Genomic DNA, 144179 nt, shown 5'->3' with positions numbered 1-144179 from the left:
GTGCTGTAAATTATGTTGCGACCTAGAAATTTCGAGCAACGATAATGAATCGGATGAACTTGTGGCGTTCGCAGATGACACTGCAATGGCCTCCTGTGACACCGACATGTCAGCGCTCCAGAGTAAACTTGAAGTCATCTTAGAAGAAACTTACATTTGGATGGATGCCAATTGATTTGTAATAAATGTTAACAAATCTTGCGTTCTCTTCTTCTCAAAGATTCAAACTCTTTGCCCAGAGGTTTCGGGACTAACAGCTTCTCGAGGAACGATCAGACGACCAAAAACTGGCTGTGCCAGGAACCTAGGTGCACTCCTTGACGGAAACTTATCCTTCGTACATCACATCCGCGCTGTGGAGCTGAAGCTCTCCCGTAATCTTGGGAGTATCAGGAAATTGAAACACCCACTCCCTCAAAAAACCCTTCGTCTACTTTATAATGGACTTATCAAGCCTCATCTACAGTATTGTGCGTCAATTTGGCAGTCAGCATTTACATCCCACCTGAAAAAGCTTGATTCAATCCACAAATATGCCATGAAAATAATCGGAAATATGGACTATTTTCTTTCCCATGAATCACTTTATCATTTATCGTGCTCAGTTATCGTTTTCAAATTTTTTTCCGGATTACTTCCATCAGCATTCCACAGTCTATTCCAGTTGGTATCGGAACAGCATCCTAGGAACACGATATATGCCTCAAACCTTTTGATGAGACAAACACCTACAGTACGGTCGGATTTTGCACCGGAAGTGGCTTGCGCGAAAGTATGGAACGTGCTTCCACAAGACCTGAGATGTAGGAGCTCCCTTGGGTCTTTTAAAAATAATTTGAAAAAATGTCTTATTGAATTTCATTAAATAGAGTTTATTAATAATTGAGATTCTTTTTTTTTTTATTATTATCATTAATTATCTCAGTTTTTTTTTGTTATATTTATTGATTATTATTTTATAAGGTTAAGGTAGCTGTGCTTTTGGGGAGGAAGGGGGGAATCTCTTAGATAGTCAATTGTATGGTTGAGGAATGTGGTTGTGTTGAGGAGTAAAGCGAGAGTCGTAAAGCGTGATTAGGAGGAATCGTTATTTTTTTAAGGGACTCAACGCGCGTTTTTTTGCATAGAGAAGTTTATTTATTTTTATTTATTTCTATTTGTTTTAATTAAACCCGATTGAATCTGAATCTGAAATCTGAAATTAGCAATACAAGAGATTCATTCAACTTTCCAAACATTATAGTTCTTTAATTTGTTTCTTATTTTGACTTAGGGTATAAGTACGAATTTTTAAACAACCTAACTATTTCCTTTAATAAGACTTCCATATCAGATGAAAATTCTGACGTATAGTAGTGCACATATAGCAGACATTTTGCTTTGTTACCGCAGTGTTTTATGCATTGGATCTCTATTATGTTTGTGTTTGTTTAAATTTAAGCTTTTCTTTTTGTTTTTCTTGTTGTTCTTCTTTTTTATAGCGTTTTGTTGTTGTTTTTATATATATGTTTTGTTTTTCGTTTTGTTTGTTTTGTCTACATTAGTTTTGTTTTGGTTGTGTTTTGCCTAGTTATTTTCCTTCTTTTTCCTTCGTTGATAAGGACTTCCGGATGCGAAACTAAAATATTCTGACCGCAGTATAAAGATATAGCAGTAAGTTTACCGCAGATAATTTCTGGCTCTTCATTCTCGGTGCAAGCAAATAGCTCCTCCCACTTATGCTTACATTAGCGCGTTCAAACAGCTCCTCTCATTTGATCTGCCATCAGCGGTCCAATTACCCTGGAACACGTATTTTGGCAGAAACTTTCTAAAAATGCCTTTGAAACCAACTTGAGACTTCGAAACCTCTTTTTAATTCCTAAAAACATCTAATAATAATATTGCACTACTAATTACCGATTTTCATATATGTATTGGAATAAATTAATTCAAAATTAGTTTCTTCAAAATTTTAGTGTTCCAACGTTGAAGCCAAGTCTCGCGTTCAAGAGAAATCTGACTTGTCTACCCGTGAGAACATCTAATGTCGCCTATGTTCTTACGTTCTCTGGAGCACTCGCACCTCGGTCAGGATTTTTATAATGGGTGAGATAGGGAAAGATCATACTGCCTGTAATTTATATACTGTGATTCTGACTATTCGTATTATTTTTGCATTAAATTTGTTTTTATATATATTTTTAACTTCTTATTAAATTTTTACCCCTTTTTAATTTATTTTTGTTTCAGTTCTAATTAGCAGGTGTCATAAGTTTTACCGTCACCTTTCCTTTTATTTGAATTATTTTATTCCATTTAATACATCGCAAGAATCTAATTTTTATCGTAATTACATTATAGGGTGGCAAGAATAAATTTTCCGACTTCATCATTTACTTGAATTTCCTCTCCCTTGAACTGGGAACACTTAGACAAAAAAAAAATGCTTTTTAAGGCCTCTGTACCATATTCCCCATACCAACCTAAAAAAGACCTACTCATTTTAACCCTGATAATTGTTTCGTAACAATGCAGTAAAGAGGATAAAGAATGGAAATTTCGAATGAATAAAATCAGTTAAAGGAAGTTTACAAGTATCTTACTATAGTAACAGTTGATTTCAAGTAAACTGTATATAGGTTTAAGAGAGAATCTGCCACTACACATAATTCTTACCTAGGAAATTGAAGAATTCTAAAACCAGTTTTTAATACTTCTAAATTGATTTGCCCTCTCAGAATTTTCCCTTAATATCATCTGTGTCTTCTTTCACCAACAACTGTTGTTTTTCTTGTATACAACAATTTAAAAATCCTTTGCCTTGGCGCGACTTCTTTTGTCAGTTAAAAAGACCATTTGAACTTCCAATTTCTATTTGAACGAGTCCTCTCTTGACATTACATGACTACGGGTTAGATGTGATAAGCCGCGCAGATAAGAAATAAATAGACCAAACAAATAAACACATCTTAGTGATCATCCTTCTGGGGGGAAAAAAATGCGTTTTTGTATATAGGGATCTGAAACATCCAGACTGCAGGCTCTAAATCTTTTTGGGTTCTTTTGTGGGTTGTCTCCCCTTTTGGTAAATCAAACAAATGTTCTTGTGCTAACATATTGACTCATTGCTTTAAAATTACATACGCTATTTAAAAATTTTGTGATCATCGCATAAAATAATTTTTTTGTTCATAAATTGTCGCTATTTTTTCACAATATCAGAAACTATTGGTAACTATCAGGCTTCCCCTACCAATATTTGCAATTACTTAGACTCATTCACAATATCCGAGATTTTGGAAAATAAAAGCTGAACCGCTGGGATTTACCAAAAAGTCTCAAAGGCTGGTTTTATTGAAGGGCCCAGTTAGTTTGTTCCTTGAATGTTAAGTTTAGCTTAAGTTTTTAGATCTGCCATTATTTTTTAATTTCAACATTTTGCTTAAAATCAAAATTAAACTACCATTTTGAAAATCGGAATTGTAATGTACTTAAAATTAATGCTCAAATTCTTAAGAAAGGTCAATTCAATGGCAACGCTAATTAGGATGGCAAACACAGAACTATCAGTTTTATCTAATAATAAAAAAGTCGACAAAAAGCTGTAATCCATAAGGATACAAGAAAATATTACAAGTTCTTAGTCAAGGCTAGCTATATAACTAGTATAACTTTATCATATAGCGTTAGATATTAAGCTTTCAAGTTCTCCACATCGAAGAAGCACTCCCTCTTAAGACTTTGGTCCATAAATCAGGTATGGATTTTTCGTATAGCTGCAAACACCTCTTTGTTTATTCTGAAATATTACTACACAAGATTGAGAAAAGTTCTCGTATTCTGTGATTCATTTTTGTGATATATGAGAGAAAATAGAGACAATGAAGAGCATTAATTTTCTAAAGAGCCGTTTCCCTTGTCTTTTACTTTGAAGTTTTCTACGCTATAAACCGGAGCAATAAATAATCCCAAAGCAAAGTGAAAACAAAACTAGATTGGAATAAATCCCGCCTAGTGGAAGGTGACCACCAGGTGAACGTTATTAAATGGGTTATGAATTATAATGACGTTTATGACCATATAAAACCCTTAGAAAAAGAACAAGTTCTCCGGTGGTCGTGGCTATTTAGTCCATAAACTTCTTTTTTAAAAGAAAAATCAAATTCACTTGAAATTATGAAACAGATGTGCCAGTTCTTTATTTGTGTATCAAGACTGTTTCCTCATTGCGCTCCAACTACGATTTTAAAAGTATATTTGAAAAGGCGTGGCTGTTTGAAATTACCATCTTTACCAACTTTGAAATTGAATTCAGTACTAGCTACATATACAGTAATAGATTGAAACAATATATACTGGGTAAGGAGCTGAATATGCATCGCTTGAAACACTAAAAAATAAAATCCAGTCATAGCAATTGAAAAAGTTGGAAACACAAAAAAATAGAGGGGTTAACGACAGCCACGGGTGATAGACTAAAACCTCAATAGACATGTTATTCATTTTCTTATCTAATCTTGGCTACAAACAAAGTTAAACTTCTTGATATAGGTCAAATTTGAACAAATTTTACTTACAAAGAATTTGAATAAAAGTAGTGCGCTAAGTACATAAACATCGAAAGAATTTGTTTTTTTCTATGAAGATTCCAAATATGCCAAATGCATTAAAGCTAAAAGTTTTACTTTAACAAGCGAAATTTGTTAACTTAAGGATGATATTGTCATATAAAAAAGGGAGAAATACCCCAATGGAGGGAGGGGTGACCCTGAGGAAAATTAGACAAGCGAACTGAGCTAATCCAAGTCCCTATATGCAAAAACATATTTTATTTCTTTTTGGGAGGAAGATGGCCGTGCTTCTTTTTTTGTTTTCCCCAAGTGATGGTATCAAACCATTGTTCGTAAAATAACGGTATAGGGCTGAATCAATGGGTAGATTTCTGCTGTTTTATGCCGTAAAATAAAGCTTTGGGCCCAGTTAGGACTAAAATGCTGCTCAGCGAAAGTTATGAGACAGGCAACCAGTTTAGAACCATCAAAAGGTTACATATTCAGCCTCCCACTTTCACATTATATTAATTTCCACTGTTTTGTACCACAAATCAGCAATTTTGGCCTGATTGGGTCAAAATGCTGTCGAGCTGAAATTCTGACACGGCCAATCAGTTTACAGCTATAATAAAGATTAATACTTGGTCTGCCAGCTTCAGGATCCATATTGTCTTGGGGTTGTGAATTTCTCCCCATCATATCACAGTACAGTCCATACAAATGTTGGCAGTTGGAAGGATCGGGAAGTAGTAGAAAATCTCTTGACCACTTTGGTTCTCCAGCTATACGAATTGAAAACACTTGCGTAATTTGGTGTGAACAAGATACAACCTGCTAGGCGTTTCTGATTTGATGAGTAGTGCAGGGGGATGTTGGAGGTGTCAAGAGCAGACTTCAATGATATGGATTGAGAGTTCTAGCATGTGTTGTCTCCAAACAAGGTGCAACATGCCTACCTTTCAGCGAAGAAAAGAAAACAGTTCAAAGAGATCAAGGGTTACCGGTGGTGGGATAATGGAGGGGCTGAGAGTCCATTTTGGTAAGAAAATTACCAAATAACCATTTTGGTTATTTTGGTTAAGAAAAGTTACAGTTAGAGTACGTCTAACTTTTTCTAAAAAGTTGGCAGTGAGATCTGCGTGTGTTTGGAAGGGGATAATTATAGAGGTCAATGGCCGACTCTGGCATTCCATTCAAAGGGTTTAGAACTCCTTGCAAGATTCTGCTTCAAAAAAGTGCAAAACTCCCGCCTTTCTGCTAAAATGTGAACAATAGGATAGGCGCAGAAGGAGGGAAGTACTACTGGCCAAATTTGACTCCTCAATCAGACAAGTTGAAAGTCTGGGTGTGATTCTTGCCCAAATCTAATCTTTTCATCAAAACCTAGGGGTAAAAGGGGCTTAAGGGAGGGGGCAGCAGACCCACTTTTTTGCTTCTAACACGTTTTTGAAATGAATCCAGTCTTAGCTCATTTTGAGGGAAGTTATTATCTAGTTTTTCCCTAAATGTACGACAACAAAGAAGCTATCAGCCCAAAAACTATCAAAATGATATATATAAAGAACTAATTTTTGTTGAAAAAATATGCAATAAGCATTCACAAGGTCTTCAAGGAGCATTGATCAGTATAAAATGAACTCTGTATCTCTCTTATTTGAAATTAAATAAAAAAAAAAGAAGTTTTTTTAACTGAAAGTAAGGAGCCACATTAAAACTTAGAACGAACAGAAGTTATTATCTAGTTTTTCCCTAAATGTACGACAACAAAGAAGCTGTCAGCCCAAAAACCATCAAAATGATATGTATAAAGAACTAATTTTTGTTCAAAAAATATGCAATAAGTATTCACAAGGTCTTCAAGGAGCATTGATCAGTATAAAATGAACTCTGTATCTCTCTTATTTGAAATTAAATAAAAAAAAGAAGTTTTTTTTAACTGAAAGTAAGGAGCCACATTAAAACTTAGAACGAACAGAAGTTATTATCTAGTTTTTCCCTAAATGTACGACAACAAAGAAGCTGTCAGCCCAAAAACCATCAAAATCATATATATAAAGAACTAATTTTTGTTGAAAAAATATGCAATAAGCATTCACAAGGTCTTCAAGGAGCATTGATCAGTATAAAATGAACTCTGTATCTCTCTTATTTGAAATTAAATAAAAAAAAGAAGTTTTTTTTAACTGAAAGTAAGGAGCCACATTAAAACTTAGAACGAACAGAAGTTATTATCTAGTTTTTCCCTAAATGTACGACAACAAAGAAGCTGTCAGCCCAAAAACCATCAAAATGATATATATAAAGAACTAATTTTTGTTGAAAAAATATGCAATAAGCATTCATAAGGTCTTCAAGGAGCATTGATCAGTATAAAATGAACTCTGTATCTCTCTTATTTGAAATTAAATAAAAAAAAGAAGTTTTTTTAACTGAAAGTAAGGAGCCACATTAAAACTTAGAACGAACAGAAGTTATTATCTAGTTTTTCCCTAAATGTACGACAACAAAGAAGCTGTCAGCCCAAAAACCATCAAAATGATATATATAAAGAACTAATTTTTGTTCAAAAAATATGCAATAAGTATTCACAAGGTCTTCAAGGAGCATTGATCAGTATAAAATGAACTCTGTATCTCTCTTATTTGAAATTAAATAAAAAAAAGAAGTTTTTTTAACTGAAAGTAAGGAGCCACGTTAAAACTTAGAACGAACAGAAGTTATTCTGTATATGAAAGGGTCTGTCCCCTCCTCAACGCCCAGCTCTTAATGCTAAAGTTTTTTTTATTGTCTTAATAAATAGAGTTGTGAGAAAGAGTCAAACTTTAGCGTAAAGAGCGAGGTATTGAGGAGGGGACAGCCCCTTTCATATACGGAATAGTTTCTGTTCGTTTTAAGGTTTAATGTCACTCCGTACTTTCAGTTAAAAAAAAAACTTGTCTTTTTTTTACCTGATCTCTGAAGGTTTTTTAATTAATGCAGGTTTTCGTTTTGGCTCACCGTACATGAATAATTAAAACGAAATTTGCATATTAATTTTACTTTTTTTTGGCTAAACGGCTTTCATGAAACTTTGATCAGACGATTTTAAGAAAAAGGGGCGGAGGAGGGGGCCTAGTTGCCCTCCAGTTTTTTTGGTTACTTAAAAAGGGCAATTATAACTTTTATTTTACTTACAAACGTTTTTATTAGTAATAAATATACGTAACTTAAGAATTAACTTACGTAACGTAATTCAATATTTGAATATTTTTATTACGTATATTAAGGGGTTCACCGACTAGTCAACACCTCACTCTTTACGCTAAAGTTCAAATTTTGTTCCAATTCCAATTCGTTAATCCCAAATAAGCATGGGCACTGTTCTGATTTTCTGAAGAAATAGAAAAAAAATAAACAGGGCGTGAATGAAACAGAACAGAAACAGAACAGGTGAACAAAAAAAAACAGAAGAGACCTGTTTCTGTTTCATATCTGTTTTCTGGTAAAAACAGAAAACAGCTGTTTTAACAGCTGTTATTCAAACACCTAAACGTTAAAGAAAAAAAAATCATCAATGATAAGTTTTAACTTATTATCGTAAAGTTAATTATAACATCAGTTATTCAAGCCTTAAAGCTTATCATTTAAAAATTGTGCTTTCCCCTCGTCCGGACTTTGTCCGGGCATACTGCTTTCGCAGGAAATTATCTGCAATTAATCAAAAATGCCTGTTCACTCGACACACTAGTAGTAGTACGCTAAGAGGCTTTAGAGCAGTTTCTGGCAGCTCAGGAAAGAAATCTTTGTTTGGGTCCATAAAATGAATGGGTCTCCAATATGAAAACATTAACCTTTTAGTCTCTCATTAACTTCTCGTCAGGATTGCCACTTGTGAGAAGATGGACGAGGTGACTTATGGAAGAGTTAATGGAGGTGCAGAAAAACCGAGACTGAAGCGAAGAAAAGAACTTTCTGTGGCTGGAAAGGCCCAAAACAGAGAAAATTATCATTTATACGGAGAACTAAGGTCAGTAAAACTTTGCCACTTTTTTCAACTTGTGGGCTAGGATTCGAAGTTTTTTTTTCTAAGTTAGTCTTAGATTCTAAGTTTTTTTTGGATGACTGTCACTGTTGATGACTTGGGTGTAGATCTTGATATCAAAAGCATTGCAGTCTATTGAGGCTGTGTCCGTTATACCATTTCTATTTGCACGGCTATTGATCAAATTAGGTGGTTAGGCGACCACAGCTTGGACAGAACCCCACTCATTCGAGGTCTGTTGATTCAACCTATGAGTTATTGTTGCCTCGGTTTATATTTTCTATTTTCATGGCGTTTTTTCTAGTCTTCGTAAACTAGGCTTGGCCAAACGACACCTAAGAAGGCAGTTTTTTTTTCTTTGGCCATTTTTTCAGGCTTCGCTTTCGTAAAACCAAAGGTCAATGATCAAGTCGAATTTTCTCACAGTCCTTGGATTGTGGAAAACTCCTATCCGCTCCTTTAACTTTGATAAAAACCTGTTTTTTGTTGGCGGATGGTCGAAAAGTGAATGTGAACCAAGAGTCAGCGTACTGGCTTCAATGCCTGCGACATTTTACACAAGTCCTGAGAACTTATATTTCATTTTCTAGAACCACATCAAAGAAGCGCATGACATCGATCAGTTTCAACAAAGGGTGAGCCAACATTGTCAAATACTATGAAGCCTTCCGGAACAGTGGAGCCCGTAGCGGAGGAATCTACACCGTATCCGAACCAAGCTGGAAGTAGTGACTTGGACTCGAAGCTAGCTGATAGTGAACCACCTTTGGCAGTAAGTGTGTCTATTTATTACTCTTTCCACCAAATTCGACGCTAGCTCAGAAATTTAATTTCATGAGGTCACGTCGGTTCCAGCCGACACCACCTCAAATAGAAAAGCCAAGCTTTGACTTGGCTTCGATTTATTACCAGTGACTTACCACTGGTTACGTCTGAAGATCCTGGGTTACTCTTGGAACTAGAGAAATGACAGTAAAAACAATTCTTTGCAGCATTTGTATCACATTTTCTAACAGAAAGTCGCAGTTTGTTTTTGGGTTCACCAATTTTAGACATGCCCATGAGAAAATCCAGGTACATGGAAAGTCGAAAGGTCATATCGCTGCGGCTCAAGCATAGGCTCAAACCGAAAACTGCCGAGACATTGGATGGTACACAAACAGCACTTTGGCCAGTAAACGGAAAGAACAGATCTTGCAAAACATTCAAGTACTGAATCTCGTTTTCGAGGTCGGGAAGCTGTTAGGGAGATAATAATCACCTTTTAGAGCTCGCGGTGACCAGGAGAGGCTTGAGCTTCAAGCCGGGATTAGAGCCGAGAATAAACCAAGGAAACTTTCTTGAGGTCGTACTTTTGCTATCGAAATATGATGTCCCTCTTAAGGAGCGTCTGGAAAAAACAATAAAGAATAGCAGAAAAAGGAATTCGAACATGGATGTGAGCGGAAAGTCCAAAGACGAAACGAAGGGTAATGGTTCACTCATCACTTTTCTTTCTAAGTCAAAAGCCCAGAAAGTAATAAGGAGCATTTCTGAACACATTCGGAGAGCTATAGTGATCTAAAATGGTGGGAAAACGTATAGCAACCAAATAGACACAACTCAGGACGCTACCGCTGGGGCTGTGGACCACGCTTCTATCGTGTTAAGATATGTGAAAGACGAAAAAATTTACGAACAGCTCTTTGCTGTCGTACCTGTCCAAGATTCCAGCAGCAAGGGTATGAACAAGTTTCTACAAGTCAAGATCAAAGAGCATGGACTTAATTACAAAAAGATAGCTAATGAATCGTTTGACCTTGATTCTAATATGAGGGGCGAATTTAACGGACTTCCTTCTCACATTAAAAACCGCGTTCCAGATTCGATTTATATCTGGTGCTACAGTCATTTTCTAAACCTTTTGATTCGTTGATTGTTGCACTACAGCAGAGGCGAGAATCTCTTCAGCACCACGATCAGAATTTTATGTTTCTTAGCTGAGTTGCACAAATAAACGGGCCTGTGGTGACAATAAGTAGAGAACACAAAAAAAAGACAGTCGAAGTTGAAAAAGCTATAGAAAATCGATGAAACTCGTTTTGGGGCAAAAGAGAACTCGCTTGTTTGGATGTTTTCCACTGAAGATTGCCTTCACTTAGATGCAGTGCATGTTTTGTCCTCAGGAGAAATCAGCAGTTCTTTCGACTCAAAAACTTTATTTGAAGCCAACTCAATGCTGAGTAAGTTTGCAGAAATACAAAACAATTCTAACCGCTCACTTGTTTCTTGCTGTATTTAAAGTCATTGGCCCTATTTCAAGGTATCTCCGGACAAAAAGATTGGACTTTTTTAGGGCCTGGAACACGGTTGACAAAGCAAGAAAGAATTTCGAGAGAATTTCTTTCGAAAGCGTCAAAGAAAACGCCTCCAAGTTCGTGTCAAAGATCCAGGGCCTTCTAGAAACCACTTTATTGGACCTTGAAATAAGCTCAGAGCTACCAACTTGTCGCGTTGCCAAGAAAAGTGCATGCCGGGAGAAGTGGCAAAAGATTCTCAACCTGAAGATCCGGAACAGCAATTTTGAGTCGAAGTGTTCAGGTTAGTAATGACAACCAGCCTGAAAGAAAGGTTTTTCAGACAACAAACAGCTTATTTCCGAAGGATATCTCTTGCAGCCCACCATGTTCAGCCTTGTGCGTCGAGTTGATTTGCCAGAGTCAGCCCTTCAAAACGTTGCAGAGATGGCGAAAGTTTCTCATGACGAGCTGATGTTAGAGCTGAAAAGCTTTTCCTTAGTTTACGATAAAATTATTATCACGGGTCGTAAAAGTAGCCGGGCTAGGCCTGGTACAGAATCTGAGGATGGACTTGAACTTCGAGCTGAATGTGGAGGGGCTGATGTGCGATATTCAAGTTTCTGCAGTTCGTGCAACAACTGCATAATTTTCTCGTATCGGTTACTATTAAGGCTCAATCTGTGCTCATCATGGGCCAGCCCTATTGCTGAATCTACCAGGAAACTTGACAAGGCTAATTTAGCTTTTCTAGCATACCCTTTGCCCTTATCAACACTTCCTAGAGCGAAAAAGAACAACTTTCCTAAGAAACAAATAGTCAAAACTTTTAACGGCCAAGACGCAACATTCTGTTTCTCTGAAACAAAATTCTCTCTTCCCGTGTCATACTCTCTAATTGTCCATGGGATGAAACTCTCTCCCCGCGTCATCTTTTCTTATTGTTTATTGCACGAAACTCTCTGTCACCACGCCCTTATCTCTTTTTGTCTATGACACGAAACTCTCGCGCCATGCTTTCCCCTCTTATTGTCAATGGCGCGAAACCTGCAGGCTTTTAAACGCTCGGTCATCCATCGCCTACCTCTCTCTTTGCCCATGGGAGCTCAGACCTTCCTGGAACAGGATCCTCCGGACCCGTTAAATTCACCTTCCATATGTTTCTGGGCTTATCTAGAAAGCCCACATGGTCCATCGGTCGAGTCTTGAGACTCGATGACCTTCTTTAATTCAGGATCTTTTCTTTAAAAATAGTGGGAAAAAAAGTATTTGTAGTAGTCCGTATTTGAAAACAGAAAAGGAAAAAATACAGATATAAAATATAGGAAATCAAATCTCATCCACAGTAGCATCAAAATATTTCTTCAAATTAAATATTACAAAAAGAAAAATGTTCAGTTTGTTACAATTTGTAGTGAAATGGGTCGCACTTTGTGAAGAATTAATTGCATATGTTTTATACCAAACTTCTTTGAACGAAAAAAAGAAACAGTTCATAACTATAGAGATACTTTTCTGAGGTGGTACAGGGGACCATAGATATCCCTTAGCTTTCAGCAAATGACTGATAAACTTTGAATGAAGAAGATCAATAGAAAAGGAAATATTTTAAGTCAGCACGTATTGTCACTATGACTTTATTAGATGGCGGCTGCGCGTGCAAAAATATCAAACTAAAACTGGAAAAAAAGCAAGGAAAAAACGAATAAAAGAGTGACATGAGAGATAGAGATAATTAACAAGCAATATTCTTTAAATTCTTAAAAAAAAAATGCGCCACTACATGAAAGATAGACATGAAAGATAGAGATAATTAACAAGCAATCTTCTTTAAATTCTTTAAAAAAAAAAAAAATGCGCAATTACGATAGTTGATAACCAAATACAAATTGACATAAGGAAGTGGTTTCATCACAATCCTTTGAAGACAGTAATGCAAACAGCTTGTACCTGATATAAAGAGCCCTGCCCTGCAGCTTTACATAAACAACCGTAATTCGAAGAACAACATTTACAGTAATGTAAATACCGTGCTAATTTTATGTACACATATGTGAATGTTGTACATTCAAAATATTTTCTTTAGATGGCGCTTGTGCATATAAGGCTCGGCACACGTAGCTGATTTATGGAACCGATTTCAGCATCAGTGGACAAACGATAGTGGTAAAAAAAAATTGTTGAAATAAAAATTTATTGCATGAGATATTCAAAACAAAGAAACATGGACACAAATAGTCAACTGGAGTTTATTAATAGTTGCAAGATTGATCTTAGCTCAGTAGCGGGTGCTTTCACCAAAGACATCTCTGGCTGACTATTTATTTGTATCCCTATTTTCTTGTGATAATCATGATGAAAATTGGCGCTGATTTTGTAAATGGGCGCCGAAAACTAGAAAATTTTTCAAGCTAAAATCGACCCCGATTTCTAGTAAAATCGGCGCTGATTTGGAAATCATTTCCCGAGATCAGCTACGTTTGCCCAGCTCTTAAACCACAAAAAAACGAAGAGGAATGACATGAAACAGAATGACATGAAAGGTAAAAAAAAAGACATGTGTGTATGCTTTATGCATGTATTATGTGTGGGTCAGTGTGCATTGTACCGTAATGATTGCACACTCACATATATATATATATATATATATATATATATATATATATATATATATATATATATATATATATATATATATATATATATATATATATATATATATATATAAACATAGGGTTTTTATTCCTTGTACTTATTTGTATTTGCAGCGGGACCCATCTCACTCAGCATTCGGCTTCTGAATAAGGATCCCCAGTGATGGCCAGTTTTTCGCCAATTTTCCGCAAACTTTTGCCATTGCTTGACCCATTTGTTACCAAATATATGGGAACCTTCAGCAAGCTCCAGATCTTGCCTAATGAGCGACCACCAATTTTCAACTCGACTTCCATTTCCACTTTTCCATGTTGATAATGGTTCAAGGAGAAGTTTCTGTTTAATAAGGATTTCTTTTGGGCAACCTTCATGACGTTTAAGATTTTGTCGATGTTGAAGCGATGTCAGGGGATATCATCGTTCGAACTTTGATCTTACGTGCGGAAGTGTAAAATTGAACATATATAACTGTGGGCAAAAACCTCTAGAGCAAACCAGTGAACTGCTTTGACCGGCCATTATTCAACAACATAAAGTAGGACTGACCCCACTGTCGACTTATATACGCCTATTTGGTTTGCAAGGTAATTTCTCGACGGACCCAGAGATGTCTGCTGAGCGAAAACTGCTAGGGCTCTAGGCATTCTTCTGTTGAAATCTCGATCACATCCTCTCTTAAAATCCACCTCAGATTCCAAATAAGCAAAACTATTAACTTTTTCAAGTGGGATACCATTAGCGGCTATTTGGTAATGCTGATTTTCATCAGCATTACTTGTCTTTTTGTAAGTGTTTCTCCCCTTCTTTGAAAACCAAGGCAATTTTTTTCAGACTCATAGCTTTTGATCGGTAAATTCAAACTTAATTCAAACTTAATGAATCATGTACAAAATCATGCATATTTTAAAAAAGCTGGCAAGCCTATAATGTGGTCCAACATGTCTTGAGAGTATAATTGTTTTTTTTTTTTTTTTTTTTTTTTTAATCGAAAACAAGAGATTGTCAAATTGCGTATTCATGAATGATTTTTTGGAAAAATCTGTCTATCAGCCATGCTTTATCCACTGTTCCGTTTTTTTAAAGTTTGTGATATCATGAGTGGTTTCTGATTTTTTTTTGGACAACTGCCCTTAGCCAAGAATAGTTTGATATTAATGTGTCGGTAGATAACATTCACGAATTGGATCGTATGAAGGTGGAGAAAAAAAGGGGGTGGTCTTATGACTTTACCTAGCTTTACTTCTTCGATGTGTACTGTATAATACACAAGTGGTGTTTGAACAGTGTTGTCAATTTAAAATAGAGTTTAACGTTGTACTATACTAAAAGTTGATTCTAAGAGAGATGTAGATGGCAAGAAAAGAACTTTAATAACGGATAGCTTTACTTCTTCGATGTGTTCTGCATAATACACAAGTGATGGGGTGATGGGAGCGGTGTGTCTTAGAGTACTTATAGTGCTGTACTGTGGACCGAGTTGCTAGCGAAAAACCCGAGTGGATGACTTGAAAATAAAATTTTTAACGAGAAATGGCTGAAAAGTGTTTTGGGGGGGGATATGGGTTGATTGGCAGAAGGATGTCTTAGCGTAGTTATAGGCCTAGTGTGACAGGGGGGCGAGTTGTTAGCGAAAAACCGGTGAGGATGACTTGAAAATAAAAATTTTAACGAGAAATGGCTGAAAAGTGTTTTGGGAGAGATGGGTTGACTGGCAGAAGGATAGGTGTGTGTTGTCTGAAACCTATGATTTGGGGTATGTAAATTACTATTTTGGGCTTTTCTGAGGTAGATTTCTTAGCCTATCGTAGGTGTGTGTTGACTGAAACTTATGATTTGAGATGTGTAGTTTGCTATTTTTGACTTTTCTGAGGTAGGTTTCTTAGCCTTTGATACGTGTGTGTTGACTGAAACTTATGATTTGATATGTCTGATGTACTATTTTTGACTTTTCTGAGCTATGTTTCTTAGTCTCTCGTTGGTCTGTGTTGTCTGAAACTTATGATTTGAGATCTTTAGTTTGAAATATCCTGCTTTTCTGAGCTAGGTTTCATAGCCTTTGTAGGTGTGTGTTGTCTGAAACCTATGGTTTGGGATATTATTTGGGCTTTTCAGAGCTAGGTTTCTTAGTCTCTCATAGGTGTGTGTTGTCTGAAACCTACAATTTGGGGTGTGTAGTTTGCTATTTCTGGCTTTTCAGAGCTAGGTTTCCTAGTCTCTATTAGGTGTGTGTTGTCTGAAACCTACAATTTGGGGTGGGTAGTCTGATATTTCTGGCTTTTATGAGCTAGGTCTCCTGGCATTTCGTAGGTGTGTGTTCTGAAACTTAAGTTTTGGGATATGTAAATTACTATTTCGGGCTTTTCTGAGCTAGATTTCATAGTCTTTCGTTGGTGTGTGTTGTCTAAAACCTATGATTTGGGATGTATGGTTTGCTATTTTTGACTTTACTGAGTTAGATTTCTTAGTCTTTCATAGGTGTGTGTTGTCTGAAACTTATGATTTGGGATGTGTTGTTTGCTATTTTTGACTTTGCTGAGCTAGGTTTCTTAGTATTTCGTAGGTGTGTGTTGTCTGAAACTTATGATTTGAGATGTGTAATTTGCTATTTCCGGCTTTTATGAGCTAGGTCTCCTAGTATTTCGTAGGTGTGTTGTCAGAAACATATGATTTGGGGTATGTAAGTTACTATTTCGGGCTTTTCTGAGCTAGATTTCTTATCTTTCGTTGGTGTGTGATGTCTGAAACTTTTGATTTGAGATGTGTAGTTTGTTATTTTTGACTTTGCTGAGTTAGGTTTCTTAGCCTTTCGTAGGTGTGTGTTGTCTGGAACTTATGATTTGGGATGTGTAGTTGCTATTTTTGACTTCGCTGAGCTAGGTTTCTTAGTATTTCGTAGTTGTGTGTTGTCTGAAACTTATGATTTGAGATGTGTAATTTGCTATTTCGGGCTTTTATGAGCTAGGTCTCCTAGTATTTCGTAGGTGTGTATTGTCTGAAACTTATGATTTAGGGTATGTAAATTACTATTTCGGGCCTTTCTGAGGTAAGGTTTCTTAGTCTTTCGTAGGTATGTGTTGTCTGAAACCTATAAAAATAAAATATTTCCGTAAAATCTGAGCTAATAAGAGTTTTTGACCGTAAGCTCTAGTTTTGTATAAGAAAATTATGGAAAATACATTTCGTTGACTCGTAGGTGAAACTTAAGTCCAGCTATGAATCGAAAAATAAATTATTTCCATAAAATCTGAGCTAATAAGGGTTTTTGACAGTAAAATCTAGTTTTTTGTAAGAAAATTATGGAAAATACAATTCTCTGGTTCAAATGTGAAACTTAAGTCCAGTTATGAATCGAAAAATAATTTATTTCTGTAAAATCTGAGCTAATAAGGATTTTTGACCGTAAACTCTAGTTTTTTTTGTAAGAAAATTATGGAAAATACCATTCTCTGGTTCAAATGTGAAACTTAAGTTCATTCTGATTCAAAAAATAGAACTGTTTCCTTAAAATATGAGCTAATAAGGGTTTTTGACGGTAAACTCTAGTTTTTTGTAAGAAAACTATGGAAAATACAATTCTCTGGTTCAAATGTAAAACTTAGGTCCATTTTGGATTGAAAAATAAAACTATTTCCGTAAAATCTGAGCTAATAAGGGTTTTTGACCGTAAACTATAGTTTTTTGTAAGAAAATTATGGAAAATACAATTCATTGGCTCATAGGTGAAACTTAAGTCCAGTTATGAATCGAAAATAGACTATTTCTATAAAATCTGAGCTAATAAGGGTTTTTGACCATGAACTCTAGTTTTTTGTAAGAAAATTATGGAAAATACAATTTGCTGAGTCAAATGTGATACTTAAGTCCATTTTTTGATCAAAAAATAAGGTGTTTTTTTAAAATCTGTGCTAATAAGGGTTTTTTACCCTCAAAACTATCTTTTCGTAAGACAATAATGAAGAATGCAATTCGCTGATTAAAATGTGAAAATTAAGTCTTTTTTTTTTGTTTGGATCGAAAAATAAAACTATTTCCGTAAAATCTGAGCTAATAAGGGTTTTTGACAGTAAACTCCTGTTTCTTGTAAGAAAATTATGGAAAATACAATTCTTTAGTTCAAATGTGAAAATTAAGTCCAGTTTTGGATACTCATAATGATGAGGACTGATGGCTCTAATTAAATATTTTTTTCATAAAAATAAACAATTTTTTTTAAAACCTCGAAATTATTCATCTTTTTTTTTTGTAGGTATCTTAAAATGACAAAATATGCTTACGGCTCTAACAATTGTACTCTATGATTGGTCAGAGACATGATTTGGCTTTCCAACTGGTATTCTATGTCCAGTTATCGACACTACCTAGTCTATTGCATGTATTAAATCAGTATTTTTTACGCAGTGGAACGATAAACACATAAATCATATCTTTTAAAAAAAAGTGAAGATGGAGCATTTTAATAAAAAGTGTTCACATAACAAGGTTATTGTAGCATTGAATGCCAACAAGGAGAAGTATTTAAACTATGAAACAAGTACAAGTGGTAACACTATTGGAAATGTATGCATGCATTATTATGACAGTAAGGAATTAAATTTCTTTGGAATACCGAAAAAATTCAACTCTTATGTTGGTGGTTATGCGAGATTGAGATCTCCAGAGATGACTGCACTCAAAGAGAATGCCAACATAAAAATAATCGTTGATGATAGAGGAAAACTCCTTGCTACTGTTGCAGGTAACATATTACCTACTGATACATCCAATCGTCAGCTTTCGGGTATTAGCACTCAACGGAAGGTCAATAAAAGAAAGGCCTACTCATCTACTAATATCGTAAACCATATCTTGTCTACATGCCGAAACTGTTACCTGTGTAAAAATAATGTGATAATAGACAGTGAAATTGCCAGAAAAATAAAAAGGGCATTGTCAGAAAATATCACTATCTAATATAAAGATGAATCGATGAAAAACAAAGCACCAGCAAACGTGACTGCCATTGATCAAACAGTCAATGAACCAAATAATACCAAAGACGAAAAGCATATTGAGCCTGTTGATGAGACACCAGTAAAAATTGTGTATGACTCAAAATGAAATAATGATTATTCTACTGATTACGAACTAAGAGAAGACAATAGCTACAATATCAAGAGAGAACATGGGGAACTATTTTATGGAAAAGATTCAAAATGTCCAAAGTTGATCATTGATATTAATAATGTATCATAATATATTTTTGTATTAATATTCTACATAGCATTATTTCATTAAAAATATTACATTGTTATGTATTCATTATTTTTAGAGTGAGCTAGCATATCAAACGTTTAGAATGTCAATTAAAACATCGGAGATGTAAGAAAAGGAATTTGCATACATCAATTATCAGACACATGGGATAACATTGACAAAATCTAGGTATCAGCCACGGAAGCGCCGCAGAAGCGCCACGAGGCCCGCTGCGGTGGACCGGGAAGCGCCGCTGGCCAGGAAGCAGGGCCCCACTGTGGCGGGTTGGGAAGCGCCACGAGGCCCGCTGCGGTGGGCCGGGGAGCACCACGGACCGGGGAGCGCCGCGGGGGGCCACTGCAATGGGGGTGGAGGGGGGCATTAAATAGTAGAATTTGCGAGGGAATTGCTCTGCCTTGCACACACACACACACACACACACACACACACACACACACACACACACACACAGAGAAGCACATTGTTACTTACTTACAATTTTTTCATAATTTCTTGAATGAAATTTCTGCATTGTGTATACAAGAGGTAACTTCAAGAAAGAGATTGTTACCTATTTACAATTTCTTCATAATTTCCTGAATGAAATTTCCGTATTGTGTATCCAATAGGTAAAAACAATAAAGAGTTTATTACTTACTTGCAATTTTTTCATAATTTCTTGAATTAAATGTCTGTATTGTGTCCAGGAAGCGAATTCAAGAAAGCGATTGTTACTTACTTAATTACCTAGATTTTGTCAATGTTATCCCATGTACCTGAGAAAGGAATGCTGAAATACAATATAATCAATCCGTTATTTAGACTTGCCGAACCCTGCATGATGTCCTATGTATCCGAAAAGAGGATGTTGATATATAATTTAGTTCCTCTGATGCTTGGAATCAATAACTTCTATCAGACATTTCCAATGTAGGTTACATTTCAAGCATATATTCATTCTTAAATTATGATTTTGTCAATTTTATTTGACGTATCTTACAAAGGGTGTTGATAAAAAAATTATTCACTGACACTTAGATTCTGTCAATTTTATTCGATGTATCTGATAACAGATGTTGATAAATAAAATTTTTTCACTCTAAAACTTAGATTTTTTCAACTTTCTCCATTATATTCAAGAAATGGATGTTTATATAGAATTTAATCACTCTTATACTTAGATTTTGTGAAATTGCTGTATTGTCTGTCTAGGAAGCGACTTCAATCGATAATAAATGTTAATAAAGAATTTGTTCAATTTTTTTTCTCATAATTTCCTGAATAAAATTTCTGTATTCTGTATTCAAGAGGTGAATTCAAGAAAGAGTTTGTTACTTACTTACTTACTTACTTACTTACAATTTTTTCATAATGACATAATGACATATCCAACAATGGATGTTGATAAAGAATTTATTCATTCTGATACCTAGATTTTGTCAATAGTATCCCATGTGTCTGAGAATAGATGTATGCAAATTCCTTTTCTTACATCTCCAATGTTTCAACAGACATTCTAAACGTTTGATATGCTAGCTTATTCTAAAAATAATGAACACATAACAATTTAATATTTTTAATGGAATAATGCTCTGTAGAATATTAATACAAAAATATATTATCATACATTATTAATATCAATTATTAACTTTGGACATTTTGAATATGTTCCATAAAATAGTTCACCATGTTCTCTCTTGATATTGTAGCTATTGTCTTCCCTTAGTTTGTAATCAGTAGAATAATCATTATTCCATTTTGAGTCATACACAATTTTCACTGGTGTCTCACCGACATGCTCAATATGCTTTTCGTCTTTAGCATTATTTGGTTCATTGACTGTTTGATCAATGGCAGTAACGTTTGCTGGTGATTTGTTTTTCATCGATTCATCTTTATATTCCATATTGATATTTTCTCACAATGCCCTTTTTATTTTTCTGGCAATTTCACTGTCTATTATCACATTATTTTTACACAGGTAACAGTTTCGGCACGTATACAAGATATGGTTTACGATATCAGTAGAAGAGTAGGTCTTTCTTTTATTGACCTTCCGTTAAACGCTAATACCCGAAAGCTGACGATTGGATGTATCAGTAGGTAATGTGTTACCTGCAACAGTAGCAAGGAGTGGTCCTCTATCATCAACGATTATTTTTATGTTGGCATTCTCTTTGAGTGCAATCATCTCTGGAGATCTCAATCTCGCATAACCACCAACATAAGAGTTGAATTTTTTGGTATTCCAAAGAAATTTAATTCCTTACTTTCATGACAATACATGCATATATTTCCAATAGTGTTACCACTTGTACTTGTTTCACAGTTTAAATACTTCTCCTTGTCGGCATTCAATGCTAAAATAACATTGTTATGCGAACACACTTTATTAAACGTTTCACTATGTAAAAAATACTGATTTAATACATGCAATAGACTAGGTAGTGTCGATAAACGGACATAGAATACCATTGGGAAAGCCACATCGTGTCTCTGACCAATCATGAGTACAATTTTTAGAGCCGTAAGCATATTTTGTCATTTTAAGATACGCACAAAAAAAATAAAAAAAATAAATAAAAGATGAATAATTTCGAAGTTTAAAAAAAGATAGTTTGTTTTTATGAAACAAATATTGAATTAGAACCATCAGTCCTCATCATTATGAGTATCCAAAACTTGACTTAAGTTTCACGGTTGAACTAGAGAATTGTATTTTCCATAATTTTCTTACAAAAAACTAGAGTTTACGGTCAAAAACCCTTATTAGCTCAGATTTTACGGAAATAGTTTTATTTTTCGATCCAAAAATAGACTTAAGTTTCACATTTGAACCAGAGAATTGCATTTTCCATAATTTTCTTACAAAAAACTATAGTTTCCGGTCAAAAACCCTTATTAGCTTAGATTTTACGGGAATACTTTTATTTTTCGATCCAAAATGGACCTAAGTTTCACATTTGAACCCCAGAATTGTATTTTCCATAATTTTCTTACAAAAAAAACTAGAGTTTACGGTCAAAAACCCTTATTAGCTCAGATTTTACGGAAATAGTTTTATTTTTCGATCCAAACAAAAAAAGACTTAAGTTTCACATTTGAACCAGAGAATTGTATTTTTCATAATTGTATAACAAAAAGCTATAGTTTAGGCTAAAAACCCTTTATTAGCTTATATTTTAATGAAATACTCGGTTTTTTCATCTATAAATGGACTTAAGTATTAGCTTTGAAACACTGAGATGCATATTCCAAAATTTCCTTACAAGAAACTAGAGTTTACGGTCAAAAACCCTTATTAGCTCAGATTTTATAGAAATAGTCTATTTTCGATTCATAACTGGACTTAAAATTCACCTATGAGCCAACAAATTGTTTTTTCCATAATTTTCTTACGAAAAGCTAGAGTTTACAGTCAAAAATCCTTATTAGCTTAGATTTTACGGAAATAGTTTTATTTTTCGATCCAAAATGGGCCTAAGTTTCACATTTGAATCAGAGAATTGTATTTTCCATAATTTTCTTACAAAAAACTATATTTTACGGTCAAAAACCCTTATTAGCTCAGATTTTACGGAAATAGTTTTGTTTTTCGAACCAGAATGAACTTAAGTTTCACATTTGAACCAGAGAATTGTATTTTCCATAATTTTCTTATAAAAAACTGGATTTTACGGTCAAAAAGCCTTATTAGCTCAGATTTTACGGAAATAGTTTATTTTTCGATCCATAGCTGGACTTAAGTTTCACCTACGAGTCAACGAAATGTATTTTCCATAATTTTCTTACAAAAAACTGGATTTTACGGTCAAAAACCCTTATTAGCTCAGATTCTATGGAAATAGTTTATTTTTATAGGTTTCAGACAACACATACCTACGAAAGACTAAGAAACCTAGCTAATAAAAGCCGGAAATAGCAAATTAACCATCCCTAATCATAATTTTCAGACAACACACACCTACGAAATACTAAGAAACCTTAGCTCAGAAAGGCCCGAAATAGTAATTTACTACCCTAAATCATAATTTTCAGACAACACACACCTACGAAATACTAGGAGACCTAGCTCATAAAATCCGGAAATAGCAAATTACACATCTCAAAGCATAAGTTTCAGACAACAAAAACCTACGAAATACTAAGAAACCTAGCTCAGCAATATAAAAAATAGCAACTACACATCCCAAATCATAAGTTTCAGACAACACACACCTATGAAAGGCTAAGAAATCTAACCCAGCAAAGTCAAAAATAGCAAACTATACATCCCAAATCAAAGTTTCAGACAACACACACCAACGAAAGACTAAGAAATCTAGCTCAGAAAAGCCCGAAATAGTAATTTACATACCCCAAATCATAAGTTTCAGACAACACACACCTACGAAATACTAAGAGACCTAGCCCATAAAAGCCAGAAATATCAAACTACCCACCCCAAATTTTAGGTTTCAGACAGCACACACCTATGAGAGACTAAGAAACCTAGCTCTGAAAAACCAGAAATAGCAAACTACCCACCCCAAATTGTAGGTTTCAGACAACACACACCTATGAGAGACTAAGAAACCTAGCTCTGAAAAGCCCAAATAGCATCCCAAATCATAGGTTTCAGACAACACACACCTACAAAAGGCTATAAAACCTAGCTCAGAAAAGCAGGATATTGCAAACTAAAGATCACAAATCATAGGTTTCAGACAACACACACCTACGAAATACTAAGAAACCTAGCTCAGTAAAGTCAAAAATAGCAAACTACACATCCCAAATCATAAGGTTCAGACAACACACACCTATGAAAGGCTAAGAAATCTAACTCAGCAAAGTCAAAAATAGCAAACTACACATCCCAAATCATAAGTTTCAGACAACACACACCAACGAAAGACTAAGAAATCTAGCTCAGAAAAGCCCAAAATAGTAATTTACATACCCCAAATCATAGGTTTCAGACAACACACACCTATCCTTCTGCCAGTCAACCCATCTCTCCCAAAACACTTTTCAGCCATTTCTCGTTAAAAATTTTATTTTCAAGTCATCCACACGGGTTTTTCGCTAACAACTCGCCCCCCCCCTGTCACACTAGGCCTATAACTACGCTAAGACATCCTTCTGCCAATCAACCCATATCCCCCTCCAAAACACTTTTCAGCCATTTGTCGTTAAAAATTTTATTTTCAAGTCATCCACTCGGGTTTTTCGCTAGCAACTCGGTCCACGGTACAGCACTATAAGTACTCTAAGACACACCGCTCCCATCACCCCACCACTTGTGTATTATACAGAACACATCGAAGAAGTAAAGCTATCCGTTATTAAAGTTCTTTTCTTGCCATCTACATCTCTCTTAGAATCAACTTTTTAGTATAGTATAAAGTTAAACTCTATTTTAAATTGACAACACTGTTCAAACACCACTTGTGTATTATACAGTACACATCGAAGAAGTAAAGCCTGGTCAAGTCATAAGACCACCCATTTTTTTTCTCCACCTTCATGCGATCCAATTTGCGAATGTTATCACCGACACATTCATATCAAACTATTCTTGGCTAAAGCTAATTGTCCAAAAAAAATCAGAAACCACTCTTGATAGCACATACTTCAAAGAAATAGAACATTGGATAACGCATGGGTGATAGACAGCTTTTCCCACAAAATCATTCCTAAATACGCAATTTGACAATCTCTAGTTTTCGATTTAAAAAAAAACACAAACAATTATACTCTAAAAACATATTGGACCACCTTATAGGTTTGCCAGCTTTTTTAAAATGTGCATGTAAAACCGAAGTGTATATTCTTGTGCAATTGATATCAATAACAAAAAGCGTTGTGTTATACAACCTTGACTATAGTTTAAAAACGTGTTTGACTACTTTATAGGTAAAGGATTGGTCGCTTTTCGCAATGTCCACGTGTAACCACACTGTATATTCTTGTAGGCGTGAATGTACGCTTGAATGTACGCTTGAAAGTGCGTAACAGGTTACTACTTTGGTGCCACGCTGAGCCGCTGAAAAAAAAAATAAGCGGAAACAACTTCAGGAAATTAGACAATGCTTTTCTAGTTTGCGCAATTTAGGCTAGCCTAATTGATTGTCATGTATCAAGGGATTGGACCCTACTTGTTGGTTAGCTACAAGGCAATCAGGTGACCATTCAATAAGAGGTTTTAGAATAATTGAATGCGTCAGGCCTGGGTTTTTCTCCTTATGTCTGAGGCAAAAAATTTAAGTTTATATTTTTTTTTCGCGATAAGTAATGTTTTTGGAATCAGAAGAACATATGGATTCTATTGGTATGTGAATAAATTTGAAACACTGAAGAAATAAACAAAATGAAAATAATTGGTGTATCCAAATACATGTTTCTGTAGCCAAGTCAATCGAATAATAATTTGAAGTGCATTAGCTTAAATAATTTTAATAATAACCATGTCAATACACGTCTTAGATGTCCAGCAATTGAAATGTATATACACTTCTTTTTTCAATTCCTATTTGATAATAACATGTTAGGATTGTATTCTAACATAGTTTTAGAATACAACTATGTTTTCATAGTTCAACCTCTATTTTTTTTTACCCAGGTTTCTGCCAATTAATTGCAGTATGTGTCTTCTGCTACGGCAATTTAGGAAGTTTTATTTTTTAGAGCTGCAGATGATATTTGTTTCACTCATCTTCTGCTGATTTTTCACCCACGTTCCTTATTTTCAAACTTGGCACCCGCCAAGTGTTAGAGCGATATAACTATCCTTGGAGTTGTTTTTTTTTCTAAGAAAGATATTCCCAGATTCTCCTAATTTGTTAAGAAATTTATGGGTGTGTAACTTTCCATGTAACCAATTTAAAGAATCAGATCTCATTTTTCTTTTTTACTGCCCTTGATACGTTAAAAATTATGTACTTACGTGTTATCCCGGCCAAAAAAAAAGAAATTTAATCTGTTAAAAACCAGTTTCTCTGTCTGCATTCGGAGATAATTAGCTTAGCTTAAGTGAAATAAACTACTATATAGGTATATTTTAATCAAATATTTAATACATAGAATTGATTAGGTTAGGTACTTTATATAATGCGTTCTGGGCGGCCTGCTTTCCATAATTCTCTGTTGTAGTTTGTTATTAAAGTATTTTATTGTCGTCAGATCATGGTATGTTTCATTATGATTAACCTAACTTCATTTCTTGAGTGTGGTCGCGATAACACGTAAGTACCAAAGACTATTTAAATCAAGCTCATAACATACAGAGGAATCTGTTAGGCTTGGAACGCAATTCCCTTAATAAAGGGCAGCCTTTTAGTCCGAATTAAAGGTTTCTGCCTATAGTAGGCCTAGTAGGCTACGGCCTTATTTACTAAAAATTGGCTGATTGCTGAAGGTCTGCTTTGGCTTTCTACGACTGTGTCATATATTTGGATAAGTATTGTTTTTCCATTATGGTTGCAGCGGCTGCGACAACCTAGTAAAATGCGAACCACAGCCCATAGTAATCAAAAGTTGAAAAATGCGTTTTCAAAAAAAATGCCTAGTGAGAAAAAATTGTTCTCTAACATTGAATCAAAAAGGGTAACTATTGTTTCAGTTAATCTTAAAAGTAAAAGTTTATTGCGAAAAGAAATTTACGGTGATTTCGAAAAAGAGCCTGAACCCCTTGAAAACAGTGTCAGATCCAAATAAAAAGTGCACCATTGGAATCAGCATGGTCCGAAACCTTCAGATGGATAATTACAGCCTCCCATCTTGAACGCAAAGGGAAATGACTTTTTTTGCATGGGTAGAACTGATGTGTCTCCTTTTTTTCTTTTTGTTTTCTCCAGGGCTAGCGAATGACCAGAACATCATAAAGAGATGTTTAAAGGATCATTCGAAGGGAAATTAAATTTGCTAGTGTCCTTTTTAAGCGAACAAAGAGACTGGAGGGCAAATAGCCCCCATTGCATGGGTAACACTGTAAGAAGTGTCCTTCTAATTTTAGAATTAATATCAAGTTGCTATGAATTGGTAGAAACCGGCTTAAGCCAATGCCCTTTCAGAGTATATTTGAACCCGATGAACTTATTTTGTAACCCTTTCCTTAGCTACGTTTGTTGGCAAATAAAGGGGAACACATCTTTTTATATAGAGTGACACTGTCAGTTGGGGTTATGGTTTTGCTTAAGCTTCTTTTATGCATATAGAATGTAAGTCTAGTGTGTTCCTTTCTCTTTCTTTATTTTGTTATGTTAAAATACTAGTAGAGGGGTATATATCCCATCCCTTAATATTATTATTAGATCCTTCTAAGCAGGAAATATTAGCCTTAATATAATACTTATAACGCTCGCCTTTCTTCAATAATAATAAGTTTCACTTCTAGCAATTATATGAACAAGAATTGATCTTTGATTGTGAATAATATTGTTGAATCTTGATTTATAATGAAATAACCATAACTATTAACTAAAAAGTTCTCGTCTTTAATAATAAAATCTTAGTTTTTCTTATACCTGTGTTGTCTTGTATATATTATTACGACGATTAGGATTTTGTCAAGATATCTCTCTCACTTGGTTCATTTCTTCTATTCTAGGCTTAACTAGGGGTACTCGGGTCTCATGGCTGAGTTTGGACATGGAGTCATCACCATGAGAAGACCCCCCCCTCTCTTACAGCACTGATGTGTCTCCTTTTTTTTCTTTTTTACCAGGGCTAGCGAATGACCAGAACATCATAGAGAGATGTGTGATGACTCATTCGGACGAAAATAAAATTTACTATTGCCCTATTTGACTGAACAAAAATATTCGAGGGCAGTCAGCCCCCCTCCCTGAATGCCCCCTCCCCCCAAGCTAGTCCTATAAAAATTTTGAGATAGCCATTTTGTTTAACGTAGTTCAAAGGTCCAATATATATTATTTTGATGATGATATGGCCCTCCATAGTCCCTGGGGAAGGGCTGGATGCGGTATCAGGCGTATCGATATCGCACGTATCAGTATCGGGCGCATTGGTATCGCATGCATCGTATCGAGAATATCGGTATCGGTATCCGTTGTTTTTTTCAGTCATTTTCTGGGCTGATTTTTAAAGCATGTCTCGGCAAGGTATCACGGTTCAAGCGGTAGCTGCAGCCTAGTAAAGAGCGAACCATAGCCCATAGTAACCAAAAGTTAAAAAAATTGATTTAAAAAAACTCCATATGGAAAACAAATTGTTATCTGACACTGACTCAGGAACGTTAACTATTATTTCGGTTCGCCTAAAAAGTAAAAGTTTATTGCGAAAAGTAATTTATGGGAATTTCAAAAAAAACCTCAAACCCTTCGAAAATCACGTCGAATCAAAATGAAAAGTGTACCTTTGATATCAGCACAGTCAGAAACCTTTTACAGGGGAGTTACAGTCCCCCACCTTGAACAAAGAGGAGAATAACTTTTTTGCATGGGCAGCACTAATGTGTCTACCGTTTTTTTTCTCTCTTTTCTTTTCAACAGGCCTAGCGGGTTACCAGAATATCATAGAGAGATGCTTAATGGCTCATTCAAAAGCTATTTATCATATCTACGTGCTTTTGATAAATTCCACCATCTGCAAGTGCCATATGGCACTAAATTCGCACTTTTTGTGCCATTTCTCAAGAAGTGGCACTAGCAGACTACCAAAAGATCGTAGACAGATCTAATATAGCTCATATAAAAGATATTGCTCATATCTGCGTTTTTCATATAAATCCTCAGTAAGTTCTAAATGGCACTAAAAACGGCACTTTTGGTGTTGTGTCTCAAGTGGAAAAGCTGGGGCTATTGGGCTAGCAGAACTTATAAGAGTGATGTTTAATAACTCAATTGAAAGCTATTGCTGTTATATACGTGTTTTTTTTTTATCAATTTTACCATTTGTAAGTACGATATAGGACTGAAAACAACACTTTTGATGCCACTTCTTAAGTGGAAAAGCTCTGAAGTACAAAACAGGTACTATTGTAATAGTTATTTTCCAGAACCCTTAATTGGAGGTTTACAAGAGCCCGTCCTGTACACTCCCTCCCAGCCCCCTTAGTAAGCATCATGGCTCGTCTTCTCATAAGAAAATTACTGAGGAATTTACAGGATACCACAGCATCGTAGATCTATGTTTGGTGGCTCGAATATAATCTATTCCTTATATCTAATAGGTTTTTTAAAAATTCTACCATCTATTAGATTTCACAGATTTTAATGTTAACTAGTTTCTGAGAAGAATTTGCAATGAACTCTCTGTCATGGTTGAAGTATTATCTGCAACCACCATCTGCAACCACCAACCGCAAGTTTCAAATAGCACTAAAAACGGTACTTTTGGTAAAATGTCTCAAGTGGAATACCTGGAGCTAGTGGGCTACCAGAACTTTGTACAGTGATGTCTAATGGTTCATTTGAAATTGTTGCTCATATCTACGTGCTTTTTATCAATTCTACCATTCTTAAGTAAGATATAGCACTGGAAACAACATTTTTGGTGCCACTTACTAAGTGGAAAATCTTGGAAGCATACCAATATATCAAATTACATTTTTAGAGGTGTAGTTCTGTCAGTACAGCGCTGGACTTCAAATTAGATTATGATGCGTTCGATTCCAGCTTCTATTTTTTTTTCGATCATGGTTTGTCCCTTCTTATGATTATTATTTGAAAAAAACAACGTTTTCTAAAGAGTTAAAGAGGCTGAGTCACAAGTTCGAACCTTAAAACGTACCGGGATTAGGAGGTACAGTTGGGGGGCTTTCGCCCCAAAACCCCCCACTTTTGCAGCCTCTTTTGTTAAGGTTTTTATTTTGGGGGTCTTCTGCCCCCTCAACCACCGCTTTTTCCTTTGCAAAGAAATGCTTTGCAACACGAACGAAGTCTGCTTGAATTTTTTACCGTAAGAACATCCTATTGCATCTCTGATTAGAAACAGTACTGAGCCTGTTTGCTGGATTTTTTACAGGAGATTTTTCCCTAACCGATAAACTATAATATGATGAACTGGGTACGACCAACTGATTGCAGGCTACAGGACTTAAAAAACCTTAACAAAAGAGGCTGCAAAAGCGGGGGGTTTGGGGGTGGCAGACCCCTAACTTCATCTTCTAATCCCTGCACGTTTAAGCTTCTAACGCGTGACTCAGCTTCTTTAAGTCTTTCGAAAACGTAGTTTTTTTTCAAATGATTTCCGCACGTTTTTATCCAATTTATACCTTATTATTGCTTGACTAACTGTTAGATGATCTTGTCAGGAGTTAAAGGAGTTACTATGCTTTTAGGAATTTCAAAAATTAACATGGGCTCTTATAGGAAAACGAGGTTTTTCGTAAATATAAATTCGGGGGATAATTTTTTCAGTCTGAAAATATCAAAAGGCCCTAATGGGTCGAATTCCGCTTCGAATGAGTCCTCATTCACCCGGATCCGTTGCCAACTGTGGCCTGTAGGCGTGTCAGATAAAAAAAACTTGATATTTGGTTTTTGGAAAACAGGGAAGGAGTGATTGGATTGAGCTGAAATTTATAGGATAAGCTCCCAAGCCCTAGGAAAAATTATCCTCTAAATTTCAGCCCGATCGGACAACGTTAAAGGGGGGCTGTGGTGGGAAAAATTAACATGGACTATAAAGAAAAACGAGGTTTTTCGTATATGTAAATTCGGGGGATAGTTTTTTCGGTCTGAAAATCTTCCACTCCCTAACAGGTCGAATTCCGCTTTGAATGAGTCCTCATTCACTTGGATCTGTTGCCAACTGTGGCCTGTAGGCGTGGCTAACAAAAAAAATTTGATGAACATTAAGTGGCTATATTTGGTTTTTAGAAAACAGGGAAGAAGTGATTGGATTGAGCTGAAATTTTTAGGATAAGCTCCCAGGCCCTAGGAAAGCTTATCCTCTAAATTTCAATAACGTTGTCCGATCAGACAACGTTAAAGGGCTGTGGTGGAAGGGTCGAAACTTCCGGCCCACTTTCCCCCATGAAGATAAAGTCGGAGGGGGGTGAAATTTTGTATGTTTCTTAGTTTGAGCTTAGGCTACAAAATGCGATCACCGCCGTCTCTCTGCGACCGCTAAGACCGGAAATCGCTTAACATTGTGGTGGCTCGCCTCTTTAAAGAGGCACAAGTGTGCCTCCTTGACTTTTCAGATAATCCTCTATTTTTCCAAACATGATGCACGCATTTTTTAAGGAATATCCCGGGAAGGCTGATTTTGAACCTATTACTAATACGAGGAGCGTTCAAAAAGTTCGTAGAACTGCATACAAAACTTTATTTCATAAAAACAAAACCATCACTACTTTTCAATATAGTCTCCCCTAACTTCAACACACTTAGACCACTGATGCTCAAGTGCCGCAAATCCAGCATGGAAGAAGTCTTGTGACTGGGAATTGAACCACTGATCCACGGCAGATATCAGCTCCTCATTGTCAGCAAAACACTTTCGACGAAGGTCGGACTTCATGGCACGAAACAGGTGGAAGTCGCTTGGGGCCAGATCCGGACTGTAGGGTGGGTGAGCCTACTGTTCGAAGCCCATCTGATTGATTGTGGCTTGTGCCACGCGGCTCTTGTGCACCGGCTCATTGTCATGAAGAAGGAGATCGTCTTGATTGCATGGCGCAACTTAACCATCAGGTCCGAGTAATAGGCACTAGTGATGGTAGACCTTCTGGGCAAGTAGTCGATTAGCAGGAGACCTTTCGAATCCCAGAAGACTGATTCCATCACCTTGCCTCCAGAGGACGGGGTCCGAAACTTCCTTGGAGGTGGCGAGTCACTGTGTTTCCACTGCTTGGAGGCGTTCTTACTCTCAGGGTCCCAGTGGTGTACCCAGGTCTCGTCTCCAGTCACAAGTCGCAAATGGAAGTCTTCTGGGTACCTCCTGCAGAGCTCGAGAAGTCGTGAACTGAGCTGCATCCGCTGCTGTCGACCTTGCACTTGAAGATTTTGAGGCACCCATCTGGCAGACGCTTTGGAGAGATGAAGATGGTCATGAAGAATGTTGAAAACGCTTCCTTCATAAATGCCAACTTCGGTTGCCACTTCTTTGACCTTTAAACCACGATCAGCCTTGACAAGGTCTTCCACGCGCCGGATGACCTCCGGGGTCGTCACTTCCAAAGGTCGACCGAAACGTGGGTCGTCTTCCAGGGATTGACGGCCCCGCTTGAACTCTGCGGCCCATTTGGTGACCTTGGAATACTTGGGAGCATCTTGCTGGTGCACCTTGGCCAACCGATCTGTGGTTTCTTTAGCCGAAGAACCTTCTTTGAAAAGCAATTTGATCACTGCTCTGTACTCGATAAGTGACGAATCCATTTCTACAGTGATTCAATGACTTTGGAGTCTTCTTATACCTGAAAAGACCAAGCAGTTTTCAGGCTGTGAATATCATTTAGCTAGATAAGCATGCATGCAGGGTTAGAACTTATTTCGTCATTTCTGAGTGTTCCGTTCTACGAACTTATTGAACGTCCCTCATATCTACGTGCTTTTTATCAATTTTACCATCCATAAGTGCCATATAGCAATAAAAATGGCACTTTTGGTACCATTTCTTAAGTGGAAGAGTTTGGAAGAATAAAACGGTACTATTGCAATAATCATGGTCCAAAGCCCTTAACTGGAGGTTTATAAGAACCCCTCACATATACTCCCCTATAGACCCTCTTAGTAAGTTTCATAAATCCCTACTCATCATAAAAGTAAAAGATTATTGCGAAAAAAAAAATAACTAAAACTAAAAACTTTTCAACTAAAAATCTGCCAAAAATTAAGCTTGATCGAACAACAGTTTTGAATTCAACCTTCAAACTTCACTCTGCGGTGTAGCCTGTGTACTAGTTCTAAAGGCGGTGATTGAGGGGAAGGGACGCCCTTGCCCCCTTATTTTTTGCTCTTACCTGGGTTTTGAAAAACACTTTTTTGGTCATTTCATTGGAAAAGGCAATTTTTTCATTTAAAAGAGTTGGCGAAACAACCGAAAGTGCACTTTGTGCGAATGTACTATTAAGTCAAGTTTATAAAAAGCGATTAGGTATAAATATAAGCTTGTAAATGAGCCCTTAAACAGCTTTCTTTTGTTACAGAAGCCTTCTAGTTTCTGCTAGTCAGTAGGTGATTTATAAATCCCTGTCTTCATTATGGCTTTTTCAGGCGAAGTCGGCCGAGTAAAAACAGTTTTTTTGCTCATTGAAAAACAAACATTCCTGAAAACATGTATTGTTTTGTGAAGTATGGATAATGAACTTTATGTTATAGACTGAAAGTTTTTCTTAGCTGCCAAGGTTGTTTGCAGTATTTTTAAGAGGTTTCTTATCTCCCCTAGATCGGTGATAATTAGAAATTATATTAAAAATAAATTTTCAACTAAAACTAAGAAGTGACATTAAAACTTAAAACGAACATATATTATTGCGTATATATAAAACAGATTATGGCAGCGTTGTTTCTACATTAAATTTTAATCAAAAACGAACAAAGATGAATTTTTTAACTATAGAGTTTTCCCGAAGGAAGTAAAGAGCAAGGTTGAAACTTAAAACGGACAAAATTTATTACTTCATAGCCTATTAAATGCATATTAATAAAACTAGAACAAATAAACTTACTAATTATGTTTCCCTTATACTTTTAGGATTATACAAAACTAGCGCTTTACAGAAAAAACAAAATATTATAGGAGTTTTGGCACAGTAAAAGCAAACCAATTAAGGATACTTTTTACAGAATAAAAACATTATCAATCCCTTTTAAGATAAAGCAACAATCCCTTTTAGGATTTTGTTTCATTTTTTAAGTTTAATTTGGTATCACATCTGCATAATTCTGAGTTCAATGACTGGCTCTCGTTTTGGTTCTGAAAAGGATATGCCATGATTAGTTTGTACACGCAAGCATGGGCGCCCATAAGCTGAATTCCAGGGGGGGGCAAACTTCGTCTAATTGCTACTTTTAATGCTATATAATAGAAAGCTCATAACAAAAATATAAAAATAAGGCAGCATCATTCAGCCAGGGGGGGGCAAGAGCCCCCCCCCCTGCCCCCCCCATATGGGCGCCCATGCCTATGCCTTCCCAAGGCCAGAACATAACTTGCACTTTACTGAAAAAAATATAAATGTTTAACTTTTATAATACAATTAAATTATTATGAAACTCCTATGGCGCTCCTCCAATTGGCTTTCATAGTCATACAACTTGCTGAACTTAAGGCCTTTGGGTCTATCCTTTACATAGTACTTAATTATCATCGAAACCTTATAATGGATTTTTTGTTATACAGATCTTCATTTTAAACTATCACGCTACATGAAACCTCCCTATAAACATATTATACTGTCAAAAGTTATAAATATTAGAAATTAATTTGATTTTAGATCCAAATTCCGGCGTAAGTGGACTTCATTAAAATTATTACACATTTATGAACACTAAAACTTAAATGTCAAAGCAAACACACATAAAGCTATATACTTTGAAACTGATCAGAAGAAAAATGAATATTGTTGTGAAAGACAGTTACGACTGTCTAATCAATTTTATGATTGTTTTCATTAACTTTCATAAATATATATATATATATATATATATATATATATATATATATATATATATATATATATATATATATATATATATATATATATATATATATATATATATATATATTTGTTTATATTCTGTTTCATAATACAATTAAATTTAAAAAACAGTTTTTTCAACTAAAAGTAAGGAGCAACATTAAAACTTAAAACGAACAGAAATTATTACGTATATGGTGGGGTTCGCTCCCTAGTCAATACCTCGCTTTTTACGCTGAAGTTTCAATTTTGTTCGAATCAAATTTCCCTGAATCACAAAGGCCGTTTAATTAGAATAGATAGCTCTTTTGAAAGTACTGAAAAAAAACTTCAGCGTAAAGAGTGAGGTATTGACTAGGAGGGAACCCTCTCATATACGTAATAATTTCTGTTCGTTTTAAGTTTTAGTGTTGCTCCTTACTTTCAGTTGACAAAACCCCTATGCCTTCCCTTACTTTCCTTACTTTCACCTCCTTACTTTCAGCTCAAAACCCCTATGACGCAAGTTCGAAGTAAAGCAATCTTGATAGTATTAGGATTATAGACTAGCTTTAGAATTTGTATTATAGCTTGAAATTCACTGTTGCATAGAGAGAAATAATCAGATTTCCCGTCTGGAAATTCCAGAGTTCATGTTATGTCTTATTTGATCTTTATTTCTGGTAATTAGCGACAGGACTAAAAAAATAATAAGGCTCCAGGTGCTGATAGGGTGGTAAATAAGTTTCTTAAATATGGTGGCTCTGAGGTTAGAAATAAGTTACTGAAGATCATGAATATGATTTTAGAAAAGGGTAAGTACAGCCACTTTATAAGAAAGGTGATAAAAGTGAGTGTGGTAATTATCGAGGGATTAGTCTGGTCTCTGTAGGTAGTAAATTACTTAGTAATATGATACTTTATAGACTGAAAGATGCCGTAGACAAAGTTTTAAAAGAAGAACAGTGCGGTTTTAGAAAAGGTAGAGGATGTGTCGACCAAATTTTCACTCTTCGGTTAATAATTGAGAAGTGCCTGAGTTTTCAAACACCTCTGGTCCTCTGCTTTATAGATTATGAGCAAGCGTTCGATTTCTGTTGATAGAAGAGCTTTAGTAAAGGTTTTATTCTTGTATGGTATACCAGACAAATACATTAAAGTGATTAGTGCTATGTACGAGGATAACACTGCTGCGGTTAAGGTAGAAAATGAGGTTAGCATCTGGTTTTGTATTAAATCAGGAGTTAAGCAGGGTTGTGTTCTATCCCACTTTATATGGATTATTTGTATGGACTTTGTCTTAAGGAGCACAGGAATGGCAATGGGAGACCACGGAATCAAATTGGGAGGAAAAAGTCTCCAGGACTTAGATTATGCTGATGACTCAAGCATTCTAGATGAAAGTGCGATCAAAATGAATGATCTTTTAGAGTTTATGCGAGTTCAATGTGCTAGAAAAGGCTTAACAATTAATATTAAGAAGACAAAGTCACTAAGGCTAGGAAAAAGTAAAGATGTAAAGGTGAAGTTCGGTAATGAAAAGATTGATCAAGTGGGCAGCTTCACTTACCTTGGTAGTATTATTAGTATAGATGGTGGGAGTAGTGAAGATGTCGAAAGTAGAATAGCCAAGGCTCAGGGTGTTTTTTCACAGTTAAAAAAAGTTTGGAAATTTAGTAAGATAAGTCTGCAAACCAAAATTAGAATATTAGAAGCTACAGTGATGACAGTGGTCAAATATGGCTCTGAAGCATGGGCGCCCCGAAAAGCGGATGAAGATTTGTTTAGATGATTTCCTGAGAAATTGCTTAAGGATTGTTCTGGGTACCCGTCTGACTGACCGTATTTCAAACAATAGGCTATACGAGAAATGTGGCTCAATATCGCTCTCTAGGGCTATAATGAAAGAAAGGTTGGGGTGGCTAGGGCACGCTGTGCGGATGAAGGATGACAGATTGCCAAAGATTGTTCTTATCGGCCAACCATCAAGGGCTAAACAGAAAGTAGGTCATCCTCGTCTGGGGTGGGAGGACGTCATATAGAAAGATTTAAAGGCAATGGGAGCTTCATGGGTGGGTGTAAAAAGGGAGGCTTTGAATAGATTGGGGTGGAGGAGGAGCGTGCGTAGCTGTGTTTGCCTCAGGCGGCTTGGTGCTGCGGTGAGCTGTTAGTAGTAGCAGTAGACCAAGATGCTGCTTGATAAACCAATCCAATATTTCTGCATGCTGTTCAATTACTTCGTAGTTATTAAAAAATATTAAATTTTACGCTTATGTTTTTAAAATAAATTTAATTGTATACTGAAGGTTACTGATGTCACAACTGGTGTAAGACTATGAAAAGCCTTATCGATTTGTTTATTGTTGCCAGGCTACATACTCACTTTTGACTCTTAAACCAATAATCCTACTTTTAATACCTGACTTTTGTGTTTTACAATAAAGCGCTAGTTTTGTATAATCCTAAAAGCATAGGGAAACATAACTAGTTGGTTTATTTGTACTAGTTTTATTGATATGTATTAAATAGACTGTGAAGTAATAATTTTTGTCCGTTTTAAGTTTCCACTTCGCTCTTTACTTCTTTCGGGAAAACTTTGTTTTACCTCTTAAAAAATGTGTATGTTTATTTCCTCATTAAAATTATGCAGAAATAGCTATTTTTTCAAAACCTGACCTTACTAATCTGTTAAACTTGATTCAACATATTTATGATGTTTGCCGATACAATCTCGTCTGTTGTGAAACTTATCCGGATGTTGTGTCTGGGAATGCGCCAGTGTATATTTGTAATTTGCCACTCTCAAACAAAGCATTTACCAAGAAGATTTTTAAAATGCTAATATTTGGAACAATATTATTACTAGTTCAAAATGTTATACTTGTGCTTTCTTCTGACAATATGTGTACTTTTGACGTAGATAAATACAGGTAAATTGTTTCGAGCTACAGGTTAACTAGTTCCTAATATTTGAAATATTTTTTTTTTTTAAAGGCATTCCGAGAAAGAAGTTTTTCAAAGAAGTGTATCACAGTTCATGGTAACAAACCCTAACTATAAGTGACTCGGCCCAATAGTAACCGAAACTCTAAAAATGGAATTTTGATAAGAATTGATACATCATAAGAATTTGTTTTTCTATGCTGAATCCAAGTATATAAAGTCTATTAAGTTTAATGTTACCCATCAAAAGCCAAGAACCTTCAAAAATTTGCCTGATTTTCGAAAAAGGGGAAAAGCCCCCAAGAATTGGGGGCTTCATTGAAGTTACATGAAAGTTTCATTGAAATAGTTACTGTTTCAAAGAAAGTTACACTATCAGCTTCAGCATACGAACTTTACGGTGTAGGTTTCAAGTTCCTATCTTAAAAATGTGGAATTTTGTGTTTTTGCTTGAATAAGGGTCACGGATGCGTGTTTCTAATTAATTTCCCCCTGGTGTGATCGTATCGAGACGATGATCCTAAAAGATCGGGGGAGCATATTCGAACGGGAATTTAAAGTTCTAAAGCCCTTTTTAAGCGACCAAAACATTAGAGGGGAACTGACTTCTCTTCCACCTCCCTTATTTCCCTAACGACACCTGATCAAAACTTTGAAATAGCCAATAGATTCAGCATAGTTTAAAGATCCGATAACTAGCTTTTGGGCGTTACATGATCCCCGAAATGGGGAAGTGTCTATAAGTTACGCAGTTTTCCCATTGTTTACATGTAGCCTAGTGTTTATTATTGGCAAGGGCAGCCGCATAAAATTTTTCAGGGGGTAGAGTACCCTAGATTAAACGAAAATCAGAATCAAACTTATGGGGAAAGATTTATTGCTTCCCAAGATTATAACATGTATAGACTTGTCTTTTTGCAATTTCCTAAGCCTTAAAATATTCTACAAAAGGAGTAGAAATAGGAACTTAAGAACAGCTTCCAAGGGGATATTTTAGGCTCTGGTTTCATTCCTGGAAGCTTGATTTACCTGCCCTAGATTAATAGATTCCCAAGATCTCAAGAACCCCTAAAGCGGGGTTTTGCCAAAATCCTTACATTTTTGAGGGCTCATGCTTAAAACTTACCCTGTCTGGATAGATACCACATTTTGATTTAATAATGATCATGCAGAATATACCTCCCATTACAGGACATTTCTTTCTCTCAAACTGAATTCCTTTGGATCTTCAGACATGTAGAAAAAAGTACAGAATAACGAAACAAAAGCTGAATTAGAATCCCGCTATCAAATTTACCCTCTTTCTTTTTGTATCCCAATTCAACTTATTGAAATAAACACGTTCAAATAAAATTGTTTATCTTAGAGAATCTTATCAAATAGTTCGTGATAACGAACTGTAAGTAAGGAGCGGTAAATATTCACCAAAACTGAAAACGGAATTTTGATGACAATTGATGCATCAACAAAATTAGTTTTTCTATACTGATATCTAAATATATAAAACTTATTATACTCAATTTTATCCACCAAAAGCTACGAATCTGAGAAAATTGGCGTGATTTTTGAAAAAAAAAACTTTCCACGCGCTCAATTTCCCCAAACACATCCAATCCAAATTTTGAGACAGCCATTTTGTTCAACATAGTTCAAAGATCTGGAAATTATGTTTTTGAGGACACTCCTCAGGGCAAGGGTTGTAATTTATGCCCTAGGTTTTAAAGTTTTTATAGAAAGCGATGTCGTAGAAACTTCAGAAAGGGCTCATTCAATTGGAAATTCAAAGGGCTAGTGCCCTTTTTCATAGTTGAAACTGATCGGAGCCTTGGAGGACAACTCACTCCTTTGTCACGCCCACCATTTCCCCAAACACACGCAATCAATATTTTGATATAGTCATTTTTTTTCAACGTGGTGGAAAGTTCTGGAAATTAGGTCTTTGATGATGACAACTCCCCTCAGCCTTCAGGGCAAGGTTTATAAGTTATTCCCTGGGGGCATATAAGGTTTTTTTTATAGAAAGTATTGCAATAAAAACTTCAACAACGGCTCACTCGATTGGAATTTGAAAGGGTTAGTGTCCTTTTTAAAAGACAAAAGTGATTGGACGGCAACTAACCCCCCTCTCACACCCATCATTTCCCCGAACACATCCAATCAAACTTTTGAGCTAGTCAATTTTTGCAACGTAGTTGAAAGTTCTGGAAATTATGTCTTTTAGGATGAAAACCCCCACAACCTTCAGGGCAAGGGTTGTAAGTTATACCCTTCGGGCATATAAGGTTTTTGCAGAAAGGGTTGTCGTAGAAACTTCAAAAAGGAATCATTCGACTGGAAATTGAAAGGGCAAGTGCCCTTTTTAATAGTAAAAAGTTATTGGAGGGCAACTAACCATTCAGTCTTACGTCCACCATTTCCCCAAACACATCCAATCAAAATTTTGAGATAGCCATTTTTTTCAACGTAGTTGAAAGTTCTAGAAATTAGGTCTTTGAGGATGACAACCCTCTCCCCAACAGACCTAGGGTAAGGGTCGTAAGTTATGCCCTGGCGGCATAAAATGTTTCTTATAGAAAACGTTGTTGTAGAAACTTCAAAAAAGGCTCATTCGATTGGAAATTGAAAGGGCTAGTGCCCTTTTTAATAGTCGAAAGTGATTGAAAGGCAACTAACCCCCTCTCTCACGCCGACCATTTCCTAAAACACATCCCATCCAAATTTGACATGCCCATTTTGTTCAACGTAGTATAAAGTTCTGGATATTAGGTCTTTGAGGATGACGCAACCCCCCCCACAACCCACAGGGCAATGATTGCAAGCTATGGCCTGGGGACGTATAAGGTTGTTTTTTTTTATAGAAAATGGGGTCGTAGAAACTTCAAACAGGGTTCATTCGATAGGAAATTGAAAGGGCTAGTGCCCTTTTTAATAGTCGAAAGTAATTGGAGGGCAAATAGCCCCCCTCTAACGCCAGCCATTTTCCAGAACACATTCAATCAAAATTTTGAGATAGACATTTTGTTGAACGTGGTTGAAAGGTCAGGAAATTATGTCTTTGAGGATGACGAACCCCCCAGAACCCCCAGGGCAAAGGTTGTAAGTTATACTCTGGGGTCATATAAGGTTTTTATAGAAAGCGTTGTCGTGGAAACTCAAAAAGGGCTCGTTTAATTGGGAATTGAGAGGGCTAGTGCCCTTATTAATAGTCAAAAGCGATCGGAGGGGGAATGCCCCCCATGTCCATCATTTCCTCATATAGCCATTTTGTTGAACATAGTTGAAGGGTCTGGAAATTATGTTATTTAGTATGATATGGCCATTTGGATATGGCCATTTCGTTCAACGTAGTTGAAAGGTCTGGAAATTATGTCTGAGGATAAAAACTCCTCCTCCATAGCCCTCAGGACAAGGGTCGTAAGTTATGTCCTTGGGGCATATAAGGTTTTTATGCAAATTTTTGTAGTAGAAGCTTCTAAAAGGGCTTATTCGATTGGATATTTGGAGGACTAGTGACTTTCATATTAGTTGAAAGTGATCAGAGGGCAAATGACCCCCCTCACGCCCATCCTTTCCCCAGACACTTCCGATAAACATTTTGATATGGCCATTTTGTTCAACGTAGTTGAAAGGTCTGGAAATTATGTCTTTGAGGATGAATACGCCTCCCCCATAGACCTCAGGACAAGGGTCGTAAGTTATGTCCTTGGGGCATATAAGGTTTTTATGCAAAGTTTTGTTGCAGAAGCTTCTAAAAGGGCTTATTCGATTGGAAATTTGGAGGACTAGTGCCTTTCGTATTAGTTGAAAGTGATCAGAGGGCAAATGCCCCCCACGCCCATCATTTCCCTAAATACTTGCAATCAAAATTTTGAGATAGCCAGTTTGTTCAACGTATTTGAAAGGTCTGGAGATTATGTGTTTGAGTATAACAAATCCCCCAGCCTCCAGGGCAAGGGTTGTAAGATATGCCCTGGGGGTATATAAGGTTTTTTATAGGAAGCATGGTTATATAAACTTCGGAGGGGGCTCATTGGATTGCTGATCAGACGCTCTAGTGCTCTTTTTAAGAGTCAAAGTAATCAGAGGGCAGCAACCCCCCCCCCCCCCCCGACGCACACACAAACGTACGTTGTATTGTCCCGAAGTGCTTGTAATAGAAATTTGGAGATAACCATTCTATTCAAATAGTCTAAATATCATATAACAAGGATTCGGAGTTGAAACAAACCCAGAGATTTGGGGCAAGGGTTGTAAGTTATGCCCAGGGGGTATTTAAGGTTTTTATGGAAGGGGTGGTTGTCTAACTTTAGAAGAGGCTCAGTCTTTTTTCCTGAAAAAGACTATTTCAATATAAAATGAGCAGAAATTAATTTAAAAAAAACTTTTTCCACAAAATAAGTTTTTCAAAAAGAAGTAAAGAACTCCAATAAAACAAAAATGAACAAAAATAGAATGAAATAATCTACCAAGCATACAACTACCACAAATCAATATTAATAAATGAATTAAACCCAAAACAAATAGAAATTCAAATAAATAACAGAGTCAAACTCAAAACGAGAAGAAGTAAATATGTAGGGTTCTAAAACTCTATGCTTTCTAAAAGCCAGAATATAATTTGGCTTTTACCGAAAAAATTCTTTTAGATATTTTCATTTTCAAACTTTAAGAAATCAAAAATTAATTAATATTTTAAGGAATAAATATCAGCATACGAATATTAAACTGACAATAGGCATTTGTTTTCAGTAAATTCGTTCAGATTTTTTTGAGTAAAGTATAAATTATATTCTGTCTTTTAGAAAGAATAAGGTTTTATTACCCTACTCATTAATTTCTGTTCGTTTTGAGTTTGACTCTGTTATTTATTTTAATTTCTGTTTGTTTTGGGTTCCATTTAATTATTGATACTGATTTGTGGTAGTTGTATACTTGGTAGATTATTTTAATCTATTTTTGGTCATTTTTTGTTTAATGGAGTTGTTTACTTTTTTTTTAAATACTTTTTTTGTGGAAAAAGTTTTTTTTAATTAATCACCATAAAGAGATTATTCATTGATTTAGTATTATCAATATTTAGGTTCTTATGCTTTCATTTTTGATAAGGGTGACTGTTTACTTACAATTCATTATTTTGAAGCATATTTTTTTTTCGTTTTTTTACTCCAATCATATCATATAGAAAAAAAGTTCATTCAGTCACAAATTAAAACTCGTATTAACAAACAACAAAAACACGAAGAACAATAGTAGTCCGGGAGCCAGGCCACTATAATGTGACAACTAGGTGGTCAGAAAGACACAGTCAGTTTGACAATAGTTTCCGACTATATCGACCACGCTGAATCCGAATATGGGTGGGGAAAAAGTTGGAGATCACGGCTTGACCTTGTAACAGCAAAAAAACACTCTTTTTAGGCCTATCAAACGTGTACAGACTGTTCATTTTTTTCTAAGGTTGTACCACTTCAATTTAGTGGTGCGACATCTCAATTTGGTCCTAATATGGTCTTCTCCTAGAATATGCTAAATTTTTCCCGATATATTGTATAGCCCAGGAGCTATAAGCTAATATTTATTAATTTTCCCCGAAAATCTCAAAATTCAAAGGTTCATTTTCAACTAAACCTTGTATCTCGGACCTTTCTATAAATTTTGTGTTTTTCATTCTGTACCAGAATTTACCTTTTGTATTTAGGTTCACATTGCCGTAAAGTTCAAAGCTTAAACTGTTTGGTCAAGCCGTGCAGAATTTTTTGAAAAAGTATAGGCCAAAAAATATATGCAAAAATTCATTTTTCCAAAATTATGATGTGACACATCTTTTATGCTAGAATTTAACGCCCAATCTGAATATGAACTTTACTTTTCAACCAAATATCAACTTTTTTTTGTCTTAATTCTAAATGTATACTTCGCAGTCCAATCTAACTTCGTTTGTTATAGGCTAATTACTTATTTGTAGGCCAAAAATTTTTTTTTGATAAATGGTATTGCAGGACATGTTTTTATGCCAAATTTTGACGCCGAGTCCAACGGTAGTGTTAACTTGGTCATCGTGTTTCAACTTTGGATGCTATTTAATTTGCTATAAACTCCGATTTTCTTTCAAATATAGTTGTAAATCCAGATTATAATCAACCTACGATGCTTTGCAAGGTAGTAAACGGACACGGAAGAACCATGCTCGACAGAAGCTGAAAGCTTAAACCTGTGACACGATTAAACAGTGTTTATTATTTTAAGTACTGTAAGTAAAGCTACAGGTAAAGTCTGTAGCTTCTTGCTTACTTTGTCTGTAACTTGCTTCTTTGTCTGATTCAATGCAATACTGTTCAAGAGTTATTCCAAGAATGGGTGGATTGCATCTGTGTATGAACTTCCTTGGTGTGATTGGGTATGAAAGGCTCAGGACTTGAGGAAATTTTTAGTAAGGCTGGCATCTTACTCTCTGGAACTGCTAAAAAAGCTATGACTGGAAAACCCTATTACAGGTGTATGGAGGCTCACATCATCGTAATAGAGGCCTTGTATAGAGTATATTGGAATGCTCTTGAACAGTATTACATTGAATCAGACAAAGAAGCAAGTACTTTTGATGAGCTGTCAGATTTAATGTCTGCGTTCATGAATTGCGGAGGCTCCTTTGACAACCTAGATTTACACCTGGAATCTATGAAGCCTTTGATGAACCAGTTCAACAAGTCGCTTGACAAAAACCTTACAACGAAGTTGTGGATGGAGTATATGAATTTTGTGCTGATTCTTCTCCAGTTCCTGATTGCAGAGCGTGGGAGAGACTGGGAAGGTCATATTATTGGTTTAACCCTCATGTTGCCGTATTTTACAGTTGCGGGGCATTATAAGTACACTACATGCCTACTCCAGTATGTGAATGACATGAAAACCTTGCCACCTAGCTTGCATGATATCTTTGTCAAAGGACCATTCAACGTGAAGCGGAAAAATTGCAAGATGAATTGTGTTTCCCCAGATCACTGGAATCCACACTCAACCTTGAATCAAAACAAAAGGGAGGAATAAAGGGAATCTCACTGAACTCAATGGCAGTTGCCAAGTGGACTACCACCATACCATTCTGTGCTGAGGTTTCCTCTGCCCTTTATCGACTTGCTGGAATTGAGAGCATGAGTGAATTTGATGGTGAAGGAAGCAGAAATGGAACCTTTGAGAAGCGCCGAGAAAACCTTGTCAGTAATGTGGTCTCTGTTGTCGAAGACCAAATTGATCCCTTTACATGTGATGAGGAATCATTAGTGAATATCATTTCAAATCAAGTCGCTGATGAAGCAGTGACAAAGAGCCTCCTGCGTGCACGTGCTAGTGGTTTAAAAGCATTGGAAGCATACTTTGATGGAAAACCCAACCCTTTTTCCAAGGCTAAAGTAAAGACTATGGATTGCGATACAAAACAGGACAAACGTTCAACGACCAAGACCGGTAGCAGCGTTTATGCTGAGTTGGAAGCTGTTAAAAGGATTTTGGTTACTGTTGGGACTAGTCAAGCATTTACGCTTGAGATGCTAAGTCAGATCATGCCACACGAACTTTTGCCCTACGCCCCAGCAATATTTGAAGCAGTAGCTAGTGAACGTATTAAACTTCGATCGGGTACGAAGTCAAGTTTTCTCGAGTTCATTCGCACCTCTGCAAGTTTAGAAAGTTGGCATAGCGAAGTTCCGATTAACACGGTCACGGGAACAGGTGTGGTGGTAGATTTCATGCCGTTAATCCGGTCGCAAGTGCCAGACAAAACCGAAACTGTTGAGGCATTTTCGAAACGAATCCTTGCAAGGCTCTTAAATTTACTACAAAAATCTGCAACCAAGCTGCATATATTGAGTTGGTTTGTATGGCGGATTTTTCGACCTTGTAAATATTTTTTGGAATCCTATTTCTCTAAGACAGCAGTGGATTTCATAAATAGAGAGGAAATGCAGTGACCATAAGTTTTATCGTTGGGAAGAGCATGGTGCTAGAAAACTGGGATATTTTGCTTATGCAGTCAGAGAGTAAGGCAAGACTTATCGAATGTATTTTTGAATTGTGGAGCCATGTCTGTCTTTCTGAATTAAGATTTACCATTTACTTCTCTGGTGGATTCAGTGATAGAATGAAGGTGCTAAAACTGGTCCCATCCAAAATGACTATAGATCCGAACCCGGACTACAAAGCGAACTTGTGCAGCACACATGAAGAAGCAGCACGCGTGTTGCTCTCCATGTTGCCGAATGCTACAGAAATGGATGTTCACAAGTAATTGTTGAAGCAAATGACACAGATATTGTTGTCATTTTATTACAGAACTAACGCGAAATATTCCTCTGCAGGTGTGACCTAGGGTATGAGCCCGTGCTCTACGTTTAGTTCCATGACAAAGTCTTTCCGATCCGTAGAACTGTGTATAGAACATCGTGGGTAGTTAAAGAGTCAATAGGACAACTAGATTACATTAGTGAATGTGACGTGGTCAGTTTTTTCTTCTCGAAGGGCAAAAAAACATTTGCTACATCTGCTGTTAAATCACAGATCATTCAAGAAATTGCTGATCTTACACAGAAAGGGAGGAGTGATATCAAAAACCTCATTATTTACGAGCCCGAAATCTTGCGTATCTGTACGAAATTGACTGTATTGGTATATAGCAAAAACAGTCCGAATTTTATTCTCTCAATGACCTCCGAATTCATTTATTTCCCAGAAAAAAAGAACTTGAACAGCTTACCGCCAACAGATGGTTCTTTCGTATATAACGTCAAGAGAGCTATACTTCAGTGGAGCATTATTCTTCAGGCTGTGATTGCTAAGCCCTATATCTTCAACCCACTTGAGTTTGGCTGGACCCATCACGACATTTTAGGAGTCAGTCTAGTGACTTCAGCGCTGACCCCCTGGCCTCGATCTGTCAACAAGGCTTCAACCTTTTATTACTGTAAAACTGTGTGTGGTAAAAGTGCCCTTGTTTGGGGATAAGGCCATGCGACATTCTTTGCGCGTGTGGTGCCGATAGCGACGATTCGGACGAGGATTAGCGGGATTTTTTTTGTATGTGTGAGGAAAACCGTTGGGATATGCGGAAATTGCATTTTGACAGGCTTTACCTGTAGCTTTACTTACAGTATTTAAAATAATAAACACTCTTTAATCATGTTACGTGTTTAAGCTTTCAGCTACTGTCGAGCATGGTTCTTCCGTGTCCGTTTACTACCTTGCAAAGCTTCGTAGGTTGATTAAATAGCATATAGCAACTAAAGTTGAAACACGATAACCAAGTTAACACTACCGTTGGACTCGGCGTCAAAATTTGGCATAAAAACATGTCCTGCAATACCATTAATATAAAAAAAATTTTTAGGCCTACAAATAAGTAATTAGCCTATAACAAACGAAGTTAAGATTGGGCTGTGAAGTCTTATCAGCAGGTAAACGGAAAATCAGTCAGTATTGTAAATACATTTTGAATTAAGACAAAAAAAAAATTGATATTTGGTTGAAAAGCAAAGTTCATATTCGGATTGGGCGTTAAATTCTAGCATAAAAGATGTGTCACATCATCATTTTGGAAAAATGAATTTTTGCATATATTTTTTGGCCTATACTTTTTCAACTAATTCAAGACGGCTTCACCAAACAGTTTAAGATTTGAACTTTACGGCAATGTGAACCTAAATACGAAAGGTAAATTCTGGTACAAAATGAAAAACACAAAAATTATAGAAAGGTCCAGGATGCGTGGTTTAGTTGAAAATGAACCTTTGAATTTTGAGATTTTTGGGGAAAATTAATAAATATTAACCTATAGCTCCTGGGCTATACAAGATATCGGAAGAAATTTAACATATTCTATGAGCACACCATATTAGGACCAAATTGATATGTCGCACCACTAAATTGTAGTGGTACAACCTTAGAAAAAAAAAACAGTTTGTACACGTTTTATAGGCCTAAAAAGGGTGTTTTTTTGCTTTTACAAGGTCAAGCCGTGATCTCCAACTTTGCCCCCACCCATATTCGGATTCAGCGTGGTCGATATAGTCGGAAACTATTGTCAAACTGACTGTGTCTTTCTGACCACCTCAACTCAGAAATAAACGAGATACGCTTTAGTGGCTCCCGGACTATAGGGAATTCTTTTTGTAAGACAGTGAAGATAATTTGAATGAATATTTCGGCCCCATGTCCAAGGGCCGTCCTTAACAAGACATAAATATATAAAAGATAAAAGACTCAAGACAACATGTAACCAATCAAACCAAAAAGCAAATTTTTTTAAAAGCAGTCCCAGCATCCTTACTTCAGGAAAGTTCAACCAGGACTGATAAAAAATTGAGGTAAATCAAGGCGATTCAATGAAATGAAAGAAAAATAATTTAAAAACACGTTCTTATTGCTAATCCAGCCTTTTTGGCAGCTAGCCTCAAAGGGCTTTTTGTGACCGGTTCTGTGTTAATGTCTATTGTTTTTTTTAATATTTTGTAAGATCATTTTTAATTAAATTTGACTATAGAGCATTTAGTGTATATTCCCCCAAGTCCCTGTTTAAGGAAATATTATTATTGATCTTAAGTTTATTTCAATTGCTTCTCCGAATACCTGTTTTCGTCGCTATTTTAGAACTCGTATTGTTCCTATTAAGGGTCCAAACCTATTGACAGGCAGCTAATCATGCCTTCTTGCAACCATGGCTACATGGCTGCTGAAAATATGCTATAACCAATTTTTCAATGGCTTTTCTCTCTCTTCTCTTTGTTTTCCTCATAATTACTTTATTATCCCTGATTTCTGGGGGGTATGCTTTTAACATAGATGTTAAAAGCTCAACATCTATATACTCAGTATTAATGAGCTTACATGAACAATATATAAAGTATTACTTTTTTGTTGCACTAAAGGGAACAATGGAATATTTCGTGAGAGCACTTTCACTAAAGCTTGTCAGAATATCAGAATAGCTTATCAGAATTTATTTGAAATGCCTTAATTATTTTCTTGGTAAGGAGAGTGAAAAATGTTTGACTTTTTTGTTATCTGGCTACGATACACCATTACTGGCAAGCTTTAAAGGTTGTCATAAAATAATATAGAAATAAATGTGTAGGATAAAAGCTAGGTAAAAATTTAATTTCTAAAGCCATTATTTGGGGTCTAAAGTCTTCGAAAACGATTCTAGTCGTTTTTTGTCTTATTTTGAAAAATATCCAAGATGACTGGATTCCGATAGCTGATTAGAATGTTAGTTGTGTTACTGTTGCTAGACAGGAATCCAAAAACACTAAATATATTCTCTTGGCTAAAATCTGAGCTAAAAATCTAATCATTCTCAAAATTCAAATAGGCTTTTGAATACATGAGTCATTTCTTTACCACCGTACTCTTAGTTCTACTTTAAGGTTAATTGCAGAAAATTCCAACTTTGCTTCTTGTTTTCTAGGGATGTAGCTGAGAAAATAATAAGCAGCTGCACAGGAAGTGGTTTTTATAAGGGGAGAACTTGGCGAACACTGTCTCATTTTGTTGACCATTTTGGATCAAGAATAACAGGATCTAAGAACCTAGAACATTCAATACATTTTCTTGAAAAAACGTTTAAACGTCTGGGCTTAGAAAATGTATCCAAGGAACCTGTTTCAGTCCCTCACTGGGTTAGGTGAGTTACTCTTCAATGAATCTCTTAGGTGTTGGTTTGGTGAGTTACTTTCTGTGGATCTCTTAGGTGTGTGTTTGAAAAAGATGGAATTGTCATTTTTGGGATGATGGCATTTTTGTTAGATAGGATATAAAGTAGACTCTTCCTTGAGAGAGGGGATTGCAAAAATAAAACACTCAATTTCAAGATACAAGTCCAGTTTTCTCGATATATCAACGCTGTAGTATTTATTATGTTTTCATCCAGACTCATTGTGTATAAAAAAGGAAATAAAAGATGTGGGGGTCCCAGTTGAAAAAAGTTTGGAAGAATAGGAAGTACGCGAATAGAATAGGAAAAAAGTTTGGAAGTCTGCAAACAAAGATTACAATATTGAAAGCTACAGTGATGTCAGCGATCAAGCATGGTTCTGAAGCAATGGTGCTACGGAAATCGGAGGAAGATTTGTTAGACGTTTTCAAGATTGTTTTGGGTTCCTGACTGACTGGCCGTATTTCAAAACAGTAGGCTGTACGAAAAATGTGGTTCAGTCCCGCTTTCTTGGGCTATAATCAGAGAAAGGTTGAGATGGCTAGGGCATGTTCTGTGGATGAAGGATTACAGATTGCCGAAGATTGTTCTTTTCGTGCAACCGTCTAGGGCTAAAAAGAAGGCAGGTCGTCTTCGGCTAGGGTGGTAGGATGTCTTAAGTAAAGAGTTAAGGGAAATGGGACCTTCCTGGGAAGGTGTAAAGAGGGAGGCTTTATACCCTCCTTTAGGAACAGATTGGAATGGAGGAGAAGGAGCGTGTGTAGCTGTGTTGGCCTTAGGTGGCTTGGTGCTGCGGGGAATTGTTACTAGTAGTAGCAGTCGACCGAAAATCATTAGTTCTTTTGCCTTTTTAGGGGAAAAACCGATGAGCTAGCGACCTGACGTAGCTTCAAAACACCATATGAGTGAATGAATGAACTGTTTTAATGCCTATCAAAACACAAATGGAAAACGATGGTGTGCAAAAAGAGAGAAAAACAAGAAAAAAGATAATAATAATTACTACACCCAAGAATACATAACACCAACTACGAACAATTCAAAAAAGAATACCCATCCAGGGGTGGTCCATCTTTATACTACTCAGGTAAGAGGCCAGGTCATCAACACTAAAAATAGGGTCGACAATCCAATATTTTTTTATAATAAAACTATCTCGAGACCAAGTGGAGTATTGAGGAGGGAACTTTGAAAATCGGTTTTCTAGTCTGTTTTTTATCCATCACTGTCAGAAGCTCCCAAAATGGTGCTAGGAACAGCACATGAGGCAAAGCCATGGCATTATAAAGCTTAGACGCGAGTATTTTTTTAATTTTTACCAGTGACAGAACAAGCGACGCGTATGCCCCGCGTAATTTCTTCTCTGTGGCAATAACCACCTAGCGAGATGCACGTGCAGAAGAACGAATTGGAAGTCCTAGATAAATCAGTTCCAAGACAGATTTTATACCTGTACCGTAAAGATTCATCACATCAGGTGCACATCAGGTGCACATCATGTTATTGAAAATTTCATCCCCTCCCCCAAAGACATCAGGGAAAGGCCTGTAGGCTTTGCTAGTTGCCCATTGTTAACATATAAGGTATTATGGTACCAGTTGTCGTATAAGCTTCGGAGGGGGATCATATGATTTGAAATTGGAAAATCTAGTGCCCTTTTTAAGAGTCAAAAGTGATCGGGGGCAACCAGAGCTTGGGGGCAAGGGTTGTAAGTTATGCCTCGGGGTCATATAAGGTTTTATGGAAGGATCCAATCAAAATTTTAAGACAGCTATGTTGTTCCGCATAATTGAAAGGCTCAGCAATTGTGTTTTTTGGATGTCAATCTTCCACAGCCCTCTAGAAAAAGGCTGTAAGTTAGGAAATGTGTCCGTTGTTTACATTTTGTATATGCTATTGAGAAAGGTGAGCATGTTTGGTCTTTACTCTCCAAAACTACGAAGGGCATTCCGGCGAGCCTTTCACAGAATGTTGAGGGGAGCTTTGAACTGAATCAAAACATGTTATGTGCATACGGGCTGTCAAAATAGCGTAACTGAGGAATGACTGAGTGCATTAATTTGGGACTTCCAAGAAATGATAAGGAAAATGATCAAAAGACCAAAAAGGCAGTATTGGCAGGCTACTACTACTGCTGATAAAACTTCCATTTCTACTACTGCTACCATTACTACTACTACCTCTACCACAACTACCATTAAAATTACTGCTTCTGTAACGATTACTACAAAGGCTGAGGATATTGAAATGAACATTTGATGATATGTTGAGGTGAAAGTTTAACTAAATGAAAACGTACTTTGTGCATACAGATGGTCAAAAAGGTTTATCAGTAATATTTTTGGAAGGGCTTACCGTATCAAGACGAAACTTCCAAGCCATCATGAGAGGGATGTCCAACTGACCAAAAGGGAACAGGTACATGCTACTACTGCTCTTAATGCTGCTGCAACACTATCACTGGTACTAATGCTCCTACTACTAGTATTTCTACTGTGATGCTAGTAGTATTGAGGATATGCGTATGAAGGTGAAAATTTGACAGAATATTGAGGGGAAATTTGAACTGAATGAAAACACAATGCGTGTATGCCGATTGTCAAAACTTTGTATCTCAAGAATGAATTTGGGTATTAAGTTGGAACTTTCAGAAAATGCTTAAACGGGAAGGCCAATTGATCAAAGGCAATATGTGCTCTATATATAGGCAATATATAGCTACAAGTAATACTACTAATACTACTACCGCTTCATTTACTACTACTGCTACAATTTTTACTGCTGCCTGTCCAACTACTGCTTCTGTTTCAACTACTTGTAAGGCAAACAAGTGACGCGCATGCTCCACATGATTTCTTCTCTGTGCGGGCAATAATAAGCTTGCGGTTGCAGTGGCAGAAGGACCAGTTGGAAGACCTAGATAAATCAGTTTCCTGATATTTTTTATCGCTGTACCGCCAAGATTGATCACATTAGGTGCAAAATTCGGTGGACAATTAAAAAGCAAAAGTTGCTACTTCATAGTATTCAAAGACAAACCAATACGCTTATAATTATCATCTATAACAGGATAACTATTTCCAACACTAGCTACTATTTCCAGCCACCGACTTAACTTCACCAGATCATCTGCATTACCCAAAATAGAAACGTCAGTACCCTTTACAATGCATGAAGTCCGGGTTTCAGATTAAGCCATAATTGCCTTATTATGGCTTAACCATTTAGATGGTTTTAGAAGTGATATTTCTTTGCTTAATTCCAAGACTAACTATAATTTCACAAGGACTCATTCAATTACCAATCTTTAACCGGACTTAAATATTTTTATGCATATAAGACAATGGCAAAATTATATCAGAAGAAACCTCTCGATTAAGCAGCTCCAATATCACATGAGAATGAATCAACCACCCGTAAGCATTACTCACACCAAAAAAACTAATTGCCAAAAACTCACAGAGTTTTCCAAAATCTTTCAAAACCTTACACAACGATTCAAGTGTCTGGAAACATCCCAATCCTCGGTGAAAGCCGGATCGGAAAAGGAGCACTTTACAAATATCAAAAAATAGTATTAACAATCAATAGCTCAAATACTTTGACAATACGCTAGAAACTGTGAACGGACGGTAAGAAGTACAACTTATGCTAGGCCAATCTTTCTTGGAAATAAGTGTAATCGCTCCCATACAAAAGCTATCTGGCACTAAAATAAAAACACTAAAAATCATCCGATACAACAAAGAAAGGTCTATATAAAAAAAATGCACTACCATACCCTAAATGCCGAGTGCATATCCCATCTATTCTGGACGAATACTTTTTCTTTAGTTTCCAAATAACATATTTAATAGACGATGGTGACATCACAATAGAACTACATTAGGTGTCGCTCCGAGCGTAGACTCAATATTCCGATGAAACTGTGTAACCACTTCAGGATTAGCAGAGTGCTCCAAAAAATGGCCATGCCACTCAGTAAAAGGTATCCCATCGGTAGAACTCGTCTTTGAAGATGAACTGGGACGTGTTTTCCGCAACAGAATTAGATTTGTTTTTGCTATCTTTTGAGTAGTATTAAACGTATTTTCAACCAAATTCTCCTGCAGGATTCGACTAAACTTATATTTTGTATTTAAACGTTCTGTATTCACAGGATATGCACCCATGCCAAACTGAAGCCGAAACGTTGAATCCGCACACTCCTTCTGTAAACCTTGATCACCATACCGACCAAATTTCAGTTTTCATTTATAATTTTTAACAGGGACTGTTGCTTTCTCCAAGCACTTAAAAGAGTGTAGGATCTCAGAACAGCACACATTTAGTTGTATACGAATTTCACCTTTACTAAAATTTGGGTCCAACGGTAACAGGTAATAAGGAAACTTTATTTTATTTAGAATATAATCACTGACGTACTGTAAAACAATGGCATACGCATTTTCCCTCATCGCCTTAAATTTCCGTTTAGGGGTATCACGAAATGGAATGGTTCCTTGGGTCTGTAATGACAGACTGATGGGAATATGGTCACTTTGCACATCATCGCTCAATACAGTGGCCTCGTAACTTGAGCTAGTTCTAGCGTAAAGAGCGTAATTAAGATTAGATACGGTATTACCAGTCGTAAAAAAAAGAGTATGGCTTATCCTTTCGAAGCAGAGGAAAACAATTCGGTAGAAGGGATTTGATTAATTGAGACCGAGACTGAGTCCAAGATTATCAAGCTCAAGCAGCGATAATTTCTCCAAATTGACTCCTTTATACATCTGACAAGCTGCTGAGCCACATGTTAAATCGAGCTTAGAATGCCTGGTTCCCATAGTTTCCGGGAAATACACATTTACCACAGTTAAATCGTTAATTAGCACCAGCACAAAACAGTCTGAGTACTTCATGGTGGTTGCTGGGACACTACTAATAACAGCAAGACCATCAGAGGGCGACCACAGGATTTTCGCCGGTTTATTGGGGAAATAAATTTACAACCACTCAGCAAAGTATTACCAGTCGTAAAAAAAGAGTATGGCTCATCCTTTCGAAGCAGAGAAAAACAGTTCGGTAGAAGGGATTTGATTAATTGAGACCGAGACCGAGTCCAAGATTACCAAGCTCAAGCAGCGATAATTTCTCCAAATTGACTCCTTTATACATCTGACAAGCTGCTGAGCCACATGTTAAATCGAGCTTAGAATGCCTGGTCCCCATAGTTTCCGGGAAATACACATTTACCACAGTTAAATCGTTAATTAGCACCAGCACAAAACAGTCCGAGTGCTTCATGGTGGTTGCTGGGACACTACTAATAACAGCAAGACCATCAGAGGGCGACCACAGGATTTTCACCGGTTTATTGGGGAAATAAATTTACAACCACTCAGCAAATTGAAAAGATCATCTTACGTTCGAGAAAGGAAATGCAACTGAAGACATGACATTATGCCGCTTAGATGCTCTTATATGCTCTCCGGACAGTAGACGGAATAGGAATTGTGCTTAGCCGACTTGTAAGAGACACAGCACATCTTATTCTGGAACGGGGACGATTTAGAACTGGAATGACCTTCTTGAGTCCAATGCGAACAGACTTCGGTATTTTTACAGGCTACCACTAGGTGACTACCAGACTTTGGTCACGTGGCGTATCTTTGCGGAAGGAAATGAAACTGTTCAATTGAAAAATTTCCGTAGCCAAGCTGGGGATGATTGGCCATGGCTAGTTCTAGGTCAGACTTGGCGCAAAAAAAATTGATTGAATGCACAGGAATCACCACAGCGGAATCAACATTTTTTCACATTTAGGAATCAAGCTAGTTAGAGAATTTTCGAACCCCAATGGGACTCGCCGGGTAATCCTCAAGAGCTATCTTGGCTCAAAAAACTTGTTTTTTTATTTATTTGATTAACCAAAAGGCTTTAAAGCTTCGCCAACCGGATTGAAGCACTGAAAAAAAAATAAGTGTAGTAACAGGCTGCTCAGTTTGATTTTTTTCAAATTAATCGGGTTTTTCCTGTTTCTAGAGGGGAAGAGATGGCAGCTATGATACATCCTAGATACCAGCCTTTATCAATAATTGGCTTGGGTCCAAGTGCTGCAACACCAATTGAAGGCATCATATCAGAAATTGTAGTTGTGAAATCTTTTGAAGAACTTCAGAACAAAACTCCTAACGAGGTAATCTTGAACTCATCATCCAGGTACTTTCTCCCTATGCCACTCCCTATGTCGGGAATGGCTTAGGGGATCTAGTTGAAACTTTTAGGCTATGTTGAGCGAGATATTTATCTAAATCGAGAAACAGTTTATCCATCCAGGATAACTAAAAGCGTATCTACAATATCTCAGGAACGGCTAGGGTTTTAAGTTGAAACTTCAAGGGAATTTTGGGGAGGATGTTGGACTAAATCAACAAACACTATGAGAATCCAGGCTGTTCAAATAAGTTTCTGTAGTATATAAGGATCAACTAAGGATATTAAATTGAAACCTTCAGGTGTTGAGGGGGATGGTCGTCCAAATCAAAGGAATAAAAAGCCAATTCTTTTGATGTGTCTATTGTTATCAAAATTTTGTTTTTAGAGTTTTGGTTAATATTTGGCCACTTCCATCCTTACTTACAGTTCGTTATAACGAACAGTTTAATATAATAATAAGGGTTTTATCATCAGAAAATCAAAAAGATCCGACAAATAAGAAGAAAGATTCTTGTTTGTTTGGAAAGAGGTAAGAAGGCATAGTCAACAATAAACAGTGGGTTTGTTATTCGTTTCTTAAAAAAAAAAGAAAATACAAGTAACATCTATATAAAACAGCATTAGTGTCACGGCACCCGTGTCGTTTTTTGTGTTGTTTATTATGAGTAAGAAGATTTATGATTATTTTAGTTGCAGACCCCTCAGTGCCTATTTATTTCCGCAGTGATTAATTCGTATAGCTTGCTGCTGGATGCGAGTGGAATTTATTCATTTTTGAATGGGTGAAGTTAGATCTGGGATGCCAAATGGACACTTTTAGTGGCTTTTGGATACTTTTTCACTCTGAGGGACACCGGGACACTATTGGGTCAAAAAAGGCAGCTTTTTGAAAAAAGGGACACTTTTTGTACATTTTTCCAAATCAAAACCAAATGTCTTTATTTTCTTTTCTTTTTATAAATACGACTGCTTTTAATTTTTACTTTACTTTTAAGCTGTGGTAATGGCTTGGGGATTTTACTTAGATGTTTTTGCGCCCTGTGCGAACACCATATATCAACCGAATAGGAATGGGACCTAAATTCTTAACCAATGTGGTATGCAAGAACTATTGAATCCATCTTTTTCTTGTATCTTACGGATGACGTTTGTCATCAAGTCGGTCAACTTCAAGGACCCACCTACTGCTGGTGGCAAAGTCACAAAGGCCGCTGAGAAGGCCGGAAAGAAGTGAATGGCCATTCCCTGCTGGCATGTTCCGTGTAAATCCCTGTGGCGTGTAGCCTTGTGCATATGGCTATTATTACACTGCTGCCATTAATAGAGAGAAAGGAGTTTCACAGAAAAGCTGTGTTGTGGCTCAATTTTATTTATAGCCGCTAGCGACTGTTTCTGATTTATTTTTTATACTTTCAGCTGTATTTTTTTGTCAAACGCTGGTCACCAGTTCCTATCGAGTATAACTCAAGCGAATTTCTTTCAATTGGCCTTGTCTTCTCACTTTTTTAGTTCATGAAAATGTCATTTTTGCTCAGGGCTACTGCTAAATGTTCAGAAAACGGCAAGATAGAGGACTTGTTAAACGATTTTAATCCCCTGACCAACCAGTTGACTGAGTGGTTAAGGTGATTGACGTCTTTTGTTTAACTTTAAAACCATGTAGGTCAAAATAGACATATTGTTGCTACAGCCGTTCGGACTTTGTCGCACCCAAAGATCCTTAATAGCTACCGAAGATAGACAACTCTCATCTTTTTCGCATAACTTATGGAAATGCCGAAGTGAAAATGAATCTCTAAGATTGGTTCTTCACTTTTCGATTAAGATAAGTAGCGGTATTCGCTCTGTTGACATTTTCATGACGATTTTTTTCTGCCATCTCTTCAAATTGAACTAGCACTAAACTTAATTTACTGGTAGCGTTAATTTCAAAGCTGGAAATGCCTGCAAAACTCCTGCAGGTAACAGACCCCTAGGTAGCAGAACAAAGAAGGACAAATTTCACAGGCTTTTTGGCACTTTTTTCACAGGTTTGAAAAATCATAGTGGCAACCTTGTATATTGGCTACTTTTCTAGACTAACTTACTGACTGACTTATGTCCCATCCGTCCTTGGAGGTCGTTTTGGGGCAGAGGGACACTAAAAATGTCCTTTTGTGACTGATTTGGACACTTTTGTCTCTAAAAGTTTTGGCAACCCTGAGTTAGATGCGAGCCGGTCGTTCTTTAGAGAAGATCCTTTGCTTTTGTTTGTGTTAATAGATGGTTTTCTTTTGTGTGTGTTAATAAAATTATATGTCCTAAACCGAAGTGGATATAGGTTGCGACAAATAAAGTGGTGTATCAGAAGTGAGATTGTGGAAAACGGACATTTTTGGAGGTAAAAGAAAACATGATTTATCTGAAATTTTATGGGTATAATTTAAGTAAAGAGTTTCTTTTTTCGGATTGAAATTGTTAAAATTTTGAAATTGGTGATTGAAATAACAAATTCTGATTTTGATTGAAAGTTGTGTTGCGGAGCAGCTTGACTTATTGAGTTCAATTTTTGCGCATGCCGTGATAGTGGACTGTTTTTCTGACAATTCTTGTATAGCGTTTGGTGCCTGGCATCTAGGTCAAGTGTTCGATCGTGATTAGTTCGGTTTCCGGTAACAATTTTCTAATAATCGTTTGCTATCGGTTACGTCAATCGGATTTTCGTTCGGTCTCTTCACTCGGTGCGCCAACGTATCGAAACCCGTTCGACGTTGCTGCTGGAGACGCTAGGTGATTTACATCGCAATTATCCGGGATTCATATCCCAGTGTTGCGATTCAAATCGCAATTCTCCGAGATTCATATCCCACTGTTGCGATTCACATCGCAATTGTCCGGGATTCATATCCCACTGTTGTGATTCATATCGAATTTGTCCGGGATTCATATCCCACTGTTGCGATTCATATCGCATTTGTCAGGGATTCATATCCCACTGTTGCGATTCATACTGCATTTGTCCGGGATTCATATACCACTGTTGCGATTCATATCGCAGCTGCACGGAATTCATATTCCATCGAAGCGATTCATATCGCTTTGTCCAAGGATTTATATCCTTGCATAAAGATTCATATCGTTCTCGACTGGGACTTATATCCTATCGCAGCGATTCATATCGCATTTGAAAGGGATTTATATCTCACCGTGGCGATTCACACCGCACTTGTTAAGTATTCACATCTCTGGTTCCGCGTCCCAAGTTTGTTGTCCGCAACAGCAACGCCAGTAGTAGCCCGATAATTGATGAGCAGTCAAGGAACAAATCACCGGCTCAAAGATTCTGAGCCAATCACCAGGCGTACTAGAAGTCAGACTAGAACGGAACAAAGCCGATCCTCCCAAGAAGAAAAGAATAAGCCAACTGTACCCCTGTAGGTTGTATCAACTGCGCCAGTCATAAGTTTGTCACAAGCGGATATCATAGAGCTACTTAAGCAGACCGTACAGCTCTCTCTGGATGGCAAGAAGCAAACACTGCAGAGCCAGCTAGATCCCGTGATTCGATCGCATAATCATCTAGCTTCTTTGGTCGATTTAATTGCCACAAATCAAGCAGCCATACAAAATTCCCCAGCAACAGCAGTCAGTACACAAACCAGATGACTAAGTTCACAGACGACATGGACATCGACAGTTATATTACTACTTTTGAAAGGATAGCCACACACAATAACTGGAACAGAAGTACCTGGGCTTCCAGACTGCAAGTTAAACTTACTGGGAAAGCAGCTGAGGCAGTTTCTGTGATAGCTCCCTCAGAAAGCTATGATTACGATGTGGTCAAGTCTACATTATTTCGCAGGTCTCTGATAACCCCAGAAAGCTATCGACATCGTTTCAGGGCCACGCAAAAAGAAGTAAATCAGTCCTTCGTGGACTACAGGAAAAGATTAGAACAGCTTGAGGTCAAATGGTTAGAAGTGGCTGACTACAGTTCGGTCAACAACTCGGCCATACTCCAAGGGTACATCAGTAGAATTTTTCGCCGACTGGTCGTAAAACAATTCATTAATTCGATCAAGAATGCCCAGCTTCGTGTGAGACTGAGGGAGTTAGACGACCCATCCCTTGAAACTGTTACCAGAGCTGCAGATAGTTTCTTCTTAGCAAGACAAGACGAGGTTGGCGAGAATTCAAAGGGAACTTCAAGAAACACTTCTCGGAAACCAACTGTAAACCTCTATGTAGTTCTTTATTTATATGCCTTTTATATTGGCAGATGTAATGGTTTACATAAATTCCAAAGATAGACGATAAACGTTTGTAGATGGCACTTATTAAATAACGTGAGAATACACAATGAGAAAATAAGGCAGCAAAAGAACAACTAGCTACAACGAAGGCGAAAGATGGACTCCCTTTAGAAATGAACCAGGAATATAATATTCTTGGAACGGAAGTTCCAGCTATTGGTTGTTCAACCATGCCTGGGAACGGACCCTTTCCCACGACTAGCTTTAGTCCCAAGAGCCCCCCTGGAATGCTCTCGTTGACATATAAATGCCCAAATAACTAAGAAATGAGATACCCGGAAAAGCTTCTCGAATTGATGTTAAATACTTTACAGATTCTCCCCCCTGTTTTAAGTTAAATTTCCCAAATTTGGCTTATCCCCTTCTCATTAAACCCCCAAACTTTAATTGTATTAAAAACATTCCCTTCCCAAATCATTCACTTCTCGCCTACTAACGTTCTACAGCATGAACTAGTAAACAATTACATACTACAAACACTACACAATACTTGCATAAGTAAAAACTTACATAGTATAAACGAACCACACTAATAACAGTAGTCGGAAACTGGATATTTTAACACTTCATTTTTCTTTTTATACTTTAAAATAGACTTGTTCCCTATACCCCTGAATTTGATGAGGACAAAGAAAGTTGGGATTATGTATAAACTTTGAATTAGGGCAAAAGGAATGACCGGGAAAGGCTAATTAATCCTGAAAATACCAGCGACAGATAAATGAAATTGCAGAAACTCTAAAAATCATACCATGCAACAATGACGTTAAGATATTATTCCCAATAAAATCCTCGGGGTTTTATTGCTGCGGAACGCCTCGGTTTAGACCTATTTGGTTTTTCTCTACTAACTTGTGGTTCGACAAATGGCAGTACTACTGTTGATATCTCTACATAACTATTAGCGCTACGCATTAAAACCATTCCGTGAGGCATCAACCTCATCCCACTGGACCTCAAAACCAGCCCCCTTTTCCTGGGTATCCAAACCGCCCTGCGAGGCATCAGTACCATCTCGCAGTGCAACAACAAAAATCATCCCGTGAGGCCTCAGTACCATCCCACGGGACCTCAAACCCAGCTCCCTTTTCCTGGGCAGCCAATCCGCCCTGCGAGGAATCAGTACCCTCTCACAGTGCAACAAAAAAAAACATCCCGTGAGGCAGCATGACCCTCCATCGTGATCTCAACCCTCGCTCATATTTGTTTGGGATCAAAACCACCCGGAAAGTCCTCATGACCATCTCTCAGTGCAAACAAAAAAAACCCATACCAAGAGGTATCAGTAACAACCCACGGGACCGCAAACACAGCTCCCTTTTCCTGGGTATCCAAACCGCCCTGCGAGGAATCAGTACCATCTCGCAGTTCCTTCTCATTATCGTTGAGTCCAAATTTCACCCTCGTCAGCGCAGATAGAGATTCATCGGAAAAAGAAGACGTGTCTTCTTTCCCCACTATCTGTTCTATCTGTTCATATTGTATTGCAACCTTATACGCATCACCTAAACAAAAAAAAAATTCTGCACTATTCTCTAACAAATACCGTTTGTAGGACGGTCTGATCCACTCCTTGAATAAATTTAAAGCAAATCTTCCAAGAACTGCACCATCATCCCTGGCTTCTAAGGACACCCTACATGACCTTCCTAATTTTTGCATCCTTCTATAGAATAGATATACCCTTTCATCCTTAAATTGAGCCACGCCTACAAACTCTGCAACAATTTTGCCTACTATTTTGCCTGGGGTATATACCACAAGTAATCCACCTTTTAAACTTGACAAATTTATAATCGTGGGATCCAGATTCCCAAAAAAAAGGAGCGAAACAAACCATGGGCCAAAAATGACGCAAAGCTTTTGAATCAGACCAATTTAACAACAACTGAATTTTTTTGTAACTTTGCAACAAACTCAATTTTCGTAACTTTGTAACAAATTTTGTAACAAACTTAATTATTTTTCCACTTTCTGACTTTGTGAGTGGCGTTATTACTAAAAAAAAAGGGTCAATTAGCGATCCTATTACTTGGGACTGTTGAGGCTGTTCTATTGAAGGATTAATTGGGGTGGTGCTCAGGGGAGTTGGAGGGTTTGTTGGGACCCATGTCTTGATCTTTTGAAGGTAATCATAAAGTTCATCTTGATCGAAATCAGGATCATTTGAGTCAAATAAAAGAGGTGGAACTATGCCATTTATCCTTCACTGTCTTACAAAATCAAAAGCAACCTTTTTCTTATATCCAATTTCCACAGGATCAAGTATAGGAAAAAAAACTGACATTTTGAGATCAAAATTTGAAAAAGCAATTACTCTAAAAAATTTAAATGTTTGTTTTAAACACAATTCTTTAATTACGGACGCTAGATTTTGGGCAATTAACTTCACTTCTAACAACAAGGGTCTAATAAAATTTACTGGGTTGGCTAACCACGTTAAATCACTTACGAAAGGTCGTCTGTCTTACATCCAATTTCAGTTGGTCTCAATTAAATCACTAGCGTCAAATGGAGTCACAATTGAGAATTAATTTTCGATTATCGAATTCACAATGTTAAATTTTGTTTTGAAACTGTCAAATGTGGATCACACGTCGACTGTATAAAATCAGGTAAGAAAAACACCAAACGTAAAATGGCTATGTGAAAGTAGAAATCAACCGGAGACTTTCAGTTGTAGAAATTGGAATTAGTATGTAAAAGCTCTCGCGAGGAAATTCATATTGGGCATTGTGTAACAGCCTATTTCAAAATGTTCATTTAAAAGAAAATGTTTCTCAAGAAGGCGCTTTGAATAGAAAAAAGTTCAATACCTCGTAACATTTCGATGCCTTTTTATCAGTCTTTTGTAGTATTTGCCGTTCAATATCACAAGCAATTTTGGTAGCGGGCGAAATAGCTCTTCAATATGTTGCCAGTATTTAGCGTAAGATGTCGTAAATACTTACAACGGTCACTCAAATGTCACTTGGAGGTTTTCCACTAGTGATATATGCTCCACTAGTTTTAACCGCTTGCCACCACTCTGTAAAACCTCCCTGCGAGGCATCAGTAAACCTCTGCTGTCACCACTCTGTAAACCTCTATTTAGTTCTTTATTTGTATGCCTTTTATATTGGCAGATGTAATGGTTTACGTAAATTCCAAAGATAGACGATAAACGTTGGTACATGGTCTTTATTAAATAACGTGAGAATACAAATAGAGAAAATAAGGTAGCACAAGAACAACTAGCTACAACGGAGGCGAAAGATGGACTGCCTTTAGAAATGAGCCAAGAATGTAACTTTCCTGGAACGGAAGTTCCAGCTATTGGTTGTTCAACCATGCCTGGGAACGGACCCTTTCCCACGACTAGCTTTAGTCCCAAGAGCCCCCCTGGAATGCTCTCGTTGACATATAAATGCCCAAATAACTAAGAAATGAGATACCCGGAAAAGCTTCTCGAATTGATGTTAAATACTTTACACAACCAATCCTAAACAGCCTTTCAAGAACCATGAGAAGGAAGCAGATGGCTGGGAGAAGAGGACCGCGGAAGTTCAGCAGAGAAAGAGATCTTCGGGGTTCTTCAGTTGTGGGAAATCAGGACACCGTGCTAGGGACTGCAGGCAACCGCCAAAGACAAAGAGGGAAAACCTGCTAGCAAGAAGTCCAAGTTCAGGTAACGGTTCGGAGCGCTTCTACTACGAAGGAGAAGTTGAGAGCAAACCGGCGACATTCCTGGTAGATAGCGGAGCAACTCTCGCAATAATCCACAAGAAGTACTTGAAGGGAGACGAACAGTTAATACCTACCACAACAGGGATTTGCTGTGTTCATGGGGACAACAAATCGTATCCCATGCATCGTGTTCGCATGCAGGTTGGAGAAGGAGACAACTTCTTTAGCGAGGAACTTTTTTGGAGAACTTCGTGGGGCCTTCTCAAAAATACGCGGCCGAACACAAATCGTAAAACATCACATTGATACACGCGGATCACAACCAATTCGCCAGAGGCCTTATCAAATCCCTCAAAGCAGAAAACAAGCCATCAAGGAAGAGGTTCAACGAATGCTTGAGCTTGGGATCATCCAACTGTCAACCAGTCCTTGGTGTTCTCCGGTGGTGGTAGTAGCAAAACCAGACCAAACCATCTGCTTCTGTCTGGACTTTAGAGCTCTCAACCGGAATTCCAAATTTTACTCATATCCATTTCCGATGATAGATGAACTTTTGGAAACTATGGGAAACAAGAAAGTCTTCAGTATTCTCGACCTCACAAAAGGATACTGGCAGATCGAACTCACCAAAGAAGGCATGGAGAAAACAGCTTTTCAAACCCAGTCAGGTCTATATGAGTTCTGCGTTCTCCCATTTGGCCTACATGGAGCGCCCGCAACATTTCAGCGTTTGATGGACCGAAAACTACGGGACTGCCGTCATTTCACGAGAGCCTATCTGGACGCTATTATCATATTCAGTAATGATTGGCAGGAACCTCTGTTTCATGTACAAGAATTCATCAGACGAATCACGGGAGCAGGTCTGAAGATCCACCCAAAGAAGTGTAGCTTTTGATGATCAGAAGTCCAGTATTTGGGACACATTGTTGGTAGTGGCAAGATAACACCCGTCGAGAGCAAGATCGATGCCGTCCAAAAGTACCCGTTGCCCACTTCGTAGAATGATCTGCGTTCCTTTTTAGGCATGGCTGCTTACTATCAGAGATTCATCCGCGATTTCTCTGGTCTAGCAGCGCCACTCAAAGGGATGCTACAAAAGCGCTGCCGAAATTCATTTACTCTGGACGACCGTCAAGAGCAAGCTTTCAAAGATGTGGTAATTTTCCACAGGAGAAACTTTCCATGAGGGTCAGGGATCTCGAGGAAAACGTTCTCATGGAGAATTTTGTGGAGAAAATTCTCATGGAGAAAATTCTCATTTTTTCTCGAGGAAAAATTCTAATTTTTCTTCATAATTTGAAGAACAATTAGAAATTAAATGAAAAACAAGTCTTTGTTTCAAATGGAAGTAGGCTAAGGAGAATTTTCCAGGCGGATTTATCCGCAAAAGAAATTCTAGGGAGATTCTTCAGAAAGGGTGGAATTGTTCGAGGGGGGGGGTTTCCAGGGGTATGGGAATTTTACATGAGAGAGAATTTTTACGGAGGAGTTTTCTTAGGTGGAAATTTTCCATGGAATGGGATATAACCAGATTTTTAAATAATACCGGATTTTTCCGGTATTATTTGAAAAACCACCAAAAATAAAAAAAAACACATTTTTTCAACTGAAAGTAAGGAAAAACATTAAAACTTAAAATGAATAGAAATTATTCCATATTTTATGGGGGATCCCCTCTATTCTGTACATCTCTCTTTACAAATTTAAGTTTAATACGGATACTAAGTTTTGACTTTTTGTCCCTATTCTTTTAGAACGAATCCTGAAACACAAGGGCAGTTTAAGTAGAATTAGAAGCTATTTTAAAGTGCTAAAATACATCAGCGTGAAGAGCGTTTATATACGGAATAATTTCTGTTCGTTTTAAATTTAAATTTTGCCCCTTACTTTCCCTTAAAAAGACTTGTTTTTATTTATAATATATCAAAAATTCGCTTTTCATGCTATTTTAAATATAAAGCATTTATTAAGTTTAATGGTACCTATCAAAAGTAACAAGCCTGAAAATATTTACTTGAATTTAGAAAAGGAGGAAACATCCCCAAAAAGTCAAGTTATCTTAATGAAAATCACACCATCCGATTTAGCACATAATAGAATCCTAATGTAGAGTTTTCAAGCTCCTACCTACAAAAATGGGGAATTTCGCATTATTCAGGGGTAGTTGAATCGAACCAATGATCCTGAAATAACTGAAGAGGATTCACCGAATGGAAATTAAAAGTTCTAATGTCTTTTTTAAATGACAAACCAAATTATGCTACGACAAAGTGGCGTTTCTGCCATTTTGTGGCACCAAAATACGATTTTGCACCGAAGAGGACTAAGTTGTTATAAATTGAAAATTCTGAGACATCCAATCTATTTAAAAGTATTAAAAAGCTATAAATTGAGCTTCCCAGTTGCAGAGGAAATAATGCTGTACAGTGGCCCATTCGTTCCTGAAAAGTCACGTAGTCCATACAAGATAAATGGTTAATACGGACATTTATTTTTATACTTAATTTAACTTGGCTCATTCAGTTGATTTTTCATGCAATTATGTTTAGTGATGTATAATTGTGCATCAAGTTGTGTAACAAAGCATTGGTCAAGTAACCCAAGCCTTGTTGAAGCTTGGTTAAAATCCAAATTTTGGTACCATCTATGGCTAAAGAATGAGTACCCTCGTTCTGGCTGGGCTTCAGATATTCGTCTTTCTGGCAAACGGAAGTTAGGAAAATAATCATCCATTCATATAAACCTGATAGTTGAAGAGACTTCCCAGCAAGCATGGCAATCCCAAACTTCCTTTTAAAAAAACGTCTCAAGAAACCCTCCCAGTGCTCGCCTATCCAGCCATGATACTCCTGATTACCGGGTGGAACTCGTACTTTTCTGCTAAATTCTTACCGCCAAATGTTTCCTTTCAGTATGAATATGAAGGAAAGTATGACGCATTTCTTTCTAGCTGCCCTCCAGACAATTTTTGTCTCGGTTGATTCTGTAGTGCAAGCGTTGATGCGCTTAAAGCGTAAGAAATCTTCCAGAATAGATAAAGCGAGTGCTCTTCGTATTCTCCATGGCAGTGGGCCACTGGTTATTCATATTGCTCTTTTGATGCAGAGGATTGAGATCCATGGAGTTGTAACTTCTTCTTTCTCTATTGGAGATTTGACTCCAATACCTAGGAAAGGCAAACTCGCCACACAGTGCTTGTCGTTCTGCCCTGTAACAGTGACTACTACTTTCTCCGCGATTTTCGGTCTGCTCTTCGTCAGCCATCTGAGCAAGGAGGGTTATGTTCCGCCTTATCAGTTTGATTTCCAGCCACATCTTGGTTGTGCCCGTGCTTCGTCCGTTGCTGGAAACGCATTGATTGATACTGATACATCAGGAGAAAGTCTTGTCCTTGCAGGTCACGATGTGTGCAAAGGGTTTGACTCTCTCTCATTCACGCCGCTATGTTACTCCATGCAAGAAGTGTTATGTTCCGCCATATCAGCTTGATTTCCAGCCACATCTTGGTTGTGCCCATCCTTTGTCCGTTGCTGGAAACGCATTGATCGATGCTGATACATCAGGAGAAAGTCTTGTGCTCGCAGGTCACGATGTGTGCAAAGGGTTTGACTCTCTCTCATTCACGCCGCTATGTTACTCCATGTAGAAAAACGTGGAGTGAGGCCTTTCTATATCCGAACCCACGGAGACATGTGTTCTCGTATTAAAGTTTGCCTAGCATTCCATTCATCATCTGAAGTGGATGACCCTTCAATGTACCATTCTGCTTCAACCACAGACCCACTCTTAATAAATTTGTGGACGTCGAGAAAGGTACTCCTCAAGGTGTCATTTCTTCCCCTTCACTCTTCAACAATGGAGTTCTCAATGCGCAGTCCGGTGCTTCCTCGTTTGTCATCATCGCCGGTGTCAATTTGTCTCTCGTCTGTTGTGCAGTCAACAGGGTTGCCATTCCTAGTGATGTATCACTATGTTTAGGGATTTTTACACTGCCTAAACAAATAAATCACTAAATCAGCACATAAATCACTAGACTATTGCAAAAATCACTAAATCAGCCAAAAAATCACTAAAATCAGCTAATTTTTCCCACCGGGTGGGAACCCTGGAAGTCGACATTTTGAACTCAAGTCGGACTATCCAGCGCATTAATGACGTTTTGATATCGCTACAATTTGAATATGCAAAATCCGGTCTTGAATTCAATGCTGAAAAGTCGGAAGTTTTTTCTTTTATAACTTTGATAAGTCAAATAATATTAAAATTTTGATTAAGAAATATCAGTATATGTATATTAAACTGACAATGCAAATTCATTTATATATTTTTTTTCAGTAAAGTGCAAATTGTGTTTTGGCCATGGGAAGGCATAGGGGATTTGTGCCCTGATCATGTTATTTCTGCTCGTTTTGAGTTGGACTCGGTTATTTATTGTAATTTCTGTTCGTTTTGGGTTTCATTTATTTATCGATGCTGATTTGTGGTAGTTTCACGCTTGGTAGATTATTTTATTATTTTTTTTTTTCATTTTTGGTTTCATGGAGTTCTTTATCTTTCTTTGAAAAACTTATTTTGTGGAAAAAGTTTTTTTAAATAATATTGTTAAAAGGCAGGTTAAATGAGATTTTCATCGAGTGTAATTGCACCGTTCAGAGAAACAAAAAACACTTTTTGGCCTAGTCAATTTGTTAATTTTTGCCCTTGAACTATAAAAAGGATAAATAAGCTTACTGTACTAAAACTCCAGTACTAAATAATATTTTTAGCTGAATACCTTGCCAAGATCAATTTCAAAGCCAAATTGACTTGTTTGGTCAACCCGAAGGGTTCAATGGATCATCAAGACGGCTAATCAGAGGCAGCAAAATAGCGCTGCCTAAGTAAAGAGCGAAGTGGGTACAACACATTTTTTTTACCAAGGTACATCATATGACAGGAGTTAACACTGAACTCCATAGCTCATTTGACTTAACACTGAAAGTTCAAGTGGCGTTTTAAGAATCAAAGGGGATTGGAGGGCAACCAGCCCTCCTCCCACGCGTTTTTTTCTCCAAAGATACCTGATCAAAATTTTGAGATAACCGTCTTATTCAGGTTATTGACTGGTTTGTCAATAAAAAAAAATTGATTCATTAATTGTTACTCAGGCACAATTTTCAAGTTTCAATCATTAATTGGCTTTATTTCTGCTCGTCTGAAGTTTTAAAATGGCTCATTACTTTTTCTTGAAAAACTTTTCTACGGTAGCATTTTTAAAATCATTACATAAGGGGATTTTCGTTAAATATAATAACGCTGTTCATGGAAAAAACGCCTTTTTCTCTAGTCAATTCGTTAATTGTTACCCCTGAACTATAGAAAGGATAAAAAGCTTACTTTACAAAAAATCCAGTCCAAAATAATAATATTTTGAGCTGAATACCTTGCAATGATCAATTTCCAAGTTCAACTGACCTGTTGTCAATCTGAAAGGTTCAGTTCACCTTCAAGACAGCTAGTCATGGGCACTGCAATAAGGCTGCCTATGCGAAGAGCGAAGTGGGCACAGTGCAGTATTTATTTATTTGCTTTCTTTTTTACCAAGGCACTTCGTATGCAAGGAGTTGTCATAGAAAGTTCGGAAGGGGCTCAATCGATTTAAAAATCAAAGTTCCAGCGGCGTTTTTAAGATTGGAAGGCCACCAGGGCAACAATCCTGGATCAATTTTAGAGCTAATTGTCGCAACATATATCCACTTCGATTTAGGACATATAATTTTATTAACACACACAAAAGAAAATCATTTATTAACACACACAAAAGCAAAGAATCTCCTCTGAACAACGACCGGCTCGTATCTGACTTCACCCATTCAAAAATGAATAAATTCCACTCGCATCCAGCAGCCAGCTATACGAATTAATCACTGCGGAAATAAATAGGCACTGAGGGTTCCGCAACTAAAATAATCATAACTCTTCTCAATCATATTAAACAGCACAAAAAAAGGTTACGAGTTTCGTGACATTCCTCCCCCTGAAAGTTGCCCCTATGGGGCAGTCACACAATAAACGTCCAAAATTCATTCCCGGAATCAAATGATATAACCCTGAAACGCCTGGTTCCCACTAGAAATTCTACAGGAACAGTCATCTAATTCAATTTTTAAGTCAATGTAAGCCGTTAGCCAATATTTGTGGGTAAGAAACATTTTTGACGTAGCCCCGCAACCTCTGTGGAATGGTGTTCCCTGATCATTTCGAGCTGAAAGATCAGCCTGTAGTATCAGTCTCGCACGAAACTGTATCGGTACCATCAGGCGGGCGTGCCAACTGCCATCTTTTCTTTTATTTTTACGGCACTAGAGTCCTTGATGGAGCTCGTAGTAGACACCTTCGTCGTCGGCGTTACCAGAGATTTGTAAATTGTAGAACTTGGCAAACTCTGGTTTATTCCTCTGGGCTTGTTTAAGAGTCCGGTAGCGGTCACCAGACCCTGTCGGCTAAAGCGAAACCGTTGAGTCGTGCGTTGTTACTCCTGGAAACGTTAAGTCATTACAGTCAAAGGATTATGGTCGGTTTCGACCAAAAACTTTCGACCATGAAGATAAAAGGAAAAGCTCTGTAATCCCCATTCAAACACCAACGCCTCTTTCTCCACTGTCGAGTAGTTTCGCTCTGCTGCGATGAGTTTCCTGCTTTTGTAAGCTATTGGATGCTCGCCATCGTCGTCATGCTGGGTCAGAACAGCTCCAAGCCCAATATTCGAAACGTCCAGTCTGCAACACAAAATCCTTGTTAAAATTGGCAGCCCGTAAGACAGAGGCTCTCACAAGCGCTTCTTTTCGCAAAACGCCCCACCCAGGGACGAACAACAATTCCAACCTCTTTTAAAAATTACCCCAGACAGTTTCCCCGGAAAATCTCCACATATAAAATTGAGTAGCCAAAAATAAAGTAGGACAAGTAAAAAGGATTTCGTTTAGGAACTATAGCAAATTTCATCGTCTAAAATCTTCCTTTGAAAGTTCATTCCCGGAAACTCCCCCCCCCCCCCTGGAACGATTCAAAGTAGCAAGACCTCACAAGGTTTTTTTTTAATTTTTTTTTTGGCTTTATTCATTATTGACTCTCATACTGCTGATTACAAACAAACTAGCGCACACAAAATATTCTGTTCTACTTGAACAAAAAAAAATAATGACCAGCATACAAATTCCAATTTTATTTCTTATTTCAAAATTATCAATGTAGCAGAAAGATTAGCAGTAGCAGAAGATTAGAGTAGCAGAAAGATTAGAGTAGCAGAAGATTTCACTGGAATTTTTCCCCCATCAACTCCTTGAACGAAAGAACATGTTTCAAAGTGCCTTCTGTGTTCATCTATAGGAAAATCACCCTTTTCCCAGTTTCCAACCATACATGGATAAAAAGCACACTGAATCTGGTCACTATGGCCAACAAAAAAGAATCCAGCTTTTGCAAGTTCTTTGGTATCAATGAAATCCTTTGACCACCTTCCATTAAACATCCTTAGTCTAACATCCTTTCGTTTAAGACCAGTACATTTTTCTTGTGATAGTTGACTTTGGGAGATATATCCTGGTGGTTGCAGACGAAGATAAATATGGTTTTTACTATAGCTTCTTGATCTCAAGTATTGCTCACAAATGTCATAGCCTCCAGTTAAAGCTGAAGGTTTCACTGGAATGTGTCCAACATCAACTCCATGAACAACAGAACAAGTTTCAAAGTTTCTATTATGTTCCATCTATTATAGATTCTATTACACCACTTGTGAGCCTGGCAGTAGTATCTGTGTCTGACTGAATTTTGATAAATTCCCCCTTAATATATCTCTAACTCTAAAAATAATCCGGTTCAGCTCTCTTTCTTAGGGCTATATCATTGCGCAACTAACACTCAAATCCAGAGAAATCAGTTATGTAAGAGTTCAGTGACTCAAGGCACTGTTTTCTTTGCTAGAAGTGTATTTGTCTCTCAAGTCTAAAAAGAATCCAGTTCATCTCTCTTTCTCAGTCTTTAGTAAAAACCTCATCAACCTTTTTCAGACTCTGTACACTTGGCTTAGACGTTTTTCTTTCTTCGCGAATCATTTTAAGACGTGAAAAAAGTTTGAAAAAACTTCAGTTTAAAAAAAAATGTTCAGAATAAAAAAAAGTAAGATTCGCCTCAAGGGCTAAGCTCGCAAACCATACAAAGGCAGTGTTTATGCACTTTTTAATTTTGATATTGCTCTTTACCCTCCCCTGGAGGTCCAGGTTCAAAAATATTTCACGAACTGAATTAAAAGGTTCAAGAACAACTAGTAGGGAGGGGAATTTTTTAAAACAAAAGATGATACATGATATACTAACACTTACAATTCAATGGCATAGCAAGGGATGAAACCTATTGCTTAGATTGTATTTCTAAGAAAATAATTTTTTTTTGTTACATTTTGTTTTTTACTTAGACATTTTTTTTCTTTGAGAATCATTTAAGACGTGAAAAATAGTTTGAAAAAACAAGTTAAAAAAATAATAAAAAAAAATGATCAGAATCAAAAATAAGTAAGATTGCCTGAAGGGCTAAGCTCGCAGACCATTCAAAGGTAGTGTTTACGCACTTTTTAGGTTTGATATTGCTCTTTACCATCCCCTGAAGCTCCAGGTTCAAAATTATTTCACGAACTGAAATAAAAGGTTCAAGAGCAACTAGTAGGGAGGGTATTTTTCAAAACCTAAGGATGTCACAGGATATACAAACATATACAACTCAATGGCATAGCAAATGCTTGAAACCTATTGCTTAGAAAGTATTTCTGAGAAAATAATAATATCATTGACATGTTGGTTCAGATGGCTTCAGCATCATTCGTTTACAGTAGGAAATCCCAGACCTCACATTCGCTTCCTACATCAGACAAATAATTAATGAATTCTATGGGCACGGTCGGACCTATTTATACCTTACTACCGATTTTATTTAATTGTTAATTCATAAGGTGATATGCAAGGGTTTTCTGTCAATATATATTTCTAAGAAAAATTTATTAGCATCGACTTGTTCCAAGAGTGTCTCCAAGAGTGTCGCAAGAGTTCACAAGAGTGTCTTAAGGAATAGCCTTGATAAAGCTCGTTCAACCTAAATAGAAGATGGTCTTGACATGTGCTCTGGAAAGGAGTCAAGGAATGTAGCCCAGCAAAGTATTATCTAACAATATAATTGCGTAACTAACATTCAAAACCAGATTATGCAAGAGTTCACAAGAGTGTCTTAAAGAATAGCCTTGATAAAGCTGGTTCAACCTCAATAGAAGATGGTCTTGACATGTGCCCTGTAAAGGAGCCAAGGAACATAGTCTCTCCAAAGTATTACCTATATGCGAGATTATGCAAGAGTTCACAAGAGTGTCTTAGGGAATAGCCATGATAAAGTTCTTTCAACCTCAATAGAGCAAGGTCTTGATAAAGTTCGTTCAACATCAAAGGTGCCTTAGGGGATGGCCTTGACAAGTGACCTGGAAAGGTGACAGGGAACGTAAGGAAAGCAATGCATTATCTATATGCGAGATTATGTAAGGAATGAGATTATGCCAAGGAACGTAAGGCAAGCAAATTGATTATAAGCATTCTACTACTGACATAAATATTTTCATCAAGTTCAAGAATTATTTCTTGAAAAAAAACAAATCTAGCAAAAACTGTTTTATACAGATCCACATGAAAATCTTACAATTGTCAATATTTGCCCTAGATTTTAAGGTTCTAGAAGAGCTAAGCTGCAGAATATGCCTATCTTTGACTCCCCGAACATTGAGACAACTCTTTTGGTTGCGAATATTCAGCAGAAAAAAGACATAAATAAAAAAAATGTGTTGATTACGTCCATAAATTAAGACTTGTAATGTAATTTCCCACAATCACAAACAGGAGAAAAAAACCTCATTGGGTTCTTTCCTGTTTGAGCCTCGAGGAATTGCTCTTTCCATTTTCGACTGCCTTGTCATGAAAAAAGTGTGAAAACGAACAGTGCTCCGATGTGACACAAACCCCAGGTATCATGGAATCTAGATACCCACACGCAAATAAGACTTTTGTCCATGAGACAACATAGACAACAAAAGTACAAGATTTAGGTCCTGAACTTGATATTATACCGGGTTTCCGAAGCAAAAACAGTTCGATTTAAATGTAAACGTAGAAAACAAGGAAAAGATGATTGTTTACCTTCGATTTGACTGATTTTCGGCACTCAAAATCACTGACAAATTTTCATAGTTTTCGGATTCTTTCTTCTTTTTGAATTCCTTAGTCGTTGAAGAATCCTCTTTGAAGTTTCCCAGGAGTATCTGGTACAGACGACACCTTTCTCCCACATTTAGGTGAAACTAACCCCAAGAATTTATTCTTTTCGCATTTCTTTGAACCTAAAGTCATTTCAAAAGCCAAATGCATATCTGGAGTAAGAGGTAATTTCACGCTCTGATAAGTTGCGGCACTTTTCAACTTACTTCCATCGGGGCTTTGACATTTCGGAGGTACGGGGGGTTTATTTTTTCTCAGTGAGTTCATCCAGTTTTTCTCAGGTGAGCCACCAATATACTAGTCATGTGTAGGCGAGAGTGGTGAATCTGCGCTAGACCTTCTTGACTGATCGAAGCTTGATCTCCATGAAGACACATTAATTCTTTAAGGAGACTGATCAGGTCACAGGTGACCTTTTGATATTCAAACGCAACGCTTAAATTTAAAATGTCTGCTATTTTATGTATTTTAAGTAGTCTTACCTGTTTTTTAATCTTATTTGATATGTTTTTCTTGTTTGTTGTTTCTTGACACAAAAATTCAAGTTTGTCCCTATGGGGCTTGTGATAGAAATTTTGTGAAATGTGAGAACTTTACCACGGGGTTCTGATCCTATCCTTTGTTCAGCAATTGCGGGTGGCCTCACAGGAGGAGACTCACTTTTAGCCATTCGTGTTGGTTTAAGAGGAACTGTAGGGTTTTGGTTTAGTTTTGGCAGTTCTCGTTTTGTGTCCGCACTAAGATTTCGATCACTTCTATACTGTGGCGTCGGGATGGGTGTTTCTTTGCGGCCTAAAAAACGCAAATATTTTCTGTCAAGACATGCCAAAGTTACTTTTTCAGGATGTGCTTTAGAGGAATAAACTTAAACCAGTTGCACCTGTACTTGGGGGTAAACCAGGTGGAGTTCGACTTTTCCTAAAAAAAAAGGTATAATAGTTTGAAATAATAAATAAAAACGTTAGAGAAAAGCTTCATATAGAAGAGCTACCGGCAAAATGAAACATAACTGAATAACAGCAATAAAAATCCGATTTGAGAAGCAAATTCTGAATTTTGAATTGAAGTTATCAGGTATTTTACAATAGGTTGCATAGGTTGCATCAAGACGCTGGGTAATTGTAGACAGAGAAAAGTCAAGACAGATAGTCCAAGTAATTGAGAGGCAAATGTTTAAATGGCTGGGGACGAACGCTCCAAGTCTATCAACAAGCACTCAATATTGGAATGATTCAATGAAAAAAAACCTAATAAATAAACAACAAGTGAAATTAATTTGCATCTTCTGAAGACCATTTAAAGCCTTTAGAAATGAAAATTTTCATGAATATTTTGGGAATTGTGAATGAAGAGTCTTAGTATGCCATGAAATCGGATGAAATTAGAAATTAACACACATACCCAAAAAAAAGAAATGTAAAAAAATCGTCTGTAAAAAAAAAATGTTGAACTGTGTTAGTTTTGAGAAATCAAAAGCTGTTGCGTCTAAAATTTGAGTTTTGACATTAGCCATATCACGAGTAAAAATGATCCTATTTCTCCCGCAGACTTGTGCGAACTAATTTTTGAATTTAAGCAACTTTCTCTGTTGAGGCTTTCCCTGGTATGACGATAAAAAAAAAAAAAAAAAAAAAACAGCACAGCAATTTACCTGTAGCTTCTAACATTTTCTTCTCTACCTAGTGAGGAACCTTCTCGTGGTGCTACCAAGAGCAGAATGCAAAGAAATGCATACTACCTATAACATGGCCCCATAACATTTTTTAATTTTTCTTGAGGAAGGTTATGGCTTTTTGTGCCCTGAACCTCCACCCGATCTATAAATAGATTGCAATGACACTAATTCTTTTCTTTGTAAGTCATTTCTAAGGTGATTTTTCCATAAAAAAAAAAGAAAAAAAGATCACAGTCTTGCCCCTAAGTATGGGACTTATTCTGAGTTGGAAGTTTTATACCTGTACTTAACAAGTACAAAAGGAAGTAAAAAGTCAAGTTATGAAACAAATTTTGTATATTAATACAAAAAACATGTGTTTAGATTTAATTTATAAATATAATAAAAAAAATCACGTGGGACTTGATTGCCTTTCTCAGGCTTTTGTCTTGCAAGAAGTCAAGTTTATCATCGTCTGAAAGCAGGATAATTTCGGTAGTCATTACGCCCTCGAAATCTACCTCTTCTTCCAAAGTCATTGCGATAGTTAAATTTATTGCTGCCTGTTTCGGTGACATTCTTTGCAATTTCCTGCAATTCAGGACTTATCTCCTGATTCGCTTCAGACAGGACTCTGATTAAGTCTTTTGCTTTGCTTCTATCCTTTTCTGTGAAGAATGTGTAAGCAGTACCAGTTTGGATAGACCTTCCTGTTCTTCCTATTCTGTGTATATAATCTTCAATACTACGGGGATAGTCGTAGTTAATCACAATTTCTACGCCGTCCACGTCAAGACCACGGGCCGCAACATTTGTTGCCACCAATATATTTCTCTTACCGCTCCTAAATGCATTGAGAGCCCTATCTCGGTCCTTTTGTAATTTGTCCCCATGGATGGCACCGACATTATAGCCGGCTCTGTAAATTGTTTTGGCAATGAATTCTACTTTTTTTTTAGTTTCCACGAAAATTATCGTTTTTTTCTGCTGCTCTTTTGAGAGAAATAAATACAGCTTGCTGGCTTTTTCATCTTCCTTACAGATATCGACGATCTGCTTAATATTAGGGCTGGCCGAGAGATTCGTTGAGCCAACGTTCAACATAATATGTTCGCCGACAAAATCTTTGGCTAGACGTCTAACTTCTTTCGGCCAAGTTGCAGACCATAGAAGAATTTGACAGTCGTGTCTGACTTGTTAAAAAATTTTTCTAATTTGAGGTTCAAAACCCATATCAAGCATTCTATCTGCTTCATTCAGGACGAGATAAGTACACCGCCTGAGGTTTGTTTTTCCTGCTTCTAAGAAGTCATTCATTCTTCCAGGTGTAGCTATGCAGAGCTCGGCTCCTTGTTCTAAATCTCTCAACTGAGGCCACTTAGAAGAACCTCCAAAGACACAAGCACTTCTAATGCGAAATGATTCTCCAAATGTGTCAGCCACGTCCTTGATCTGCTGAGCTAATTCTCTAGTTGGGGCCAAAATCAAAACTATGGGTCCATTCCCCTTCGCCTCTTTTGCCTTAATATGAACAATAGATGGTAGTACATAAGCCAACGTTTTTCCTGATCCTGTTGACGCCACACCCATCCTATTTTTACTAGATAAAGCGATGGGCCATCCTTGAGCTTGAATTGGAGTTGGGCTATCAAACCCTTGTAATGCCAACTGATAATGTAAATAATCAGGAAATCCAGCTTTCTTAAATGTCGTAATTGGACGAGGCACATCTCCTCCTTCTACTAAAATTTCATTGGAAGCACGGTAACGCTCTATCTCTTCATTAGATCTCTTCACGATATCAGGATGCGGAGCATACACATGTTTTTGATATGCTTCCGAGCTATCTGTTCTCTGTCTTGGCTTGAAAGAAGTTACGCCGGAATTTTCACAATATTCAAACCGTCTATTACGAGACTTATTGAGACGGGGGTAGTATCCTCTTGCACTACCACCTTGTCTTCTGCTGTAGCTTTGATTAAAATACGTTGTTGACATTTTATTGCAAAATATGTTTGGTTACATGTTTTAAAATATGATGGGATATTGCACTCCTTCAAAATCAGAACAGTAACAACCAAAACGTTGCACAAGAATCATTCTACCATTCCATTACCAGCATATGAAGTATTAGGGACCCCCATTGTGGTAAGATTGTTTTGTACTTTGTTGATTCTACAAAAAGCAATTATTTTAGTCTGAATTCCAAGTGTTTTCCCAAAAAAAACTTCCTGAAAATATATGACGTAATAATGTGATGCCTCTGATCAAACTGGTTCATCAGAGGAGCTTCAGGAGAAAGAGATTTCATCCCAGATTCTTCAAATACGAAAAAGAAAAGGTGAAACAGCAAAATACAAGAAAAATAAATATGTACTATTATTGAAAATAAAAGAATATAACGTAATAAAATGATACCCTTGAAGTAATATTATTTAAAAAACATAATAACATGATACCTCTGAGAAACCTGGTTCATCAAAAGAATTACGGCTAGAAGAGAATTTATCCCAGATTTTTTTTTTCAGTATGAAAAAGAAACTTTGAAACAGCAAGAAATATAAACAAGAAAAAAATAACATGCTGTAATGTTATTAAAAGATAAAAATATTACGTAATAATATGATGCCTATGACGTAATATTATTTGAAAAAAAGCATAATAATGTGATGTCTCTGAGCAAACTGGTTGACCAAAAGTATTTTCGATGGAAGAAAGTTTATCCCAAATATTTTAAATAAGAAGAAGATAAGGGGTAAGGGCAACAAATATATGAGAGAAAAATTGCTTTCGTTAAAAGAAAAAGTTTGTCTGTACACAAAAGCTGCCCTTGGCTTGAAGGTGGTTTTCAAGCACCAATGGTGCAGATTCTGAAAATTGGGCCGCACCGTCTCGCAAACGTGTAGAAGCGGTCAATGTTTGCCAATATTCTCAAAATTGTCCTATTAGGACATCGCTGCACAGTTTATTTTCGGAGGATCTATAATTGAAATGGAATTATGACAAACTGTATGCATTCTATTTCCCAAAATGAGTAATTTTTGTTAGTATTTTTTTTTACGCTAAGACAAATGTAGTACAAATTATGGATTTCTAACTCTAAAAATATAACATTTTTAAGTATTTTTAGGTATTTCTTGCTTTTCTCGTAAAATTTCTTCAAGGCAACTCTACAAAATTACTTTATCTTGAAATACTCTTAATTGTTTTGAATTCATTGTGTGTTCATGCACTTTTTGCAGCAGGTTTATGTGTCATAACCGTTCAGCGACTACATCGAAATATTTCTATTGAGCCGTTAAAAAAGCATCCGTTATTCTGAGTTCAAACCTTTTTTAAACCATACAATGCAAATAACTGAAAACTAGTCATGTTTATCATAAGCCACTATTTAATATATGACAAAGAACATGAGGGCCATCAAAAAACATTGAATCTTCGATACCAGGGAGGATATTTCCAGAGAAATTAACATAGAAGATGAGAATTATATTATTAATTATGCACAAAAAGACCTGACTATTTTCGTGGAGGATGTTTCTTGGGGGTAAGGGACATGTCTATGAAGGAGGTACTGGAAGTCAAACAATTATTTAAAAAACAGTCAGAAATTAAATAAAAAAAAAACAAGTTTTTTCAACTGAAAGCAAGACGCAATATTCGAACTTAAATCAAACAGGGATTTTTACGTTTATAAAGGAGTTCTCACCTAAGACAATACCTCGCTCTTTGCGCAACAGTTTTTTTTAGTGCTTTCAAAAGAGCTATCTATTCTAATTAAACGTCCTTTGTGATTCAGGGGTTTGTGAATCAAATTTTTTTTTAACTTTTAACGTAAAGAGTTTGGTATTGACTAAGGGAAGAACCCCCTCATATACGTAATAACATATACGTAATAAAAAAAAAACACTAAAAAAAAACAAGCGATACGGTTCAATAGTAATCGAAACTTTTAAAAACGGAATTTTGATGTCAATAAATGTATCAAAAGAATGTTTTTATAATGCTGATTCTAAATATATAAATTTTATTAAGTTTAGTATTACTCATGAAAGGTTACGAGCCTGAGAAAATTTACTTCATTTTTTAAAGAGGGGGGAAACATCCCCTACAAGTGAAAGAATTTTAATGAAAATCACACCGTCAGATTCAGCGTATCAGAAAACCCTATTACATAGGTTTCAAGCTCATATCTGCAAAAATTTGCAACTTTGTATCTTTTGCCAGAAGAAAAATATACGAATATAGAAGTTAGTTACGTAAGTTACTTTGTAAATTACGTCATACCCAAATTTAGAGACATCCATTTAGCAAAAGAAAAGTAAAATTTTTATGCAAATTTTGTTTACTTATTCAATGACGATGAGCCAAAATAAAAGCTGCATTAACTAAAAAACGATCAGAAATTAAATAAAAAAACAAGTTTTTTAAACTGAAAGTAAAGAGCGACATTAAAACTTAAAACGAACAGAAATTATTCCGTACATGAAAGGGGCTGTCCCCTCCTATACGCCTCGCTCTTTACGCTAAAGTTTGACTCTGTCTCACAACTTTTTTTTTTTTAATAAAAAACTTTAGCGTAAAGAGCGAAGCGTTGAGGAGGGGACATCCTCTTTCATATACGGAATAATTTCTGTTCGTTTTAAGTTTTAATGGCGCTCTTTACTTTCAGTTTAAAAAACTTGTTTTTTTATTTAATTACAATAAATAACCGATTCAAACTCAAAAAGAGCAGAAATTAACATGAGTAGGAGTCAAAACCCCTTTGCCTTCCTAAGGCCAGAACATAATTTGCACTTTACTGAAAAAAATATAATTTTTTTTTACTTTTATAACTTTAATACTTTGATTAATAAATATCAGTATTTGTATATTAAACTGACAATGCACATTCATTTGTATTTTCTTCCAAAAATTTTATTTTGGATTCCCCCAAAAATGTTTGGGGGAATGGTGGGCGTAAAAGAGGGGGGTTAGTTGCCTTCCAATTACTTTCAACTATTAAAAAGGGCACAAGCCCTTTGAATTTCCAATCGAATGAGCCCTTTTACAAGTTTTTACGACAACACTCAATAAAAACCTTATCTGCCCCCAAGGCATAACTTACAACCCTTGCCTCGAAGACTGTGGGGGGATTGTCCAGCTCAAATATATAATTATATATATTTGTCCTCGCCCTTTACGCTAAAGTTTTTTATTGTTTAAAAAAAATTGAGTTGTGAGAAAGTCAAACTTTAGCGTAAAGAGCGAGGCGTTGAGGAGGGGACAGCCCCTTTCATATACGGAATAATTTCTGTTCGTTTTAAGTTTTAACGTCGTTCCTTACTTTCAGTTAAAAAGAAAACTTCTTTTTTTATTTAATTTTTGAACGTTTATGAAATAATGCAGGTTTTGATGTTGACTCACCGTACATGAATATTTAAAACAAAATTTGCATATTAATTTTGCTTTTATTTGGTTAAATGGCTTTCTCGAAACTTGTTTAATTTTATTTACGAACGTTTTTATTAGTAATTAATATACCTAACTTACGAATTAACTTACGTAACGAACTTCTAAACTCATATATTTTTAATACGTATATTAGGGGGTTCGCCCTCTAAACAATACCTTGCTCGTTAAGCTAAAGTTCGAATTTTGTTCCAATTCTTTAATAATGACCGCTTAATCACACAGGTCGTTAATTAGAATAAATAGCTCTTGTGAAAGTACTAAAAAATCTTTGGCTTAAAGAGCGAGGTATTGACTAGGGGGTGAACCCAATAATATATGTAATATTTTTTGTTCGTTTTAAGTTTTGATGTGGCTGCTGTTGCAGTTGAAAAACTTGTTTATTTTTATATTTAATTTCTGATCTTTTTTTTAAATAATGCTGGGAAATCCGGCGTCCCCTTCTTAGCAATGTCCCTTCCCCCATGTAAACTTCCTTCATGGAAAGATCCTCCCACATAATCCCTGGCCCACCCCCTCCCCCGCCCTACCAGAAAAAATCCTCCCAGAAAACGTCTGTATACTTCCCAATAACCAAATACTATAATTATGTTAACATTGGGTAAAGTTCTTAAATTTCAGCCCTCCCCCGGGAACTTCGGGGGATTAAGTCATCCTAAAAGACATACTTATAATATTTTCGAACATGCTGAACAAAATGGCTATCTCAAAATTTTGATCGGGTGACTTTGGGAAAAAAATTAGCGTGAGAGGGGGCCTAGTTGCCCTCCATTTTTTTTGTCACTTAAAAAGGGCACTAGAACTTTTAATTTCCATTCCAATGAGCATGATATTCTATACCATGATATTCTAGGACCTCTGGGTCGATACGATCACCCCTGGGGGAAAAAAACAAATAAACACGCATCCGTGATCTTTCTTCTGGCAAAAAATGCAAAATTCCAGGTTTTTGTAGATAGGAGCTTGAAACCTCTACGGTAGGGTTCTCTGATACGCTGAATCTGATGGTGTGATTTTCATTAAAGTTCTATGACTTTTAGGAGGTGTTTCCCCCTTTTTTCGAAAATCAGCCAAATTTTCTCAGGCGCGTAACTTGTGATGAGTAGGACTAAACTTGATGACACTTATATGTTTGAAATCAGCATTAAAATCTTATTCTTTTGATGTATCTATTGGTATCGAAATACCGTTTTCTAGAGTTTCGATTACCATGGAGCCGGGTCGCTCCTTACTTACAGTTCGTTACCACGAGCTGTTTGATCGATCTTTATTTTCAAGCTCGAATAGAACTCGTTTTCTTCTTATTTCTTAAACGCTTATTTAATAATTATCATTTTGTGTTTGATTGCACGTCTATAAGAATGCTTCATTACCCTAGGAATATGTAAAGTATAGCTGTAATAAGGAAACAACAATAGAATGAAAGTAGTTATCTAAGTACCATTTTGCTTGCGCCCCTGTACCAAACAGGTTTCTGGTGGGTATAGTCTGGTTTGGTGGGTACAATCTGGTTTGGTAGGTATATTCTGGTTTGGTGGGTATAGTCAGGTTTGGTGGGTATAATCTGGTTTGGTGGGTATAATTTGGTTTGGTGGGTATAGTCTGGTTTGTTGGGTATAGTCTGGTTTGGTTTTTTGGGGATTCCCCGCCTGTTCCTAAACATTGCAAAAAAGATAGCAGTATGAACGGGGGATTCCCCGCACAAATTTGTTTCAACTCCAATATTTTTTTTTTTTTTTTTTTTTTTTTTTTTTTTTTTAGCAATTTCAACGTTATTTGCTTGCGTCTCTACACCTTTTCAAAGAGATTCAGAGCTCCCTCACATAATGGAATTTGAGGGTCGATAAAGTGAAATTATGTCACTATTCCTGGTTTGGTGGGTATAATCTGGTTTGGTGGGTACAGTCTGGTTTGGTGGGTATAGTCTGGTTTGATGGGTATAGTCTGGTTTGATGGGTATAGTCTGGTTTGGTTTTTCAAAGAGAGTGACTATGTTATTTGCTTGCATGTATAGGAATTCCCATGTTATTTGCTTGCATGTATATGAATTCCTATGTTATTTGCTTGCGTGTATAGGAATTCACATGTTCTTTGCTTGCGTGTATAGGAATTCCCTTGTTATTTGATTGCATGTATAGGAATTCCAATGTTATTTGCTTGCGTGTATAGTAATTCCAAGGTTATTTGCTTGCGTGTATAGGAATTCCCATGTTATTTGCTTGCGTGTATAGGAATTCCCATGCTATTTTAGGGGCTTATGTCCCCTCCCCTGCTATTATAAGAGTTTATGTCCCCTTCCTATGCTATTCCAGGAGCTTATGTTCCTTCCTGTGCTATTATAAGGGCTTTTCCGTGTGGTTTTGCTTTACTTGGTGCCCATTAAAAACAAAATTTTTGTGTTAAATAAGTAGTTCTTATATCTTTTAAAAGAGCTTTACGGGGTTTGAGAGACTCGATTGCCCGATTCCGTGTGGTTTTTCTTTACTTGGTGCCCATCAAAAACACAATTTTTGTGTTAAATAAGTAGCTCTTGTATCTTTTAAAAGAGCTTTACGGGGTTTGAGACACTCTGTTGCCTGATTCCGTTTGGTTTTTCTTTACTTAGTGCTAATTAAAAACGAAATTTTTATGTTAAATAAGTAGTTTTTGTATCTTTTAAAAGAGCTTTACGGGGCTTGAGAGACTCAGTTGCCTAATTCCGTGTGATTTTTTTTTACTTGATGGTCATTAAAAACGAAATTTTTGTGTTAAATAAGTAGTTTTTGTATCTTTTAAAAGATCTTTACGTGGATTGAGAGACTCAGTTGCTTAATTCCGTGTGATTTTTATTTACTTGATGGTCATTAAAAACGAAATTTTTATGTTATATAAGTAGTTTTTGTATATTTTATAAGAGATTTACGGGGATGGAGAGACTCTGGTGCATATGTCAGAGTTATTTTTCCTGCCGGGAGGGTAATTCGCCATTATATGTGTGTGTTAACTAAGTTGTTTTTGTATCTTTTTAAAAGAACTTTACGGGGATTGATATATCATTTTTGACTATTCAGTGGGATTTGTCTTTTCGATAGGGTAATAATAAACGAAATTTTTTTGTACATTTAGCAGTTTTTGTATATTTTTAAATAACTTTATGGGGATTGAGAGACTCACTTGACTTTTTCCTTGTTTTGGGTATTGACTTTATTGTCATTAAAAAACGAAATGGTCGTTTTAAATAATTTTATTTTGGATATTTTAAAAGTCCTTTACTGGTAGTTATATTCCATGTTGCACAATACAGTTAGATTTTTCCTCACTTTATAGTAGAAATTTGAGTACTTTTTGTGTTATATAATTATTTTTTGATAATTTTAAAAAGTGATTTTCTGGGTTTGAGAGACTCAGTAGCCTAATTCCGTGTGATTTTTCTTTACTTGATGGTCATTAAAAACGAAATTTTAGTGTTAAATAAGTAGTTTTTTTATCTTTTAAATTATCTTTACGGGGATTGAGAGACTCAGTCGCCTAATTCCGTGTGATTTTTCTTTACGTGATGGTCATTAAAAACGAAATTTTTGTGTTAAATAAGTAGTTTTGTATCTTTTAAAAGAGCTTTAAGGGGTTTGAGAGACTCAGTTGCCTGATTCCGTGTGATTTTTCTTTACTTGGTAGTCTTTAAAAAGAAATTTTTGTGTTTAATTAGTAGTTTTTGTATCTTTTAAAAGAGCTTTACGGGGATTGAGAGACACAGTTGCACAATTCCGTTTGATTTTTCTTTACTTGGTGGTCTTTAAAAACGAAATTTTTGTGTTAAATAAGTAGTTTTTTTATCTTTTAAAAGAGCTTTAAGGGGATTGAGAGACTCAGTTGCCTAATTCAGTGTGGTTTTTCCTTACGTGCTAGTCAATAAAAACTAAATTTTTGTGTTAAATAAGTAGTTTTTCTATCTTTTAAAAGATCTTTAAGGGGATTGAGAGACTCAGGTGCCTGTTTCCGTGTGGTTTTTGTTTACTTGGTGGTCTTTAAAAAAGAAATTTTTGTGTTAATTAAGTAGTTTTTGCATATTTTAAAATAGCTTTAAGGGGTTTGAGAGACTCAGTTGCCTAATTCCGTGTGTTTTTTCTTTACTTGGTAGTCATTAAAAACAAAATTTTAGTGTTAAATAAGTAGTGTTTCTATCTTTTAAAAGAGCTTTAAGGGGTTTGAGAGACTCAGATGCCGGTTTCCGTGTGGTTTTTCTTTACTTGGTTGTCATTAAAAACGAAATTTTTGTGTTAAATAAGTAGTTTTTGTATATTTTAAAATAGCTTTACGGGGTTTGAGAGACTCTGTTGCCTGATTCCGTTTGGTTTTTCTTTACTTAGTGCTCATTAAAAACGAAATTTTTGTGTTAAATAAGTAGTTCTTGTATCTTTTAAAAGATCTTTACGGGGATTGAGAGACTCAGTTGCCTAATTCCGTGTGATTTTTTTTTAATAGATGGTCATTAAAATCGAAATGTTTGTGTTAAATAAGTAGTTTTTGTATCTTTTAAAAGATCTTTACGGGGATTTAGAGACTCAGGTGCCTAATTCCGTGTGATTTTTCTTTACTTGATGGTCATTAAAAACGAAATTTTTATGTTAAATAAGTATCTTTTAAAAGAACTTTACGGGGGTTGAGAGACTCAGATGACTAATTCAGTGTGATTTTTTTTTACTAGGTAGTCATTAAAAACTAAATTTTTGGGTTAATTAAGAATTTTTTGTATCTTTTATTTTTAATTATCTGTTATTTTTATACACATAAGCCTTATTCAGTGGGATTTTTATTTACATGGTGTTAATTAAAAACTAAATTTTTGTGTTAAATAAGTAGTTTTTGTATCTTTTAAAAGAGCTTTACGGGGATTGAGAGACCCATTTTCCTTATTCCGTGTGATTTTTCTTTACTTGATGGTCATTAAAAACGAAATTTTATTGTTAAATAAGAAGTTTTTTTATATTTTAAAATAGCTTTACGGGGATTGAGAGACTCAGTTGCCTAATTCCGTGTGATTTTTATTTACTTGTTTCTCATTAAAAACGAAATGTTTTTGTTACATAAGTAGTTTTTGTATCTTTTAAATGAGCTTTACGGGGATTGAGAGACTCAGTGGCCTAATTCCGTGTGATTTTTCTTTACTTGATGGTCATTAAAAACGAAATTTTTGTGTTAAATAAGTAGTTTTTGTAACTTTTAAATGATCTTTGCGGGGATTGAGAGACTCAGTCGCCTAATTCCGTGTGATTTTTCTTTACTTGCTGGTCATTAAAAACGAAATTTTTGTGTTAAATAAGTAGTTTTGTATATTTTAAATGTGCTTTAAGGGGTTTGAGAGACTCAGGTGACTGAGTCCGTGTGATTTTTCTTTACTTTGTAGTCATTAAAAAAGAAATTTTTGTTTTAAATAATTAGTTTTTGTATCTTTTAAAAGAGCTTTAATGGGATTGAGAGACACAGTTGCCCAATTCCGTGTGATTTTTATTTACTTGGTTGTCTTTAAAAACGAAATTTTTGTTTTAAATAAGTAGTTTTTTTATCTTTTAAAAGAGCTTTAAGGGGATTGAGAGACTCAGTTGCCTAATTCCATGTGGTTTTTCATTACTTGGTAGTCATTAAAAACGAAATTTTTGTGTTAAATAAGTAGTTTTTCTATATATTAAAAGAGCTTTATGGGGTTTGAGAGACTCAGTTGCCTGTTTCCGTGTGTTTTTTCTTTACTTGGTGGTCTTTAAAAACGAAATTTTTGTGTTAAATAAGTAGTTTTTGCATCTTTTAAAAGATCTTTACGGGGTTTGAGAGACTCAGTTGCCTAATTCCGTGTGGTTTTTCATTAATTGGTAGTCATTAAAAAATAAATTTTGGTGTTAAATAAGTAGTTTTTGTATCTTTTAAAAGAGCTTTAAGGTGTTTGATAGACTCAGTTGCCTTAGTCTGTTAGTTTTTTGTTTAATTTGTGTTCATTAAAAACTAAATTTTTTTGTTAAATAATAAGTTTTTTTATAATTTAAAAGAGCTTTAAGGGGTTTGAGAGACTCTGTAATGCACTAGTTTTTCAGTAAAGACACTCAATATCCTAAAAGTGTTTAATTCAAACTTTTTAAAACTTCGAAATTTTTCAACTTTATTTATTTTTTCTTTCTGTACATAACTTAAAATGTCAAAATATGCTTACAGTTCTAACAATTGCGCTCTGTGATTGGTCAGAGACAAGATGTGACTTTCCCACTTGAATTCTATGAACTGTTATTGACAGCGCTCTTTGATTGGTCAGAGACACGATGTGACTTTCCCACTGGTATTCTATGACTGGTTATTGACACAACCTAATCTATTGCATGTATTAAATCAGTATTTTTTACGCAGTGGAACGATAAACACATAAGTCATATCTTTAAAAAAAAAAGTGAAGATGGAACATTTTAATAAAGTGTGTTTACATAACAAGGTTATTGTAGCATTGAATGCCGACAAAGAGAAATATTTAAACTTTGAAACAAGTACAGGTGGTAGCACTATTGGAAATGTATGCATGCATTGTCATGACAGTAAGGAATTAAATTTCTTTGGAATACCGAAAAATTCAACTCTTATGTTGGTGGTTATGCGAGATTGAGATCTCCAGAGATGATTGCACTCAAAGAGAATGCCAACATAAAAATAATCATTGATGATAGAGGACAACTCCTTGCTACTGTTGCAGGTAACACATTACCTACTGATACATCCAATCGTCACCTTTCAGGTATTAGCATTCAACGGAAGATCAATAAAAGAAAGGCCTACTCTTCTACTAATATCGTAAACCATATCTTGTCTACGTGCCGAAACTGTTACCTGTGTAAAAATAATGTGATAATAGACAGTGAAATTGTCAGAAAAATAAAAAGGGCATTGTCAGAAAATATCACTATGGAATATAAAGAGGAATCGATGAAAAACAAAGCACCAGCAAACGTTACTGACATTGGTCAAACAGTCATTGAACCAAATAATACCAAAGACGAAAAGCATATTGAGCCTTTTGATGAGACACCAGTAAAAATTGTGTATGACTCAAAATGGAATAATGATTATTCTACTGATTACGAACTAAGAGAAGACAATAGCTATAATATCAAGAGAGAACATGGTGAACTATTTTATGGAACAGATTCAAAATGTCCAAAGTTAATTGTTGATATTAATAATGTATCATAATATATTTATTGTATTAATATTCTACATATCATTATTTCATTAAAAATATATTTTGCATTACATTGCTATGTGTTCATTATTTTTAGAGTAAGCTAGCATATCAAACGTTTAGAATGTCTAATAAAACGTCGGAGATGTAAGAAAAGGAATTTGCATACATCTATTGTCAGACACATGGGGACAAATTTTTCTTGAATTCACCTCCTGGATAAATAAAAAGACATTTCATTCAAGAAATTATGACGAAACTCTAAGTAAGCTACAAACTCTGTCTTGAAGTTACCTCATGGATACACAATGCAGAAATTTCATTTAAGAAATTATCAAAAATTGTAAGTAAGTAGCAAATTCTTTCAAAAATATGTTAATACGTTTAAGCAATAAATATCTTTAAGCTTAACCTGTCTTTATTCTTTAGAATAGTTTTATTTATTTCATTAAATTATGAAGAAATTGTAAGTAAGTAACAATGGCTCTCTTGAATTCGCTTCCTGGGCACAATACAGATATTTAATTCAAGAAATAATAATAAAATCTCAAGTAAGTAATAAAGTCTTTATTGTTTTCCCCTATTTTATACACAATACTGAAAATTAATTAAAGAAATTATGAAGGACTTCTAAATAGGTCAAACACTCGTTCTACCTCATGGATACACAATGCAGAAATTTCATTTAAGAAATTATCAAAAATTTTAAGTAAGTAGCAAATTCTTTCTTGAATTCGCCTCCTGGGTAAATAAAAAAGACAGTTCATTAAAGAAATTATGAAAAATTGTAAGTAAGTAGCAAATTCTTTCTTGAATTCACCTGCTGGACAAACAAACAGACATTTCGATAGATAAATTATTAAAACCGTACATTTAAGTTAAACACTCTTTAGTTAGTAACTGAATTAGTTCAACTATGGATAAATTAAGGAAGATTTTTAATGAAAAAATACCATTTACTGAGCAAAATCCTTATCTTATTAAAATATTTGCTGAAAACTAAAGGCCAAAAAGAAAGGTCATTATGAAAAAAAACAATAAATTTATTTTTGACCCCACTTTTATAACAAAAAAGTAAAAATAATTAAATAAAATATGAAAATATTTGTAAGTAAGTAACAAACTCTTTTTGTTTTCACCTCTTGGATATACAATACAGATACTTCATTCAATAAATTATGAAACAATCTCAAGTAAGTAACTTTTTTTTTTTCTATTTATCAAAAACTATTTTCACTTAGCTAAGCGATGTAGAAATTTAATTCACGAAATTAGGAAAAAATTCTCAGTACGTAACAATTTCTTTCTTGAAGTCAACTCATGGATACACAATACGGAAATTTCATTCAAGAATTTCATGACTTAGATACACGATGTAGAAATTTGATTCAAGAAATTATGAAAAATTCTCAGTAAGTAACAATTTCTTTCTTGAAGTCGTCTCTGGATACACAATGCGGAAATTTCATTCAAGAAATTATGAAAATATTTGTAAGTAAGTAACAAACTCTTTATTGATTTCACCTCTTGGATATACAGTACAGATACTTCATTCAAGAAATTGTGAAAAAATCGCAAGTAAGTAACTTTTTTTCTCTTTATCACAAACAATTTTCACTTAGCTAACTGATGTAGAAATTTAATTCAAGAAATTATTGAAAAATTCTCAGTAAGTAACAATTTCTTTCTTGAAGTGAACTCTTGGATACGCAATACGGAAATTTGATTCAAGAAATTATGAAAAAATTGTAACTAAGTAGCAAATTCTTCTTGAATTTACCTGTTGGACAAACAAAAAAGAAATTTCGTTCAAGAAATTATGACAAAATTCTAAGTAAGTAACAAACTCTTTATTGTTTTCACGAGTTAGATATACGACCTAGAAATTTAATTCAAGAAATTATGAAAAATTCTCAGTCTAAGTAGCAAATTCTTTCTGAATTCACCTGTTGGATAAACAAAAAAAAAAAAGACCTTTCGAACAATATAGTATTGACAACTAATAAGTCCGTAACAAACTTTAGTTATTAAACGTTTGATAGATACGATGGAGAAATTTACTTCCTGAAATTATGAAAAAAAATTAACGGAAATTCACACTTACATACTTTAATACTTAAATTTTATAAGAACTACTTTCATTTCATAATGGTAATAGTGAAAATATTAGGAATGCATACCAACTCAATTTATTGTTTAATTATCGTGGAGATAAACAAGAGATAATTCATTCAAGAAATTATGAAAAATCGCAAGTAAGTAGCTTTTTTTTTCTTTATAACACCCTCGGCTCACTTAGAGACACTATTAGGGAAAATATAATTCAATTTATTATAAAATAATTTTAGTAAATTAACTCTCTACTTCTTTAAGTCAAATAATTGATACACGCAAAAATGAACTATCTTAAAACACATTATAAACAACTTTTGTAATTACGTAACAAAATCTATATTGATTTCACCTCTTGAATATACAGTACAGATACTTCATTCAAGAAACGTGATTAAACACGTTTTGAAACTACATGCTATTTGTATGCCTTTCCTTGGCACCTTTCCAAACGAACGGGATTCCCCACTGGTTCCTACACATTGCAAAAGTGAGCAGTACGAAAACTCCACGTTTACAACCAGACTTGTTTTTGCGTCTCAAATACGGAGTGAACTGAAAAGTCGACATAGCTTTATTTCATTTTTTTTACGGTTCTTTTAGTCGTAGTGACGGGGTGCGACGTCCGGTGGTGGCAATGAACCTTAAAAAAATGTAATACTGCTCTGTGGACTTTTGAGCTGTGTGCGTATTGGTGCCTCCATATACCGGGTGGTTGTAATCGGGGAGTTGTACTGCTCACTTTTTTTGCAATGTGTAGGAACCAGTGGGGACCCCCTGGTCGTTTGGAAAGGTGCCAAGGACAGGCATACAAATAGCATGTAGTTTCAAAACGTGTTTAATCACGTTTCTTGAATGAAGTATCTGTACTGTATATTCAAGAGGTGAAATCAATAAAGAGCTTGTTACTTACTTACAAATATTTTTTATAATTTCTTGAATGAAATTTCCGTATTGTGTGTATACAAGAGTTGAATTAAATAAATAAATTTTTACTTACTTAAAATTTTTTAATAATTTCTTGAATTAAATTTCCCACATCGTTTAGCTAAGTTAAAATTGTTTGTGATAAAGAAAAAAAAAAGCTACTTACTTGCGATTTTTTCATAATTTCTTGAATGAAGTATCTGTACTGTATATCCAAGAGGTGAAATTAATAAAGAGTTTGTTACTTACTTACAAATATTTTCATAATTTCTTTAATGAAATTTCCGTATTGTGTATCCAAGAGTTAACTTCAAGAAAGATATGGTTACTTAATTATAATTTTTTTAATAATTTAATTAATTTAATTTATAAATCTTATATATAACTATTTAAAAAAATAAATTTTTTTACTTAATTATAATTTTTTCATAATTTCTTTAAATAAATTTATTTTTTTTTTTTTTTTTTTTTTATCCAAAAGGTTAATTCAAGAAAGAATTTGATAATTATACTTATAATTTTTTAATAATTTATTTAATTAAATTTATATGTCGTATATATAAATCGTGACAAAAATAAAGAGTTTGTTACTTACTTAGAATTTTGTCATAATTTCTTGAACGAAATTCCTTTTTTTGTCTGTCCAGCAGGTAAATTCAAGAAAGAATTTGCTACATAGTTACAATTTTTTTCATAATTTCTTGAATCAAATTTCCGTATTGCGCATCCAAGAGTTCACTTCAAGAAGGAAATTGTTACTTACTGAGAATTTTTCAATAATTTCATGAATTAAATTTCTACATCATTTAGCTAAGTGACAATTGTTTGTGATAAAGAGAAAAAAAGTTACTTACTTGCGATTTTTTCACAATTTCTTGAATGAAGTATCTGTACTGTATATCCAAGAGGTGAAATCAATAAAGAGTTTGTTACTTACTTACAAGTATTTTCATAATTTCTTGAATGAAATTTCCGCATTGTGTATCCGAGAGACGACTTCAAGAAAGAAATTGTTACTTACTGAGAATATTTTCATAATTTCTTTAATATAATGTCTAAATCTTGTATCTAAGTCATGAAATTATTGAATGAAATTTCAGTATTGTGTATCCATGAGTTGACTTCAAGAAAGAAATTGTTACTTACTGAGAATTTTTTCCTAATTTCTTGAATTAAATTTCTACATCGTGTAGCTAAGTGAAAATTGTTTTTGATAAAAAGAAAAAAAAAGTTACTTACTTGCGATTTTTTCATAATTTCTTGAATGAAGTATCTGTACTGTATATCCAAGAGGTGAAAACGAAAAGAGTTTGTTACTTACTTACAAATATTTTCATAATTTCTTGAATGAAATTTATGTATTGTGTATCAAAGAGTTGACTTCAAGAAAGAAATTGTTTTTTTTAATAATTTATTAAATGAAATTTACGTATTGTGTATCAAAGAGTTGACTTCAAGAAAGAAATTGCTACTTACTGAGAATTTTTTCATAATTTCTTGAATTAAATTTCTAAAACGTGTATCTAAGTCATGAAAACAATAAAGAGTTTGTTACTTACTTGTAATTTTGTCATAATTTCTCTAACGAAATGTCCTTTTTTTTTATTCAGCAGGTGAATTCAAGAAAGAATTTTCTACTTACTTACAATTTTTTCATAATTTCTTGAATGAACTGTCTTTTTAATTTACACAAGAGGCGAATTCAAGAAAGAATTTTATACTTACTTAAAATTTTTGATAATTTCTTAAATGAAATTTCTGCATTGTGTATCCATGAGGTAACATGAGTGTGTTACCTATTTAGAATTCCTTCATAATTTCTTGAATGAAATTTCAGTATTGTGTATACACTAGGGGAAAACAATAAAGACTTGATTACTTACTTGCGATTTTATTATTATTTCTTGAATTAAATATCTGTATTGTGTCCAGGAAGCGAATTCAAGAAAGCTATTGTTACTTACTTACAATTTCTTCATAATTTAATGAAATGATGAAAACTATTCTAAAGAATAAAGACGGGTTAAGCTTAAAGATATTTATTGCTTAAACGTATTAACATATTTTTGAATGAATTTGCTACTTACTTAAAATTTTTGACAATTTCTTAAATGAAATTTCTGCATTGTGTATCCATGAGGTAACTTCATGACAGAGTTTGTAGCTTACTTAGAGTTTCGTCATTATTTCTTGAATGAAATGTCTTTTTTTTATTTATCCAGGAGGTGAATTCAAGAAAAAATTTGTCCCCATGTGTCTGACAATAGATGTATGCAAATTCCTTTTCTTACATCTCCGACGTTTTATTAGACATTCTCAACGTTTGATATGCTAGCTTACTCTAAAAATAATGAACACATAACAATGTAATGCAAAATATATTTTTAATGAAATAATGCTATGTAGAATATTAATACAATAAATATATTATGATACATTATTAATATCAACAATTAACTTTGGACATTTTGAATCTGTTCCATAAAATAGTTCACCATGTTCTCTCTTGATATTATAGCTATTGTCTTCTCTTAGTTCGTAATCAGTAGAATAATCATTATTCCATTTTGAGTCATACACAATTTTTACTGGTGTCTCATCAAAAGGTTCAATATGCTTTTCGTCTATGGTATTATTTGGTTCAATGACTGTTTGACCAATGTCAGTAACGTTTGCTGGTGTTTTGTTTTTCATCGATTCATCTTTATATTCCATCGTGATATTTTCTGACAATGCCCTTTTTATTTTTCTGGCAATTTCACTGTCTATTATCACATTATTTTTACACAGGTAACAGTTTCGGCACGTAGACAAGATATGGTTTACGATATTAGTAGAAGAGTAGGCATTTCTTTTATTGATCTTCCGTTGAATGCTAATACCTGAAAGGTGACGATTGGATGTATCAGTAGGTAATGTGTTACCTGCAACAGTAGCAAGGAGTTGTCCTCTATCATCAATGATTATTTTTATGTTGGCATTCTCTTTGAGTGCAATCATCTCTGGAGATCTCAATCTCGCATAACCACCAACATAAGAGTTGAATTTTTTCGGTATTCCAAAGAAATTTAATTCCTTACTGTCATGACAATGCATGCATACATTTCCAATAGTGCTACCACCTGTACTTGTTTCAAAGTTTAAATATTTCTTTTTTGTCGGCATTCAATGCTACAATAACCTTGTTATGTAAACACACTTTATTAAAATGTTCCATCTTCACTTTTTTTTTAAAGATATGACTTATGTGTTTATCGTTCCACTGCGTAAAAAATACTGATTTAATACATGCAATAGATTAGGTTGTGTCAATAACCAGTCATAGAATACCAGTGGGAAAGTCACATCGTGTCTCTGACCAATCACAGAGCGCTGTCAATAACCGGTCATAGAATGCCAGTGGGAAAGTCACATCGTGTCTCTGACCAATCATAGAGCGCAATTGTTAGAACTGTAAGCATATTTTGAAATTTTAAGTTATTTACAGAAAGAAAGAAATAAATAAAGTTGAGAAATTTCGAAGTTCTAAAAAAGTTTGAATTAAACACTTTTAGGATATTGAGTGTCTTTACTGAAAAACTAGTGCAGTACAGAGTCTCTCAAGCCCCTTAAAGCTCTTTTAAAAGATACAAAAACTACTTATTTAACACAAAAATTTCTTTTTTAATGACAACCAAGTAAATAAAAACCACACGGAAAACGGCATCTGAGTCTCTCAAACCCCTTAAAGCTCTTTTAAAAGATAAAAAAACTACTTATTTAACACGAAAATTTAGTTTTTAATGACTACCAATTAAATAAACACCAAACGGAATTAGGCAAATGAGTCTCTCAAACCCCTTAAAGCTCTTTTAAAAGATGCAAAAACTACTTATTTAACACAAATATTTCTTTTTTAACGACCACCAAGTAAACAAAAACCACACGGAAAAAGGCACCTGAGTCTCTCAAACCCCTTAAATCTATTTTAAAAGATAGAAAAACTACTTATTTAACACAAAAATTTCGTTTTTAATGACTACCAAGTAAGGAAAAAACACACGGAATGAGTCAACTGAGTCTCTCAAACCACTTAAAGCTCTTTTAAAAGATGAAAAAACTACTTATTTAAAACAAAAATTTCGTTTTTAAAGACCACCAAGTAAAGAAAAAACACACGGAATTTGGCCACTGTGTCTCTAAATCCCTTTAAAGCTCATTTAAAATATACAAAAACTAATTATTTAACAAAAAAATTTATTTTTTAATGACTACCAAGTAAAGAAAAATCACACGGAATCAGGCAACTGAGTCTCTCAATCCCCTGAAAGATCTTTTAAAAGATAAAAAACTAAATATTTAAAAAAAAAAATTAGTTTTTAATGACCATCAAGTAAAGAAAAATCACACGGAATTAGGCTACTGAGTCTCTCAATCCCAGCAAAGCTCATTTAAAACATACAAAAACTACTTATTTAACACAAAAATTTTTTTTATAATGACCATAAAGTAAAGAAAAATCACACGGAATTAGGCAACTGAGTCTCTCAATCCCCGTAAAGCTCATTTAAAAGATAAAAAAACTACTTAATTAACACAAAAATTTCGTTTTTAATGACCACCAAGTAAAGAAAAATCACACGGAATTAGGCTACTGAGTCTCTCAATCCCCGTAAAGTTCTTTTAAAAGATACAAAAACTACTTATTTAACACGAAAATTTCGTTTTTAATGACCATCAAGTAAAGAAAAATCACACGGAATTAGGCAACTGAGTCTCTCAATCCCCGTAAAGCTATTTTAAAATATACAAAAACTACTTATTTAACACAAAAATTTCTTTTTTAATGAACATCAATTAAAGAAAAATCACACTGAATTAGGCCACAGAGTCTCTCAATCCCCGTAAAGCTCGTTTAAAAGATACAAAAACTACGTATTTAACACAAAAATTTCGTTTTTAATGACCATCAAGTAAAGAAAAATCACACGGAATTAGGCAACTGAGTCTCTCAATCCCCGTAAAGCTCTTTTAAAATATACAAAACTACTTAATTAACACAAAAATTTAGTTTTTAATGACCATCAAGTAAAGAAAAATCACACGGAATTAGGCAACTGAGTCTCTCAATCCCCGTAAAGCTCTTTTAAAAGATACAAAAACTACTTATTTAACACAAAAATTTCGTTTTTAATGACCCTCAAGTAAAAAAAAATCACACGTAATTAGGCAACTGAGTCTCTCAAACCCCGTAAAGATCTTTTAAAAGATACAAGAACTACTTATTTAACACAAAAATTTCGTTTTTAATTAGCACTAAGTAAAGAAAAACCAAACGGAATCAGGCAACAGAGTGTCTCAAACCCCGTAAAGCTCTTTTAAAAGATACAAGAGCTACTTATTTAACACAAAAATTGTGTTTTTAATGGGCACCAAGTAAAGAAAAACCACATGGAATTAGGCAATCGAGTCTCTCAACCCCTGTAAAGCTCTTTTAAAAGATACAAAAGCTACTTATTTAACACAAAAATTTTGTTTTTAATGGGTACCAAGTAAAGAAAAAACCACACGGAAAAGCCCTTATAATAGCATAGGAAGGAACATAAGCTCCTGGAATAGCATAGGAAGGGGACATAAACTCTTATAATAGCATGGGGGGGACATAAGCCCCTAAAATAGCATGGGAATTCCTATACACGCAAGCAAATAACATGTGAATTCCTATACATGCAAGCAAATAACTTGGGAATTCCTATACACGCAAGAAAATAACATTGGAATTCCTATACATGCAAGCAAATAACAAGGGAATTCCTATACATGCAAGCAAATAACAAGGGAATTCCTATACACACAAGAAAATAACATAGGAATTCCTATACATGCTAGCAAATAACATTGGAATTCCTATACACGCAAGCAAATAACATACTCACTCTCTTTGAAAAACCAAACCAGACTATACCCACCAAACCAGACTATACCCATCAAACCAGACTATACCCACCAAACCAGACTGTACCCACCAAACCAGATTATACCCACCAAACCAGGAATAGTGACATAATTTCACTTTATCGACCCTCAAATTCCATTATGTGAGGGAGCTCTGAATCTCTTTGAAAAGGTGTAGAGACGCAAGCAAATAACGTTGAAATTGCTAAAAAAAAAAAAAAAAAAAAAAAAAAAAAAAAAAAACTTGGATTTGAAACAAATTTGTGCGGGTAACCCCCCGTTCATACTGCTATCTTTTTTGCAATGTTTAGGAACAGGCGGGGAATCCCCAAAAAAACAAACCAGACTATACCCATCAAACCAGACTATACCCATCAAACCAGACTATACCCACCAAACCAGACTGTACCCACCAAACCAGATTATACCCACCAAACCAGATTATACCCACCAAACCAGATTGTACCCACCAAACCAGACTATACCCACCAGAAACCTGTTTGGTACAGGGGCGCAAGCAAAATGGTACTTAGATAACTACTAATGAATAGTTTTACTTCACTGAATGTTAAGTATAAAAACTAGTTTTTTTTCGAATTAAATCGTAAAGAATGGCATTAAATCTTAAATCAATGAGAAAGTACTCCGTAAATGAGGAGAACTACCCCCTTTTCATTATCTCGTTCCCTACGCTAAAGTTCTATAATCCTTCAAAAAGGCTTCTTATTACAATTAAACAACCCTTATCTTTGAGCAGTCGTTCTTAAACGGTTGGGACAATTTTAAGTTCTTTTTCCTTATTGTGTAAGATCTATACTTTCAACTTCTCCTGCTAAGAGGGATAGGGTCTATGATCCTTGGGCTCCCCCCCACCCTTCGTTCCTAATTCTACTATGTTAAGGACTTTCTCAGAAAAATTAATCTGAAACGAAGTTTATCTTCTCTTAATCAAAGAGAAGAATATCCTAACTATCCCTGCGACCTATCTGAAACAACATTTGCTAGCAGTAGCCTAAACATTCTTGTACTACTTTTTTTTCACTAGAGCAAACACTTTTATTTGAAGTCATATATTCCTTGTATTTTTTTTTTAATAGGGTATGATTTAAAAAAGATAAAAAAAAAGATATTTAGCAGTCATCTGCTTTTTTATTTGTTATGTGAGTGGATTTTAACAACGGTTAGCAAACACCAATAAAGACATGAATTTAATCCAAACGTATGCCATTCTTAATATTATTAATGGATGAAATACCATACAACTGTATTTTAGACTTCAGACACGACAAAAAAGAAGCAAGAAACAAATTACAATTTAACGTCTGAAGAAAACTCGTGACAGATTGCTGCTTATTTAAATTATCTAAAGGGAGAAACTTTCCCAAGTTATGACTATTATACACCAGTCTTAAAAGTGTTTCAAGTCAAAAAACTCGTTTAGAAAGTGCAAGTCATGCTTTGCAGAGATCGAATTTTCAAATTTTTGACAGTTCAACGGCTTTGTCCTAAACGGATACCTGGAAGTATTTTATTGTCTTTGTCATTAAGAAATTTGCTTTTCAGATTAATCTCATGTCTGCATATTAAAGTTCAATGAGTTCAAAGCAAATACAAAACGATTTCACTAGCGCACAATTTCAAACTGTTTTTCAAATAGTAGTAGTAAAAATGGGTGTAATTGCTTGTAGTCCTTGACTGAAAGCGCAACCAAATATCTCAACCACGTCTGGTTTTAGAGTTATAATCATGTTCCAACAGTAAATAAATAATGTTTGTATTATATTTTGTATTATACATCCTAGTTTATATTAAACAAAAAGACAAGTTTTTTCAACTGAAAGTAAGGAGCAACATTAAACCTCAAAACGAACACAAACCATTTCGTATGGGAAGGGGTTACCTCTTTTCAATACCTTGCTTTTCACGTTAAGTTTTTTAGCACTTTTAAAAAAGCTTCCTATTTTAATATCTTCTGTCTGTTTTGAGTTTTGTTGTTGGTCCTTACTTTCAATTGAAAAAAAACTTGTTATTTTTATTTTATTTCTGATCTTTTTTCAAATAATTCCATTATTTCTGGCTCGCCTTCCATGAAAAATTCCTTCTCCTCACGGGAAGCTCCTCATTGGAAAGTTCCTCCCACATGAAATAAACCCCCTTCCATAAAATTCCTTCCGGGCAATTCCATCCTTCCTGAAAATCCCCCCCCCCATAAAATTTATTGCAGAAGATTTATCCTGAATTATTCTCCTTAGCATAGTTTCATTTGAAAAAGACTAAGTTCTAATCATTTTTAATATTACTCCGGGACCCCCCCCCCCTCTCGTGGAAATTATGTCATGGAAATCCAAACACTCTGAAAATTTCCTTCGGAACATCTCTACATGCAAGAGCAGGTTCCGAGATTCCTTTGTAATAACATCAACGTTCGATTTGGATTTGTTAGTCTATTTAGGGTCTTGCGATTATGTGCATCTAGGCAAGGACACGAAGAATATTTCTTTGTCCACTAATTCAATCCCTTTTTGTGCCTAATAATTACCGCGTATATCTTGCTTTTTACCCTTATGTACTACTTACTAGTACTACTTTACTAGTATTTAGATAACTTGATGCTTGAGGGCAAGGCCATATCCAGGATGGGTGGGGGTGGGGGGAGGGGGGTATAGGGGGTTTCAAAGAAAGAAATAAAAATAAAAATAATTTCCCTCCACATGGAAAATTATCACAATGGAATCCTACTCCAAGCACAAAATCCCCCCCTCCCCACACACAAAAAATATCTGTATATTTCCCAAAAATAAATACTATAAGTAAATATTGGGCAAATTTTTTAACTTAAAGACCTATTTCCAGAGGCTGGGGGCGGGGGATCAAGTTATCTCTAAAGGCATAATTCTTGGACTTTTAATCTAGGCTAAACAACATTTCTATATTAAAAATTTGATCGGACAATTTTGGAGAAAAGGGGGCGTGAGAGGAAGGCTAGCTGCCCTCCAATATTTTGGTCACTTAACAAGGGCACTTTTTCCGTTATTTTCTGTAAACTTTTAATTTCCGTTCAAATGAATCCTCTCCCGATGTTCTAGGGTCATTATTTAGATACGATCGCCCTTGGGAAAAAAAACAAATAATAAAGACGCATCCCTGATCTTATCTTCTGATTAAAAATATAAAATTCAATTTTTTTTTTACTTTTAACGGGTTTCTACCTTCCCCCTCCCCCTTTTCAAAAATCAGGTGGGTTTTCACAGGGTTGTAGTCTTTTATGGGTAATACTAAGCTTAATGAATGTTATATATTTGGAATCAGCATAATATGCTGATTCCTTTTATATTTTTATTGATATAAAAATTCTGTTTTCTGGAGTTTCGGTTACCATTGAGACGTGTCGCTCCTTACTTACAGTTCGTTAACACGAGCTGTTTGATTTGCTTTTGTATTTACAAGTTCATGTTTACACAGACACTTAATTGTACGCAAAGAAAAAATTGCTGACCTGGTCAAAGTTTGTAGAGGCAGAATTATTTCTTTTTTTGCTCCCAACAAAAATCTCTCATCTGGCTCGAATCCTATCTGCACTAATATTATTTTTCTATTACTGCAATCTAGCTGGAATTATCAACCCTGTTTGTCATTAATAGTAAACAATCTCTGACTGCAAAAAATAACGTTATTTCTGTTGTTTTTCTAGACATGGCCAAAAGCGTCATTAAAAGGAAGGAGTACTATTTTTTTGTGTAATCGACAAAAAGTGTCATGGTTTTTTTCTGTCATCAGGCAAACAATATTTTTACCACTGTTTTAATCAGTCACTGCAAAAAGTACCATCGTTTTTTATACAGCATTATTAGTAATTGTCAGTTTTTTTCAATCCACAAAAATTTTTATCCAGAGATAATCGAATCCTCAAAAGACCACAATTTTTTTACTTGTTTAAATTTGCGCCTCTACCAAAATGTATGCCAGTGTACGTGTTTGTTGCATTCTTTGGAGGATTTAATCCTAACTAGGACCTATTCTTGTGTCTATCATTGGAAAAATTGCAATTATTAATTGTATTGTATAAAAGTGATGCCACCCTTTGCAATGACCAAATATGACTCTGGCACATTATTCGATAACAGAAAACAAATGTGGATCTTTTTAATCAAAATTTATATGATCAGAATAGTTCCACGGCTTTGTTTCTTTTTTATTCGGAAACACAAATTGCTTTCTGAGCAGTCATCCTCGCTTCTCAATAATCACAACAAAAAGCGGACCCCATTAAGAGGTAGAATTAAGAGGATTCACTGTTGAAATTAAACTTTTGTAATAATCCTCAAAACAACATTTACATAAAATCAACTTATTTCTTCCGAAGTGAAACCTTGTAACTTTTTAAATAAAAGTATGTAACCCTGTGACTTTGTTATTTCAATTATAAAGTCATCGTTTTTACGGTATTTAAGGCGATTTCTTCTAAGCCTTCTCCTCCCCCAGGGAAATTTCCTGATGGTGCTCATAATACTCCCCCTCCCCATCTTTACACCCTTTGTGCTGGAAAGCATGCAAATGTATTTTTTTATGTTACTAGATACTGTGAAATTACAAACAGAAAAAAGACTATAGCTTTTTTTTTAATTGGAATAGTAAGAGACGACCTGGATACAACCTTGGATTATGACGTCGTTGATCAATCTTGTACATGCAAAATGCAGTTTTTCGTAAGAAATTAATCATGTTTAAAAATTTATTTTTTTCATTTACAAAAGGTTTTTAACCACATCGATTTCCTTTAAAATTAGCCATTAAACATTTCTCTACGATCTTCCAGTGTCAAGCTATCTGAGGAGAAACAGAAAGGAAAAACGAAAAAAAGATGCCGTACACGCAGAATATCGTGGTTTCAGCCACTTCAACTATGATAAGACAAAAAAGACATCTGGTGAAAACACCTTACAATGTTTTAAGCACAAAAATACTACTGATCAGCCATAGCAGGGAGACGATGTTCCTATCCTCTCTACGGTGTTCCAGTGCCAACTTGTCTGAGGAGAAAAAAAAGATGCCGTTTATGCAAAATATCGTGGTTTCAGCCACTTTTCTTGATTTTCAAGCCAATATATTTCCCTTGTTGTTCAAACCTAAAGATGGTAACTTTCCTATATTGGGGATTCGGACAAGGCGGTTCTAGTAGTGTACTTCGTTTTTTGATCTGATTCTAGTTTTAGGAGTTATGGGCTATTTTATTTTTACTATGGGGCGTGATCGTCTCTTACTAGCTATCGCTTCAACCCGGATTAAGTAAAATAACTTTTTTTTTAACTCAAAGTAAGGAGCAAAATTAAATATCAAAACGAACAGAAATTATTCCGTATATGAAGGGGCTGCCCCCCTCCTCAATGCCTTGCTCTTTACGCTAAAGCATTTAGCATTTTTTAAAAAGCTTCCTATTCTAACTCAATGACCTTTGTGTTTCAGAAGCCGTTCTTAAAAAATTGGGAAAAAATTTAAACTTTAGCTTAAAGAGCACGGTGTAGAGGAGGGGACAACTCCTTCGTATACGGAATAATTTCTATTCGTTTTGAATTTTAATGTTGCTCCTTATTTTCAGTTAAAAAGATTGTTTTTTAAATTCAATTTCTTATCGTTTTTCAAATAATGCTCGTAAATCTGGATCACCCTCCATGAAAAATCCCCTTTCAAGGGACACTCCTCTTTGAAAATTTTCTCCCCCGTAAACTGCACCTCCCCCAGTTAAATTCCTTCCGGACAGTTCCATCCTTACTGAATATCCCCCTCCCCCGTAAAATTTCTTGCGGAAGATTCAGCCTGAAAAATTCTCCTTAGCATACCTTCATTTGAAAAGACTTTAATCTCTAATCATTTTCTCGATCACTCTAGAATTCCCTCCTTCCGTGTAAATTTTGTCCCCAAAATCGAAACACGCTGAAAATGGCCCCCGGATAATTCCCCCGGAACATCTCCACATGCAAAATTGAGTTTGCAAAGACATAGTAATACAATTACAAAGAATTTCGTATAGGAATTCTGTCAAATCCCCCAGCGTAACATTTCCCCTGGAAAGTTCACTCCCCGGAAATTTCCCTCCCCACAAAAACCATGGAAACCCACCAGAAGGACAAAATCACGCCCAACCCGAAAAATGTCTGTATACTTTAGAGGCATGGGAAGGGGGCTAGTTGCCCTAAATTCTTTTTGATCACTTAAAAAGGGAACTAGAACTTTTAAAAACCGTTCGAAAGCATCCTTTACTGATCTTCTAGGATTATTATTTTGATACGATCACCCCTGTAAAAAAACAACAACGAATAAACACGCATCCGCTATCATTCTTGGGCAACAAATGCAAAATTCCACATTTTTGTATATAGGGACTTGAAACTTCTACAGTAGTGTGGTTTTCATTGAGATTCTTTAACTTTCAAGGGGTGTCCCTTCTTTTTTTTAGAAAATCAGTCAAATTTTCTCAGGCTCATAGCTGTTGATGGGTAACACTAAACTTAATGAACCTTATATATTTGAAATCAGCATAATAAGTTAATTCTTTTGATGTATCTATTGATATCAAAATTCTGGTATTTAGAGTTTTGGTTACTGTTGAGCCAAGCTGCTGCTTGCTTACAGTTCTTTACAACGAACTGTTTGACAACAAAAAAGATTGTCTACTACAAAAATAATACTATCACCCTGGAGGACCAATAGTTTAAGTGTATTCTCAAAAGAAAACCTGGGAATAAAAAAAGGTGATAGAGATAGATTATCTGTGTCCTCCTCTCTTCCCCCCTCCAAATCAAAATGAAAAACCTCTTTATATTTATATTTATCTGAAGGCTACCTGACAATAAGGAATTTTAGGCATAAAAATACACTTTTTCAAGTTCAAGCTCAGTGTATTGACCTAAAAAAAAACCACCGGCCCTGCTTTATATTGGTTGATATACAATTAAACACCATTATTTATAATTTTACCAGGCGTCAAGTAAATCAACTATGTTAGATATTGATGAATGATATATAATAAATCAAATATCAATTTGAACTGTTTACTTTTTGTGCATTCATCTTTAGGGACAAACGTGCCACCACACGGTGTTATTGTCACTGAAACTGGAAAGTTTAACATACAATTTTCTGATAATTTTTAATCAATTGGCTATCTCAGAATCATCATTCGTTGGCTTCTTGGCATCTTTTGAGCCGCAACATGGCAGAAAACACCACTTTCCTGTAACACAATGTTTTTGCTCTTTAAAAAGTGCATATGAACTTTTACTTTTCGTTCGAATGAGCCTGTTTCAATTTTCTAGGACCATTGGATTGATATGATCACTCCTGGGAAAAAAAATACGCGCATCCGTAATCTGTCTTCTCGGAAAAATTTATAAAATTACTGGTTTTGATTAATTTGCTGGCTGTTTTGATGTTATTCTGAATTTAAGGGGGCAGTTTCCATTAATATCAATTACCCTTTTCGGGTTATTTTGCCCCTTTTTCACAAACAGATTGAGCTTTCTCAGGATTGTAGCATTTTATGATTAAGTTTATACTTAAGAATTTTTGGATATCCAAAATTACGATGAAAAGTCAATTCTTTTGATATATATATATATATATATATATATATATATATATATATATATATATATATATATATATATATATGCATATATGTATATATATATATATATATATATATATATATATATATATATATATATATATATATATATATATATATATATATATATATATATATATATATATATATATATATATATATATATATATATATATATTGTTGACCTAATTCTGTATTTAAAGATCCAGTTACTATTAATACCAGCTGGTCCTTACTTACAGCTTCTTACCACGAACGGTTTAATAGAAAAACTTTTAGGACAACAATGGCACCCTGAATCTATAAAAAAATTTGGTTTTGATGACATTTCTTTGGAAAGAAATCTTTTGATGACTTCTCAGGGTTGTAAATATTAATTTAGGTATGCTAGCACACATTGTCAGTCACTTCCAAATTTATTGACCTTACCATATTAAAAATGTAGCCATAGCCGAATGTTATGTGCATAAAGTTCCCCATCAAATTATAGACGGAAGTCAAATTGTGTTGGGGTAGCTTTCAGATTAAGACATGTTTCAGAAATCCTAGAACATATTATTTTATCACATTACTATCCAACCAGTTTCATGAATTAGTGAGCTTACAACTGTCTAAACTTTAGCGCTACCTACTATGCTAAAGTTCTATAGGCAGGGAGTGCTTAACTCGTGTATAAACTATTAAATCGTCGCATCTGACGCTACATATTGACTTTCTTTTATTTTTATTTATTTATTCATTGGGAAGTTCAGTTATTTTACTGTTTTAATTCTTTTGAAACTGGTAATTGTTGAAGAAACTAATAAATTCCTCAAAATTTAAAGTGTAATGACCGAAACACAAGAACATTTATTTGTTTCAATATGTATTCTTTAAATAATCTTGATGAAAAGTAATTTACGGTAATTCTTTCGGATAAGGATAGGGAAGGGGTTCAGGAGAATTTGATGAGCTTAACTCCCATTAAAGCTTAACACTTATTGATGATAAGCTACCAAACTTCTATTTATTTTTTTGTCAAACCACCAATTCCAATGCATAGGGTGGAAATCCACACACACGTAAGGTGGATTCTTACAATGGCTTCGAATACATTATCATCATCTAAACAGGAATGGTACCATCATTTACTGTGAATATGTCAAATGTTTATTACTAGATTGTCTTACGTAATCAATTCCTTGGAATATTTTTATTATTATATTATTTTTGGTTAAAGCTTTTTGCATCAAATTGGCACCTGGGATGTCAAAGTTATTTTATGGTTTCGCTCTAGCAGAAAGGACCACGTTTTTAGAAGAGTTTCAAATTCGGTTTTTCTGTAAAAGTTAAGTTTAAATCTCTGAGTTTGCATTTTAACTGGATTCTCTCTAAGTTAAGTAATTTATTGTTTAACTCAATAATTACACACACTTGACTATACTCTTAAACTATAGCTTAACATCTTTTCACAAGTCATATGTCATAACGGTGAATCAGCTTCCTCACATCCTCTTTGTGCAGTTTTTTCCTTTTATATTTCAACCATATTATTCTTAGTTTGGGACTTGGGGTAGAGTTTGCGTCACTTATCGTGTGTTCGAGTAACCTTCCACCCAGTCACCTCCAAAATACGAAAAGACTTTTTCTTATCTGCTAAAACAATTGATGAGCCTTTTCTCTAATGTATGCAGACGTTTTCTCGTTTTGTTCTGGAGCTTTTGTTCCCCCGTTCGATTAACATCAACACATTGCTATCAGAGCTGATTGTCTACTTATTACAGGAATGACTGATACAAAAATGCTTACACCACCTCTGGAAAAATGCAGAGGGGGATAAAATGCAGGGAGGATCACTAAGCTTGTATACTGTTGCAATAAACATTTAAATTTAAGCAAGATTATATTCAATATTTTCGTTTGAAAAAAAAACAGTCATCAATCTATTTCTTTTCATTCCAAGACACAGACTCTCAGAATAGCCCTCGTATAACTAATATAGTAACAAAATCATTATGGCGCTTTGCCATAGAAAAACTACAATATATAATAGTGAAAACGATAGCTGGCTAAATACTTCAATTATTAGGACTTCTTATTGATGGTGGCATCCCTGTTTTCAAAGACCTTACTCTTTGTATGGCTTGCCAAATGTATTGGAATGCTCTACACTAAAACTTAAAAAGATATGTATTATCTGTAGAAAATATTAACAGATGTATGAAACTGTATGAAAACGGGGAAAAAGTGTAAGATGGGGAACAAAGTAGCAGGTGGTTGAAGCTTAATTATTGAAAAATAATCACAGGGTATATTAAGGGTATGGAATTATTTTGATAGCCTTCCTACGCAGGTGATAAAGGAGAATACCTAAGAAAAAACTAGCTGAGTAGGCTAGCAATTAGGGGAAGCATCTTAGCTTCGACCAGAAGTAACGCTGGCTTTGTAACATTTAAGCAAAGATCAGTAATTTTCTACCTGAAATTGATCAGCAGACCGTTTTTCAGTAAGTATAAAAATTAATTTTGTCTCTTTATTAAAGGATTTTTGGGTGGACTTTTGAATTGATTCAGCTTTAGCGCAAGGCTCATAGAAAGTCTGCAATGCAACACATGACAAGAGTGCTCCCATAGCGGTCACTGAAAAATACAAGTCCATTCAAACAAAATTGATTTTTATTAAGAGCTTAAGGAGAGAGACGGAGGAATTTGCTTGATTAAAAATATTAGAACTTCAAACGTTCCTAAGAGAATAAAGATGAACATATGTGTCTAAGGAACATAAAATATTTGTGTTCCTAATGTATTCCATCTAGGGCCACTATTTACAGTTGATTCGAGGAGTAAAATTCTGGTTGCGGTAATGTCAAGTGGGAGTGGATAGAGGAAAGGGGAAGATTAAAAAAAAAAACAGTAGATATGTTAAACATGGTAAAATTACTTTCATATTACAGGTACCAGCCTCCTCAACCAAAGCTTAGAATTTTTAAAAGGTGGTAGTTTTGATATTGAAATAAAAATCAAGCGTACATAAATCCTTGCCAATTTTCACCAATCAGGGAACTTACTTCCTATACTACAGATTATTGCCGTAAATGAAATCAGACCCTTGAGATTACCTGGAGGGATACTGCAAAGGTAGGGAGGAGATCACACTAAACATTTATGCATTTAGCCGTTTTTTTGTCTACCGGAAATGAACGAAAATCCTTACAAATATTTTTTTAATTCATTTGATTGTTTAAATGACAGGATAAAAGAAGTTTAAATACTGTTAAAACTAAAATTCTGTAGTCAGCTCAATCGAAATCTTTTTTAGATTAAAAAAATCTCAAGAAAGAGGCGTGTTTTTTTTCAGGTTTCTTAGAATCCTGTCGATTAGATGAACAAGGTTAGGTATTATGAGCATTGATTATGGCTAAACTACTGCCTTTAGTAAACTTGATTTGAACTAATATCTATTTACTTGATTTTATATCATTTATGTGTAAAACAAAGACGCTTGGCACAAAACAGGAAATAATTATTAAATTTCAGGTTAAAGGGAAGATAGTTGTCTATAACGAAGAATTTGAAAGCTATGGGAAAACCGTCATATACAGAGGGCTTGGTGCAATTGAAGCTGCGAAATTAGGTGCTGTAGCTGCATTAGTTCGTTCGGTTACTCCATTTTCAATAGATTCACCGCACACAGGTTTTACACATTATGAAGAAGAAGTGCCAAAAATACCAATCGCTTGTATATCCATCGAAGGTGCTGAACTGCTACAAAGACTGTACAATCGAGGTAGCTATACTACAAAAAAACTAACATCTAAGTAAACCAATTCATATTTAATTGGTATAGTCTTTCAAACCAAATCTGTTGCTTTTTTGCTGGCAAGACTATCTGAAAGAAGCTCTAGTCATAGAATCACTGTGATACACATCGAGAAGAAGAATAGTTGTACTGTGCTTGTAAAAAAGTCCCTATAAGGGACTTATGTCATGAATTATTTTTTCTCATTGTGTTTGAAATAATTAGTCCCTAAATATAGTATTGGGCTTGGTTTAGGGGTTAATCCTCTTCCCGCCTGGTACCAAAAATATCGCATAGATTGTTTCCTTCAAAATCGACCCTTTCTCAAATTAAATAGAAAAAATAATTTTTCTCAACTGAAAGTAAGGAGCAACATTAAAGCTTTAAACGTACAGAAATTATTGCGTATATGAGGGGAATCCTCCTCAATCCCTCGCTCTTTACGCTAAAGTTTGACTTTTTGTTCCAATTATTTAAGATTTACTTCTGAAACACAACGGTCGATTAATTAGAATAATAAGCTTTTTTAAAATTAAAAAAAAAACTTTAGCGTAAAGAGCGAGATATTGAAGATGGGGCAACCCAGGTATTTAAAAAAGGTTACATCTTCGATGGGATTTCCATCAAGCAGAATAGTTGCGTCTGCAATGCCGCTTGTCCTCATCGTCTTTGTTTTCCTTGGACTTATAGGAAGGTCGGCAGATTTGCCCTTACTAGATTGGTCATTGAGCATGGATTGTGCTTCTTGGAACTCGACAAATAGACCAACATTGTCGGGATAATCCACATCTGTTACTGACAGGGAAGGGCGTATCGTAACTCCTTGATACCGATCAGTTGCTTTTAGGATCCAGTCTATGACGAAAATAAACAAGGTCAGGGACAGAATGCATCCATGTCTTACCCCCCACTCAGTATCAAAAATCGAGAATATCAGCTCCAACTTGACCTTTCATGTCTGCACATGCCTGGATCAGCTTGTCAGGTACGCCGCCTTCCCTCATAGTGGCTCATATGGTGTCACGCATCACCGAGTCAAAAGCAGTAATGAAGTCAGTGGACACCTGGATCGTCTCTTGCTAATGTTTAAAATAGGATCAGTAAAGTAGTAGTACAATAGTAATAGTGGAGGAAAAATACGGTATGATCTCAGGGAAACTGTAAAAAAAATTTTTACACAAATATGTTCAGAAAAACCAGATTAATTACACAAAAAACTTCCAACGCAATCCTTCCTGTACAATTGTCCCAATTTGCCCCTGAAGGGGGAAAATGAGGGGTGAAATAGATTTTTGTGTTTATAAATATTTTGGAGTTTAAATAGTCATTTCTTATCAAATCAAGCATGACGAATTTGAATCAGATGTCAGAAATCTAGTTTTCTGCGCCCCAGTATCAATTGTCACCTTAATCGAATGGGGGAAGGGGGTAAAGTATGCAGATCAGTATTTGAGGGATTCCTGAGGCTAAAGAATCATTTTGCATCAAGTAAAGTACTGTATTGCCAAATTTGAGGTCAAAAAGCAGTTTTTTTTTTTACTATTTACCTGAATTCTCTTTCTAAGGAGCCTGTAATATGAAGGGTTAACATCATGAAAACCGCAGATGTTCCAGAATCTACGCTTTTGCAGTTTGCATGCAACTAAAACCTTCGATTATCGATTCAGACTGGTATTTTTTATCCTCTCAAGGATTTTACATCATTTCACAGAATCGAGAAACTGTACAAAAGTTTCAGAATATATGCTTTTGCAGTTTTCATATAACTAAAACATTCCATTTTCGATTAATAGAGGCATTTTTTAGCAACAAATGGATTTTACATCATTTCACAGAATCAAGAAACTATACAAATATTTCAGAATCTATGCTTTTGCAGTTTCATGTAACTAAAACCTTCAGTTATCGATTAATTCAGATATTTTTTAGCATAAAAAAATCCTTTAGATGCTAAAAACACCTGTATTATTCGATAATGGAAGGTTTTAGTTACATGCAAACTGTAAACGTATAGATTCTGAAACATTTCTATAGTTTCTTGATTTTGTGAAATGATGTAAAATCCTTCTGAAGCTAAGAAAAAAATATCTGTATTAATGGATAATTGAAGGTTTTAGTAACATGCAAACTAAGGAATACCTGTAAAAATCGATAATAGAAGGTTTTAGTTACATGTAAACTGCAAAAGCATAGATTGTAAAACATTTGTATTGTTTCTTCATTTTGGGAAATGATGTAAAATGCTTTTCATGCTAAAAAGTACCTGCATTAATAGATAATGGAAGGTTTTATTTTCTTGCAAACTGCAAAAGCATAGATTCTGGATCATTTATATACTTTCTTGATTCTGTGAAATGATGTTAAATTCTTTTGATGCTAAAAAAAATACCTGTATTGATCGATAACTAAAGGTTTTAGCTACATACAAACTGTAAAAGCATAGATTCTGGAACATTTGTATAGTTTCTTGATTCTTTGAAATGATATAATTTTTTTTTAATGCTAAAAAATACCATTTTTAATCGATAATGGAAGGTTCAAGTTAAATTCAAATTGCAAAACCGTTGATTTTGGAACATTGGCATAATTTTTTGATTCTTTGAAATGATGTAAAACCCTTTTTCTGCTAGAAAACACCTGCATTAATCGATAATGGAAGGTTTTAGTTGCATGTAAACTGCGAAAGCATAGATTCTGGAACATTTGTATAGTTTCTTGATTATGTGAAATGATGTAAAATCCTTTTGATGATAAAAAATACCTATATTAATCTATAATGGATGGTTTTAGCTACATGAAAACTGAAAAGTATAGACTATGGAACATTTTTATACTTTCTTGATTCTGTAAAATGAAATAAAATCGTTTTGTTGCTAAGAAATACCTGTATTAATTGATAATGGAAAGTTTAAGTTACTTGCAAACTACAAAAGCATAGATTCTGAAACATTTGTATAGTTTCTTGATTCTGTGAAATGATGTAAAATTCCACTTTGACCTTTTTTTTGCATTCAAAAAATTCCTCCTGCCAGCAGACTTAAAATCTCGTCGTAAAATCAGATTCGTATGAAATTTCAGACTGTTAGCTTTCATAGAAGAACTAGAAACTTCCGAAATTCGAACTATAAAGGGGGTTGGTGACCTCATTTGAAATTTTCCCACGGTGTTCGGAATTAGCCACCAAAAAATGGGTAATTCCGGACGAGGTCAATATCTTTGTACCTGAAGGAGTAAAAAATCTTAGCTTTGGTTGGTGGTATAAGCACCCCAGAATCTATGTTTCTTCCAAATTTCATGCGCGTATCTTCCGAACTAGCGGAGTTATTCAGCTTTGCAGTTGTGATTTTGTTTTTCTGAAAATCAGATCTCGTTTTTCCAATGTGTCAAATCATGGATTCTCACGACAATTTGATAATAAAGTGATTATACCACCACGAACCCGCATTTAAATAGTGTTCTGAAGGACTGGGGGGCCTGAAAGGCTGGGCCTTCATCTCCTGTAACTACAGAATCCATCTGCTAACTTCCTTGAAATTCGTATATTAAAAACAAGGTAAAAAAATAAAAAAGACTTCAAATACTGATAAAAGCAAGTTTAAAAGCAAAACACAGAGGAACTAGGTGATCACTGCTTTTCCCCATAGCTTTTCTTCCTTTCCTTGTGGCGTTTCATTATTTCGCGATGCTCACTTATAGTGAAGGGTCCAGTGCCCTTCAGAGTGAGGGGCCCTCCCAAGATAAACTCTTCTGCGACGTCTGTGATGTCATCGTTCTTGGGCCAGCTAAACTCGTACGTCGCTGCTGAGCTTTAGGAACTTCATCCTAACGACCCGTTCATCAACAAAGTCAACAATTCTGCCAAAATAAGGGTGAGTCGTCGTAATACACAGCATAATAATGGTCAAGCTTCGTTTCGATCTTTTTCTTGCTAGGGCCAGGCTGATCGAGGTCATCGAACACACGTCTCTTCAAGTCATCATCGGTGTCAGCGTACGGTATTTCGGACTCGCTTTCGGTGTCAGAAAAGGGAACTGGGGAGTTCAATTCTCGTGAGAGCTTCATCTTTTTGCTTTTGGCACCAGAGGTCTGGGTATCACCGGTTTTTTTCGCTTTGGTTTTCTTTCCCACACCCTTTTTCCGGTCTGCCTTTTCCTTTTCCTCGTGCTGCTTCTTAAGTTGCTCTAAATACACCTTACAAGTGATCACTTCAGCAGCTTTCTGAGTGATCTGTTTCCTCTGCCCTGGTTCACTTCTCGGTTCTCTTCTTACACTCTCTAATTGGAGCTCTTCAAAGGTCTTCTTCATTGGAGTTGCTGGTTTCTTCGCAGGGGAAGAAATGCTGAAGTTGACGGTCAGATTGTCACTTTCTCTCTGGACTCTAACACTAATCCTATCGGCTGTTGACTTCGCTGCTGGCTTCTTTGCTTGTTCTCTTTTCTTTTCTTCAACAAAGGCATCGTAAGCCCTGAGTTTCTGCGGGTCAAACCGCTCTCTGTTAATTTTCGCACGGTTGGCTCTCTCTGGTACGCTAGGATCATAGACTTCAGTTGATGCAAACGCTTTCTGGATTAAAACTGGATCAGATTGTTTCCAAATTTCAACTATCATCTTGACAAAATCTTCATTCGGTTGCTTTTATCCAACATTTTTCCTTTTCAATTTGGTTAGCCTTTGGTCATATGTAGTTTTAAAAGCCTTAAATACGCCAACACTTAAAGGTTGAAGCATGTGTGTCGTATGGGGTGGCAGCTTCAGAATCGTGATGTTTTCGTTCATTGCAAGCTGCAGAACTTGAAGCGACAAATGAAAGCCATGACCGTCAACAAGAAGCAGAACTGGACGTTCTTGCCCAACGCTAGGAATGAACTGGCCTTTGAACCAGTTGTAGAACACGTCAGCCGTCATCCAACCCCTTTCTGTGGCAGCATATGAAGTGTCAGGCAAAGCGTCATCGAATGTCCAAGTGGACCACACAGATTTGCCTTTGAATGTGATCAGGGGGGGAAGAATTGCCCCTGTAGCGTTGATGCAACCGAGTTGTGTTTTCTCTCCCTGTTCCAGCAGTTCGGTGCAAACTTGGCGAGTTCTTCTGTCCCACAACTTTGGTTCTCGAAGGATCAGTACAGAAGCTCGTCCAGGTTGTACACCAAGTGGGGCTTATCGAGGAGTTTAAGTTCATTCAACGTCTCTGAGAGAAGATAAAAAAAATCCATAGATCAAGAACGGATTTTTGGCTTTGTATCTTGAATTCTCTTCGGTTTCAGGCTTCTCGAGACTAAGGTTGTGTCGTTGTTTGAAGTATTTCCACCAGTCCCAACCAAGAACACCGTCTTTGAAAGTAGTTTTCATATTGTTCACCTTCACATATTTGCCTACAAGAGCGATTATATCGGTTCAGGATAGTCCAACAACCCACTTGTCCATGGTTTTGATGCACTTTGCGAGTGTCACTTCTTCATCTAAATCCAGTTGTCTAGGTCTACCTGCTCTCACTTTCGACGATATCGCAGTCAAAAGGTCCGAAATCGTCGACTTTGGAATCCCATTCTTCGCTGCTGCGAGTCTGATTATCAAGCGAACCCATTTTCACCTCTGCCAGCGCCTTGTCCAGATCTTCTCGGCTTTGCTGTGTTCTCGTCATCTGAAAGTTAAGGCCAGGGTAAGTAGAAGGTATAAGAAGAACAGTTGTTTGCACTGGGAGAAACCAAAATTTATGAAAATTGCAGATAATCAGCCCTGAAAAAACTATTTTTCCCGACAATAGTTCAGTAAACTCATACTACATTTCTAGAAACTCGAGAATCTCTGATAGAACACAGTTCCAGCAGGCAGAGGTCAAAATTCGATGAAAAGGAATTTATTGCATCACATTTTCCCATGTCCGGAAATACCCCTCTCTGTCCGGAATTACCCTGTTTGGGGTCAGAAAAATGGGTAATTCCGGACACCCACCCTACGGATAAACCGTTAGAGAATCTGCAAAAAACCACACTAATGCCTTAATTAAAACCCTTCTAAATGGTAAAACAACAAAACCCGTAAGTTATACCGTTCACCAGCAAATGCAAAAAAAACTGACACCATACGTTCTTTTTCATCGAAGTTTCTCCGACCGACTTCGGTTCAAGACTGACTGTCTCCCCCACGTGCTGGCTGTTGTCAATCAGATATAGTGAGTCATAAACTAGAGTTTTGGCACTACCTATGTGATTTTTTCAAAACAGATCTAACGAGGGATTAGCAAGATAAAGGGGGTGTCCGGAATTAACCTGGTTTACCCTAAAATCCATGCTAATTCATGCTAAAAAATACCTTTATTAATCGATAATGAAAGGTTTTAGTTACTGGCAAACTGCAAAAGCATAGATTCTCTTATATTTGAAGTTTCTTGATTTTGTGAAATAATGTAAAGTCCTTTTGATGCTAAAAAATACCTTTATTAATCGATAATGGAGGGTTTTTGTTACATTCAAACTGCAAAAACATTGATTCTTGAACATTTCAATAGTTTTTGATTCTGTGAAATGATGTAAAATCCTTTTGATTCTAAGAAATACCTGTATTAATCGATAATGGAAGGTTTACGTTACATACAAACTGCAAAAGCATAGTTTCTGAAACATTTGTAAAGTTTCTTTGATTCTGTGAAATAATGTAACAACATTTGGATGCTAAAAAATACCTGTATTAATCGATAATGGAAGGTTTTAGTTGCATGGAAACTACAAAAATATAGATTTTGAAACATTTGTATAGTTTCTTGATTCTGTGAAATGATATAAAATCCTTTTGATGCTAAAAACTACCTGTATTAATCGAAAATGAAAAGTTTTAACTTACATACAAAATGCAAAAGCATAGATTCAGGAACATTTGCATAGTTTCTTGATTCTATGAAATTATGTAAAATTGATTTGATGCTAAAAAAATACCTGTATCAATCGATAAATGGAAGGTTTTAGTTGCATGTAAACTGCGAAAGCATAGATTCTGGAACATTTGTATAGTTTCTTGATCCTGTGAAATGATGTAAAATCCTTGTACCAAAGAAATTCACTTTTGACATTTTTAAATACAAAATGAGAATGATATAGATATGATACTCGCGATTTTTTGTTCTAGAAAAACCATATTTGTAATGACATTTATTTAATTTTTTCTTCTTTTTACTTAGTTTTGTTCTTTTTCGTTTCAATGATATTAAAATTCTATTCTCGGCACCTTTTAATACAATGCATTTAAAATTCCCGTTTGAAATTCACTTAATGTAAATTTCTTGTAAATCATCAGTCCAAAAATTTTACGTGCCAAAGAAATTCACTTATGACATTTTTAAAATACAAAATGAAAATTGTATACATATGATGCTCTTGATCTTTGTTCTAGAAAAACTGTATTTATAATGATATTTTTTCTTTTTTTCTTTTTCCTTTTTTTTTGGTTTAGTTCTTTTATTTTTTTTTATTTCAATGATATTCGTGATACTTGTGATTTGTTGTTCTAGAAAAACCATATTTGTGATGACATTTATTTATTATTTTATTTATTTTTTCTTCTTTTTACTTTATTTACTTTAATTTTTCTTCTTTTTTACTTTAAGCTTCTTTTAATTTTTTTTATTTCAATGATATTAAAGTTCTATTGTCAGCGCCTTTTAATATAATACATTTTAAATTCCCGTTTTAAATTCACTTAATGTAGATTTCCTATAAATCATCAGTCCAAAAATTCGAAGTACCAAAAAAATTCACTTGTGAGATTTTTAAAATACAAAATGTTAATATTATACATATGATACTCGTGATTTTCTGTTCTAGGAAAACCATATTTGTAATGACAGTTTTTTTGGCTTATTTTTTTTTATTTCAATGATATTAAAATTCTATTCTCAACGCCTTTTAATGTATTACATTTTAAATTCCCGTTTTAAATTCACTTAATGTAGATTTCCTATAAATCATCAGTTAAAAAATTCGAAGTACCAAAAAAATTCACTTGTGAGATTTTTAAAATACAAAATGATAATTTTATACATATGATACTCGTGATATTTCGTTCTAGAAAAACCAAATTTGTAATGAAATTTTTTTATATATATATATTTTTCATTTTTTTTTTGCTTAGTTTTTTTTATGATGTCAATGATATTAAAATCTTATTCTCAGCACCTTTTAATATACTACATTTAAAATTACCGCTTTAAATTCACTTAATGTAGATTTCCTATAAATATCTATAAATTCTATAACTCCAATTTGAAATCAAATAAAATGGGTTAACTTAATTGATCATCTCTTTTCTGTACTTGAATCAATTGACTTCTGAACGTTGAATATATGATAATCATATTCTGACAGGTATCGCAGAAATATTAATTGAAATTCTATTTTAATTCTGAGAATAGACTATCTCGTGAGTTCAAATAATATGAATTACATTGAAAATCCAAAGTGTTCACAGATACCTGTCTATAAGTAGGTCAAATTCTTGTCTCTATTACAGAATAAATGGTGTACTGGTCAGTATATAGAATATATTGGTCTTGCCGGTGTAGTACTGGTTATTTTTAGTGTCCCATATATGGTGTGCAGTTCGTAGTGCATACTAGCTTACTACTAATGGCTGCCCCAAAATTTTTATCTGATTCATTTGGGGAAAAAGGGCTAGAGGGGGTCTACTTGCCCTCTAATCACTTTTAACGCTGAAAAAGGGAATTAGAACTTTCAGTTACCAATCACATGAGCCTTCTCCATAGTCTATACAGCCATCCCTTCCATTAAAACCTTATATGCCCCGGGGCATAACTTAAAATCCTTGCCCCATGGCTCTGGGGGGCTTTGTTAACCCAGGAGGCATTGTTATATGATCTTTGGACCATTTTGAACAAAATGACTGACAAAAAATTTCGATCGGATGCATTTGGGGAAAAGAGGATAATGGGGGGGGGGGTAGTTGCCCTCCAACCCCTTTTGGCTCTTAATAAGGGAACTAGAACTTTTAATTTCTATTCAAATGGCTTCTTGCAAAGTTTATACGACCACCCCTTCCATAAAAACCTTATATGCCCCAGGGCATAACATACAACACTAACTCCTGGCCTGAGGGGTGTCAATCCCAGGGTTTTTTATCTGATCTTTGGACTATTTTGAACAAAATGGCTATCCCAAAATTTTGACTGGACAAATTTGGCGAAAAGAGGGCGTCGGGGGGTCTAGTTTCCCTCCGATCACTTCTGACTCTTAAAAAGGGCAATTGAACTTCTGATTTCCAATCAAATAAGCCCATCCGAGGTTTGGAAGACCACCCCTTCCGTATGACGTGCCTCTGGGGAAAATAATAAATACAGATCCTAAATAAATAAATAATAAAAGATTGAAGCTTTGTGACCTTTACTATATGCAACGTTATAGCGTTGCCTTTGATCAAGAGTACGTGGGAGGTTCTGATATACAATGTTTAAGATATCACCAAATAAAACAGTCAAAAGGAGATAGATATATTGATTGGAGTGGTCGATTCCAAGCACAAAAATCAATTTTAATTCTTTCTTGTTCTGTTATTTTCTTATCCACATTATCTCAAAACTGAAGTCTAAAAAAATAAAAATCAGTAGGCTATATGATTTGTGACTTTTGGGACTCCCTTTAGATGAGATAACCTGCATTAAATTGGCAGAAACATCAGAACTCAAATGAACGAAAATCAGCGGTCTTCACTACTTTATCACTATACCAAGTTTTTCTCTCGTTTTTTCAGTTTTTATCTCGGTCTTACTTGTTCAATAAAACTTTTTTTTTAGTCTAATTAAATTAGCAAGTGACATTAAAAGAACAGAAATTATTTCATACAAGCTGGCGTCTGCCGCCCTTCTAGACCCCCTACTCTTGATTTTAAAGCTTACTATTTATCTTCGGCATTCACTCTAGCCTGAATGAGACATAAACCGTCAGCCTGCCTCGAGTGAAGAAAGATGAGTTCGTTTACGATATTTAGCTCTATTTTTTGTACAATAACCAATTTCTTTTCGTTGGTAAACTAGCTTGGCAAAAACGCATTTTGATACAATTAGGAAAGCATGGCAATACTTTCGTGAATTGAATTATTCAACAGGATTTTCCATTTCTTAAGGTGGTGTTGAAAATTAGATGTTTTTTACTATTTTTTGTTTTATTTTCCCATATACTGTAATGAAGCTTGGCTGATCAGATACTTTTCCGTGGATGCTAAGTTCTTGAATGGAACAAAATGTAGATTCATTCTAAAGATGACTCAAGCATATCGGTTGAATTAATATCAAGTTGGTAGACCGTGATGAAAAAGTTGAGAGCCGTGGCTAATCAAACAGTCCGTGGTCACGAACAGTAAGTAAGGAGTGACCCAGCACAATAGTAACCGAAACTTAATAAAGACGGAATTTTGGTACCAATAGACATATCAAAAGGATCGGCTTTTTATGCTAATTTCAAATACATAAGTTTTATTAAGTTTAGTCTTACCCATTAAAGTTTAAGAGCCTAAGAAAATTTGTCTGATTTTCGAAAAAAAAGGGGGGTAAACCCCCTAAAAGTCATATAATCTTAATGAAAATCCCACCGTCAGATTCAGCGTATCAGAGAACCCTACTGTAGAGGTTTCAAGCTCCTATCTGCAAAAATATGGAATTTTCGATTTTTTTTTTTTTGCCAGAAGAAAAATCACGGATGCATGTTTATTTGTTTGTCTTTTGTTTTTCCCAGGGGTGATCGTATCAACCCAGTGGTCTAGAATATCGGGAGAGGGCTCATTCGAATGGAAATTAAAAGTTATAGTGCCCTTTTTAAGTGACAAAAAATGGAGGGCAACTAGGCCCCCTTCCCCGCCCCTTTTTCTCAAATTTGTCCAATCAAAATTTTGAGATATCCATTTTGTCCAGCACAGTTGAAAGGCCGAATAACTAGGCCTTTAGAGATTTCAAGACCCCCCACAGCCCCTGGGGAAAGGTCTGTAAGTTACAAATTTGCTCATCGTTTACGTATAGTATTTGCTATTGGGAAGTATGCATACATTTTTCGGATGGGCGAATTTTCTGCTGATAGGATTTTCCACGGGGAGAATTTTCCATGGAGAGGGAAGTTTTCAGGGGGTTAATTTTTCAGGGGAAATTTTTCACTGGGAGAATTTGCCAGAATTCCTATACGAAATTCTTCTTATGTCTTGCTTTCTCTTTGCCGACTCAATTTTCCGTGAGGATGTTAATGGTAATTGTCCGGGGTAAATTTTCACCAGGATTCAATTGTCTAGACAATACATCCATGAGGAGGAAGGATTTATCCCTGGAGGTGTAGCCAGATTTCCTGACATTATTTAAAAAACGATTAGAAATTAAATAAAAAAGGAATTAAATACAGTATAATGACATCATTTTTATACAATTCTTAAAAAGGGTTATGCCAGATGTGCCACTCACTCAAACTTTCTGTCTGGGATTTCTCTCTCTCTCTCTCTCTCTCTCACTCTCTCTCTCTCTCTCTCTCTCTCTCTCTCTGTCTCTCTCTCTCTCTCTCTCTTTCCAATTAAAAAAACAAAAAAAAAACTGACAGTAAGGCGCAACATTAAAACTTAAAACGAACAGAAATTATTGCGTGTATGGGGGGATTGCTCTTCCTCAACACCTCGCTCTTTACGCTAAAGTTTGATTTCTGTCCCGATTCTTTGAAAACAACTCCTGAAACACTACAACTCTCAAACAACTCCTGAAACGTTTAATTAGAACAATTAGAAGCTTTTTTTTAAGTACTAAAAACTTTAGCGTAAAGATCGGGGTGTTGAGGAGGAGCGATTCCCCTGATATACGTTATAATTTCTGTTCGTTTTAAGTTTTAATGTTGCTCCCTACTTTCAGTTGAAAAAAACTTGTTTTAGTTGTTTAATTGGAGAAAAAGTCAAGACAGATAGTCTGAGTTAGAGGTAGAGGCATTTTCCCACATTATTGGGGGGGGCAATTTCCCCCTCTTGCCTCCCCCAAACGACGCCCTGGTTAGAGGCACAGTTGGCATAAGCCTTTTTCAGAATTGTATAAGAATGATGTGATTATTCTTGTTGATAGATAGTCTATCATCCATCCATCCTAGGGCAGAACTGAGTTAGATAGCATGGGCGTAGCCAGCATATTGTCTAGGGGGGGGGCAGTCGATAGTGTGATGGAGGGCCTTCTATCAACTGCTTTTCCAACCATCTGCTTTTTCAGCCTTATCTAATTTAAATTTGAAGGTCTAGGGGGGGGCAGCTGCCCCCCCTCCCTACGCCCAAGTTAGATATGCATTGAATAAGGGTAATTCAAACCGTTTATAAGTTCTATAAGCCATTTGAAGACAATTGGAGACCCCAAATAAAAGGTTCCACAGGAGTTTGGGTTTAGGCCTGAGGGTGGTATAAATTTGTCATAACAGCAAAAGCAGGCGAATCGGATGGAAAGTGTCAGAAATTATATTGGAAATAAAGAATGACAATATTAGGGTGGGTCCATGCCACAGATAGCCCGGTCAGCGGTTGACTGCGCAAGTATCAAGTATTTGGGTTGTAGCTCTTTTCTTAGGCATTGAATTATTGAATTGCTTAGAGTGGATATCGTGAGCATTTATATATGTTTTGGGAATTTTATCTCCGTCAAGAAAATTTAAACGCCAACCTGGAGGCTTTTTATCACTCAGGTTGCTTCATCTAACTGTAAAATAACTTGGTACTCCAGGTACATGTCAAATAGCTTTTTTTTCTGGTTACTCAAAACCTGCTCATTTCATGATAAAAATTCCACACACTAATGCCAAGGTCGTTGACTGATTGACCAACGCGTAGCATAGCCAAAGGATTAAAACGTACACGTAGACTTGATAATAGATTAGGAAAAGCCTGTTATTGGCATTGATCTTACTAGAACTGTATTTGTGGAATGTTAAGGGTTTTTGCGAGGGAGGGGGTGAAACTAATCGCAAAGGAGTGTGTTCCCAAATTTATTGGTTATATCCCCGTGTTCTAAAAACGATGAAAACCACCGAATTTTTCCAAGACGAAGTAAGTATTTAAGTCTACTTAACTACTATAAGTCTGCCTCATCGATCGTCAGAATAACGGTGGTATGTAAGCAAAATCCATAACAGGAGTTAACTTGGGTACTGATGCATTATACGGTCCCACAAAAGAAGCCAAGTTTGGTTAATGCTAATGAAATATAATAAAACAGGATAAATATATAATAGTTTAGAAACAAATCCGGGCTATATATTTGCACGTTGGGGGGGGGGGGGGGGTAAAGTAGGCATATATTAAATACGTAATCTAACCTATCCTAGGTACCTTTTTCTCCCCCTAAACCCCAAAAAACAACAGTTCAAATATCGTAAACGCAATGAAAACCACTGAAAACCACGCTTCGCATTCCATTTTTCTATTTAAATACCCATTTGGCGGGTTACGTCTCTCGTTTCTTTGATACGGTATATAGCGGTGGAGTTGACAAGAGGCTGACTTTATTTTTCACCATTTTTTTTTTGGGAGGGGGGGTGCTTAAACGGTTGAGTATCGCTGGTTCATGCTATTCGAGTGGCAAAATTGTAGAAATGTTGTATTTACTACTACTTGTTGTAAATCACTGCTATTTGGTCGCAAACGTCATGGCATCATTCTCTTTTTTTTATTTTATATTAATTTAAAGAAACGTTTTTCCACAAAAGAAATTTTCCAAAGAAAAGTAAAGAGCTACTTTAAACTTAAGACAAGCAGAAATAAAGTCTGTAACTCAATTGTAAAACGAACATAAATCACTATCAAAAGAAGGTTTTCAAAGAAAAGTAAAGAGCTACATTAAGCCTAAGACGAGTAGAAATAAAGTATGTAACTCAAGTGCAAAATGAACATAAATCACTGAAAAGTAATGATTGAAACCCAGAATGAATAGAAATTATAATATATAATCATATTAAACCTAAATCCAATGAATCTATCACAAAAAGGAGTAGGGCTACCGCCCTTACGCCAGCTAAAGACCAGAATGTCATTTGCACTTTACTGAAAACAGTTCTTATTTCGAAATCTGAGCTTTCTTTTTTTTTTTTTAGCAAATAGTTGTCTTTACAACAAGTAGCAGCATTGTATTTTACAACAGTATTCTATTTTACAATTTTATTTACAACAAGTAGTAGTTTATGCAAAATTCCAACAATTGTGCGACTCGAATAGCAAGAGCCAACAAGACAACTGTTTAATTGCTTCCATCACCCCTCCCCCCACACACACACCTCAAGAAGAATGTTGAAGAATAAAGTCAGCCCCTTCTAACCCCTATAAATAATAAGAATTTAACTCTCGTTATCGGTTTTGCTTATAGACCGTTATTCTGACAAACGATAGGGGATACTTATAACAATTTAATAGACTTAATATAGTTTATATACCCTCTTCGTCTTGGAAAAGTTCGGCAGTTTTCAGAGTTTTTTCTTTTTTTTGGACTCAGGGATATAACCAATAGATTTAGGAACACACTCCTTTGTGATTAGTTTGACCCCCTCCCCCGCAAAAACACTAAATATTCCACAAATGCTCAGGGAAAAGTTTTTGCCTTTTGAAGGTACAGCCTAAGAAATAGTGTATTTAAATACTGTCCTTAATGCTTGATATTTTTTTAGGAATCAAGGTTATCGTGCACCTGAAAATGTTAGAAAAGGATCTACTACCAGCTACATCCTATAACCTCATGGCTGATATTGTGGGCAGCAAAATGCCTACTCAACTCGTTATCATTTCTGGTCATATTGACAGCTGGGATGTAGGTCAAGGTGCCATGGATGACGGAGGTGGTGCATTTATAAGTTGGAACGCTTTGAGCCTTCTTCATACGCTTAATCTACGTCCAAAAAGGACCATCCGCAGCATCTTATGGACGGGAGAGGAATTTGGGCTTCTTGGTGCGAATTCCTATTTCGAGAAAAACAAAAGTAATCTGAAAAAATTTACTTTTGTCATGGAGTCAGATATGGGGACCTTTAGGCCTACAGGTCTTATTTTCGGAGGAGGTGATAAAGGAGCTTGTATTATAAGCAAGATCTTAACTTTATTTGAAAGTATAAACGCCACTTCTCTTGTAAGGAGTAGCGATGTTAGCTCCGACATAACTTTTTGGACAGACGCAGGTATTCCAGGAGCTAGTATTTTGAATGAAAATGACAAATATTTCTGGTTTCATCACTCTAATGGAGACACTATGACAGTGGAAAACCCAGAAAATTTAGATTTATGTTTAGCATTGTGGGCGACCACTGCCTTTGTCATTGCGGATATGGACGAGGATTTCCCACGGAACTGACACCGTACTCTTCCGGGCTTATAATTTACACGCAATGTCACTTTTTACGCTTGCAGCGACAATGTATTTCTGGTAGTTTCTTGTAATTTTGCCGATTTTTTTTTTTCTTACAAATGTCTATTTTCGTCTTTGTGACATTTGATGAAAAAATGTTAACGTAGATGTCAACGATTATTTTTTCCGGTTTTCTTCTCCTGAAAAAGAAAAAAACTTATAACTCCCGCTTTAGGAAGGAATATAAAATACAAAGTGAACCTCATCGGTTTACTTAGTGCTTCTTCTTAGGCGCAGAATCCTGTTCGTTGAGGCTATCATCGTTTGAAGGTAGTAAAATGATCTTTGGAGACAGGACTCCCCAGGGCTCAATCCTTGGGCCTTGAGTCTCTTTCAGACAATGTGCAATGTGAATACCTTTCTCGTATAAACTTGTTGTTGGAGTGAGGCCGAGGGGTGAGAGGGTACATTTTCAAAACGGTACTGCTTGCCTACCTTTCTGATAAAAAGTCGGTAGTAGGGGTGGCTGAGTCACTTAGTCAGACTTAGCTTGTCATTGCACATATTTGGGGATCAGAATCAAATCACGAATTAACTCGTTTTTACTCTGAGTCACCCCACACCTTTAACTGAGCTGGTTTTGGTGCCGAGTCAGTCTGCAGCTTAAAATATTCCTTGAATCCTATAGATTTAATTCCTGGCATTTTGGTTATAACAGGAAGCAACAAGCTACAATTTCATACTAAACTGTCAGGTCTGACGAATTATGTATTAGTATAACCCTTGCCCTTCAGCGTTTGCATACATGTCTTCCTCTGGAGTCTCATTGTTTAGATCTGTCGGACATTCCGAGCGAAATGGAGATGAAATACAAAAATTTTGATCATACTTCTCGCTTAGTCAAATTTTGATCGTAGCCTTCTGAGTGTTGCCCTCTGGTCAGTTTTGGCTCTTTAAAAGGGCGCTACAATTTTTAAATGTCTGCAGCCTCAGTTTTTTACACTTCTGAACAAATTAGATTCACAAGGAAAATAGTCACAAATAAAGTTTTCATTTTAAGATAGTAATGGTGACAATAAATTGAAACTTGCAAATGCATTTTTTCAAAAAAAAAATTGTTTTCCTTACAGCTTGAATATTTTATGTTATGACAAATAAAAACAAACTGATTGTAATACGTTTTTGTTAGTGTAATTTTCATTTGGTCATTCATGTGATATATGTCTTTTTTTCTGTAAGTTTGACTTAGTCTTTCACTTCAATTTATGTTCGTCATTGGTTTCATTTATTCATTCTTATAAATTTAGGTTTGTTTCAAGTTTGACTTGTCTTATGACTTTATTTCTGCTCGTTTTAGGTTTTAATGTTGCTTTTATACCTTTAATCAAAAAGTTTTTGCAAAACATCTTTTAAATAAACACATCAAATACTTAAACGGTTTAATTCAAAATAGAAAACAATGCACCAGAAACTCAATCCTGGAAACCTGACTTGGACAACTCGATCTAGTAAACCTAATACAAAGATTCCCGGGCAACATAAAAAATAAAGGCGACATAACCCAGGGTAAATCAACGAAACCATCCATATCACGCGATAAAGTCAAACCAGTCAAATCAAAATACTGTAAGTCCCATTAAGTTCTCGACAAATAACTCAACTCATGAAACTAAAAAGAGTAACTCAAGTCAAGACAAGACAAAAGAGACCCAGCATATGTAATATTGTAAAGCCAATGCATCAAAAACTTGAAGCTTTCAAATGAGCCCATGTCACCCAAAAAAGAATACTAATGTTGAAAGCTCTAAACAGGAGGCTCAGTAAAGAAACTTATATTGAGCCTGCTCATTACGACAAATTTACATAACTCAACAAATGAAACTCAACGTAAATATGTATGAACCAATTAAGGAGAGGAGTAACATTAAGGATAAATCCATTGGGCAACTCTAAACAGCTGAAATAAACAGTTGAACAACTCTCCAATGTTGAAAGCTCTAAACAGGAGGCTCAGTACGGAAACTTATATTGAGCCTACTCTTTACGACAAATTTACATAACTCACCAAATGAAACTCAACGTAAATATGTATGCACCAATTAAGGAGAGGAGTAGCATTAAGGATAAACCCATTGGGCAACTCTAAACGGTTGAAATAAACAGTTGAAAAACTCTCCGATGTTGAAAGCTCTAAACAGGAGGCTCAGTACAGAAACTTATATTGAGCCTACTCATTACGACAAATTTAAATAACTCAACAAATGAAACTCAACGTAAAAATGTATACACCAATTAATGAGAGGAGTAACATTAAGGATAAACTCATTGGGTAACTCTAAACAGTTCAAACAAACAGTTGAACAACTCTCCAATGTTGAAATCTCTAAACAGGAGGCTCAGTACAGAAACTTACATTGACCCTGCTCATTACGACAAATATAAATAACTCAACAAATGAAACTCAAGGTAAATATGTATGCATCAATTAAGGAGAGGAGTAACATTAAGGATAAACCCATTGGGTAACTCTAAACAGTTCAAACAAACAGTTGAACAACTCTCCAATGTTGAAAGCTCTAAACAGGAGGCTCAGTACAGAAACTTATATTGACCCTGCTCATTACGACAAATTTACATAACTCAACAAATGAAACTCAACGTAAATGTGTATGCACCAATTAAGGAGAGGAGTAACATTAAGGATAAACCCATTGGGCAACTCTAAACAGTTGAAATAAACAGTTGAAAAACTCTCCAATGTTGAAGGCTCTAAACAGGAGGCTCAGTACAGACACTTATATTGAGCCTACTCATTACGACAAATTTACATAACTCAACAAATGAAACTCAACGTAAATATGTATGCACCAATTAAGGAGAGGAGTAAAATTAGGGATAAATCCATTGGGCAACTCTAAACGGTTGAAATAAGCAGTTGAACAACTCTCCAGTGTTGAAATCTCTAAACAGGAGGCTCAGTACAGAAACTTATATTGAGCCTACTCATTACGACAAATTTACATAACTCAACAAATGAAACTCAACGTAAATATGTATGCACCAATTAAGGAGAGGAGTAACATTAAGGATAAACCCATTGGGTAACTCTAAACAGTTCAAACAAACAGTTGAACAACTCTCCAATGTTGAAAGCTCTAAACAGGAGGCTCAGTACAGAAACTTATATTGAGCCTACTCATTACGACAAATTTACATAACTCAACAAATGAAACTCAACGTAAACATGTATGCACCAATTAAAGAGAGGAGTAACATTAAGGATAAATTCATTGGGCAACTCTAAACAGTTGAAATAAACAGTTGAACAACTCTCCAATGTTGAAAGCTCTAAACAGGAGGCTCAGTACAGAAACTTACATTGAGCCTACTCATTACGACAAATTTACATAACTCAACAAATGAAACTCAAGGTAAATATGTATGCACCAATTAAGGAGAGGAGTAAAATTAAGAATAAATCCATTGGGCAACTCTAAACAATTGAAATACAAACAGTTGAACAACTCTCCAATGTTGAAAGCTCTAAACAGGAGGCTCAGTACAGAAACTTATATTGAGCCTACTCATTACAACAAATTTACATAACTCAACAAATGAAACTCAACGTAAATATGTATGCATCAATTAAGGAGAGGAGTAACATTAAGCATAAACCCATTGGGCAATTCTAAACAGTTGAACAACTCTCCGATGTTGAAAGCTCTAATCAGGAGGCTCAGTACAGAAACTTATATTGAGCCTACTCACTACGAAAAATTTACATAACTCAACAAATGAAACTCAACGTAAATATGTATGCACCAACTAAGGAGAGGAGTAACATTAAGGATAAATCCATTGGGCAACTCTAAACAGTTGAAATAAACAGTTGAACAACTCTCCAATGTTGAAAGCTGTAAACAGGAGGCTCAGTACAGAAACTTATATTGAGCCTACTCATTACGACAAATTTACATAAATCAACAAATGAAACTCAACGTAAATATGTATGCACCAATTAAGGAGAGGAGTGACATTAAGGATAAATCCATTGGGCAACTAAAGACACAGACATCTGAATGCAAAGGTTCAAGGAAGTTAACTGAGCCTAAGAAGCTCAACATAAAAATAATTTAATACTTTTGTAGTATCTTGATGAATTTGGCATTTTGCACTAAAAAAAAAAACAAAGAACAACAGAGATAGAATACGAAAGAAAAAAACTTGAGCTTAGTGTAATTCCAGTATAATTCATTGCTCATAAAAGCAACGTGCATCAGTTGAGAGCAAGAGCTACAATTAAAAGCTTATTCACAAAATAGCTTAATAATGTCAAGGAGAAGGAAGAGTTCCGACCTTCCAGAGCCCCTTGGCTAAGCCACTGTATTCTCTGCCCTTTGGGAGACTCCCAGTAACTCATAGCAGCATGACATTTGGGAAGTTTAGGCATCAAGTTAGAAATTGGCAGCAGAACTACGACAAGCTTACATTACAGGAAAAACCTTATTTTCAGTCACCGGCATAAAAAAAAAAGTTTTGCTTCTCCTGGTTATGCAGACCTAATAATCAAAGTTGAGAACCAGTCAGCAGCATTACCAAGAAAACCTATTGGTTGGCATAGCAGAAGAACAAGTAATCGAATAACAGTGAAACTTGCAGAGCTTAAAAATAAGGGTGTGCGTGTAACTGAACCACCGTGTAACTGAACCATCTTGTAACTGAACCACCGTGCAACTGAACCCCGTAAACTGAACCCCGTGAAACTGAGCCCTCGTGTAACTGAACCACCGGGAAACTGAACCCCCTTTAACTAAACCCTCGTGTAACTAAACCGCTGTGCAACTCAACCCCATTTAACTGAGCCCCCGTGTAACTAAACCACCATGTAACTGAACCCCCGTGCAACTGAACCACCGTACAACTGAACCAACGTGCAAATGAACCACCGTGCAACTGAACCATCGTGCAACTGAATCATCGTACAACTGAACCATCGTGTAACTGAACCATCCTGCAACTGAACCACTGAACCCAGATGAAAAAGAAGACGAAAAAGAGATCCGATGTCACAAACCATTTATTACTCTTTTATTACTCTTTTTTTTCAGATGAATCAGACCTTTCTGGACCTTAAATAATAAACATATGGGTTGAAAATATTTGACCTTTGTGAATCTAGATAACGAATTTTGATCAGATGTTTTGAGGAGATTCCAGCCTTTTTTTTCAACATTCCTTCAACTTGCCCTGAAAGTTTTAACTTCATACCGTCAGGTTTATACCCTTAGCTGTTCTCGACACATTGCAGATGCAACGTCTTTTAAAACTGGATGCACATAGTACCTCTTGATTTAGTTGAAGATGCTCCTAAATATCTTCCGAACAACGTGACGGCTGATACCATCAGCCATTGTAAATGTTCCTGGTATTTCTTTTTCACAACCAATAAAGGAATAAATGCTTTTTGATTTTGTTTGGCATTCTTCTTGACATTTCCCTAAGGTTTGACCTTAATGCTGCATATTTTTTTTTTATTTATAGGATCAAACATGCCATATTTTCTTAATAAAAAACTTATATGTTAGCAATAGGCAACTTGTATAACTTACAGCCCTTGCACCAGAGGCTGAGGGTTGTAAACCATAATTATTTAACTATGGCATAGTTATTCAACCTTTGAACTGTTTTAAATAAAATGACCGTCTCAAAATTTAGATCGGATGTGTTTTGGGAAAAAATAGGGTAGGGTGGAATCCCTCCGATCACTTTTAAATCTGAAAAAGTGCACTGGAAATTTTGATTTTCAATCGAATGAGCCCACCCCCCCAAAGCTCATACAAATTTTTTTTCAACAAAAACCTTTTACAGCCTTTGCCCCAGATGCTGCTGGTGGGATTTTTAACCCCAAAGGCATGGTTATTTGACCTTTAGGCTATTTTGAACAAAATGTTTATTTTTATTTTAACCCGATGTATTGGGAGGGGGGGGGGGTGTCGGTTAAGACTGTTAAGAGGGAAAGGCTTATTGTCCTCTGATTACTTTTGATTTTCAATCTGAATTTGAAGTTTCAATTTCCAATCGAATGAGCCTTATTCAAAGTTTTTACAACCATCCCTTCTATAAAAACCTTAAATTTTAACAATTGATAACCTGCAAAAACATACAGATTGCTGATACAGGTGTACCAGCAATTTTTTTTTTGAACGGCATAGCGTATCAAGATGAAACTTGTGGGGCATCTACCTGCTACACTATGTGCATGCAGATTTTCAAAATGGCGTGTCTTAAAAAGCGATGTGTGTATTAAGTTCGAACTTTCAGAGAGTGCTTAAATGAAAAGTCAATTCACCAAAAGGAAATATGTGCACACTCAAGCCTGGATTTACCACTAGGTCCCTAGGCCCGGACCTAGGGGCGCATAATGCCAGGGGGAGTAATAAATTATCACTGAGTAATTTTTTTCTGACAAAAACTGGATGTGATTTATCGTCACCAGGTGCACTCTGCCGCCACGCTGCCTATTCACAGAAATGTGACTTTAAAACAACACAGGAAAGTAGAAAGGGGTCTAAAGGTCGTGACAGTACAAAATTCGGTTATCAAAAGAATGTATCTCCTATCAGTACACCATATATTGGCATAGAGTCCCTAGGGAGAACACGTGGTTAATTTATTGTTTCCAAGGAGAATTGTTTCCGGAAGTTTATTAATATCTTTGGAGTTCGACCAGAATTGTTTCCGGGGCAAAGTTTAGATCACACGTGACAGATGATATCATGATTGATTGATTTGTCACGAAAGGGGAATTAATTTGTTGTTTCCAAAGAGAATTATTGATTCAAGAAAGGGGAATTAATTTGTTGTTTCTATGGGGAAGGTGGGGAAGAGATATATTGATTGCGTAATTGAAGGGAGAGAATTCCCGAGAAATTGATTACATAATCGCTAGAACCCTATCAGGAGCTCGTGACGGGAATCCATTTATGGGCATAGAATGACGTAATCAACTAGGACAATTGGATTTCTGAGAAATTGATTATATAATCGGTAGAACCCTATCAGGAGCTCGTGACGGGAATCCATTTATGTGCATAGAATGACGTAATCAACTAGGACAAATGAATTTCTGAGAAATTGATTACATAATCGGTAGAACCCTATCAGAAGGTTCTGACGGGAACAAGTTCCTTTCTTAATGTCCCTCCTAAACCCATTTTTCAACTTGAAGTACTTATCTTTTTCACCCACAACTATACTTTACAGCTTTTTGGTTACCTTATCAACAAGAAATACTTTTCAGAGACCATTACAGACCAAGTTAATTTCTTAATGTCACTTCTAAACCCATTTTCCAACTTGGAGTACTTATCTATGTCCCCGAAAAATATACTTTAAAGCATTTTGGATACCTCAACACCAAAAAATACTTTACAAAGACCATTTCAGAGCAACCATATTTCTTAATTTCCCTCTTAAGCCCATTTTTCGACTTGAAGTACTTATCTTTTTTACCCACAACTATACTTTACAACTTTTTGGATACCTCAACACCAAGAAATACTATTCAAAGACCATTCCAGAGCAAGGTACTTTCTTAATGTCCATTCTAAACCTATTTTACAAGTTGAAGTATTTATCTTTTTCATCCACTTCCATACGTGACATAATTTGTAAGGCCTCAACAACAAGAAATTCTTTACATAGACCATGTTAGAGCACGTTAAATCATTTATGTCTCTTCTCCGCTCCTTTTCCAGCTTTAAGGGCTGATATCTTCAACCAACAAATATAGTGTACCGCTTTTTTGGATCCCAAACCACACTGAAAAAAGAAAAATTGACCATTAAAGTGAACGTTAAATACTTTTTATCCCTTCTAAACCTATTTTACAAGTTGAAGTACTTATCTTTTTCATCCACAACTATACTTTACAGCTTTTTGAATACCTCAACACCAAAGAAATACTTTTCAAAGACCATTTCAGAGCAAGTTACTTTCTTAATGTCCCTTCTAAACCCATTTTCCAACTTGAAGTACTTATCTTTTTCATCCACAACTATACTTTACAGCTTTTTGGATACCTCAACACCAAGAAATACTTTTAAAATACCATTTAAAGCAAGTTACTTTCTTAATGTCCCTCCTAAACACATGTTTCAAAATGAAGTACCTATCTTTTTCACCCACAACTATACTTTACAGCTTTTTGGATACCTTAACACCAAGAAATACTTTTAAAAGACCATTCCAGAGCAAGTTACTTTCTTAATGTCCCTCCTAAACCCATTTTTCAACTTGAAGTACTTATCTTTTTCATCCACAACTATACTTTACAGCTTTTTGTATAACTAAAGACCACGATATACTGCACTTTGTACATTGCTGAACTAGTCACAGTATCTATGTACTTTCTAAGACCATTTTTCCAGCTTGTAGGTATGATCTTTTTCTCCCGCAACTCTACATTTCAGATATTTGGATACCTCAACACCATGAAATACTTTTCAAAGACCATTTCAGAGCAAGTTACTTTCTTAATGTCCCTCCTAAACCGTTACTTTCTTAATGTCCGTCCTAAACCCATTTTCCAACTTGAAGTACTTATCTTTTTCACCCACAACTATACTTTACAGCTTTTTGTATACCTCAACACCAAGAAATACTTTTCAAAGATCATTTCAGAGCAAGTTAATTTCTTAATGTCCCTTCTAAGCCCATTTTCCAACTTGAAGTACTTATATTTTTTCACCCACAACTATACTTTACAGATTTTTGGATACATCAACACCAAAAAATACTTTTCAAAGACCATTTCAGACAAATTTACTTTCTTAATGCCCCTCCTAAACCCATTTTCTAACTTGAAGTACTTATCTTTTTCACCCACAACTATACTTTACAGCTTTTTGGTTACCTTAACACCAAGAAATACTTTTCAAAGACCGTTTCAGCGCAAGTTACTTTCTTAATGTCCCTAGTAAATCCTTTTTCCAACTTGAAGTACTTATCAATTTCAACATTTAGGTTTCTTTCAATCATTGTTATGACCTCAACAAGTAGAAATACTCTTCAAAGTACATTTCAGAGCGTTACTGTCCGAATTTCCCTCATAAACCCCTGTCCCACTAGATGATCATACATTTAGAACCTAAAATTCAAATTTTGAGATGTTTTGATAGCTGTACACCATTAAACACTTTTCAAAGACCATTTCAGAGCAAGTTACTTTCTTAATGTCACTCCTAAGCCAATTTTCCAACTTGAAGTACTTTTCTTTTTCACTCACAACTATACTTTACAGCTTTTGAATACCTCAACACCAAGAAATACTTTTCAAAGACCATTTCAGAGCAAGTTACTTTCTTAATGCACCTGCTAAACCCATTTTCCAACTTGACGTACTTATCTTTTTAACCCACAACTATACTTTACAGCTTTTTGGTTACCTCAACACCAAGAAATACTTTTCAAAGACCATTTCAGAGCAAGTTACTTTCTTAATGTCCCTTAGAAACCCATTTTCCAACTTGAATTACTTATCTTTTTCATCCACACCTATACTTTAAAGCTTTTTGATTACCTCAACAGCAAGAAATACTTTTCAAAGACCATTTCAGAGAAAGTTACTTTCTTAATGTTCCTTATAAACCCATTTTCCAACTTGAAGTACTTATATTTGTCACCCACAATTAAACTTTAAAGCTTTTTGGATAACTCAACACCGAGAAATACTTTTCAAATACCATTTCTTAGCAAGTTACTTTCTTAATTTCCCTCCTAAACCCATTTTGCAACTTGAAGTACTCATCTTTTTCACGCACAACTATACTTTACAGCCTTTTGGTTACCTCAATACCAAGAAATACTTTTCAATCACCATTTCAGAGCAAGTTACTTTCTTAATGTCCCTTCTAAACCCATTTTCCAACTTGAAGTACTTATCTTTTTCACCCACAACTATACTTTATAGCTTTTTGGTTACCTCAACACCAAGAAATACTTTTCCCGGAAGAAGAAGAAAAGGCCCAAGACATAAAAAATTTAAAGTTCACTTCTAAATTTTTCCGTAGAAGATAGGAAAAGTTATATCATGATTGTGATTATTTTCTATGAAGATAAAAAGTTTCACTTTAATTCTAAATTTTCTTAAATTCAGTTCCAACCTTTCTCAGAGATGAAAAAATTTAAAGTTCTGTTCCAAATATTTCCCCGGAAAAAGAAAAGTTCAACTTCGATTCTGAATTTTCTCAATGAAAATGAAATACATTATTGATCAATTCTATTTTCTCAAAATATTATAAAATTTTCCACTTCAATTCAGATTTTTCTCAAAGAGATGAAAATATTTAGAATATTGTTCCAAATTTTTCTTAGAAGATAGAAAAGTTCAAGTTCTAATATGAATTTTATAGAAGAACATTATTAAATTCTAATTTTCACAGAGAGAATAAAAAGTTTCAACTTCAGTGTAAAGTTCGCCAAAACATACCAAATTACAGTTCTGTTAGCAGTTCTCTTACAGAGGACAGGAAAAGTTATGCTATGAGTATGATTATTTTCCATGAAGATAAAAAGTTTCACTTTAATTTTAAATTTTCTTAAATTCAGTTCCGACTTTTTACATAGAGATGAAAAAATTTAAAGTTCTGTTCCAAATTTTTCTTAGAAGATAGAAAAGTTCAAGTTCTCTTCTGAATTTTACCAAAGAACACAATTCAATTCTAATTTCACCAGAGAAAATAAAAAGCTTCCACTTCAGCTTTAAGTTCACCAAGACATAAAAAATTTAAAGTTCAGTTCTAAATTTTTCCGTAGAAGATAGGAAAAGTTATACCATGATTGTGATTATTTTCTATGAAGATAAAAAGTTTCACTTTAATTCTAAATTTTTTTTAATTCAATTCTGGCTTTTCTCAAAGAGATGAAAAAAATTAAAGTTCTGTTCCAAATGTTTTCCCGGAAGAAGAAAAGTTCAACTTCGATTCTGAATTTTCTTAATGAAAATGAAATAAGTTATTGATCAATTCTATTTTCATAAAATATTATAAAATTTTTCAATTCAATTCAGAATTTCTCAAAGAGATGACAAAATTTAAAATATTGTTCCAAATTTTTCATAGAAGATAGAAAAATTTATACTTTGATTGTGATTATTCTTCATGAAGATATGGAGCTCCACTTTAATTCTAAGTTTTCTCGAAGAATTGCAAAATGTACAAGTTCTCTTCTAATTTTCTTAGAGAGGAGAAAAAACTTTAGCTCAATTCTGAAATTTACCAATGAAAATGAAAAAGCTTCCATTTCAATTAATAATTTCTCAAACCCATAAAAATTTAAAGTTCAACTCTAAATTTTCACATATAAGGTGGGAATGGCTATACTATGAGTGGGATTATTTACCATGAAGATAAAAAGTTTCACTCTATTTCTAATTTTTCTTAAATTCAGTTCATTCATCTAAGCACCAAAAACAATAGGTTAGGTTAGGTTAGATATAAATAAATATTAATAAATAATTAGAAACGTTTCTCCATGTTTAAGTTAGGCTAGGTTAGGTTAACATATCATGTGCGCTCATGATAAGCTAACCTAACTTAAACATGGTAAAAATATTAAATTAGGTTAGGTTAGGTTAGATTAAGTTAGGTCAGGTTAGGTTAGATTAAGTTAGGTCAGGTTAGGTTAGGTTAGCCTACGTACGCGCGCGTACGTAGGCTAACCTAACCTAACTTAATCTAACCTAATTTAATCTTTTTACCATGTTTAAGTTAGGTTAGGTTAGCTTATCATGAGCGTTCATGATAAGTTAACCTAACCTAGCCTAACTTAAACATGGAGAAATGTTTCTAATTATCTATTAATATTTATTTATACCTAACCTAACCTATTGTTTTTGGTGCTTAGATGAATGAACTGAATTTAAGGAAAATTGGAAATAGAGTGAAACTTCTTATCTTCATGGTAAATAATCCCAATCATAGTAGAGCCATTCATACCTTCTACGGAAAAATTTAGAATTGAACTTTAAATTTTTATGTATTTGAGAAATTATGAACTGAAATGGAAGCTTTTTCATTTTTATTGGTAAATTTCAGAATTGAGCTAACTTTTTTCTCCTCTCTAAGAAAATTCAGAAGAGAACTTGTACATTTTGCACTTCTTCGAGAAAACTTAGAATTAAAGTGGAGCTCCATATCTCCATGACGAATAATCACAATCAAAGTATAACGTTTTCTATCTTATATGAAAAGTTTGGAAAAATATCTTAAATTATGCCATCTCTTTGAGAAAAATCTGAATTGAAGTGGAAAATTTTATAATATTTTATGAAAATAGAATTGATCAATAACTTATTTCATTTTCATTAAGAAAATTCAGAATCGAAGTTGAACTTACCTTCTTCCGGGAAAATATTTGGAACAGAACTTTAAATTTTTTCATCTCTTTGAGAAAAGCCGGAATTGAATTTAAGAAAATTTAGAATTAAAGTGAAACTTTTTATCTTCATAGAAAATAATCATAGTCATGGTATAACTTTTCCTATCTTCTACGGAAAAATTTAGAACTGAACTTTAAATTTTTTATGTCTTGGTGAAATTACAGCTGAAGTGGAAGCTTTTTATTTTCTCTGGTGAAATTAAAATTGAATTGTGTTCTTTGGTAAAATTCAGAAGAAAAATTGAACTTTTCTATCTTCTAAGAAAAATTTGGAACAGAACTTTAAATTTTTTCATCTCTATGTGAAAAGTCGGAACTGAATTTAAGAAAATTTAAAATTAAAGTGAAACTTTTTATCTTCATTGGAAAATAATCATAATCATAGTATAACTTTTCCTATCTTCTATGTAAAAATTTAGAACTGAACTTTAAATTTTGTATGTCTTGGTGAACTTAAAACTGAAGTGGAAGCTTTTTATTTTCTCTGGAGAAATTAGAATTGAATTATGTTCTTTGGTAAAATTCTGATTAGAAGTTCAACTTTTCTTTCTTCTAAGACAAATTTGGAACAATCTTTTCATTTTTTTCATCTTTCTGAGAAAAACCTGAATTGAAGTGGAAAATTTTGTAATATTTTGAGAAAATAGAATTGATCAATAACTTATTTCATTTTCATTGAGAAAATTCAGAATCGAAGTTTAACTTTTTTTCTTCCATGGAAATATTTGGAACAGAACTTTAAATTTTTTCAACTCTTTGAGAAAGTTTGGAACTGAATTTAAGAACATTTAGAATCACAGTGAAATTTTTTATCTTCATAGAAAATAATCACAATCATGGTATAACTTTTCCTATCTTCTACGGAAAAATTTAGAAGTGAACTTTAAATTTTTTATGTCTTGGGCCTTTTCTTCTTCTTCCGGGAAAAGTATTTCTTGGTGTTGAGGTAACCAAAAAGCTGTAAAGTATAGTTGTGGGTGAAAAAGATAAGTACTTCAAGTTGGAAAATGGGTTTAGGAGGGACATTAAGAAAGTAACTTGCTCTGAAATGGTCTTTGAAAGGTATTTCTTGGTGTTGAGGCATCCAAAAACCTGTAAAGTATAGTTGTGGGTTGAAAAGATAAGTACTTCAAGTTGGAAAATGGGTTTAGGAGGGAAGGTAACAAAGTAACTCTCTCTGAAATGGTATTTGAAAAGTATTTCTTGGTGTTGAGATATCCAAAAAGCTGTAAAGTATAGTTGTGGGTGAAAAAAGATAAGTACTTCAAGTTGGAAAATGGGTTTAGAAGGAAAATTAAGAAAGTAACTTGCTCTGAAATTGTCTTTGAAAAGTATTTCTTGGTGTTGAGGTATCCAAATGGTGGTAAAGTATAGTTGTGAGTGAAAAATATAAGTACTTCAAGTTGAAAAATGGGTTTAGGAGGGACATTAAGAAAATAACTTACTCTGAAATTATCTTTAAAAAGTATTTCTTAGTGTTGAGGTAACCAAAAAGCTGTAAAGTATAGTTGTGGGTGAAAAAGATAGGTACTTCAAGTTGGAAAATGGGTTTAGGAGGGGCATTAAGAAAGTAACTTGCTCTGAAATGGTCTTTGAAAAGTATTTCTTGGTGTTGAGGTATTCAAAAGCTGTAAAGGATAGTTGTGGATGAAAAAGATAAGTTCTTCAAGTTGGAACATGGGTTTAGGAGGGACAGTAAAAAAGGAAATTACTCTTAAATGGTCTTTGAAAAGTATTTCTTGGTGTTGAGGTATCCGAAAAGCTGTAAAGTATAGTTGTGGATGAAAAAGATAAGTACTTCAAGTCGGAAAATGGGTTTAGAAGGGGCATTAAGAAAGTAAGTTGCTATGAAATGGTCTTAGAAATGTATTTATTGGTGTTGAGTTATCCAAAAAGTTGTAAAGTATATTTGTGGTTGAAAAAGATAATTATTTCAAGTTGGAAAATGGGTTTAGGAGGGACTTTAAGAAAGTAACCTGCTCTGAAATGGTCTTTGAAAAGTAGTTCTTGGTGTCTAGGTATCCAAAAAGCTGTAAAGTATAGTTGTGGGTAAAAAAGATAAGTACTTCAAGTTGGAAAATGGGTTTAGGAGGGACATTAAGAAAGTAACTAGCTCTGAAATGGTCTTTGAAAAGAATTTCTTGGTGTTGAAGTATCCAAAAAGCTATAAAGTAGAGTTGTGGGTGAAAGACGTATGTTATTCATGTTGAAAAAGGTGCTCATGAGATATATTAAGAAAGCAACTTGCTCTAAAAGTGTGTTTGAAAAGTATTTCTTGGTGATGAGGTATCTGAAAAGATGTAAAGTATAAGTGTGAGGGACAAAGATAAGTGCTACAAGTTGGAAAAAGTGTTTAGGAGGTACATTAAGAAAGTAACTTCCTCAGAAATGGAAATTGAAAAGTATTTATAGGTGCAGAGGTATCAAAAAAGCTGTAATGACGAGTTGTGGGTGAAAATGATATGTACTTCAAGTTTGAAAATGGGTTTAGGAGGGACATTAAGAAAGTAACTTGGTCTGAAATGGTCGTTGAACAGTATTTCTTGTTGTTTGGGTATCCAAAAAGCTGCCAAGTGTAGTTGCGGGTGAAAAAGATAAGTACTTCATGTTGAAAAATAGGTTTAGGAGGGACATTAAGAAAGTAACTTGCTCTTAATTTGTCTTTGAAAAATATTTCTTGGTCTTGAGGTATTCAAAAAGCTGTAAAGTATAGTTGTGGGTGAAAAAGATAAGTACTTAAAGTTGGAAAATGGGTTTAGAAGGGATATTATGTAATTAACTGGCTCTTAAATGGACTAAAGTGTTTATTGGTGATGAGGAATCCAAAAACTTCTACAGTATCGTTGTCGGTGAAAAATATAAGTACTCCTACATGGAAAATGGGTAGCGGTGGTAAAATACTTCAGGTTATTTCTAAGTTTTGTCTAAATTAAATTGGGTATAGTATTGGAGTTAACCAAAATTTTTGGAATTATTGTTGTGGGTGAAAAAGATGATTCCATCAAATTGAAAAATTAGTTCAGGAGAGACATTAAGAAATTAACATGCTCTGAAATGGTCGTTGAAAAGTATTTATTGGTTTTGAGGTTTCCTAAAAGCTGTAATGTATGTGTTTGGGTGTAAGAGGTGAGTACTTCAAGTTTGAAAATGGGTTTAGGATGCACATTCAGACAATAAAATGCTCAGAAATGTTGATTGAATAGTATTTCTTAGTGTTGAGGTATCCAAAAAGCTTTAATGTATAGTTGTGGGTGGAAAACATACGTACCTCAAGTTGGAAAATGAGTTTTGGATGGTAACTAAGAATGTAACTAGCTCACAAATTGTCATTGAAAATTGTGTCTTTGTTAGGAGGTAATCTAAAAGAAGTTATGTATGGTTTTGGGTGAAATAGATAAGTACTTCAAGTTGGAAAATGGGTTTAGGAGGGACATTAAGAATGTAACTTGCTCTGAAATGGTCTTTGAAAAGTATTTATTGGTGTTGAGGTATCTAAAAAGCTGTAAAGTATAGTTGTGGGTGAAAAAGATAAGTACTTCAAGTTGGAAAATGGGTTTAGGAGGGACATTAAGAAAGTAACGTGCTCTGAAAGGGTTTTCGACATGCTTTTCGTTGTTTTGAGGGATCCATAAAGGTGTAAGGTATAATTTTGTGTGATAGAAACATGTTATCCATGTTGGACAATAGGTGGCGGGTTGAGATTAAGACAGTGAGAAGCCCTGACATTGTCTAATAATTGTATATAGTTGGGATTAGTTCTCTAAAAATATTTAATGTAATTGTAGAGGGTGAAAAAGATTCTGAGTACAATCATTATTCTTGTTTGATGCAGGAATCGTTTAATTGGTCGGTTTCTGTAATTTATATAGTGATATATTTCTGTTTGTGGTTGTAAGCAAAAAGCTGTAAATTATTTTTTATGGTTACTATGAATATTAAAAAAATGTCAACTAAGGGTTTTGGTGGGTCGTCAACTCTGTAGCTATTACAACAAGGGTCTATTTCATTTATGTCATGGTGTATTGTTAACATAAAAACTTTAATTTAAATTGTTTGGTGAAAGAGATAAGTACTTCAAGTTGGAAAATGGGTTTATGATGGATATAAATACTTTAAATAGCTCAGCAATGGTATATTTTATTACTATCTATTTGAGGAGGCTTTAAGAAGGATGTAAAGTCGATCGTTTTATGTAAATGATAACTAAATCACTCTGGTAAAGGGTATGTGGATGGTTTTTATGTATTTTACGTTCACTTAATTGTACTTATATTTTGTTTGCTTTTCTTCTTTTTAACCAAATAGCTGTAATGTATAGTTGTGGGTGAAAGAAAAAAGAAGTTCAAGTTGAAAAATGGGCGTAGGTGGGACATTGTAAATGTAACTAGCTATGATATGGCAATTGAATTTGTGGCCTTTGTGGTGTTTTCACTAAAATTAGTTAAAGTTTAGTGTGTTGATAAAGAGATAAGTATTTCTTGCCGAAAAATGGGCTGCGGGGGTGTGTTATTAAAGTAGATTAATCTAAAATAGTCATTGAAAAGTATATGTTGTTGGAGTGTTCACCAACCTTATGGACTGTAATATTGGCTAGTGAAATTTATAAGAACTCCAACATTGAGAATGATTCTATAAGGGACGGTAAGAATGTAACAGGCTCTGGTATGTTCTTTGAAATGTATTTCTTGGTGTTGAGGTATCCACAAAGCTATAAAGTATAGTTGTGAATGAAAAAGATAAGTACCTCAAGTTGGAAATGGGGTTAGGAGGGAAATTAAGAAAGTAACTTGCACTGAAATGGTCTTTGAAAAGTATTTCTTGGTGTTCAGATAACCAAAATGCTGTAAAGTAAAGCTGTGAATGAAAAAGATAAGTACTCGTACTTCAAGTTTGAAAATTGGGTTATAAGGGACATTAAGAAAGTAATAGGCTCTGAAAAGGTATATGAAAAGTATTTATCGTTGTTGAAGTATACAAAAAGCTGAAATGTGTAGTTGAGGAAGAAAAAGGTATGGAATTCAAGATGGAAAAGGTGTTCCTGAGGGATATTAATAAAGCAAGCTGTTCTAAAAGTGTCTTTGATAAGTATTTTTTGTTGTTGAGGTATACGAAAAGCTATAAGTATACTTGTGAATGAAAAATATAAGCACTTCAAGTTGGAAAAAAGGTTTAGGAGGGACATTAAGAAAGTAACTTCCTCTGAAATGGTCATTGAAAAGTATTTCTTGGTGTTGAGGTATCCAAAAAGCTGTAAAGTATAGTTGTGGGTGAAAAAGATAAGTTCTTCAAGTTGGAAAATGGGTTTAGAAGGGACATTAAGAAAAAAGTTGCTCTGAAATGGACATTGAATACTATTTCTTGGTGTTGAGGTATCCAAAGAGCTGTAAATTATAGTTGTGGATGAAAAATATAAGTATTTCAAGTTGAAAAAAGGGTTTAGGATGGACATTAGGAAAGTAACTTGCTCTAAAATGGTCTTTGAAAAGTATTTCTTGGTGCTGAGGTATCCAAAAAGCTGTAAAGTATAGTTGTGGATGAAAAAGATAAGAACTTCAAGTTGAAAAATGGATTTAGGAGGGACATTAAGAAAGTAACTTGCTCTGAAATGGTCTTTGGAAAGTATTTCTTGGTGTTGAGGTATCCAAAAAGCTGTAAAGTATAGTTGTGGGTGAATAAGATAAGTACTACAAGTTGTTAAATGTGTGTAGTAAGGACATTAAGAAATAACATTGCTCTGAAATGGTTATTAAATTTAAGGTCGGTCCGGTTAGGTATCCGAATTGATGCAATGTCGAGTTGTGGGTGCAAAAGATATGTACTTCAAAATGGAAAATGGGTTGAAAAGGGTCAATAAGAAAGTAAGTTACTCTAACATGTTCATTCAAAAGTATTTCTTGGTGTTGAGGTATCCAAAAAGCTGTAAAGTATAGTTGTGGATGAAAAAGATAAGTACTTCAACTTGTAAAATGGGTTTAGAAAGGACATTAAGAAAGGAACTTGCTCTGAAATGGTCGTTGAAAAGTATTTCTTGGTATTGAGGTATCCTAAACGCTGTAAAGTATAGTTTCGGGTGTAATAGATAGGTACATCTTGTTGTAAATCGTGTTCCGTTGGGACATTAAGAAAGTAAGTTGCTCTGAAATGGTCTTTGAAAAGTATTTCTTGGTGTTGAGGTATCCAAAAAGCTGTAAAGTATAGTTGTGGATGAAAAAGATAAGTACTTCAAGTTGGAAAATAGGTTTAGAAGGGACATTAAGAAAGTAACTTGCTCTGCAATGGTCTTTGAAATGTATTTTTTGGTGTTTATGTAAAATAGTATCTTTTAATTTGAGTTGTTTGTTACAAATATTTGACCTTCAAGTTTGAAAATTTGTTGAAAAGTGACACTAAGAAAGCAAATTACTCTAAAAATGTCTTTGAAAATTATTGCTTGGGTTTGATGCCACCAAAATGTATTAAAGTATAGATAAGGATTAAAAAGATATGTAATTCAAGTTGTAAAATGGGTTTAGGAGGGACATTAAGAAAGTAACTTGCTCTGAAATGGTCATTGAAAAGAATTTCTTGGTGTTGAGGTATCCAAAAAGCTGTAACGTATAGTTGTGGATGAAAAAATAATTACTTCAAGTTGGAAAATGGGTTTAGAAGGGACATTAAGAAAGTAACTTGCTCTGAAATGGTCTTTGAAAAGTATTTCTTTGGTGTTGAGGTATTCAAAAAGCTGTAAAGTATAGTTGTGGGTGAAAAAGATAAGTACTTCAAGTTGGAAAATGGGTTTAGGAGGGACGTTAAGAAAGTAACTTGCTCTGAAATGGTCTTTTAAAAGTATTTCTTGGTTTTGAGGTATCCAAAAAGCTGTAAAGTATAGTTGTGGATGAAAAAGATAAGCACTTCAAGTTGGAAAATGGGTTTAGGAGTTACATTAAAAAAGTAACTTGCTATGATATGGTCTTTGAAATGTATTTCTTGGTGTTGAGGTAACCAAAAGGCTGTAAAGTATACTTGTGGATGAAAAATATAAGTACTTCAAGTTGGAAAATGAGATTAGAAGCGACATTATGAAAGCAACATACTCTGAAATGATCGTTGAAATGTATTTATAGTGGTCGATGTAACCAAATAGCTACAAAGTTTCGTTGAGGGTGAAAAAGGTAAGTACTTCAAGTTTAAAAATGGGTTTAGGAGGCATATTAAGAAAGTAACTTGCTCAGATCTGGTATTTGTAAAGTATTTCCTCTTGTTGTGGTATCCAAAATGAAGTAAAGTGTAGTTGAGTGTGAAAAAGATAAGCACTAAAAGTTGAAAAATGATTCTACTAGGTATGTTAAGAAAGTAACTTGATCTGAAATGGTCTCTTTAAAAGTATTTCTTGGTTTTGAGGTAACCTAAAAGCTGTAAAGTATAGTTGTGGTTGAAAAAGATAAGTACTTCAAGTTGGAAAATGGGTTTATAAGGGACATTAAGGAAATAACTTTCTCTGAAATGGTCTTTGAAATGTATTTCTTGGTGTTGAGGTATCCAAAAAGCTGTAAAGTATAGTTGTGGATGAAAAAGATAAGTACTTATAGTTGGAAAATGGTTTTAGGAGGGACATTAAGAAAGCAACTTGCTCTGAAATGGTCTTTGAAAAGTATTTCTTGGTGTTGAGGTATCCAAAAAGCTGTAAAGTATAGTTGTGGATGAAAAAGATAAGTACTTCAAGTTGGAAAATGGGTTTAGGAGGGACATTAAGAAAGTAACGGGCTCTGAAATTGTATTTGTAAAGTATTTTTTGGTGTTTTGGTGTACCAATAGCTTTAAAGTGTAGTGGAGGGTGAAAAACATTACTACATCAGGTTGTAAAATGGGTTTATTGGGGACAAATAGAATGTTAATTTATCTGAAATGGTCTATGAAAATTATTTCTTTGGTGTTGAGGTATCCAAAAGGCTGTAAAATATAGTTGTTGATGAAAATGATATGTACTTCAAGTTGGAAAATGGGTTTAGAAACGACATTAAGAAAGTAACTTGCTCTGAAATGGTCTTTTAAGAGTATTTTTTGGTGTTGAGGTATTCAAAAAGCTGTAAAGTATAGTTGTGGGGGAAAAAGATACGTACTTCAAGTTGGAAATTGGGTTTCGGAGGGACGTTAAGAAAGTAACTTGCTCTGAAATGGTCTTTGAAAATTATTACTTGGTGTTGAGGTATCCAAAAAGCTGTAAAGTATAGTTGTGGTTGAAAAAGATAAGTACTTCAAGTTGGAAAATGGGTTTAGAAGGGACATTATAAAATTAACTTGCTCTGAAATTGTCTTAGAATTTTTTTTCTTGGTGTTGAGTTGTCCAAAAAAATGTAAAGTATATTTGCGGTTGA

General features: G+C 35.2%; 2 protein-coding genes and 1 pseudogene across 2 annotated transcripts; 1 reads left to right on the top strand and 2 right to left on the bottom strand.

Annotated features, from left to right (window-relative positions):
* Positions 1-31186: 31186 nt before the first annotated feature.
* Positions 31187-32047, bottom strand: LOC148955268 (histone-lysine N-methyltransferase SETMAR-like). Its single transcript, XM_089106807.1, has one exon. The coding sequence runs from the start codon at positions 32045-32047 to the stop codon at positions 31187-31189; it is 861 nt and encodes a 286-aa protein (XP_088962933.1).
* Positions 32048-37092: 5045 nt separating this feature from the next.
* LOC148955266 (carboxypeptidase Q-like) lies at positions 37093-124845 on the top strand. The gene is made up of 5 exons (XM_089101284.1): positions 37093-37220; positions 48686-48901; positions 54959-55112; positions 107795-108044; positions 122717-124845. Exons 1-5 carry the CDS (start codon positions 37126-37128, stop codon positions 123391-123393), a joined length of 1392 nt encoding a protein of 463 aa, XP_088957410.1. The 5' UTR covers positions 37093-37125; the 3' UTR covers positions 123394-124845.
* On the bottom strand, positions 75508-77037 carry LOC148955267 (ATP-dependent RNA helicase p62 pseudogene; annotated as a pseudogene).
* Positions 124846-144179: the final 19334 nt, after the last annotated feature.

Source organism: Artemia sp. Qi Xiang Cuo, chromosome 2 (assembly GCF_049724085.1).
Source record: "Artemia sp. Qi Xiang Cuo chromosome 2, ASM4972408v1, whole genome shotgun sequence".
NCBI classification, from domain to species: domain Eukaryota; kingdom Metazoa; phylum Arthropoda; class Branchiopoda; order Anostraca; family Artemiidae; genus Artemia; species Artemia sp. Qi Xiang Cuo.
Note: the sequence above shows the minus strand (reverse complement) of the source record. Positions and strands in the feature narration are given on the sequence as shown.

Bases quoted from the DNA above. Each gene is read 5' to 3' on its own strand.
- LOC148955268 (XM_089106807.1), bottom strand. From the start codon at position 32,047: ATGGATTCGTCACTTATCGAGTACAGAGCAGTGATCAAATTGCTTTTC.
- LOC148955266 (XM_089101284.1), top strand. From the start codon at position 37,126: ATGCTAATATTTGGAACAATATTATTACTAGTTCAAAATGTTATACTT. The intron at 37,221-48,685 runs GTAAATTGTTTC...CTTGTTTTCTAG, and splicing joins TTTGACGTAGATAAATACAG to GGATGTAGCTGAGAAAATAA. The intron at 48,902-54,958 runs GTGAGTTACTCT...TCCTGTTTCTAG, and splicing joins TCAGTCCCTCACTGGGTTAG to AGGGGAAGAGATGGCAGCTA.